This window comes from Oncorhynchus tshawytscha, linkage group LG29, assembly GCF_018296145.1.
Source record: "Oncorhynchus tshawytscha isolate Ot180627B linkage group LG29, Otsh_v2.0, whole genome shotgun sequence".
Lineage (NCBI taxonomy): Eukaryota > Metazoa > Chordata > Actinopteri > Salmoniformes > Salmonidae > Oncorhynchus > Oncorhynchus tshawytscha.
Genome location: NC_056457.1, coordinates 23,109,518 through 23,252,775, shown reverse-complemented (window position 1 = coordinate 23,252,775; position 143,258 = coordinate 23,109,518). Strand labels below are relative to the sequence as shown.

Here is a 143,258-nt window from a genome sequence, read left to right as displayed (position 1 = left end):
TGCCGAATACAACAAGACATGTAGACCTTACAGTAAGCCCTTCCCAACTATGCAGAAAATATAAACACGAGAAATAAAATACAATTTAGAGAAGATGTTTAAGAAAATGGCAAGAGCTCTTCTTTAAAGCCAACCCCTGTGCTAACATGACCAAGCGCAGCTATCCTCAGAGTTCTTATTTCTGTTACCAACCATCACTGAAACTGCGACAGCATATTCCCACTAGCCTAATAGACATCTTTCCGTTGACGTTCACAACTGATTAGGCCGTTTTAAAGGTAAATTAACAGATGAAAAAGTGTGAAAAATGTCTGCTCTCTTTTAATCCTCAAAGGTAATTCCCACTTGTACTTATTTAGCTTTTTCACAGTGAGTTGCTGAGGGCTTGTATTTTAAAGTGTTTCAGCTTTTCAGCCCTGTCTTCACACGCATGTCGCACACGTCAGCACCGTCCAGAGCTGCTTTGAAGAGTCAGAGAGAGAGAGAGAGAGAGAAAGAGAGAGTGTGAGAAAGAGAGAGAGTGAGAAAGAGAGAGAGAGAAAGAGAGACAGAGAAAGAGTGAGAAAGAGAGAGAGAGAGAGAGAGAGAGAGAAAGCGACAGAGAGAGTGTGAGAAAGAGAGAGAGAGAGAGAGAGAGAGAGAGAGAGAGAGAGAAAGAAAGAGACAGGGAAAGAGTGAGAGAGAGAGAGAGTGAAAGAGACAGAGAGAGAGAGAGACAGAGAGACAGAGAGAGAGAGAGACAGAGAGTGTGAGAAAGAGAGAGAGTGAGAAAGAGAGAGAGACAGAGAAAGAGTGAGAAAGAGAGAGAGAGAGAGAGAGAGAGAGTGAGAGACAGAGAGAGAGAGAGAGAAGAGACAGAGAGTGTGAGAAAGAGAGAGTGAGAAAGAGAGAGAGAAAGAGAGAGAGAGAAAGAGTGAGAAAGAGAGAGAGAGAGAGTGAGAGGAAGAGAGAGAAAGAGAGAGAGTGAGAGACAGAGAGTGACAGAGAGAGAGAGAGAGAGAGAGAGAGAGAGGAGAGAGAGAGAGGAAGAGAGAGAAAGAGAGAGAGAGAGAGAGAGAGAGAGTGACAGAGAGAGAGAGAGAGAAAGAGAGAGCGACAGAGAGTGAGAAAGAGCGAGACCCCTTGGGGAAACACCAGAAGAACCTACATAAAGTCTTCAGTTCATCTCTCAAAATACCAATTTGTCACTGTAGATTTGGTGAGAAACAATTTGTATTCGGTTTCTGTCTTGTTTTCCTTCCCCATGGTCCAACGTCGTCAAACCGGATAGCGTCACATTGAGCAGCACTTTGATGCTTAAAAGCTTCACTGTCTTTGAGGAACTGTCTGAAGGTTTTGTCAGAGTGGGAGCATGCTGTGTGGTTCTCCAAGCCATAACTTCAAGATACGGTTAATCGCTAGCTCTTTATGGTTATTGATCTACCCCGACAAAAATATATTTTCAGGAATAATCTTTTCATAAATGTTTAACAACACATTTGTCGTCTGCCCATTTCTAATATATATATTTTTCTCATACAAACATGTAGGGCTAATATTAACCAGCCCTTGTGTAACATTTAAACTCTTCCCCCTTGTGTAAACACTCCGCATTTACTTTTCAACTATTCCCCTTTGTGGTATCAGGCATAGTCTGTTTTCATTAGGCTCATTATCACCCTCATCAATACCGACCCTGGATGCCCCTCACAGATAACCCAGTAAAGGACCAGATCATTACCAGCGCTTCCAAGCGGCTTCAAAGGGGATTTCTGCAGGCCACACCCACTGGGTTATGATGGGGATGGGGAGGACCCATTGTAAAGGTTTTGGCAAAGTTGATATTTCCGTTTCTGTGTATTCTGATTCTAGAATCCGATTGAGGGTTGGAAAAAGATGGTAACCCCAGGGCTGTTTGGAAGGATGGGATATTTACAGACACTTTTAGAACTACTGAGAGCGAGTGAAGATTTGTCATGCTGTCAGATTTAGCAGCTTTATGAACTGGAGTAGGAAAGCTAAGGGGGATTTGTGATGAATGTGAACTAAAAGGGGGGCGTACTGTATATGAACTGAAGGGGGGTTGTGGAGTTGTGTGTGGCATATTAACTGCCAGTGGGGTGGTTGAAATAATAAACATAGAAACAGAACCAGGGCTGTAGTTTTAACACATAAAGAGGTAGACGAGAAGTGGTATCATAACAGCTGAGCTTGGAGAGGGATTTTATCTCACATCAACCAAACTTTGACTACAGCCAGTGGATCCTAATGCGTTGTAAGGGTATTGACTGAGGTCTGTGGGTGTCCCTTCTATATGATGTCCTCCAACTCAGCTCCCACAGTGTAGAGTAGCGGGCTGAGGGATGACCTCTGTTAACTGCTGTGATCCTAGCCATTGACCAACTCTCTCTCCGCTTCCAAGCCCCAGCATGGAGTCAATGGATAATACTGCAGTCCAATCACACACATACACTCAAGTACACACACACACACACTCCTTTACACACACTCACACAAAACTCAAAATGTTATCTCAAGGACTCTCCATTCCATGCTGTGTGTTTTCTAGGAACCAGGCCAGGTTTGGTGAGAGGCTGTCCACGGCCGGAGCAGCTTCTGTAGTGTTTACTGGCCCCACAGTACTTACTGCCACTGTATACTCTCTGTTTAGGGCCAAATAGCATTCTAGTTTGCAGTTTTTTGTTAATTCTTTCCAATGTGTCAAGTAATTATCTTTTGTTTTCTCACGATTTGGTTTGGTCTAATTGTGTTGCTGTCCTTTCTCTTAATTTCTATCTGATTAATACCTGAGAAACCAACAGTGTGGACTGGACTCCCTAGCCAATCACTAGTCCTCCAGGACTTTTACTCTCCAGCTGTTGGCTTCTCTCAGGGACTGTTCTACTTCTCTCGGGGACTGTTCTACTTCTCTCGGGGACTGTTCTACTTCTCTCGGGGACTGTTCTACTTCTCTCGGGGACTGTTCTACTTCTCTCGTGGACTGTTCTACTTCTCTCAGGAACTGTTCCACTTCTCATGTCTATTAAGTCTCCCAGCCAAGTGGGCCACAGTCATTTATACAATCCATAAGTAAATATATAAACTTCACTTACACACAACCAGCTGGTTTTGTGTAACTCTGTCAACAGCTGTTCTCTTCCATTTAGTCAAGCCTTCGATTATGCAGTCATTTCACTTGCTATAGCATCCCCTACCTTCCTTACTCTATTTCTCTCAACTCCTGGAGGACTTCTCTCGCTTCCTTCCCCCCCTCCCTAACTCACTTCTGATCTTTCTCTCTCTCTCTCTCTCTGTTTTTATGTCCCCCTCTCTCTCCTCATCTCTTCGGGTGATACTGGGTCAGCTGTGACATAGAAGTGTAAAGCAGCAGGCTAATTTAAACTAAATGCATGCTCTTCAAGCGATCGCTGCCCGCACCTGCCCGTCCGTCCAGCATCACTACTCGGGTTCTGACTTATGTGGACAACTACAAATACCTAGGTGTCTGGTTAGACTGTAAACTCTCCTTCCAGACTCACATTAAACATCTCCAATCCAAAATTAAATCTAGAATCAGCTTCCAATTTCGCAAACAAGGCATCCTTCACTCATGCTGCCAAACATACCCTCGTAAACCTGACCATCCTACCGATCCTCGACTTTGGCAATGTCATTGCCTCCAACAATCTACACAACAAATTGGATGCAGTCTATCAAGGTGCCATTCGTTTTGTCACTAAAGCCCCATATACTACCCACCACTGCAACCTGTACGCTCTCTTTGGCTGGCCTTTGCTTCATACTCGTCGCTAAACCCACTGGCTCCAGGTCATCTACAAGTCTTTGCTAGGTAAAGCCCCGCCTTATCTCAGCTCACTGGTCATCATAGCAGCACCCATCGGTAGCACGCGCTCCAGCAGGTATATCTCACTGGTCACCCCCAAAGCCAATTCTTCCTTTGGCCGCCTCTCCTTCCAGTTCTCTGCTGCCAATGACTGGAATGAACTGCAAAAATCACTTTGCACCCCAGTATCTTGCACATTGATCTTCTGCACATTCTACCATTCCAGTGTTTAATTGCTATATTGTAATTTCTTCGCCCTATGGCCTATTTATTGCCTTACCTCTCTTATCCTACCTCATTTGCACATGCTGTATATAGGTTTTTCTACTGTATTATTGATTGTATGTTTGTTTATTCCATGTGTAACTCTGTGTTGTTATATGTGCCAAACTGCTTTGCTTTATCTTGGCCAGGTCCAAGTTGCAAATGAGAACTTGTTCTCAACTAGCCTACCTGGTTAAATAAATAAAGGGGAATTTAAAAATATATTTCTTTTGGGGGGGGGGGGGGCAGTGCTCTTTAGACAAGACCTATCTGACGTCCATGTTTCTGCTGGGAGTAATATATCATGATGGCTGAAGGCTCCTGCAAGGTGCAGCCACTCATAAGATATTTAGGTGAGAAACTGAGGAAGGCACTGTAGGCAACACATGGCAGTCTGAGCCTTAGTGTAACGATCGTCGTCCTTGTCTGAGGAGGAGTAGGAAAGATCGGACCAATATGCAGCGTGGTACGTGTCCATATTCATTTATTCAACAGAACACTATACAAAATAACAAAGGAGAAATGAAACAGTTCTGAAAGGTGACATATACTAAACAGAAAACATTCACCCACAAAACACAGGTGGGAAAAGGCAACCTAAGTATGATTCTCAATCAGAGACAACGAACGACACCTGCCCCTGATTGAGAACCATACCAGGCCAAACACATAAACACAACCTAAAAAAAGGACATAGACTGCCCACCCCAACTCACGCCCTGACCAAACTAACACAAAGACAAAATAAAGGAACTAAGGTCAGAACGTGACACTTAGGGGGGTACTGTATAAGCCAGCACACGACACTGATCCTCAACAGTGATGCTCATACATGCGAGCTGTATTGCAGCGTTCAGGCTCTGACAAATCTTGTACACACCAGTCCACCTTTTATTTGCACATGATTTTGAAATATAATGATGCTGGTTTACATCAACTAGTGAATAATCAATATGAACATCCACGTTTTCTATTTCCATCTTATTTACCTATATTATTCGCTCTTCAAAATAAAAAAATAAAAAAAGAACTGTCTCAAGCACCCTGTGGAAATTACAGAGCACCCTGTGGTAATTACAGAGCCCCCTGTGGAAATTACGGAGCATCCTGTGATAATTACAGTGCACCCTGTGCCCTGTAAATACCCTGTGGTATTTATGCTGTAGTAGTTTATGTGTCGGGGGCTAGGGTCAGTTTGTTATATCTGGAGTACTTCTCCTGTCCAATTCGGTGTCCTGTGTGAATTTAAGTGTGCTCTCTCTAATTCTCTCTTTCTCCCTTTCTTTCTCTCTCTCAGAGGACCTGAGCCCTAGGACCATGCCTCAGGACTACCTGACATGATGACTCCTTGCTGTCCCCAGTCCACCTGGCCGTGCTGCTGCTCCAGTTTCAACTGTTCTGCCTTATTATTATTGGACCATGCTGGTCATTTATGAACATTTGAACATCTTGGCCATGTTCTGTTATAATCTCCACCCGGCACACCCAGAAGAGGACTGGCCACCCCACATAGCATGGTTCCTCTCTAGGTTTCTTCCTAGGTTTTGGCCTTTCTAGGGAGTTTTTCCTAGCCACCGTGCTTCTACACCTGCATTGCTTGCTGTTTGGGGTTTTAGGCTGGGTTTCTGTACAGCCATCAACCAAGATGGCATAGCAGTTCAGACGTCTTTTGTTCTCGTCTTGTCGTGTCCTGTATATATATATATTTACAACTTTTTTCACATACATTTTATTTTTATTTTCCATCAACTCATCTTCAAAACACTCTCCTGCAACCCGCCTCACCAATTTATCTTTATAAAAAAGTATTATTTACCTCAAATCTGTAATCCTCCAAGAAGCTAGCCAGAAACTCCAAGAAGCTAGCCTGAAACTAGCCAGAAGCTAGCCAGGAGCTAGCCAGAAGCTAGCCCAGAAGCTAATCCAGAAGCTAATCAGAAGCTAGTTCAGAAGCTAGTTAGCTTCTTTACTGGCAAATCGTTAGTATTCAGCTAACCACGGTTTGTGGTCATCAGCTATCCTTTATCTCGAAAATCTATCGGCAGTTTTGTACGGCGCAGCGCGGCTCGGAACGGAACATACCGGTCCAATTTTTCTCTCCATGTCCCTGGATTTCAACTGCTCTCTGGACATTCATACCCGGATCTCACAGCTAGCTAGCTGCTATCCGTGTGACTATCGGCTTTCGTCGATTCCAGAGCAAACATCAATTATTCCGGAGCTAGCCAGCTCCGTCAATCACTCCTGAGTTCCATCAATCACTCCTGGGCTGCAGTCACCTATCCGGACCCGTTTTACTGCCTACGTGGAGCCCCACCGGGCCTTCACAACTGGACTGCCGACGTTATCTACCCGAAGGAGATCCGGCTGGCTCCTCCGTCGCGACGTTACCTGAAAGCCCATCTGCGGCCTGCTAACCGTTAGCTGTCTTACCGGCTGCTATCTGAATAGACAATCGGACAATTTATTTATTTTTATTATTATTATGTTTTCTTCTTGGGCCTCTATAACTATATCTATTGTTTTTATTTTTGTTGTTGTTGTGTGATTTGGATTAATCCCCTCTACCACACGGAACCCCACTAATCTACTGACGGAACGCAAGAGGTGGCTAACAACAGACCTCCATCCTATGCTAGCTTGCTACCGATGGCCTGGCTAGCTGTCTAAATCGCTGTGACCCCCAACCAACCTCTCCACTCACTGGACCCTTTTGATCACTCGACTAAGCATGCTTCTCCTTAATGTCAATATGTCTTGTCCATTGCTGTTCTGGTTAGTGTTTATTGGCTTATTTCACTGTAGAGCCTCTAGTCCTGCTCACTATACCTTATCCAACCTATTAGTTCCACCACCCACACATGCAATGACATCTCCTGGTTTCAATGATGTTTCTAGAGACAATATCTCTCTCTTCATCACTCAATACCTAGGTTTACCTCCACTGTATTCACATCCTACCATACCTTTGTCTGTACATTATACCTTGATGCTATTTTATCGCCCCCAGAAACCTCCTTTTACTCTCTGTTCCAGACGTTCTAGACGACCAATTCTTATTGCTTTTAGCCGCACCCTTATTCTACTCCTCCTATGTTCCTCTGGCGATGTAGAGGTGAATCCAGGCCCTGCAGTGCCTAGCTCCACTCCTATTCCCCAGGCGCTCTCTTTTGATGACTTCTGTAACCGTAATAGCCTTGGTTTCACTACAACATTTTCAGACAAGATAGAACTGCCAAAGGGGGCGGTGTTGCAATCTACTGCAAAGATAGCCTGCAGAGTTCTGTCCTACTATCCAGGTCTGTACCCAAACAATTTGAACTTCTACTTTTAAAAATCCACCTCTCTAAAAACAAGTCTCTCACCGTTGCCGCCTGCTATAGACCACCCTCTGCCCCCAGCTGTGCTCTGGACACCATATGTGAACTGATTGCCCCCCATCTATCTTCAGAGCTCATGCTGCTAGGCGACCTAAACTGGAACATGCTTAACACCCCAGCCATCCTACAATCTAAACTTGATGCCCTCAATCTCACACAAATTATCAATGAACCTACCAGGTACCTCCCCAAAGCCTTAAACACGGGCACCCTCATAGATATCATCCTAACCAACTTCCCCTCTAAATACACCTCTGCTGTCTTCAACCAAGATCTCAGCGATCACTGCCTCATTGCCTGCATCCGTAATGGGTCAGCGGTCAAACAACCTCCACTCATCACTGTAAAACGCTCCCTGAAACACTTCAGCGAGCAGGCCTTTCTAATCGACCTGGCCGGGGTATCCTGGAAGGATATTGATCTCATCCCGTCAGTAGAGGATGCCTGGATATTTTTTTAAATGCCTTCCTAACCATCTTAAATAAACATGCCCCATTCAAGAAATTTAGAACCAGGAACAGATATAGTCCTTGGTTCTCCCCAGACCTGACTGCCCTTAACCAACACAAAAACATCCTATGGCGTTCTGCATTAGCATCGAACAGCCCCCGTGATATGCAGCTGTTCAGGGAAGCTAGAAACCATTATACACAGGCAGTTAGAAAAGCCAAGGCTACCTTTTTCAAGCAGAAATGTGCTTCCTGCAACACTAACTCAAAAAGGTTCTGGGACACTGTAAAGTCCATGGAGAATAAGAACACCTCCTCCCAGCTGCCCACTGCACTGAAGATAGGAAACACTGTCACCACTGATAAATCCACCATAATTGAGAATTTCAATAAGCATTTTTCTACGGCTGGCCATGCTTTCCACCTGGCTACTCCTACCCCGGTCAACAGCACTGCACCCCCAACAGCAACTCGCCCAAGCCTTCCCCATTTCTCCTTCTCCCAAATCCATTCAGCTGATGTTCTGAAAGAGCTGCAAAATCTGGACCCCTACAAATCAGCCGGGCTAGACAATCTGGACCCTTTCTTTCTAAAATTATCTGCCGAAATTGTTGCCACCCCTATTACTAGCCTGTTCAACCTCTCTTTTGTGTCGTCTGAGATTCCCAAAGATTGGAAAGCAGCTGCGGTCATCCCCCTCTTCAAAGGGGGACACTCTTGACCCAAACTGCTACAGACCTATATCTATCCTACCATGCCTTTCTAAGGTCTTCGAAAGCCAAGTCAACAAACAGATTACCGACCATTTCGAATCTCACCATACCTTCTCTGCTATGCAATCTGGTTTCAGAGCTGGTCATGGGTGCACCTCAGCCACGCTCAAGGTCCTAAACAATATCTTAACCGCTATCGATAAGAAACATTACTGTGCAGCCGTATTCATTGATCTGGCCAAGGCTTTCGACTCTGTCAATCACCACATCCTCATCGGCAGACTCGACATCCTTGGTTTCTCAAATGATTGCCTCGCCTGGTTCACCAACTACTTCTCTGATAGAGTTCAGTGTGTCAAATCGGAGGGTCTGCTGTCCGGACTTCTGGCAGTCTCTATGGGGGTGCCACAGGGTTCAATTCTTGGACCGACTCTCTTCTCTGTATACATCAATGAGGTCGCTCTTGCTGCTGGTGAGTCTCTGATCCACCTCTACGCAGACGACACCATCCTGTATACTTCCGGCCCTTCTTTGGACACTGTGTTAACAACCCTCCAGGCAAGCTTCAATGCCATACAACTCTCCTTCCGTGGCCTCCAATTGCTCTTAAATACAAGTAAAACTAAATGCATGCTCTTCAACCGATCGCTACCTGCACAAACCCGCCTCTCCAACATCACTACTCTGGACGGCTCTGACTTAGAATACGTGGACAACTACTTAGATGTCTGGTTAGACTGTAAACTCTCCTACCAGACCCATATCAAACATCTCCAATCCAAAGTTAAATCTAGAATTGGCTTCCTATTTCGCAACAAAGCATCCTTCACTCATGCTGCCAAACATACCCTTGTAAAACTGACCATCCTACCAATCCTCGACTTTGGCGATGTCATTTACAAAATAGCCTCCAATACCCTACTCAACAAATTGGATGCAGTCTATCACAGTGCAATCCGTTTTGTCACCAAAGCCCCATATACTACCCACCATTGCGAACTGTACGATCTCGTTGGCTGGCCCTCGCTTCATACACGTCGACAAACCCACTGGCTCCATGTCATCTACAAGACCCTGCTAGGTAAAGTCCCCCCTTATCTCAGCTCGCTGGTCACCATAGCATCTCCCACCTGTAGCACACACTCCAGCAGGTATATCTCTCTAGTCACCCCCAAAACCAATTCTTTCTTTGGCCGCCTCTCCTTCCAGTTCTCTGCTGCCAATGACTGGAACGAACTACAAAAATCTCTGAAACTGGAAACACTTATCTCCCTCACTAGCTTTAAGCACCAACTGTCAGAGCAGCTCTGTCACGCCTTGGTCTTAGTATTTTGTGTTTTCTTTATTTATTTGGTCAGGCCAGGGTGTGACATGGGTTTATTTTGTGGTGTGTTTTTGTATTGGGGTTTTAGTAGGTATTGGGATTGTGGCTGAGTAGGGTTGTCTAGGAAAGTCTATGGCTGCCTGAGGCGGTTCTCAATCAGAGTCAGGTGATTATCGTTGTCTCTGATTGGGAACCATATTTAGGTAGCCTGGGTTTCACTGTGTGTTTGTGGGTGATTGTTCCTGTCTCAGTGTTTTGTATTTCACCAGATAGGCTGTATAGGTTTTCACGTTCCGTTTGTTGTTTTTGTATTGATCGTGTTTTGTCTACATTAAACATGTATCTAACTTACCACGCTGCATTTTGGTCCGACTCTCCTTCAACGGAAGAAAACCGTAACAGAATCACCCACCACACGAGGACCAAGCAGCGTGGTGACAGGCAGCGGCAGCAGGAGCAACCAAGGTTGGATTATACGACTTGGGAGGAAATAGACAGGTGGGCGGCCGACCCAGAGAGAGTGCCGGAGCCTGCCTGGGATTCGCTGGAGCAGTGCGAGGAGGGCTATAGGAGAATGGAGTTGAAGAGAAAAGCACGGCGGCGCAGAGAGAAGCCCGAGAGTCAGCCCCAAAAATTTCTTGGGGGGGGCTCAGGGAGAGTGTGGCAGAGTCAGGGTTCAGACCTGAGCCAACTCCCCCTGTTTATCGTGAGGAGCAGCGATCACAGGACTTCTGGACTTGGGAGGAGATATTGGACGGAAAAGGACCCTGGGCACAGCCTGGAGAATATCGCCGCCCCAAAGAAGAACTGAAGGCGGCGAAAGCGGAGAGGCAATGGTATGAAGAGGCAGCACGGCGTCGCGGATGGAAGCCCGCGAGTCAGCCCCATAAATGTATTGGGGGGCTCAGGGAGAGTGTGGCAGAGTCAGGGTTCAGACCTGAGCCAACTCCCCTGTTTATCGTGAGGAGCCAAGGAGGAGACCAGAACCAGAGCCGGTGTTGGAGGTGAGTGAAGCAGAGACTGTGAAGGAGTTAATGGGGAAAGTGGAGGAGAGAGTTATGAGGGAGTTGCTAGTTTGGTGCTTTAGATACGATATTCGCCCGAAGGAGCGTGTCGGGGATTTGATGGCACCTGGGTCAGCGCTCCATACTCGTCCTGAGGTGCATGTTAGTCGGCTGGTGAAGAGTGTGCCAGCCTCACGCACTAGGCCTCCTGTGTACCTACCTAGCCTTGCACGTCCTGTGCCAGTCCTGCTCTCAGGCTCTCCAGTACACCTTCACGGTCCGATCCATCCTGTGCCACCTTCACACACCAGTCCTCCGGTGGCAGCTCCCCGCACCAGGCTTCCTGTGCATGTCCTCGGCCCAGTAGCACCAGTGCCAGTACCACGCACCAGGCCTTCAGTGCGCCTCGCCTGTTCAGCGCTGCCAGAGCCTTTCTCCTCTCCAGCGCTGTCGGAGTCTCCCGCCTGTTTAGCGCTGTCGGAGTCTCCCTCCTGTTTAGCGCTGCCAGAGCCTTCCTCCTCTCCAGCGCTGCCGGAGTCTCCCGCCTGTCTAGCGCTATCAGAGCCTTCCTCCTCTCCAGCGCTGCCGGAGTCTCCCGCCTGTTTAGCGCTGCCAGAGCCTTCCTTCTCTCCAGCGCTGCCGGAGTCTCCTGCCTGTTCAGCGCAGCCAGAGCTGCTAATCTGCATGGAGAAGCCAGAGCTGCCAGTCTGCATGGAGCAGCTAGAGCCGCCAGTCTGCATGGAGCAGCCAGAGCTGCCAGTCTGCATGGAGCAGCCAGAGCTGCCAGTCTGCATGGAGCAGCCAGAGCTGCCAGTCTGCATGGAGCAGCCAGAGCTGCCAGTCTGCATGGAGCAGCCAGAGAGTGCCCGTCTGCATGGAGCAGCCAGTCTGCATGGAGCAGCCAGAGCTGCCAGTCTGCATGGAGCAGCCAGAGCTGCCAGTCTGCATGGAGCAGCCAGAGCTGCCAGTCTGCATGGAGCAGCCAGAGATGCCAGTCTGCATGGAGCTGCCAGAGCTGCCAGTCTGCATAGATCAGCCAGAGCTGTCAGTCTGCATGGAGCAGCCAGAGCAGCCAGAGCCACCAGTCAGCCATGATCTTCCAGATCCGCCAGTCAGCCATGATCTTCCAGATCCGCCAGTCAGCCAGGATCTTCCAGATCCGCCAGTCAGCCAGGATCTTCCAGATCCGCCAGTCAGCCAGGATTCGCCAGTCAGCCAGGATCTGCCAGAACCACCAGCTAGCCAGGATCTGCCAGAGCCTACTACCTGCCTGAGCTTCCTCTCAGTACTGGGCTTCCTCTCAGTACTGGGCTTCCCCTCAGTGCTGAGCTTCCCCTCAGCCCCGAGCTACCCCTCAGTCCCGAGCTACCCCTCAGTCCCGAGCTACCCCTCAGTCCCGAGCTACCCCTCAGTCCCGAGCTTCCCCTCAGTCCCGAGCTTCCCCTCAGTCCCGAGCTTCCACCTCAGTCCCGAGCTTCCACCTCAGTCCCGAGCTGCCCCTCAGTCCAGTGGGGTCCTTGGTGAGCGTTATTAGGCCAAGGTCGGCGGCGAGGGTCGCCAATCAAAGGACGCGTTACAGGGGGACTAAGACTTGGTTGGAGTGGGGTCCACGTCCCGAGCTGGAGCCGCCACCGTGGACAGACGCCCACCCGGACCCTCCCCTATGGTTTAGGTGTGCGGCCGGGAGTCCGCACCTTGGGGGGGGTTCTGTCACGCCTTGGTCTTAGTATTTTGTGTTTTCTTTATTTATTTGGTCAGGCCAGGATGTGACATGGGTTTATTTTGTGTTGTGTTTTTGTATTGGGGTTTTAGTAGGTATTGGGATTGTGGCTGAGTAGGGTTGTCTAGGAAAGTCTATGGCTGCCTGAGGCGGTTCTCAATCAGAGTCAGGTGATTATCGTTGTCTCTGATTGGGAACCATATTTAGGTAGCCTGGGTTTCACTGTGTGTTTGTGGGTGATTGTTCCTGTCTCAGTGTTTTGTATTTCACCAGACAGGCTGTATAGGTTTTCACGTTCCGTTTGTTGTTTTTGTATTGATCGTGTTTTGTCTACATTAAACATGTATCTAATTTACCACGCTGCATTTTGGTCCGACTCTCCTTCAACGGAAGAAAACCGTAACAAGCTCACAGATTACTGCACCTGTACATAGCCCACCTATAATTTAGGCCAAACAACTACCTCTTTCCCAACTGTATTTAATTAATTAATTTATTTTGCTCCTTTGCACCCCATTATTTTTATTTCTACTTTGCACATTCTTCCATTGCAAAACTACCATTCCAGTGTTTTACTTGCTATATTGTATTTATTTTGCCACCATGGCCTTTTTTGCCTTTACCTCCCTTATCTCACCTCATTTGCTCACATCGTATATAGACTTGTTCATACTGTATTATTGACTGTATGTTTGTTTTACTCCATGTGTAACTCTGTGTCGTTGTATCTGTCGAACTGCTTTGCTTTATCTTGGCCAGGTCGCAATTGTAAATGAGAACTTGTTCTCAACTTGCCTACCTGGTTAAATAAAGGTCAAATAAATTAAATTAAAATAAAACAGCACTTTGGGATATCAGCTGATGTACGAAGGGCTATATAAATAAATTTGATTTGATCACCCTGTGTTAATTATAGTGCACCCTGTGGTAATTACAGAGCACCCTGAGGTAATTACGGAGCACCCTGTGATAATTACAGTGCACCCTGTGGTAATTACAGAGCACCCTGTGGTAATTACAGAGCACCCTGTGGTAATTACAGAGCACCCTGTGTTAATTATAGTGCACCCTGTGTTAATTACAGAGCACCATGTGTTAATTATAGTGCACCCTGTGGTAATTACAGAGCACCCTGTGTTAATTATAGTGCACCCTGTGATTATGACAGTGCACCCTGAGGAAATTACAGAGCACCCTGTGGTAATTACAGATTACCCTGTGGTAATTACAGATTACCATGTGGTAATTATAGTGCACCCTGGGGTAATTACAGAGCACCCTGTGGTAATTACAGATTACCCTGTGGTAATTATAGTTCACCCTGGGGTAATTACAGAGCACCCTGTGGTAATTACAGATTACCCTGTAGTAATTATAGTGCACCCTGGGGTAATTACAGAGCACCCTGTGGTAATTACAGATTACCCTGTGGTAATTACAGATCACCCTGTGGTAATTATAGTGCACCCTGGGGTAATTACAGAGCACCCTGGGGTAATTACAGATCACCCTGTGGTAATTATAGTTCACCCTGTGGTAATTACAGAGCACCCTGTGGCAATTATAGTGTACCCTGGGGTAATTACAGGGCACCCTGTGGTAATTACAGATTACCCTGTGGTAATTATAGTGCACCCTGGGGTAATTACAAAGCACCCTGTGGTAATTACAGATTACCCTGTGGTAATTATAGTGCACCCTGTGGTAATTACAGATCACCCTGTGTTAATTATAGTGCACCCTGTGGTAATTACATAGTACCCTGAGGTAATTACAGAGCACCCTGTGGTAATTACGGAGCACCCTGTGGTAATTACAGAGCACCTTGTGGTAAATTCAGAGGACCCTGTGGTAATTACAGAGTAGCCTGCAGTAATTACAGAGCACCCTGCAGAGAGTGTGTGTGTAGCCACTTTAGCTCCTCATTAAGATTCCCCTCCTCACACTACCTGCAGTACATATAGCAATGTCACTGGTAGGCTCATTTCCATAGCTGTCAGAACCTTGGCTCTCAGGGTGAGTCTCACACTGGATATAATTAGTGGGGTCCAAAATTATTTTGAAAATAGCATGTGGGGGGCAACACAATCAGTCTGTATGTATAGAGGTTGATAAAGTCTTTATAAAGTCTTGATAATTATCAACAGGTACAACTTGATAAAATGTAATAGACTATTCTCTCTGCTCCTTCCACAGAAGACCGCTGTAAGATTGGGTATTCATATGCAACATCACAGCCAAGCTCTCGGAAAAGAGACAGTCTTATTGAGCATCAGCTATTCTGCCAAAAACCAATACACAGACCCTGAAAAGAAAGTGAGTTGGTTGTGCCATTCTTTAGTTTAGAGGTCTCAAGGGACATCAGGTATGCATTAAATAATATTATACTTTGATAGTGATAATCAAGTAATATAACTCAACTATTCACTTTCTTCAAGTGAAAAGCTGTATTTAAAATATATATATATATATGTTTTTTGTTGTTGCCATGACTCAAGTAATACAATGACACCACCTAGTGGACACAAGTGTGGAAAAATAAATCAATGTGGAAATTTGAACCCGGAAATAAATGAATGACCTTTTCACGTGACCTGAAACACACGTGGGACCCGTTCTTTATTATACCTCAGTGCTTGAGACCGACATGCTTTCAGAAATCCAAAATGGCTGCGTGCAGTATAGAAGACTTGCTTGCTAAAGCTGAACAAGATGAGGCTGAAAAACTCAAAAGTATCACCGTTCAAAAAGAACTGGACCTCGAGTTTGACATCGGAAACTTGGTCGCATACGACAAGAACCGTATTGACATTCGACAGTTTCGTGAACAGAAGAAAGAGGATTTCCTGCGTTCGCTAGCTCGTGACAACACGCAGCTCCTGGTCAACGAGATATGGAAGCATCCAACTGAGAGAGTTGAGGAGGTAATCGTAGTCAAACTACCCGAGCCGACCACTCCACTGCCGAGAGAGAAGCCCCCGCCAAAGCCCAGGCCTCCAACCAAATGGGAGGAATTCGCCAAACTGAAGGGGATCCAAAAGAAGAAGAAAACTAACCTGGTATGGGACGATGTTGCCAAAGAGTGGAAGCGGCGTTGGGGCTACAAGCGTGTCAATGATGGCACAAAAGAGTGGCTGATTGAGGTTCCCGAAACGGCAGACCCTAACGAGGACCAATTCGCCAAACGCAACAAAGCAAAGAAGGAGAAGGTGGCAAAGAACGAGCTGCATCGCCTGAGGAACATAGCCAGGGCACAGAAAATCAAAGTACCAGGTGTTGGACTCACACCGACCGCCCAGCAATCCAAAACTGACCTGGCTAGGGCTGTCAATGTGGCCAAGTCATCCACCGCTTCCGCAGGTAAATTCCAAGACCGCTTACCTAAGGAGAAAGCTCCCAGAAACACCGGGAAGAAGAGGAAATTCCAGCCGGTCATTGGTAACTTTTCCAATGAAAAGCAGAGGCAGCTGGATCTGTTGAAAGTGCTGGACAGTAAGAAACCTCGTCTGGACGTCAACAAAGCTGTAAACAAACAAATGCGAGAGGATGACCGAGAGGAGTCTGCAGCCAAATTTAAGAAGGGGGGAAAGAAGGGACGCAAGGGTGGTAACTTCTCTGGAAAAGGAAAGGGTGGTGGTGGGAAGGGTAAAGGAAGAGCAGGGGGTAAGGGTCAAGGACCACCTAGTGGTAAAAAAGGAGCTGGGAAACCAGGGAAGCGCTAAGGAGGACCTTTTGGAACTTTGCATGTCATTCATAATATGTGCCTTGTCTCAGATGTATCGGACTGCACAATATGAACTGACTACTTTATTATGTCTCCCACCTGCACTGTCATATTGCTGGGAGCGATTCCTGTTTGGTTTCCCCTTTATGCAGGTCAGGTGCAATAGGAGTGTAAGAGGGGAGGTGTCTTCTGTCCCATCATGCAAATTTCTAAATGGCTCAACCATGATGTGTGAAATGGAATAGGGTCTTTATTTACCTCATCAGTCCTCAATTTGTTATAGATTTTTCAATGCAATGTACAACTTTTTGCTACAGGGTTATGTTTGATATTTCAAATTAAAATCAACTTCAGAAATATATGCTGTGTTTAAGATTTTCTAAGAATGTAGGGCACAGTGCATTGTTACTGCACACAATAGCAAGTGCACAACTTCCATGTGATGGTTACAGTAGGGCTGCCACTGGTCTGTAAACAACAAAACAAATATTTTAGGGACACTTTAAAGGATATGGGTCAACCAAGAAAAGCCTGTCTCTCTGAAGGCTGCTATTTTTTGTTTTTGTCCTTCACTGAATATTAGTCAATCATTCTGTAGATTATCCCACTGCATGTGTATGACAGACTGGATGCGTACAACACTTGGGGGCAGAGAGGAGAGGGGGGGTGAACACAACTCTTTTTCATTATGCTCCTGTAGAAAAGTGCTTAGGAATCCACAATTGTGGCTGCATATCAGTATGAATGTGCTCTTGTAGTAGACTTCCTCTCAGTCCCATCACTCCATAAGGGCCAGATGAAATTGACTGAGGCCTGCCCAGAAATGATGTAAAATATTAACAAATACAATTGTGCTGAATACAGACAATGCTGTAAAGTAGTTAATTGATACGAAAATGTTTCCTGGAATCAGATTAAGCCTATTCCTACACTAAAAAGCATTTGAATATACATTTAGGCACGAGTGGACAGTTTTATTTAACTAGGCAAGTCGGTAAAGAACAAATGCTTATTTAAAATGACCGCCAAACCCTAACGACACTGAGCTAATTGTGCGCCGCCCTATGGGACTCCCAATCACGGCCGGTTGTGATACAGTCTGGAAACTGAACCAGGGTCTGTAGTGATGCCTCTAGCACAGTGTTGCAGTGCCTTAGACCGCTGTGCCACTCGGAGCCCAAAAGTTTTGCTGCCCCATGTGAGGATCATGGTCTGGGAAACTGACCCTGTAAGTAGTGTCATATGATGATATAAACAGAGAGCCTGTCTGTCTCTAATGCATTGCATGTAGACCTAATGACCAAGAATAGAGGTGATGTAATTGGACTTTCTTAGAAACATACAGTACAGGAGCTGGGCCTGCTTATCAGATTAACTGTGCTGTTGGTTATATAAAACTGGCTTTGGCCCCAGTGAGATAGGTGCCCTCTCAGGTCAGCTTTCCATTCCCCTGGCCAGGACATTACACCTGGCCATACCAATCAAGGAGACCCACACAGGGAAAAAACAACCACGTGAGCCTGGGATCTGAATTAATAATCTGCTGCTGCAAGGCAAAATGTGAAACCAAATGATATTTTCAGTGAATACGAAATACTTACCTCGATTAGCAGCTCTTCATTATGCATAGCTAAAGTTATTTTCATAATGCATTACGTACTGTACATCTGGTCAAAATGACATCACATAACTATCCATGCAGAAATAGTGGGGCAAGCTGAATTGTACCCTATTCCTTCTGGGGAGTACTTTCATCCAGAGCCTGATATGCCTGTACTTAAGCATCGCTCGGCGATAGTCTGGGCCAGGGGTCCCCAATTCAATTCATCCGTGGTCCCATTTTTGCTTGAGCGGGTGGTTGGAACATAGTGTTAAATCATTTGTACACTAGAATCAGATATAGTATTTGACAAAAACAGACTAATTTCAAACCTTTATTACATTGGGATCCCGTCACGTGCCTCTATGCGTGGGAATACTTGGGAGCAGATTTCCTAAATAAGAATCACTTTGAGCTGATTTCCTAGTGATTTTTCTGTCAGTTATGTCCAACAACAAAAAATGTAGCTCAGAAAACTTTGGGGACAAATAAAATTATCCGCGGGGGGTCGCCTATTATAGAACTCATGGTCTAAGACAGGGTTTCCCAAACTGCACCTGGGGGCCCCAAGGACCGAGTTTGAGAAACCCTGGTCTAAGGGAACAAAATCCTAAACGGGTTGTGTGCAAAACAAGGGAAAACTGAGGAGAGATTGAATTGAAGTTAGAGTTTAGTGTGTGCAACCTATAGGTACTTTAACACTAATACAAGACTAAGGAGGACAATGAGGTTAATCGTCTGTCGGATCAATTTACCAGGTGTGTCTTAACTTCTGCTCTGCTACTAAACTACACACCGCTATCACACACCACATTTCCCCATTTGAAAGCAGAGCTAATTCTCAGCCCTTTTGGCTCCAGACAGGCAGCCATAGTCAGATCTATTTTCCCTCCCTATCAGGCCAAATACACTGGAAATAGGCAAATCAGGACGTGAGTTCTAGAGCTCTCCATTGTGAATGCAAGTGTTCTTTCATTTCTCTTGCATATCATGCCCAGAGACACAAATGGATCTCAGCACTAAATATACTTTTTAATGTCTACTCATTCGACCAAATTCAATGGAGAGTTGACAATTAATTTGCTCGTCTCATCAACTTTCTCAAGCAGTTACCCTTCCAAAAAACCTGATCGATTGCACTTGTCAATACAAGAACATACTGTAATTCTTACAATAGACAGATTGGGCACAACGTTACAGATAGGGTTGTATATACAGTATCCACCACATTATTGCTCTTTCAGAGATGTGGTTGTTTTGTTTCTGACTGACTGCATAATCTCCCACATTTTTGATGGATGGTGTTTGACTGCTGTCACAAGCCAGCAGCAAAGCCCCTATGCACTGGGGAGGGAGGGGGCGAGGCAAAGGGTCTAACTAACCACCATCTGTTGACTGACTGGTCCATCTCCAGACTCACCCAGTCAAAACTGCATTCATCTCATGCCTATCCTGGCCACTGCTGGGACACACCACACACATCGTCATTGGTAAAAATCAATCAACCGCCCTGAAGTGAAATTATGAATTCTGTTGGGACAGGGAACCAAGGCATCAATCCCTGGCCACCTCATGCCTGTAGCCAGATGGAGGGAGGACAATAGGCAAATGATTAAATCAAATCAAATATATTTATAAAGCCCTTTACACCAGCAGATGTCACAAAGTGCTTATGCAGAAACCCAGCCTAAAACCCCAAACATCAAGCAATGTATATGTAGAAGCACGGTGGCTAGGAAAAACTCCCTAGAAAGGCAGGAACATAGGAAGATATCTAGAGAGGAAGCAGGCTCTGAGGGGTGGCCAGTCCTCTTCTGGCTGTGCCGGGTGGAGATTATAAGAGTACATGACCAGATCGTTCTTCAAGGTGTTCAAACGTTCATAGATAACCAGCAAGGTCAAATAATAATCACAGTGGTTGTAGAGGGTGCAGCAGGTAAACACCTCAGGAGTAAATGTCAGTTGGATTTTCATAGCCGAGCATTCAAAGGTCGAGACAGCAGGTGCGGTAGAGAGAGAGAGAGAGAGAAAGAGGGGGAGAGAGAGAGGGTCGAAAACAGCAGGTCCGGGACAAGGTAGAACGTCTGACAAGGTAGAACGTCTGACAAGGTAGAACGTCTGACAAGGTAGAACGTCTGACAAGGTAGCATGTCCGATTACAGGATGACAAGTTGAAGTGGTCAAGCAATGTTTATAGGTGGGTGTTCAGTGACATTCCACTATTAGAGCACACTGGGATTAATAAATTCAATTAGAATATGATAGTCAATTATGTTTTGATGCACTTGTTTTGACTTCAAAATAAATGTCCAAAATTAATTTTGAATTATATGATTTGCTAGAGACAAAAAATATGTAGTCAAGCACCATAATGTAGTTAAGCACCGTAATGTTGTCAAGCACCATAATGTAGTTAAGCACCATAATGTAGTTAAGCACCATAATGTAGTCAAGCACCGTAATGTTGTCAAGCACCATAATGTAGTTAAGCACCATAATGTAGTTAAGCACCATAATGTTGTCAAGCACCGTAATGTTGTCAAGCACCATAATGTAGTCAAGCACCATAATGTAGTCAAGCACCGTAATGTTGTCAAGCACCATAATGTAGTTAAGCACCATAATGTAGTCAAGCACCATAATGTAGTCAAGCACCATAATGTAGTCAATCACCATAATGTAGTCAAGAACAGTAATGCAGTCAAGCACCCTAATGTAGTCAAGCACCGTAATGCAGTCAAGCACCCTAATGTAGTCAAGCACCATAATGTTGTCAAGAACCTAATGTAGTCAAGCACCGTAATGCAGTCAAGCACCCTAATGTAGTCAAGCACCATAATGTTGTCAAGAACCTAATGCAGTCAAGCACCATAATGTTGTCAAGAACCTAATGCAGTCAAGCACCCTAATGTAGTCAAGCACCATAATGTTGTCAAGAACCTAATGCAGTCAAGCACCATAATGCAGTCAAGCACCATAATGTTGTCAAGAACTATAATGTTGTCAAGAACTATAATGTTGTCAAGCACTATAATGTTGTCAAGAACTATAATGTTGTCAAGAACTATGATGTTGTCAAGCACTATAATGTTGTCAAGAACTATAATGTATACACAGAAGATTGAAAGTCACTTTGGATGTCTCCTAAATGGCATATATCTCCTTGGCACATTTTTCAGATGTACGTGGTATATTTTCAAAACTCTTAGTACAAAATTCTAAACAGATAACACTTGTAATGCCTCCAATCTTATGTTCAGAACCTTTGATTGTGCATTCATTGGGGTTTCACATATCTTTCACCCCTGAGTCATTCATGCAAAAACAACGTTTTCTGTGAAATACCATGAGAACATTTAGTTTAGTCCCCAATACATCAGATAATGATAGGCACACCATTTTAACTAACATTTCATCTAATAGCAAAAAATACAAGGTAGACATTTCAGAACGGTTATTTCTGTAAAGCATTCGGAAAGTATTCAGACCTCGACTTTTTATCCATTTTGTTACGTTACAGCCTTATCCTAAAATGGATTAAATTAAATGTTTTCCTCATCAATCTACAACCAATATCCCATATGACAAAGGGAAAAAAGGTTTTTAGAAATGTTAGCAAATGTATTAAAAATAAAAAAACAAATACCTTTTTTACATAGATATTCAGACCCTTTGCTATGAGACTGGAAATTGAGCTCAGGTGCATCCTGTTTCCATTCATCATCTTTGAGATGTTTCTACAACTTGGAGTCCACGTGTGATGCATTCAATTGATTGGAGTCCACCTGTGATAAATTCAATTGATTGGACATGATTTGGAAAGACACACACCTGTCTATATAAGGTCCCCCAGTTGACAGTGCATGTCAGAGGAATTGTCCGTTGAGCTCCGAGACTGGATTGTGTCGAGGCACAGATCTGGGGAAGGGTACCAAAAAATGTCTGCAGCATTAAATGTCCCGAAGAACACAGTAACCTCCATCATTCTTAAACGGAAGGAGTTTGGAACCACCAAAACTCTTCCAAGCGCTGGCCACCCGGCCAAACTGGGCAATTGCGGGAAAAGTTCCTTGTTCAGGGAGGTGACCAAGAACCCCAAGGTTTAAAAATAATGATTTAACCTATCTCCTTCCCTTCATCTACACTGATTGAAGTGGATTTAACAAGTGACATCAATAAGGGATCATACACTACATGGCCATCAATTTGGTGGATTTGTCTCTTCAGCCACACCCATTGCTGACAGGCGTATAAAATCAGGCACACAGCCATGCAATCTCCATAGACAAACATTGGTAGTAGAATGGCCTGTACTGAAGAGCTCAGTGACTTTCAACGTGGCACCGTCATAGGATGCCACGTTTCCAAAAAGCCAGTTAGTAAAAAATGGCCCTGGTCAACTGTAAGTGCTGTTATTGTGAAGTGGAAACGTCTAGGAGCAAGAACGGCTCAGCCGCAAAGTGGTAGGCCACACAAGCTCACAGAACGGCATTGCAGAGTGCTGAAACGCATATCGTGTAAAAAATGGTATGTCCTCGGTTGCAACACTCACTACCGAGTTCCAAACTGCCTCTGGAAGCAACGTCGGCACAAGGGCTGTTTGTCGGGAGCTTCACAAAATGGGTTTCCATTGCCAAGCAGCCTAGACTAAAATCACCATGCGCAATGCCAAGCGTCAGCTGGAGTGGTGTAAAGCTTGCCACCATTGGACTCTGGAGCAGTGGAGACACATTCTCTGGTGTGATGAATCACGCTTCACCATCTAGCAGTCAGAAGGACAAATCTGGGTTTAGTGGATGCCGGAAGACCTGCCCCAATGCAGGGGGCCAACTGTAATGTTTGGGGGAGGAGGAATAATAGTCTGGGGCTGTTTTTTATGGTTCAGGCCCCTTAGTTCCAGTGAAGGGAAATCTTAATGCTACAGCAATACAATGACATTCTAGACAATTCTGTGCTTCCAACTTTGTGGCAACAGCTTGGGGAAGGCCCTTTCCTGTTTCAGCATGACAATGCCCCCGTGCACAAAGCGAGGTCCATAAAGAAATGATTTGTCGAGGTCGGTGTGGACTTGACTGGCCTGTACAAACTGGCCTGTACAGAGCCTTGACCTCAACCCCATCGAACACCTTCGGAATGAATTGGACTGCCGACTGCGAGCCAGGCCCAATCGCCCAACATAAGTGCCCGACCTCACTAATGCTCTTGTGGCTGAATGGAAGCAAGTCCCTGCAGCAATGTTCCAACATCTAGTGGAACCTCTTCCCAGAAGAGTGGAGGCTGTCATATCAGCAAAGAGAGGACCAACTCCATATTAAAGCCCATGATTTTGTAATGAGATGTTCGACGAGCAGGTGTCCACGTAGTTTTGGCCATGTAGTGTAATTATCACCTGGATTCACCTGGTCAGTCTGTCATGGAAAGAGCAGGTGTCTCTAATGTTTTGTACACTTGGATGTACAATCATTTTGGTGCAGTAGTTATTATTTTTTGCAGATTGATGAAGTGATTGTTCATTGTATTGTTAACAAATTACAATAAAATTGTATCAAAAGTAAGTGAATACTGCATTTTAAAAAGCAGATACTTATATTGAATATGTATCTAAATTGGAAGAGTGATTTGGTGCAGCGAACAAGTGACTTTGTGAATTTGTTTGTTGTTCTCAGTCAATTGAAAGTGTGCTTAGAGTTTTGAAAATGTGTCATTTTGATGGTCTGTTTAGATTTCTTTGCTTAGAGTTGCGAAAATATGCCACATGCTTGTGAAAATGGCACCAAAGTGATTTTTAAAAAACTAGATGGAGATCATGCCCGAATAAATCTGCCAGTCACAATTTGCTTGAATTATGTAACGTATGTGTGTGTGTTTGTTTCTGCTTAACTTTGTTTGTGTTTCTGGATATATGCTTACGCAGGGGGTGGGGGGTTCCAGTAAGTGCTGCAGTGGATTAGTCACCTGGTTTATTTAAGGCAGAGAGAGGGTGCAGACACATCAGTGCATAACTGCCTAGTTGTACATAGAGTACATAGTTAATGAGAGACTGGGTTGCTTAGTCAGTTAGTCAGTGTGTATGACTTAGGTCCTAAGTCATTCAGTCAGCATGCAGAGCAACATCTACAGGCAGCAGAATGAGCACTTTGAAGTCTTTACCACTGTCCTCTCCCCACAAGGTGAGTAGCACAGTAGCAAGTTGCTGCTTACATCACTATGCATATATAGATAGAGATATAGATATGTGTGTGTGTGTGTATATATCTATAAATGTATATGGGTATCTGCAGTGGGCTAGATGGGAGAAGCTTGGCAAGGAAATACACCCTTCTGAAAAAAAGATGCTGCAATTACTGCATCCAAAGTAACACAGTTGACTGTAGTTACTGCACTGTTACTGCAGTTTCAAAACTGCCATCTTTTTTTGAAAGTGCGGCGCTTAACTTGTGTGTGTGCAGCACATAATTAGCACATTATTGTAATTATTAGCACATTATTGTAATTATTAAGATTCATGATATTGACTTTTCAATGATGATTAAAATTCCATTCCATTTGATTTGTAGTGTATACTGCAGTTGTTTATTTTGCATACTGTATGGTCCCTGGGTATTGATGGCAGACTGAAATACATCTAGAATCATGTTGTTCTTTTTTCCACCAACTTTTCCTCCCCTGATGCTTTGCTATAGTTCTTTGTGATGGGAGCTATTTTTTGCTGATTCATCTCTCCTTGTTTACCAGTTCACCGGGGACGATGCCAATTCAGACAGGCAGAGGCTGACCAGGCAAGTTATTTTCCTGTTAATGCTCACTCTCAGATCCTCAATATTTATTAACTATGTTGAATGAAAATATGCTTGGATGAATTCAACTTGTTGATACAATTGGTAGATTTGCTCCGCAATTCACCCTCATATCCCCTGGATTCTGTTCATGCAAGCATGAGACATCTAATGTAGATTGTTTTTGTGTCTCCAGCTACACTTGTCTGTAGAGACAATTGCATTAGTTAGTTCAAATTAGATGCTGTCTGTTATGTCATTCATTACCATGAGACTAAAGAGAACAGATCATGGAGAACAGCAGGTGATTGGGTTTCTTTATAACTGTGAGCCAGGTAATCCATAGAGTTTTAGCCAGCCACCTAATCCTCTTCATTCATTCAGGCATAGACTCAATGTGAATGAGCTGAGGAATGGAACAATGAATTGGACATGTCATGATATATCATATAAACTTACTGCATAGACAAGCATATACTGTGACAGACATAAGGAACACCGCTGCATGTGCTCAAATACTGCATCTGTCTTGTTACATATAAAATGTATTGAAGTTGCATTTCTCGATTAATCCACTAGATGGTGGTAAAGCGCAGCTACAAGCCCCACTGGCCAGATGAGCTGGCGCTGACCCGGGGGGAGTTCATCCTGGTTCTGTGTAAAGATGATGAGGCCCGGTGGTTTGGGCGGCTGCAAAACGGACAGCAGGGATACTTCCCGGCCTCGCATGTTGTGGAGCTGAGCCACCAGGTTAGTGGCTAGTGGAAATTGTCTTATGCTAGGCAAAAGCAACATTCCGTCTCTGTGTGTAACAAGGCTCTATTTCTACTCTATTCTATTTATAGTCATCAATCAAGACTTGAATTAGTTAAATCAATCGTGTTGGTGCTTGGCTGGAACAAAAGCCTGCATACACACCTCGTATGCCCTTGCACTGCTCGCAGATATAAGATTGCCCACCCCTACTATTCATAAAGAATAGCTCTGCTGATTTACAGAGAAGTATGTCTGGTTAGAATAGCATACCTGAGTTTTTGACAGGACAGAGGGATAGCAATACAGAACAGTCCCAGCAGTAATCCCACCCTGTCATTGACACACCTCTGTTTGTGTTGTTAGGACGATGAGCCAGCTAAAGACGTCCACCGCTTAGCGAGACGGGGTTCAGCTCCGGCCACGTATGCAGGTGGTACTGGGTGAGAGCAACGCGCCCAAAACACACACACAGATACACACTCAGAAAGACACAAACACACACTATCCTCAATCAAACCCCCCTCCACAAGTGCGTGTACACAACTCATACACACACCCCAGCAGCTGCTCCCCACACACACACACCCCTCACTGCCTCCACCTCCTCCAGTTCCCCTCCGCCCAGCGCACCCTGAACAGGTGGCCCCTCTCATCCCTCATTAGTTGACAAAGCACACAGATTACCCCCCACCCCTCCCTCCCTGATCAATTCCCACTCACTGCACTGCTGCTCCCTCACACAGTGGGGGCTCACAGTCACAGACCTGTGTTCAGGGGAGTAGATGAGGGCTCCCTCTTTCCCTCAAAAAATATTGTGTTTCATAATGTCAAACAGTGGAACAGAACTGTCTGTATAATCTGACTGAAGTGCCCTCAGTGAACGTGGAAATGTAAACAGTAGTTGGATGTTGTTTTAGAGATGATCCAAGATTATACATTTTAGTTGTGCCGTGTGACTTAGGCCCCTCCTAATGTGTGTAGAGGTGAACGTAGCTCCTTGAGCTGCAACAGCCTGCACACACACACACACACACACACACACGCACGCACGCACACACACACACACACACACACACCAGAGCGAGCCCCCTGAACAGCCCTGCGCTTGTCTTGTCTGCGCTGAGCGCTGGAATTTGGGTCAGCGGGAATAAACATGTCCTTTGTGTTTGTTGTGTCTTCTTTGTTCTCCAGCGCACTCAGGCTGCAGGCCCTCCGCAGAGCCAGCAGAGCAGCGGCAGGAGGGGGGCCGGAGGGGGCCGAGGGGGAGAGAGAGGGCCCCATCCTGATACTGAAGTCCCAGATCTCTCTCCCTAACAGGCTGCCCCAGCCCCTGCCCCAACCCCAGCCACAGGCACACAGCTCCCCAAGTTTCCTCCACAGGATCCTATCCAAGCACCGTCGGAGGAGTGATTGTCATGGGTCCAGCAACACGGGCTACATGGCCGACTAAGATGCTACGATGGACGGTGGTGTGTGGGGAGAGAAACAGGCACAAGAGGGGAAAGGAGGGAGGAGAGAGGAGGAGATTGGGTATAGCGAAAAGTGACTACATTTTGTGCCCACCCCCAATGGGGCCAGGTAGGGTTGCCATAGTTACATCACTAATGCTAGTCTATGACTGAACTGCTGGCTGCATCATTGGAGAGCTGGAGTGAGGGTAACTACTTCCCTGCCTCCTCTGTAAAGTGTTTAAGAAATATCAATGGTGTACCGTATATACATTTTCCGGGATTAAGATGTGACATTAAGCAAGCCGTAAATTGAAGGGTTGAATAGGGGGATCAGATTTATGACTATATTTTATGAAGCTAACTGTGTTTACTTCAGCCAAATAATGTTCCATGAGTCTGCTTGAGCTTTCTGTTCCATGAGTCTGCCTGAGCTTTCTGTTCCATGTTGTCATCCATATTAGGCTGTATTCTCTGCAACTATGACGTTCCAGAGCAGCACTAAATCATTGATATATTTCCTTTTGACTATAAATTGTTCAATTTCATTTGTGTTAAACCCAACATCAGCCAAGAATGTATTTTTCATAAAAAATAATCAAACCCGTACTTGCGGCTGATATCCCTTAATTCTAGTTAGTAACATATTCCACTACAGCATGTACCACGGCAAGAGTCTTCCATTCAACGGAACTGAAAAAAGCCCTGCGAAGTGAGAGGATGTGTGATTGAGGCGTGTTGAAAGGCACTGCCAAAGGAAATGGCATCATTATTGTGAAGGTTGCCCAGGCAATGGTAAAACAGCTCTCTCTCTCTGGGCTCAACACAGTCTTCAGTGGTACCTCCCAGCATGGCCACGACTGGAGTACGCTGTAGAATGTATCCTTTGAAAGGGCAACGCTGTGGAATGTATCCTTTGGAAGGACTAAAGCTCCAACTCTCTAATCCTAATCCTAACCTTGACCTCTATTAGATTTAGACACCACATCCACCAGCCCAGTGATGTGTCCATTGATAAACTTAGATCAGATCTATTCTAACAAGGACCATATCCCCGCCTGATATGTGAGATTATGGCACTAGCAAGCAGTAATGCGAACTACAGGGAATGCTGGTTAAAAAGGTAAGCGTTTAAAAAAAAACACCAAAGCCAAAAGCCGTCCTGTAATTTATGACTAGTTGCATGGTCAGTCTGAACCTCTGTGTTGTTGAAGATGGAAGCAGAAATAGTGTCTGAACAGTTTTCCAACATCTTGGTGTTCCTTCGCACATCTTCCTGATTTCTTAGTATGTGATATAGGATGTTTGATGCTGGAGGCCTGGCCGCCACAGCCATCTGCTGAGAAAGGCTTAGCGCCTCTGAGAGAGGAGAAGCTTTCCCCCTCTGACTGGCCTCTCCTCTCTCTACTCTCCTTCATCCATTCATTCATTCAATCAGTGCTTTAATTATCTCTAATCCAGGGTCAAACTCTGCCTCTCTCTAACTCCTGGAATAAAGCCTTGCTATGTGGATTATTGTGGTTGACATCCAGTGGGGACAGTGACAGCTACACACAGAGTGACAGAGGCCCTACTCTCATAGAGGCTAGAGGTCCAGAGGGCTGGTGTGTGTGTAGAGGGGGGATGTTCACCTGCCTGACACCTGTTCTTTCCCCTCCTCACCTGTGGAGCAGCAGATGCTATGCAGGAGAGTGCTGAGCCCTGCCCCACCCCCAGTGAACACAGTCTGTACCCCTCATACACTGTCTTCCATGCCCATTCAACCAGGAAACCTTGACTAAGCACACACACACACACACACACACACACACACACACACACACACACACACACACACACACACACACACACACACACACACACACACACACACACACACACACACACACACACACACACACACACACAAGTTACACCTCAGATACACCCAGAAAGAAACGCAAACCACACAGACCAACCCAGTCCAATGTATTGTATCGCCCCTCATTGTGAATCTGTTGTTTGTTGCTAAAAGTGTAGTCAGGCAGCAGGCTCCTCTAGTATACCAGTTAGGTACCGCTGTTCATTAGTGAGCCTGTTTAACCTCACAGCACTAACATACACGGGGGAACTGGAGACCTAGGACCTATTTACAGCAGAAAGGGACCAAAACACACACACACAATTTGGTTTTCCCGCCTAAAGTGTCTCATCCCCTCAGTGGTGCTGTGTGTTCAGCAGGACACCAACAGGGTGCCTGCCAGATGACTGCCCTGTCAGTGCTATAATGGCTGCCATCTGCTGTCTGGCATACACAAAGGCTGGCAGTGGCAGTATGTGTGTGTGTGTGTGTGTGTGTGTGTGTGTGTGTGTGTGTGTAGGGGAAATACAGGAGGGGGAGGGACCCTCTCTGCATTGAACACCAATTCACACAGCAAAGTTTGAGCACTGTACAACATAATGACTTGAAACAGTATATATATATTTGAAGTAAAACATACTTCTCTAAAATCAATAAATGCTTTACCCATTGATTGATGTGCTACAGTACTACTAAAATAGATTCCTGTCAATACACTGTATAGTACACACGTCTGTATAGTACACACGTCTGTATAGTACACATGTCTGTACTGATACCCAACAGGTGCATGTGTGGCCAAGCTAAGTCAATAAGGAGTGCCCTGTGCAGGACCAAAACAATACACTCAGTAAACACAAGGCTTTACAGGCTGATGCCAACAACCAATTAAGAGGCAGTAAGCCTTTGACATGTCTCAAGCCAGTCCAGACCATCTGAAAGCAACAATAGCTCAAGTCCTGCCCAGACAAGAAACAGATTGATCTAGTGGATATTTGCGTGCGCGTTTGTCTGTACTGTTGATGCTGCCCCAGCAGAAGGCAAGTCGCCAGGCCTTGTGCCCCTCCTCTTGGGGGCAATTGAGTGAATGGGTCTGTAAAAGCAACAGGCCCTGGGGACAATAGCGCCCGGGGGCATTAAGTCACGGGTGACTGGGCGTCTTTAGGGCCAGCAGCTGACCCTGTGGAGAGGCCTCTTGTCCTGCCGGAGGGGGACTCGTGTCACAGACCCCAGGCCAAGCTGACAGCACACCGCCACACACACACGGAAGGGGGATTGTGTCCATGGTGAACCCAGGCCAAGCTGACACACACCACAGGCAACATATACACAGATACTGTTAATCTACTGCCATAAGGACCTGACAGGACTGGACAGGGAACAGAAGAGTCCTTCCACTGGAGGGAACAGGGATAGAAGAAGGTATTTGGATGAGGTTTAATGTGAATAAGACTGCAGTGTTAAAGAGAGGTGCACCAAGATCATAACATCATATTGCTGTTACATAACACAATGACAAAGAACCACAAACGCAATGCAATAACATTTTATTATTATTACATATTAAGTACATGGTTACAATGGCAGTTGGTGGGAATTCTATGGTACCTGGTTATGATTTCAGCAGAAAATACAGTAAACTTTGAAAATGACATAATGGAAGTGTTACGTCTGTGATTATTGTAGTTGTAGTAAAAACATGATCACTGAAAAGTTCAACGTATTGCTTATTGTTCATGCATGATTATGACAACAACTGCTACTATAAATATACTCAATTCCCTTATAACCTAGAGTTAGATGTCCAAGTGTTACGTATAAACATGTTACAAACAAAACATACTGAAGTCAAAACCAACCGACAGAACAGAGAACAACCATATATCCATATTTACTGTAGCTGTTAGATGTCGGAAAATAAGAAAGTTCAGAAAGTGTGGTTCTGTGGAGTTCAGAGAGGGTGAACATACATGATCTTTCCACTTGATCTCTCCTGAGGAGATTCCCTTCTTATTCTCAAACACACTTAATGCTGGATAATCCCCATTATAATCTAGATTCTAAACAGCTGGAAGACTGTCGGAACAAATGACACCCACCATCACCACAGGGACCATAGATACTCTGCTGCATCCCTATTATTATAGAGGCAACCAATCAGAGCCATAGAAGACCGCATTGTCACACAAAGACGTAAAAGCTTCATCTTTCATTGTATGTTGAATATCTTGTGTTGTACTTGTAATTATTACTTATAAACAATGGATTTTAAACAGCTCTGTCTTTACATCTGTATGTCAGTGTTTAATAGTCACATGTCGTGACACATTCATCCAATGGCACTAGATTTAAATAAATGAAACAAACAAAACACACAACAAACAAATGAACAAAACACTTAAACGATGAGAAAAGTGCAATTTGTCTATTAGAGGTTGGAGACGGAATCCTGCTACTACTATGGAGAATACAAAGAAACTCTGATTCCAGGGGAAACTGTTCTACCAATATCAACAACTTGGTGATGTCACTATACAATGGTTATTAACTAAATCGGATAGTTAAAACAATGACTGAATGAAAGAGATTAGTGGTAGTGCATGTTCGCTTGTTATGTCTAATTCGTAGAAATGAGTTGAAAGGTAGCCCAATCCTTTTTCTGATAGAAAGAAAATATCATTATTTGATCATTTATTTTTCAATTTTTTTGAAATAAATAAATTAGTAAACATTGAATAAATAGAACCTCAACTAAAATGCTTGCTTTAGCACACTGATGACATGAGCGCTATGTGTCTGTACCAAACATGACAACTGGATTCTGATCTAGGTTCAGTGTGGTAGAACTGACCTTATAGGTCAAAGGGTTTCAGAAGGGTTTTAGACTGTCTGTCAGCAAAGGTACATTTCTCAATGGAAACTTTGTGTTCAATTTACACTTATATTAATATCTACGTTTTAGAGAACAGATAATAAATAAAATAAGATAAAAACAAACAAATGAACAAAAAAGGTACCCTTCCATTTTGAGTTTCTTCGCAGTTTCAAGCTATGAAATACATTCAACAAAAGTCTCAATTTGAGACTGCTAAAGGGAAGTATGGCCTTGGAATGGAAACTTCATTGTACTATCCAGTTACCTCCTCAACACTGACCGTTTCTCTGCAGCCAACCCCTACTCAGTAGTGCAATACTGACAGCTCTCTCTCTCTCTCTCCTCTCTTTCTCTCTCAAGACTTCATAACAACAGGTTTAGCAGTACAGGGTAGTTCTACAAACAAGCTGAATATACATATACATGTAATGTTACATCATAAAATGTATTTTTTCATTTTTGTTTAAACAATATATTAACAATATGAAACTCATAAGCAGTCACTGCTACAGTAGTAATACAACAACTATTTCTACAGCTTGCTACTTACTGTATGTGCAGGTTGTTCAGTTTTAACACATTATAAACTAGTGCAGGAAATCGAGTATTGTACAACCCTGTTACATGGCTAGGAGGTCAACGGCTGGTGGTATTCAAAAGACAAACAAAGCAATTTAGGACAACTGGGCAGTGTGACCCAGAAAAAGGACAGTCTTACCCTTTCTGTAAAGTATTCTGTGGTACACAGTGTTCAGTTACCGATCTTATCAATACACAAATGTCTAAATGATTTGAGTAGATCTACACCAGATTGTCTAAGTATGTTAAGTATGTTATGAGAAGGAGCGTGGACAGATGTAGTGTGTGAGGACGTAGGTCTCAGAGCACAAGCGCCCTCGAGGTGCAGCCGGTGGACGTGTAGGTGCTACTCAGGTACTGCCGGGCCTGCTCTGTCATAATCCGCTGGTCCTCCGTCTTCCCATAAACCACTGCTTCCCACTGGTTGTTGACCTGCAGGAGAAGAAGAGAGAACTTTTCTCTCCCGCATCTCAACGCATTAGTCTATCCCCTTCTCACAACCAAGACCTTGATGCTCAATTAAAAAATGTTCACTGAAAAGTTGGCAGGTTTCTTTGACAAGGGACCAGCTGTACCTAATTTACTGTCCAATTTGGAGGGACCTTTCCCCTCTCCCTATCATTATATATATATCGCCTGAGGAGAAATAATGTCAAGTTAGTATTTACTTAAATGTTGTTGTTTTTTAAAAGTTTTTTTCTCTCTACATACACCAGATAGGGTCAGTGAAATGTGTTGTTTTATAATGAAATGTGTTGCTTTGTTTTTTAAAGGGTAGTTAGGAGTTACACCAAAGAGAGGTGTCTGTGTGTACCTGTCCAGGTGAATCGTGGTGGGAAATTCTGACCGAGGGGGGGTTCTTCCTCTTGCGGGGGCTGGGAAGGTGGCGCCCGGGGCCACAGGACCCCTCCTTCCCAGACGAGGGGGGGCAGGGGCGCTCCTCTCTGTCTCTCTCCGGGAGTGGGGTCATCAATAAGGAGCTGGTTAACAAACTCTCCTCTGGGACCTGGAGGGGGGCAAGGACGGGTAGACATTGATTAGTTGGTTGGTTCATTGGTTGACTGATGAATTGATTGATTAGTTGGTTGGTTGACTGATTAGTCTGATTGATTATATCCCAGAACCCACCAGTGCATTATTGAGCTGGTCCTGGTATAGCTGGACGTTAAGACAGTCTTTCCCCCAGGAGTCCAGCACCAGGGACTTACGCACCTTCCTGGCTGGGCCATCCACCTGGGAGGGTCAGGGACAAGGTTGTGGTTAGACTGGATACCAAGTCAAACAGAGGTCATGAAAAGTTTAGTTGTACATGGTTATATGAACACCTACATCATGTTTCCATGTCCTGAAGTCTGGTTGTGGTTCTCTGGTGAAGATGTCTGATCCTATCTCCTGCTTCAGCACCTCCCTGATATCTTCCTCCAGAAAGGCCAGGGGCTGGGGCTGAGATAGACACACACACACACATAACACACATTAATATGAGCACAGTAACAAAGTACACACACTCATAAGAACACACAGTGAATTATAAATACACACAGCTAGACTAACTTCACACTTACCACCATCTTTAGCGGCCCATGCATCTTCTCCTGGGCGGCCAGGGCGTTCTTAAATGGAGTAGGAGTTCTGGGAGTCGGAACCATTATGGTCTTATGAATCTTAGGGGTCCTGAAACTGAGTGAGACAAAGAGAGATATTCTTACAACACCTGCCAAAATGATCAGATCAATACATCAAACACACACACTGAATGAATCAAATGTGAAAATATGGAGGAACCTGTAACTCGCTTACCCCATATTCTCTTTCTGGTGTTTGGGCGTGGTCTCTTTCTGGAAGGGTGTGTTGAGGAGATAGTTCTGGCCACAGACCGGGGTAGAGGTCAGAGCAGGGTTGTCCAGGCTCAGATGCTCTCCTCCTGATGTGTTGAAGAACTGGAGGACAACATGATCACAACAGTTAGAGAGGGGAGATAAGAAAGGGGGACTATAAAGAGAAGCTATTTTGCCAGAGACAGACGCGTTGCACCATCATGCCTTAGCTTGAGCACATTTCTAGCATCTTGCCTGGGAGAGGGTGAAAGGCCGTGCTTTTGTGGGGGTGTTCTTGGGCGAGTTGATGCTGGGTGACTCTAAGAAGGTCGCACGGCTCCTATCAGGTGACTGGTCCACCCTCTCTGTCCTCTTCCTCCTCCCCAGGGACGGCAGGCCTGGTCTGGGCACGTTGTTCGGGGTGTGGACTTTCCGCTGACTCATGGGGGCACGGTGCTTTGTTGAGATGTCGTTGGAGGGGTCAATGGTATACCTCATTCCCGCTGTGGTCCTCCCCTGGGGTACGTAGCTCCCCTGTGTTTGTTTCGGGGGGGTCGTCGCCTCAGACACGTCGAAGCTGGCCGCCTCGCTCCACGTCATAGGGTCCTGTAGAGCCAGACACATCTACAATGGATTTTCAATACATTCATGCTCTGGGTCTGGTATATATAAACACACACAGCCATATACTGTACACACACATCTACACCGGGCCCTGCTCCACAAGGGGGAAAAAAGAGGGCTTAGCCCCATCAGTTGAAATTTGTGCCATCTCAGTTTTAGTATTATGTCTCTATATAAAAATTATTGAGTGACAGGTTGGTGAAAAATCTGTATCTCCGCTGCGCTGTGTCAGCACAATGGACAGAGCGCTGCGGTGTGTGTAGGGGGCTATGGAAAGCCACTGGGGAGTTTAGGTTTGACTCCTTCAGGTTTATCGTTGAAGCTGCTTCACTCAACTCTGCCTCACGCCCCACCACTACAGAGTTTAGTTAGCTTCTTAGCTAGCTGTAAAAACCGTTAGTGTTATTAGCCTTAGCCTATTTAGCTAGCTCTAACCAGGTTGTCTGCCACAAATGATATCAGAAATTGGCTTTGCCAAAGCACCCAGACAAAGCTTAAGAAGGAGAACGATGAGCAGCAGCATCAAACCACGAGGCCGCCGCCAAGCCCAGCAGCGATGATGCTGCTGAGTGCAAAGCCTACACAGCCTTCTACAAGTGCCGCCAGGATAGCCTATTGGTTTTCAATGTAGCCTATTGGTTGTCTTGGCAGCCTATTGGTTTTCTTGGCAGCCTATTGGTTTTCATGGTAGCCTATTGGTTTTCATGGTAGCCTATTGGTTTTCTTGCTAGCCTATTGGTTTTCTTGGCAGCCTATTGGTTTTCATGGTAGCCTATTGGTTTTATTGGTAGCCTATTGGTTTTCTTGGTAGCCTATTAGTTTTTGTGGTTGTAAAAGGAACTGTACTCTATTGGAAACATGTTCATGGTAGGCTGGCATTGCTTATGTGGGTGGAATTTGATCCACAGAAGTGTATTGTGCCATATCACAATGTGTTTCTGAACTCATGAGCGCCATGATTTTCCATGTTTGAAGTGGCCCTATTGGTTAATTTATTTGACGAGACAGCTGTGCATGGCTGCATCTCACTGTAGGAGGCTGTGTTTTGGTTATTTGGATCTCCATTTGCCTTTACTGTGCTTGTTTACATATATTTTATATATGAATGCATCCGCTCAGTGTTTGAGATCAATTGACACCCTTTACCATGGAGTGTTAGGATTTATTTTTAACTACAAAACCCTTACGCACCACTGCACTTTATATACCAGGGTTGGCTGGTCTTCTCTAGTCACTCGTAGGCTTTATACCTTTATTTACAAAGCCATTTTTATTCCTCAGAAATGTGGTGGGTTGTCTCTTCGTTCACAAGACTTTATCCTGCTAAACTGTTCCAAATGTCCGAACTGAATTTGGTAAAAGGGCTTTTATGTCATTTGCGCCATCCATTTGGAACGCCTTACAAAATAGTTTTCAACTGGAAGAACATGTCCCGAGTGGTGTTTTTAAATCATTGATGAAGGATTTTGAGCCTGATTGTCATGTATTGTCATATTATGTCTTGTTCCTGTTCTTTCTCTTCACTCCGTTTCCCTCTGCTGGTCGTATTAGGTTACCTTCTCTTCCTCTCCTTCCCCCAGCTGTTCCTCATCTTCTCTAACTACCTCGTTCACCCTTTTCCCACCTGTTCCCTTTTTCCCTCTGATTAGGTCTCTATTTCTCTCTCTGTTCCTGCTTCTTTCTTTGTCAGATTCTCGTTTGAGTTTCTCATGCCAGAACCAAACTATCGTCTCGTTTGCTTCACCCTTGTCCCATCCTGTCGGAATCTGCCTGTTCTTCTGATGCTACGTGTGATCAGGTACCTCTGTCCGCTACGACCCGCGCCTACCCAGAGAGACCAGCAGTCTGTCGCCGCAACCCAGCTATTCTCCTCTGCTGCTAAGAAGGGGACTCTTTTGTAAATATCAGAAGGACTTTCTGTTTCATTTGTCGCCCTCTCTGAGGGTTGTCTATTTTGCCATTTTCTACATCTGAAGAGGATCTATGTCTTCCCTGTGTTTTTACATTAAAGGACTCTGTTTTTGTTAAACCGCTTTTGGGTCCTCACTCAAGTGCACAACAGAAGAATCTGACCAAGAATGGACCCAGCGATTTCGGATCCTTTCCACTCAGCCGTCGAGATCCAGGGAGCGATGCTAGGCAGACACGAGCAGGAATTGTCTGTTGCTCGACATGCCGTTGAGACCCTGACCGCCCAAGTCTCCGACCTCACAAGACAGGTTCACCATCTCCGCCTCGATCCACCGGCCACTTCCAGGGCTTCCGAATCTCCGGAGCCCAGAATCAATAACCCGCCGTGTTACTCTGGGGAGGCCACTGAATGCCGCTCGTTCCTCACCCAGTGTGATATTGTGTTTTCTCTCAGCCCAACACTTACTCCAGGAGCACAGCTCGTATCGCCTACGTCATATCTCTCCTTACTGGACGGGCTCGTGAGTGGGGCACGGCTATCTGGGAGGCGAGGGCTGAGTGTACTAACCAGTATCAGGACTTTAAGGAGGAGATGATACGGGTTTTTGATCATTCTGTTTTTGGGGAGGAAGCTTCCAGGGTCCTGTCTTCCCTATGTCAAGGTAATCGATCCATAACAGATTACTCTATTGCGTTTCGCACTCTTGCTGCCTCCAGTGACTGGAACGAGCCGGCTTTGCTCGCTCGTTTTCTGGAGGGTCTCCGCGCTGAGGTAAAGGATGAGATTCTCTCCCGGGAGGTTCCTTCCAGCGTGGATTCCTTGATTGAACTCGCTATTCGCATAGAGCGACGGGTTGATCTTCGTCACCGAGCTCGGGGAAAGGAGCTCGCGTTCTCCGTTGCCCCCCTCCCGCATCACTACCATCTTCCTCCGCCGGCTCGGGTGCTGAGCCTATGCAGCTGGGGGTATCCGCATCTCGACTAAGGAGAGGGAACGGAGAATCACCAACCGCCTCTGTCTCTATTGCGGTTCCGCTGGTCATTTTGTCACTTCATGTCCAGTAAAAGCCAGAGCTCATCAGTAAGAGGAGGGCTACTGGTGAGCGCTACTACTCTGGTCTCTCCTTCAAGATCCTGCACTACCTTGTCGGCCCATCTACGCTGGACCGGTTCGTCAGCTTCCTGCAGCGCCTTGATAGACTCTGGGGCGGAGGGCTGTTTTATGGACGAGACCTGGGCTCGGGAACATGACATTCCTCTCAGACAGTTAAAGGAGCCCACGGCCTTGTTCGCTCTGGATGGGAGTTCTCTCCCCAGGATTCAGCGTGAAACGCTACCTTTAACCCTCACTGTCTCTGGTAATCATAGCGAAACCATTTCCTTTTTAATTTTTCGTTCACCTTTTACACCTGTTGTTTTGGGTCATCCCTGGCTAGTTTGTCATAATCCTTCTATTAATTGGTCTAGTAATTCTATCCTCTCCTGGAACGTCTCTTGTCATGTGAAATGTTTAATGTCTGCTATCCCTCCTGTTTCCTCTGTCTCTTCTTCACAGGAGGAGCCTGGTGATTTGACGAGGGTGCCGGAGGAATATCACGATCTGCGCACGGTGTTCAGTCGGTCCAGGGCCACCTCTCTTCCTCCGCACCGGTCGTATGATTGTAGTATTGATCTCCTTCCAGGAACCATCCCCCCGGGGTAGACTATACTCTCTGTCGGCTCCCGAACGTAAGGCTCTCGAAGATTATTTGTCTGTAGCTCTCGACGCCGGTACCATAGTCCCCTCCTCCTCTCCCGCCGGAGCGGGGTTTTTTTTTGTTAAGAAGAAGGATGGGTCCCTGCGCCCCTGCATAGATTATCGAGGGCTGAATGACATAACAGTTAAGAATCGTTATCCGCTTCCTCTTATGTCTTCAGCCTTCGAGATCCTGCAGGGAGCCAGGTTTTTCACTAAGTTGGACCTTCGTAACGCTTACCATCTCGTGCGCGTCAGGGAGGGGGACGAGTGGAAAACGGCGTTTAACACTCCGTTAGGGCACTTTGAATACCGGGTTCTTCCTTTCGGCCTCGCAAACGCTCCAGCTGTCTTTCAGGCATTAGTAAATGACGTCCTGAGAGACATGCTGAACATCTTTGTTTTCGTTTACCTTGACGATATCCTGATTTTTTTCACCGTCACTCCAGATTCATGTTCAGCACGTTCGACGTGTCCTCCAGCGCCTTTTAGAGAATTGTCTTTATGTGAAGGCTGAGAAGTGCACTTTTCATGCCTCCTCCGTCACATTTCTCGGTTCTGTTATTTCCGCTGAAGGCATTAAGATGGATCCCGCTAAGGTCCAAGCTGTCATTGATTGGCCCGTTCCTAAGTCACGCGTCGAGCTGCAGCGCTTTCTCGGCTTCGCGAATTTCTATCGTCGTTTCATCCGTAATTTCGGTCAGGTGGCAGCTCCCCTCACAGCCCTTACTTCTGTCAAGACGTGCTTTAAGTGGTCCGATTCCGCCCAGGGAGCTTTTGATCTTCTCAAGAATCGTTTTACATCCGCACCTATCCTTGTTACACCTGACGTCTCTAGACAGTTCGTTGTCGAGGTTGACGCGTCAGAGGTGGGCGTGGGAGCCATTCTTTCTCAGCGCTCCCTCTCTGACGACAAGGTCCACCCTGGCGCGTATTTTTCTCATCGCCTGTCGCCGTCGGAACGTAACTATGATGTGGGAAACCGCGAACTGCTCGCCATCCGCTTAGCCCTAGGCGAATGGCGACAGTGGTTGGAGGGGGCGACCGTTCCTTTTGTCGTTTGGACTGACCATAGGAACCTTGAGTACATCCGTTCTGCCAAACGACTTAATGCGCGTCAGGCTCGTTGGGTGCTGTTTTTCGCTCGTTTCGAGTTCGTAATTTCTTTTCGTCCGGGCTCTAAGAACACCAAGCCTGATGCTTTATCTCGTCTCTTCAGTTCTTCAGTAGTCTCCACCGACCCCGAGGGGATTCTCCCTGAGGGGCGTGTTGTCGGGTTGACTGTCTGGGGAATTGAGAGGCAGGTAAAGCAAGCACTCACTCACACTCCGTCGCCGCGCGCTTGTCCTAGGAACCTTCTTTTCGTTCCCGTTCCTACTCGTCTGGCCGTTCTTCAGTGGGCTCACTCTGCCAAGTTAGCCGGCCACCCCGGCGTTCGGGGTACGCTTGCTTCCATTCGCCAGCGTTTTTGGTGGCCCACTCGGGAGCGTGACACGCGTCATTTCGTGGCTGCTTGTTCGGTCTGCGCGCAGACTAAGTCCGGTAACTCCCCTCCTGCCGGCCGTCTCAGACCGCTTCCCATTCCCTCTCGACCGTGGTCTCACATCGCCTTAGATTTTATCACCGGACTGCCTTCGTCAGCGGGGAAGACTGTTATTCTTACGGTTGTCGATAGGTTCTCTAAGGCGGCTCATTTTATTCCCCTCGCTAAGCTCCCTTCTGCTAAAGAAACGGCACAAATCATCATTGAGAATGTTTTCAGAATTCATGGCCTTCCGTCAGACGTCGTTTCTGACAGGGGTCCGCAATTCACGTCTCAATTTTGGAGGGAGTTTTGCCGTTTGATTGGAGCTTCCGTCAGTCTCTCTTCCGGCTTTCACCCTCAGTCTAACGGTCAAGCAGAACGGGCCAATCAGACTATTGGTCGCATCTTACGCAGTATTTCTTTTCGTAACCCTGCGTCTTGGTCAGAACAGCTCCCCTGGGCAGAATACGCCCACAACTCGCTTCCTTCGTCTGCGACCAGTCTATCTCCTTTTCAGAGTAGCCTCGGGTACCAGCCTCCGCTGTTCTCGTCTCAGCTCGCCGAGTCCTGCGTCCCCTCCGCTCAGGCTTTTGTCCAACGTTGTGAGCGCACCTGGAAGAGGGTCAGGTCTGCACTTTGCCGTTATAGGGCGCAGACTGTGAGAGCCGCTAATAAGCGTAGAACTAAGAGTCCTAGATATTGTCGCGGTCAGAGAGTATGGCTCTCCACTCAAAACCTTCCCCTTAAGACAGCTTCTCGCAAGTTGACCCCGCGGTTCATTGGTCCGTTCCGTATTTCTCAGATCATTAATCCTGTCGCAGTGCGACTTCTTCTCCCGCGATATCTTCGTCGCGTCCACCCGGTCTTCCATGTCTCCTGTGTTAAGCCCGTTCTTCGCGCCCCGCTCGTCTTCCCCCCCATCCTTGTCGAGGGCGCACCTATCTACAGGGTCCGTAAGATTTTGGACATACGTCCTCTGGGCCGTGGTCATCAGTACCTAGTAGATTGGGAGGGGTACGGTCCTGAGGAAAGGAGTTGGGTTCCCTCTCGGGACGTGCTGGACCGTTCGCTGATCGATGATTTCCTCCGTTGCCGCCAGGTTTCCTCCTCGAGTGCGCCAGGAGGCGCTTGGTGAGTGGGGGGGTACTGTCATGTATTGTCATATTATGTCTTGTTCCTGTTCTTTCTCTTCACTCCGTTTCCCTCTGCTGGTCGTATTAGGTTATCTTCTCTTCCTCTCCTTCCCCCAGCTGTTCCTCATCTTCTCTAACTACCTCGTTCACCCTTTTCCCACCTGTTCCCTTTTTCCCTCTGATTAGGTCTCTATTTCTCTCTCTGTTCCTGCTTCTTTCTTTGTCAGATTCTCGTTTGAGTTTCTCATGCCAGAACCAAACTATCGTCTCGTTTGCTTCACCCTTGTCCCATCCTGTCGGAATCTGCCTGTTCTTCTGATGCTACGTGTGATCAGGTACCTCTGTCCGCTACGACCCGCGCCTACCCAGAGAGACCAGCAGTCTGTCGCCGCAACCCAGCTATTCTCCTCTGCTGCTAAGAAGGGGACTCTTTTGTAAATATCAGAAGGACTTTCTGTTTCATTTGTCGCCCTCTCTGAGGGTTGTCTATTTTGCCATTTTCTACATCTGAAGAGGATCTATGTCTTCCCTGTGTTTTTACATTAAAGGACTCTGTTTTTGTTAAACCGCTTTTGGGTCCTCACTCAAGTGCACAACACTGATTCCTTAACCTGTCAATGTTTTAAATTTGCTGTTATATGATTTCGTTACACTCCTGTGACTTCTAAGGTTTAACTAGATGACTTGTAGTGTTCATGTTGTCTGTCTGTAATTGTGTAATGACTCGGTGCTGCCTATCAGGGCCAGCACGCTCTTGAAAAAGAGATTTCAAATCTCAATGAGCCCTTCCTGGTTAAATAAAGGTAAATGTAACTAGCTTAAGTATATATTCTGTCATGCTTTTATCCATCTGATATTTTGTTGACTAGGCCTACTACTTGTTATCGCTGTTCTGTTCACATTCATTAGTTCTCATTTGCAGTTGTGTCCATACTCTAAGCCAAACTGCTATTCAGTATTTTTGTTTTGCATGCATGGAAAACTAGGTTACTCCTTTCAGCATTTAGTTTGCATTATTTTCGTAAGACAGCTGTGTGTACATAGGGTAACTCACTTATTACACACTATCTATCTTGTAGCCTATATTCATTACCAAAATGGAGCTGTCCATTGTGCTGATACAGCACAGCGGAGATACTGATTTTGTGCTAACCTGTCACTCAATCATTTTTATAGACATTTTATATAACTATTTATACATATACTTTATACTTATATATACTTTATATATACTTTGTTTACTGTGATATAAGCAGAATTCAATATAATTCCAATGCAAGAACCCGCCAAAATAGTAATCTTATCCTGGCTCTGGGTCTGATCTGCCCCCTAGTCATTTTATCCTGGCTATGGTTCTAATCTGCCCCTTAGTCACCTTATCCTGGCTTTGATCTGCCCCCTAGTCACCTTATCCTGGCTCTGGGTCTGATCTGCCCCTAGTCACCTTATCCTGGCTCTGGGTCTGATCTGCCCCCTAGTCACCTTATCCTGGCTCTGGGTCTGATCTGCCCCCTAGTCACCTTATCCTGGCTCTGGGTCTGATCTGCCCCCTAGTCACCTTATCCTGGCTCTGGGTCTGATCTGCCCCCTAGTCACCTTATCTTGGCTCCGGGTCTGATCTACACACTCACCGAGTCGATGAGCTCCATGGTCTCTGCGAACTCGGGGATGGTCTGCAGGGTGGAGAGCACAGAACTAGCCTCCACAGCCAGGAACTTACTGGGGGAAACATGGCGCTGAACCTGGTGCTGACCCTCCTCTGCCAGCCTCCAGCCCCCCTCCGCCAGCTCCACTGGTGGCCCTTGGCCTTCCTCTGCCCCCTCCAGCCCCCTCAGCCTGCTCCACTGGTGGCCCTTGGCCTTCCTCTGCCCCCTCCAGCCTCCCTCACTCTGATCCTCCAGACTGCTGCTGCTGGTGGTCATGGTGTCATCTGACACACTGTCTGCCCAGCTGGAGTAATGCTCCACACTCTGAGAGAGAAGAGACTGGGGTTAGGGTGCTGCTGATGCCGGGGTTGAACACCAACCAGGTCAGTAAGGCTGACTGGATTCGGAAAACACCCAATGAATGAAGTTATGACGTTTCAAGGAAGTTCAATCAAGTTTAGACGACAAGGCAATGTAACGAAATTCATACCCAAAAGTGTCCCAACACCCAAACTTGTTCCCTCAGTCTAAAACATTATTGAACCTCATTGAGAAGTCAGTGGTAGGCATGTGTTGTAACACACCAAGATATTTTACATTTAAAATCTGAACCACTGACATCATCCTAATAGTTTGTTCTGCAACGCAGATTATAATGAGATAAATGGATGGAGTGAATAGATGCATGAAGAAAGGTAACGAGGAGGGGGGTTCTGCTATGGAAGCCACAGTGGTGTGGTGAAAGAAGGGAAAAGGTTTAAAAAGAAGAAGAAAAAGGAGGAAACACATGTTTGGTTCCAAACCGCTGGAGGAAGTGACACCGTGCACTACTGCTGTGAGGAGCAGATAGGAGGCTGGAGGAAGTGACACCGTGCACTACTGCTGTGAGGAGCAGATAGGAGGCTGGAGGAAGTGACACCGTGCACTACTGCTGTGAGGAGCAGATAGGAGGCTGGAGGAAGTGACACCGTGCACTACTGCTGTGAGGAGCAGATAGGAGGCTGGAGGAAGTGACACCGTGCACTACTGCTGTGAGGAGCAGATAGGAGGCTGGAGGCTGGAGTGAGGAGCAAGGAGGCTGGAGGAAGTGACACCGTGCACTACTGCTGTGAGGAGCAGATAGGAGGCTGGAGGAAGTGACACCGTGCACTACTGCTGTGAGGAGCAGATAGGAGGCTGGAGGAAGTGACACCGTGCACTGCTGTGACTGGAGGCTGGAGGAAGTGACACCGGCACTACTGCTGTGAGAGATAGGAGGCTGGAGGAAGTGACACCGTGCACTACTGCTGTGAGGAGCAGATAGGAGGCTGGAGGAAGTGACACCGTGCACTACTGCTGTGAGGAGCAGATAGGAGGCTGGAGGAAGTGACACCGTGCACTACTGCTGTGAGGAGCAGATACTACTGCTGTGAGGCTGGAGGCTGGAAGTGACACCGTGCACTACTGCTGTGAGGAGCAGATAGGAGGCTGGAGGAAGTGACACCGTGCACTACTGCTGTGAGGAGCAGATAGGAGGCTGGAGGAAGATGAGGCTGGAGGAAGTGACACCGTGCACTACTGCTGTGAGGAGCAGATAGGAGGCTGGAGGAAGTGACACCGTGCACTACTGCTGTGAGGAGCAGATAGGAGGCTGGAGGGAAGGAGGCTGGAGGAAGTGACACCGTGCACTACTGCTGTGAGGAGCAGATAGGAGGCTGGAGGAAGTGACACTGCGTGCACTACTGCTGTGAGGAGCAGATAGGAGGCTGGAGGAAGTGACACCGTGCACTACTGCTGTGAGGAGCAGATAGGAGGCTGGAGGAAGACACCGTGACACTGGAGGAAGTGACACCGTGCACTACTGCTGTGAGGAGCAGATAGGAGGCTGGAGGGAAGGAGGCTGGAGGAAGTGACACCGTGCACTACTGCTGTGAGGAGCAGATAGGAGGCTGGAGGAAGTGACACCGTGCACTACTGCTGTGAGGAGCAGATAGGAGGCTGGAGGAAGTGACACCGTGCACTACTGCTGTGAGGAGCAGATAGGAGGCTGGAGGAAGGAGGCTGGAGGAAGTGAGGCTGGAGGAAGTGACACCGTGCACTACTGCTGTGAGGAGCAGATAGGAGGCTGGAGGAAGTGACACCGTGCACTACTGCTGTGAGGAGCAGATGGAGGAAGTGACACCGAGGCTGGAGGAAGTGACACCGTGCACTGCTGTGAGGAGCAGCTGTGAGGAGCAGATAGGAGGCTGGAGGAAGTGACACCGTGCACTACTGCTGTGAGGAGCAGATAGGAGGCTGGAGGGAAGGAGGCTGGAGGAAGTGACACCGTGCACTACTGCTGTGAGGAGCAGATAGGAGGCTGGAGGAAGTGACACCGTGCACTACTGCTGTGAGGAGCAGATAGGAGGCTGGAGGAAGTGACACCGTGCACTACTGCTGTGAGGAGCAGATAGGAGGCTGGAGGAAGGAGGCTGGAGGAAGTGAGGCTGGACACCGTGCACTACTGCTGTGAGGAGCAGATAGGAGGCTGGAGGAAGTGACACCGTGCACTACTGCTGTGAGGAGCAGATAGGAGGCTGGAGGAAGTGACACCGTGCACTACTGCTGTGAGGAGCAGATAGGAGGCTGGAGGAAGTGACACCGTGCACTACTGCTGTGAGGAGCAGAGGAGCAGATAGGAGGCTGGAGGGAAGGAGGCTGGAGGAAGTGACACTGTGCACTACTGCTGTGAGGAGCAGATAGGAGGCTGGAGGGAAAGGAGGCTGGAGGAAGTGACACTGTGCACTACTGCTGTGAGGAGCAGATAGGAGGCTGGAGGGAAGGAGGCTGGAGGAAGTGAGAGGAGGTTAATGGTGGCGGCCGCATGGCGAGATGGCAGGAAGCACTGAAAATGGGGATGGGAGGGGTAGAACTACGAAGCGTAACGGGAGTGTGGGGAGAGGGGTGAGATGGGTAGGCTACTATGACATCACTACAGCATAACTACAAGCTCAAGTGGACTAGGCTACATCATCACACACATACACACTGAGAGTGTGTCTTACACATGGGCCTCGGCACTGGGCCTGTCTCCGGACCTCGGTCTCTGCTGACATAAGCAGCAGCTCAAGCTCCTTAATTCTCTGCTCTTTGTCTGGATCATCATGGCAGGACGGCTGGAGTAAACACACACGGGAAGGAGAGGAGGAGTGGACGGAGGGAGTGAAGAAAAGGTCGGCAGGGAAAGAAGGAAGGAGAGAACAAATTTACTCACAAATTACTCATATCAGACTCAGGCTTACTCTGATTAACACCAAACCAAGACACGGAGAAGAAACAGAAATTCAGGCAGGTCATTTAGTTGTTTGATTCAGAGGGTGATTAATACAAAGTAGACTGAAGTTAGTACGGTGGAAAGGTACAAAAAAGGGATGGTAAAGTGGACAGGATTGGAAGACACTTCTACTGATTTAGCTCCATGCTTCAGTCCAAACCTTGAGCTTTTGAGTCAAACAACATATCGGACTCTTGGCCAGCTGTAAAGGACAGGTCACTCACCAATAAGTAGCTGGAGGAGTCTGGGAGGCTGTCCATCAGCTGGCCACAGTGAGGGCTATAGAGGTAACCCCCAAGCTACAACACACAGGAACATTAAACACAGATCCTTTCAATATGCCAATAAACCTTGTTTGAATGAAACGGAACAGAAATGTCTGAGAGGCCTCTCACCTGAGTTGGTCCAGCTATGCCCAGAGGGCTGTGCCCACCGTGGGGTGTGTCTACTTGGGGGACACAGGGTCTGTGGTGGCGTCGCTTCAACCCCCCATGCTCTGAGCTGAATCCCCTGCAGCCCTCCTGGAGGTACCCCTCGTGCTCCACTTTCCTCCTCATGGTGGAGTTCCAGTGATTCTTGATGGAGTTGTCTGTCCTATAAGGGAGGTTGTTCAATTTTATTTATTTTATTTTAAAATGATCCGTTATTTTACCAGGTAAGTTGACTGAGGACACATTCTCATTTGCAGCAACGACCTGGGGAATAGTTACAGGGGAGAGGAGGGGTATGAATGAGCCAATTGTAAACTGGGGATTATTAGGTGACCGTGATGGTTTGAGGGCCAGATTGGGAATTTAGCCAGGACACCGGGGTTAACACCCCTACTCTTACGATAAGTGCCATGGGATCTTTAATGACCTCAGAGAGTCAGGACACCTGTTTAACGTCCCATCCGAAAGACGGCACCCTACACAGGGCAGTGTCAATGCCCTGGGGCATTGGGATATTTTTTTTTAGACCAGAGGAAAGAGTGCCTCCTACTGGCCCTCCAACACCACTTCCAGCAGTATCTGGTCTCCCATCCAGGAACTGACCAGGACCAACCCTGCTTCAGAAGCAAGCCAGCAGTGATATGCAGGGTGGTATGCTGCTGGCATACTTTAAATACTAAATACTTTAGATCTGTCCAAAAACCAAAAAAAAAAATATGCTTTTGCCCTTAGCCTTACACCTTTGGTAATGGGACCAGATACTACTATACTGTAGGTGTAGGAAATATGAAGGAAAGCTGACCAGGAGAAGAAGGGAAGCCACTTTTACTCTATTGAGATGTAACCACCCACTTTTACTCTATTGAGATGTAACCACCCACTTTTACTCTATTGAGATGTAACCACCCACTTTTGCTCTATTGAGATGCAACCACCCACTCTGTATTTTGAGATGCAACAACCCACTTTTACTATTTCGAGATGTAACCACCCACATTTATATTTTGAGATGCAACCACCCACATTTACTATTTTGAGATGTAACCACCGACATTTACTATTTTGAGATGTAACCACCCACTTTTACTATTTTGAGATGTAACCACCCACTTTTATATTTTGAGATGTAACCACCCATGTTTACTCTATTGAGATTTAACCACCCACGTTTACTCTATTGAGATTTAACCACCCACTTTTACTCTATTGAGATTTAACCACCCACTTTTACTATTTTGAGATGTAACACCCACTTTTATATTTTGAGATGTAACCACCCACTTTTACTCTATTGAGATGTAACCACCCACTTTTACTCTATTGAGATGTAACCACCCACTAACTCAGGCAAAGAGATGTACGGTATATCATTCCGTTACCTTCCAGGCAGCAGCTTGGAGATCTCGGCCCAGCGGTTGCCCAGGCGTTTGTGGGCCTGGTAGATGATGCTGTCCTCTTCCTGGGTCCAGGAGGACTTCTTCACCTCAGGGTTCAGATGGTTGTGCCAGCGCTCACGGCACTGCTTCCCGATCCGCCCCTGCAGGTGCTTGGCAATCACAGACCAGCGCTTGGGGCCATATTTATGAACCAGGTCAATCACCTATACACACAGGAGCAAAGAAGACAGGGACTTCTTACAATGCAATCCTCTGGACTTAAAAAATATGCATACTGCAGGGGTAGGCAACTTTCGGGATGCCCGAAACATAATTCAAATCATTTGTACACTGCAAATTGACCACAACTAAGCCCAAAAAGTGATTGTATTTGAAAATAACAATAATTTCATACCTTAATAACATTGAGACATGATCACGTCTCTTTTTTTTTGTGTGTGAATACTTGGGAAAATACAGGGAGGTGTGGGGGAATTGGAAATGGAGGGAATCACACCGCCTGTTCCGGACCCCTGGCATACTGTATAGTATCTATTACTGGAGGGAATCACGCAGCCTGTTCCCGACACCTGGCATACTGTATAGTATCTATTACTGCAGGGAACTCCTGCGCCACCTGTTCCCGACCCCTGGCATACTGTATAGTATCTATTACTGGAGGGAATCACGCCGCCTGTTCCCGACCCCTGGCATACTGTATAGTATCTATTACTGGAGGGAATCACGCCGCCTGTTCCCGACCCCTGGCATACTGTATAGTATCTATTACTGGAGGGAATCACACCGCCTGTTCCCACGACCCCCGACCCCTGGCATACTGTATAGTATCTATTACTGCAGGGAATCCCGCCACCTGTTCCCGACCCCTGGCATACTGTATAGTATCTATTACTGGAGGGAATCACGCCGCCTGTTCCCGACCCCTGGCATACTGTATAGTATCTATTACTGCAGGGAATCACGCCGCCTGTTCCCGACCCCTGGAGGGAATCACGCCGCCTGGCATACTGTATAGTATCTATTACTGGAGGGAATCACGCCGCCTGTTCCCGACCCCTGGCATACTGTATAGTATCTATTACTGGAGGGAATCACGCCGCCTGTTCCCGACCCCTGGCATACTGTATAGTATCTATTACTGGAGGGAATCACGCCGCCTGTTCCCGACCCCTGGCATACTGTATAGTATCTATTACTGGAGGGAATCACGCCGCCTGTTCCCGACCCCTAGCATACTGTATAGTATCTATTACTGGAGGGAATCACGCCGCCTGTTCCCAACCCCTGGCATACTGTATAGTATCTATTACTGCAGGGAATCCCGGCGCCTGTTCCCGACCCCTGACATACTTTATAGTATCTATTACTGGAGGGAATCACGCCGCCTGTTCCCAACCCCTGGCATACTGTATAGTATCTATTACTGGAGGGATAAATGCCATTACCGCACAAACAGAGGTGCCACATCGTCATTGGCAACACTAGAGAATGTCAAGAATGCAGCTGAAGAAGTAGAACTAGTTGCCACAACACTTCTGTCATGGAGCCAAACATGTCTTGTCATCTCTTAGCAGGCCCACACCACCCAGTGCTATTATCTTCCTGAATATCTTACTTCTAGCATGTCACTAAGGGCAAGCCAGAGCAATACTATCACTGGCGTGTTGTGATGTGAGGCCTAGATGTTGGAGGAACAAAATATCAATCTTGACATTCCAGTAGGCGAGGCATCATGTAGTTCTATTTAAGGAATGTATTGTTCACCTTCCAACTATGAGAGATATGACCCTAAAGCCTGGCTGAGGAGGGGCTCAGGACCAGGGAAACTTGGAGAGCTTTGGTTGTTCTAAAGCATGAGGTAGTGAGTTGTATGCACAGCCAATGAAAACTACTGCAGGGTCTATGGGCTACAAACAGGGATAGAGAGTGGGAGAGGAACGTGTGTACTGTATGTTCCTTTCAATGTTTCAGATTACAAAAAAAAGGTCTGTGATGTTCATCCTGCAGCTTGTTTGTATTGTGTTATCAAGGAGCCGCTCCAATAAAATTCAGAACAATACATGTTCTCGCTAGCTCTTTATCTACTTCTTTTTCCACCCCAGGTTGGGGTAACTCCCATCTCCACTTACCTTCTGATCCTCCTCTTTTGTCCAGGGTCCTTTCACCAGCTCTGGGTTGAGCACCTTCTGCCAGCGGTGCTGACACTGGCCATCTGTCCTCCCCTGTGACAGACACAACGCAGAGCACAACACCTCATTAACACACAAACCCACCTGCAGCTGTCCCTCCCTGAGTTATCATATACACATACACACACTTGCTAATAAACCCCACCTCACACAACACCTGTGAGTACCACTAATAACCCCAGCTCACACAACACCTGTGAGTACCACTAATAACCCCACCTCACACAACACCTGTGAGTACCACTAATAACCCCACCTCACACAACACCTGTGAGTACCACTAATAACCCCAGCTCACACAACACCTGTGAGTACCACTAATAACCCCACCTCACACAACACCTGTGAGTACCACTAATAACCCCACCTCACACAACACCTGTGAGTACTACAAATAACCCCACCTCACACAACACCTGTGAGTACCACTAATAACCCCACCTCACACAACACCTGTGAGTACCACTAATAACCCCACCTCACACAACACCTGTGAGCACTACAAATAACCCCACCTCACACAACACCTGTGAGTACTACTAATAACCCCACCTCACACAACACCTGTGAGTACTACTAATAACCCCACCTCACACAACACCTGTGAGTACCACTAATAACCCCAGCTCACACAACACCTGTGAGTACCACTAATAACCCCACCTCACACAACACCTGTGAGTACCACTAATAACCCCACCTCACACAACACCTGTGAGTACCACTAATAACCCCAGCTCACACAACACCTGAGAGTACCACTAATAACCCCAGCTCACACAACACCTGTGAGTACCACTAATAACCCCACCTCACACAACACCTGTGAGTACCACTAATAACCCCACCTCACACAACACCTGTGAGAGTCACTTTTCTTAATGTGAGAGTCACTTTTCCAGATAATAAAATGTTATTCATCACAAGCTTCGTAGACAACAGGTGTGGACTAACAGTGAAATGCTTAATTGCGGGCCCCTCCCAACAATGCAGAGAGAAAGAAAATAGAGAAATAATAGAAAAGTAAATCACGTAATAATAAAAGTAATAATAGATACATAATGAGTAATGATAACTTGGCAATATACAAGAGGTACCAGTACTGAGTCAATGTGCAGGGGTACGAAGTAATTGAGGTAGATATGTACATATACTAGGAATAAAGTGACAGATGGTTAAACAGTAGCAGCAGCATATGTGATGAGTCAAAAATGTTTGCGCAAAAGGTCCATGCAGATAGTCCGGGTAGCTATTTGGTTAACTATTTAACTAACTATTTAGCAGTCTTTGCATAGGTACCGCTTGCTGTGCGGTAGCAGAGAAAACAGTCTATGACTTGGGTGCTTGGAGTCTTTGACAATTTTTAGGGCCTTCCTCTGATACTGCCTGGTATAGAGGTTCTGGATGGCAGGGAGCTCAGCCCAAGTGATGTACTGGGCCGTACACACTACGCTCTGTAGCGCCTTGTGGTCGGATGCCAGTAAGTTGCCATAGCAAGCAGTGATGCAGCCAGTCAAGATGCTCTCAATGATGCAGCTGTAGAACATTTTGAGAATCTGAGGGCCCATGCCAAATCTTTTCAGCCTCCTGAGAGGAAAGAGGCGTTGTCGTGTCTTCTTCACGACTGTGTTGGTGTGTTTGGACCATGATAGGTCCTTAGTGATGTGGACCTGGTCCACTACAGCCCCGTCGATGTGAATGGGGAAGTGCTCGGCCCTTCGTTTCCTGTAGTCCACGATCAGCTCCTTTGTCTTGCTGACGTTGAGGGAGAGGTTGTTGTCCTGGCACCACACTGCCAGGTCTCTGATCTCCTCCCTATAAGCTGTCTCATCGTCGTCAGTGATCAGGCGTACCACCGTAGTTTTGTCAGCAAACTTATGATGGTGTTGGATTCGTGCGCGACCACACTGTCGTGGGTGAACAGGGAGTACAGGAAGGGACTAAGCATGTACCCCTAAGGGGCCCCCGTGTTAAGTGTCAGTGTGGAGGATGTGTTGTTGCCTACTCTCACCACTTGGCGGCGGCACATCAGGAAGTCCAGGATCCAGTTGCAGAGGGAGGCGTTCAGTCCCAGGGTTCTTAGCTTAGTGATCAGCTTGGAGGGCACTATGGTGTTGAACGCTGAGCTGTAGACAATGAACAGCATTCTCACATAGGTGTTCCTTTTGTCCAGGTGGGAAAGGGCAGTGTGGAGTGATATAGATATTGCGTCATCCAGGAAGTCTGGGATGATGGTGTTGATGTGCGCCATGACCAGCCTTTCAAAGCATTTCATGGCTACAGATGTGAGTGCTAAAGGGAAATAGTAATTTAGACAGGGACTATGGTCGTCTGCTTGAAACATGTAGGTACTACAGACTGGATCAGGGAGAGGTTGAAAACGTCAGTGAAGACACTTGCCAGCTGGTCTGCACATGCTCTGAGTAGGCGTAAGATGGTAATCCATCTTGCCCTGCGTGCTTGTGAATGTTAACCTGTTTAAAGGTCTTACTCACATCGGCCACGGAGAGCATGGTCACACAGCCGTCCGGAACAGCTGGTGCTCTCATGCATGTTTCAGTGCTCCTTGCCTTGAAGTGAGCATAGAAGGCATTTAGCTCATCAGGTAGGCTTGTGTCACTGGGCAGCTTGTGGCTGAGTTTCCCTTTGTTATCCATGATAGTTTGCGAGCCCTGCCACAGCTGACGTGCGTGAGAGCTGGTGTAATTGGATTCGATCTTAGTCCTGTATTGACGCTCTGCCTGTTTGATGGTTCAATCGGAGGCCGTAGTGGGATTTCTTATAAACGGCCGGGTTAGTGCCCCGCTCCTTCAAAGCGGCAGCTATAGCCTTTAGCTCAGTGCGGATGTTGCCTGTAATCCATGGCTTCTGGTTGGGATATGCACGTACAGTCACTGTAGGGTCGACGTCGTTGATGCACTTATTAATGAAACCGGTAACTGATATGGTAAACTCCTCAATGCCACCAGATGAATCCCAGAAAATATTCCAATCTGTGATAGCGAAACAGTCCTGCAGCTTAACCCACAATTCATCGGGCCACTTCCGTATTGACCGGGTCACAGGTACTTACTGTTTGAGGAGATTTTGCTTGTAAGCAGGAATCAGGAGGATAGAGTTATGGTCAGATTTGCCAAATGGAGGGCGAGAGAGAGCTGTGTGTGGAGTAAAGGTCCATTGTTTTCACCTCTAGTTGCACAGGTGATGTTGGTAGAAATGAGGTAAAACAGATTACAGTTTTCCTGCATTTCCCCCCATTGCTATTACATATCATCAATATATAGACATGATTTTGGTTAGTGTGTTACTGTGCTTATTACAGAAAGCGTTGTATTTTAACACCATGTTCTAACAGTGTGTAATGATTAAGGGGAACAAATGTTTTACTTACTTGAAAATTATTAGCTACTAATTTCCAGGAGTCTGCTCCATGCTGCTCCACTAACTTCTTCAGCCTCTCGTCCTGCAGCGAGAAGGGGGGAGGTCAGAGAGAGACAGTCAGGAGCCAACCTTCCTGAGACACTCCCTTCATCCTCAGTGCTTCCATAAGGTAAACGCCCTTTACACTTTTTTTTAGCAGGGGACACAATAGGGCTTCCTACATAATCATGCCATAGAAAAGCAGCAGATTGCTGCAGACAATACACCTATAAACAAACAGACTGTTGGACCACAGCACACTTTCATGCACATGCTATTCTCAATCCATTTGAACACTAAAACAATGCAAGACAGGTCCAATAAATAATGGTTCAACAGTGAGCGCAATAAAGTAACTAGCACACTTGACCAAACTGGCCCGCTCATATGCCTCTTATAGAATTAGCCCACCTCATCGCGAGACCATTTGCCTTTGCACAGTATCTTCTTGTCTTTGCTCTTGTCTATACTCTCAGGATCTGTGGAGTGTAGATCTTCATCCTCAGACTCACTGAAAAAGGAGAGATGGAGAGGTAGAGGAAAAAGAGAGAGAGATACTCTTATTTTTTGCTCTCTTTACATTTCATTATAGTCAATCACTAATCAACACAGCCACTTAAGTAAAACAAGAGCATTGACATAATCATGACACAATATTAAAGGGTGGACTCAGAACTAGTGACATCAATAAAACATAAAAAGACACAAGCAGGAACAATACATCATTCATGCCACAACTGAGTCACATACAGCGCCAACCCACTGATAGCCAATTACAAATAACCGTCCAATTTCAAACTGAATCAGAAGTCAATGGATCGAGCAGGCAGTCATTCATGGTGAAGCAGGATTGGCAGTAGTCTCAGTCTCAGTACGTGGCGTGCAGAGATGGAAACAGAGTTGAGACTCATATTAAACAGAACATTCCTGACCATAATTAGAGTAGCCTAGCCGTCCCTTGTTCCCTGCTAGATTAGGCATTATGATGCCAACCCTGACTGTGGCAAACTGCCTCTATACCTAGGTGGTAAAAGGGTAAAAGCTAGTCTTATTGGGTATAGTGAAACAACTGTTGCCTTTTTGGGGGCAAATCCACCTTCACACAACTGTCCCTTTTTGCCTCGAATGTTGATTTTTAGGAAAATAGGGCCAACTTAAACACCTATAACTCACAATCTATAAGATTTAATCAAGACAGCAAAAAGCTGTAATAGTGGACACAGCTTTCCCTTCTCCAATGTGAAACTCTGCCACCAGAGAAAGTAGTTGTGCACACTTAGCTCTGTCCATAGAAATGTCTTGTTGCTGGGCAACACTTCCTTCATGGTGTCACGTTGTGCCAGGGGTAGAACATCTAATAAACAGACAGGGAGGAGGGTTGAGGACAGTGGTTACCCAGAGTAATCACAGAGCAAGGTCACACTGACACTGTTCCAACGGCTGAGACGCACCAGAACCAGAGCTATGTAATAAATCTACACCACAGCTGTCAACAGAGACATACTGAGCTATTGGTCTCATTGCATTCCAGATATTGTCAAATAAGAGTCTGAAGTTAGATACTATCACAGCACAGTAACATAATATGGGCCTACATGCAATTGACTGATTCCAAGGCCAGCCACAGCCCCATACAATCCCAGAGACTGAAGGACAGGGGCTGCATTCAGAAGAGCAATGTGGTGTGAACGTTTAGATATACAGTACCAGTCAAAAGTTTGGACACACCCACTCATTCAGGGGTTTTTCTTAATTTTTTACTATTTTCTACATGGTAGAATAATAGTAAAGATATCAAAACTATGAAATAACACATATGGAATCATGTAGTAACCGAAAGGGCGGCAGGGTAGCCTAGTGGTTAGAGCGGTGGACTAGTAACCGAGCTGTCGTTCTGCCCCTGAACAGGCAGTTAACCCACTGTTCCTAGGCCGTCATTGAAAATAGGAATTTGTTCTTAACTGACTTGCCTAGTTAAATAAAGAAAAGATAAAGTGTTAAACAAATCAAACAATATTTGAGATTCATCAAAGTAGCCACCCGTTCCCTTGATGGCAGCTTTGCACACTCTTTGCATTCTCACAATGAGCTTCACCTGGAATGTTTTTGCAACAGTCTTGAAGGAGCCCTCGGGGGGTGTTGGGTCATTGTCCTGTTGAAAAACAAATGATAGTCCCACTAAATGCAAACCAGATGGGATGGCATAACGCTGTGGTAGCCATGCTGGTTAAGTGTGCCTTGAATTCTAAATAAATCACTGACAGTGTCACCAGCAAAGCACCTCCTCCTCCATAATTCACGGTGGGAACCACACATGCTGAGAACATCCGTTCACCTACTCTGCGTTTCACAAAGACATGAAGAACCAAAAATCTCAAATTTGGACTCATCAGACCAAAGGACAGATTTACACTGGTCTAATGTCCATTGCTCGTGTTTCTTGGCCTAAGCAAGTCTCTACTTCTTATTGGTCCTTTACTAGTGGTTTCTTTGCAGCAATTCGACCATGAAGGCCTGATTCACACAGTCTCCTCTGAACAGTTGATGTTGAGATGTGTCTGTTACTTGAACTCTATGAAGCATTTATTTGGGCTGCAATTTGAGGCTGGTAACTCTAATGAACGTATCCTCTGCAGTTTCATCATTGCGCTTGATGGTTTTTGCAACTACACTTGAAGAAACTTTCAAAATTCTTGAAATGTTCCGCATTGACTGACCTTCATGTCTTAAAGTAATGATGGACTCTCATTTTTCTTTGCTTATTTGAGCTGTTCTTGCCATAATATGGACTTGGGCTATCTTCTGTATACCCCCTTACCTTGTCACAACACAAGTGACAGCTCAAACGCATTAAGAAGGAAAGAAATTCCACAAATGAACTTTAAACAAGACACACCTTTTAGTTGTAATGCATTCCAGGTGACTACCTCATGAATCTGGTTGAGAAAATGCCAAGTGTGCAAAGCTGTCATCACAACACAGGGTGGCTATTTTGAAGAATCTTAAATATAAATTATAATATAATTTGTTTAACATATTTTTTGGTTACTACATGATTCCATATGTGTTATTTCATAGTTATGTTGGCTTCACTATTATTCTACAATGTAGAAAATAGTAAAAAATAAAGAAAAACCCTTGAGTGGGTGTGTCCAAACTTTTGACTGGTACTGTAAATATATTTTGTAGGATTAACATGCATCTCGTACATGTAAAATAAGGAATTTAATCTCTGTTCATTGCATTTTTTTCCACATTCAGCCTGATGCCATCCTCCTGGTTTCGATGAAATGTTGGGTGGATTTACAGCAGTCTTTCTCCCCTCTCTAAAGAAGGTCAAAGTATGAAGTTCCTAAATATGGCTCTGTTGTTTTTGTCTCTGAAATGCACACTCACATGTGCCACCAGCACAGCAGATGCACACACACACATTCAAACACTCTAACATGTACACATGCTGTACACATTCGAACACACACACTGTGGTGAGGAAAACAAGGCCTCCCACAGGTTTCCAGTACTGGCCTGTGATGAAAGGGCTTCTTCAGTGGTGACTGGGACATGCCAATTGAATTTCAGCATAATTCTCTCACTACAGGAAAGAGAGAGGTGGAAGTGGGTCTGAGCCCAGGGTGTGTGCTCCCACATAAACAGGCTCTTTGTAATATCTAGGTGTGTGGCATAAAGGTGTGTGTGTGTGTGTGTGTGTGTGTGTGTGTGTGTGTGTGTGTGTGTGTGTGTGTGTGTGTGTGTGTGTGTGTGTGTGTGTGTGTGTGTGTGTGTGTGTGTGTGTGTGTGTGTGTGGCGCGGGCTGCAAGGAGGCAGGCCCGGGGTGTGGCTAAACTAATAGGTCAGACCCAACGGTCCAGGCTGAATTAAACAGGAGTTTCAAAATTGACTCAGGGGGATTGGTATGATTTCTTATATAAGAACTTGGCCAAGGTGCCTGAGCCAGTACTGTGCCGAGTCTTACGTTCTCTCAAACAACTTATTCATAGACTACTAAAGTCATCTTAATCTATGTGTAATACCTACGTAATTTGTGTACAATGTTGGCGAATGCACAAAAATATATTTTCTAAATCAAGCGTGTCATATTCTTCATATGCTTTTTTTTCAATGCCTCATTTATTATGTGAATAAAATATAAAACTGAAATAATGGCCTCTGTAGACTGTGTTCCCACAGGTTTCTTCAATTCAAACTTGAACTTCCATGTGAAATGTAAAGCAGAGGGAGAGGTAGAAAGGACCATCCTCCACCACCCTGGCCCTCCCCTATCACCACCAGATGGGGCACACCGAGGGGGTAGGGTCTAGGAGGGGTAGAGGGTGGAGGGATACACACACGCCACTGAGCAGTTCGTTCAGATGGAAATTACGTCATTGTCATGTTTGTGTGTTTAAGGGCAGTTAGCAGGCTCCAATCAGCCTATAAATCAATAGTTAATTCAGCCATCCAGGGCGGCAGGTAGCCTAGTGGTTAGAGCGTTGGACTAGTAACCAAAAGGTTGCAAGATCAAATCCCCAATCTGTCATTCTGCCCCTGAACAAGGCAGTTAATCCACTGTTCCTAGGCCATCATTGAAAATAAGGACTTGTTCTTAACTGACTTGCCTAGTAAATTTTTAAAAAATCAGGCTCAAATTCACAAATACTAATAACACACAGCTGTGTCATTCTAGCCTTACCTCAGAGGGAAAATATCTCCATAAATTAATACATTCGTGCTCTGATTATCCTATATACATTATTTTTCATATATATAATTAACAAACTAAATCTGATTTGTGAAAACAATAGACATCTTTTAGATGCCTAGCCTACAGTAGTAACATTCTCTGTTTACCATTTTATGGGACTCTCTGTTATAGGGGATTTTCCAAACATGTACCCACACAATGTGGCAGAATGGTGCACAAAACAATCACAATCCTATGTTGGACTATGTTTTTTTCTAAATCAATACATCTATTTTATTTCCCTTGAACAATAATGTCCATACTAAAACAACAGAGGGCTGGGCCATCTAATATATTTTTTCTGTAGCCTTAGATAAAAATAGCAAGTGCTCTATCTGTTCAATAGTCTTACTCGTGCTACGTCTCACGGTAATGGCTAGAAGGGATCCAACTTTTGTCAAATTAACGTCACATTTGACTTTTCGTAGCAGGATAAGAGAATTTACGCAGCAATGCAGCAGGTTAGGAGAATTAACGTATCCGGTTAGGATAATTAGGTGAAGGTTAGGAAAAGAGCTAGGGTTAGCTAAAATTCCCCCAAAAAACTAACTTTTGACGTTAATTTTACGAAAGTTGGATCTCTTCTAGCCAAGACAACATCTCACAGACTGTCAGCCATGTTTTCTGTTCGAGGGAAAGATCGCAATGAATGGGTGTTGAATTGAGCAACAAAATACAATACAGACCAAAGCAGTTACATAACCCACCGAACAACTCAAATCAACGTTTTTATTTGCTTTATCAAAGTTAGCATGACCAAAAGGGACATAGCCTAGTCTACTACAAAATAAGCAACTCAAACAGCTGTGCTGGTTCACAAGCTCGCGACATGCTTTGGTTATTCACTGAAGAGTGCCACATGCACTTTTATGACTGTTCTATTCCCATACATTTTGCACAAACATCCAGCTAAATAAAGTATTGATGGAATTGATTCAACTATTTTAATTAACCTTTAGAATCCTAACTAGGCTGTAATTTGCTGTAGCCTACTGTATTTCAATATCTAACTAACACGTTATGTGACCGTGAGCAGGTGCTCGTGATGTGTCAACGATCAACGTGACATCTGGCTCAATATAATGCCATGCCTGAGCAATGGGTTTCACTATGAATTGCATCTTTACTATAACTATTTTGTTGCAACATTTTTGTATCATATCTGAAAACCATTCAAATGTAGCTAGTACGCAGCCAAATTAACTACAGATTTAGCAGCAATGTGTCACCTACCTGCGCGACTTTATGTTGGCCATAATGACAGCTGATCAAAGCTTTTCAAATAAGAAATCCTCTATTTGTAGTTGGTCTAAAATCCATATAAAAGCGAATTAGATGATCTCCATGGACAGTTATCCATACAGTCCGATGTCTGTCATCTTCCAGTTTATTTTCAGACAGTAGTCTAAAATACAGTGCCACACTTTCGCTGGTTAGCTAGCGGTTCACTTTCATGTCAAACTCTTTCTTGTTGTAGGAATTGTGTGCAATCGTAAATAAAAACGCATCTCCTTATATTTTGCATGTCACCGCGATGCATGCAATGTCAATATCCGATCGAATAGGATGTGAACATATATAGCTAGCTAACCTGCCTTGTAGGCTACACACTGTTCTCCCTCCCACTGTACTTCTATTTTGTTATTTTCGCATTCAGATTTTGTCGATCCCGCCGAATCTCGCGCCCAGCCTCCTTCTAGAAGGGTGTTTGAATCTGCGCAGGCGGCCTCGCACCTGATTGGTTAGAATAAGGGGAGCGCTCCAAAAGAGCCTTTCGCTTTGAGCGCAAATGAACATTGTGACAATTAATACCACAGTATTGTGGTGATAAAACCTATATATATATTTTTTATCTGTCTATACTACAATCATCATACAAACCTGTTGTAAAAATATAGACGATTATTAAAGGTAAAAGATAAGTATTTATAACATTTTTTTTTTTTTTTTACAATAACAACAATATTCAAGTTATGTTCAATGCAGAACAAAACATTAGGCCTACTGTAGTAATAATTAACAGAGGCTGGCAGACAGTGTGCCCTTCTGCATGCATAACAACAGCCGTGGAATGACAGCTCTATTTCAAATGGTGTCCTGCTGCCCCCTTGTGTACAAATACTTTGTGACCTACATTACATGATCTGAACAACTGTAGGCCTACATGTACTGTATTATGGATCTACACTACCATTCAAACGTTTGGGGTCACTTAGAAATGTCTTTGTTGTTAAAAGAAAAGCACATTTTTGGCCATTAAAATAACATTACATTTGTCAAAAATACAGTGTAGACCTTGTTAATGTTGTAAATGACTATTGTAGCTGGAAACGGCAGATTTGTTATGGAATATCTACATAGGTAAACAGAGGCCCATTATCAGCAACCATCACTCCTGTGTTCCAATGGCACGTTGTGTTAGCTAATCCAAGTTTATCGTTTTAAATGGCTAATTGATCATAAGAAAACTCTTTTGCAATTATGTTAGCATAGCTGAAAACTGTTGTGTAGCAATAAAACTGGCCTTCTTTAGACTAGTTGAGTATCTGGAGCATCTGCATTTGCGGGTTCGATTGCAGGCTCAAAATGTCCAGAAACAAAGACCTTTCTTCTGACTCGTCAGTCTATTCTTGTTCTGAGAAATGAAGGCTATACCATGCGAGAAATTGCCAAGAAACTGAAGATCTCGAACAACGCTGTGTACTACTCCCTTCACAGAACAGCACAAACTGTCTCTAACCAGAATAGAAAGAGGAGTGGGAGGCCCCGATGCACAACTGAGCAAGAGGACAAGTTCATTAGAGTTGTCCTCTAAGCTGCCAGTTGAGGACTTGTGAGGCATCTGTTTCTCAAACTAGACACTCTAATGTACTTGTCCTCTTGCTCAGTTGTGTCAATCGAACCCGCAAATGCAGATGCTCCAGATACTCAACTAGTCTAAAGAAGGCCAGTTTTATAGCTTCTTAAATCAGCACAACAGTTTTCAGCTGTGCTAACATAATTGCAAAATGTTTTTCTAATGATCAATTAGCCTTTTTAAAATTATAAACTTGGATTAGCTAACACAACGTGCCATTGGAATACAGGAGTGATGGTTGCTGATAATGGGCCTCTGTACACCTATGTACACCTATTCCATTTAAAAAATCAGCTGTTTCCAGCTACAATAGTCATTTACAACATGAACAATGTCTACACTGTATTTCTGATCAATCTGATGTTATTTTAATGGACAAAAAAATTGCTTCTCTTTCAAAAACAAGGACATTTCTAAGTGACCCCAAACTTTTGAATGGTAGTGTAGTTTAAAATAATTAGCGAATATACCAATTTCTTGATCTCTTTCCAAAACAAATTTATTACAATACAAATGCCTACTTTGGTTGAACCCAATCTCCATAGATTTCCACCGATAGGCCTACATAGAAGGGCCACCATTATGCCCATGGGAATACTTGTGTCAGCCAGTCAGTATCACTGTACTTACAAGGAAAGAAGTGTGGTATTTATCATCATGAACATTCATTCATAAAGTGATGATGAGTAGGCTAGATGTATCCACTATTACCGGTAGTAGGAAATATCTGTTAGATGAGTCAATATTTCCTGAAGAGGAGGTCAGGACCCTGTATAGTTCCTTGGCAGACGTCCACTTTCCTTGAGCACTTTGATGCAGACCTCAAGATACAGCTGCAGCCTGCATGACCGTTCTCTTCCCTCACAAAGCCTCCATGAAGAGGTCAACCTTCAGGAACAGTCATGATGTCAGTACCTTCAAACGCGTAGAGGCAGTTTCAGGAGTGGAAGGGACACCTGCTAGATAGTTAGAGCAAAAGGATGTCCAAGTACTATCAAATAATAGAATAGAACATAACTGAATATAATACAATAGAATAGAATATAAACGAATACAATATAACAAAAGTTACCGGGAATTAACAAACAGACGGACAAATGGACATTAAAGATGACGCTCTACATACATACTGTACAGTGAGTGGGCTGTAAATCTCATGTCACAGAGGGACGTGCGGTACTAATTTCACATGGAACAACGTGGTTGTGGCCCTGACCACGTTCCACCGCTAGGGGTTACTGTTTGCTGCAGTTTCCACCTCAATGTTTTCATCCTCTTTATGTGTGTGGTCCCGTGACTAATTTCATTGGAACTTGCAGGACAAACGTCTTGATGTTTCCTGCTTCGAGCTACCCCTTGACAGACGCTCAGAATGGTATTAGAAAGTACAGGCTGTGACTTTGAATTTTCCTCCTAAATAATTGAGTCAAACTCACCGGATTTTGCTCCATTTTTTACTGACACATTCCTTTGCCTTCAGCGCAACACGCCATTGGAGTTAGTTGGATTAAAAACCTGACAAAATAAGGTACATTCACACTTATACTCTTCTGTACTGTTGTCGTGCAGGATCTTTGCAACAACCCTTATCGTTTCCTTCCAACTGTGAGCCATATACAGACATAAATCTGTTGAAAATTGTCATTACGTAACTTTTTCTTCTGCTAGAACTGTCTAATTTAAAGCATAAACAAAACGTCCAGCGCTCTCTCTCTCTCTCAAAAGTTGTTCCACTAAGAAACGAAACTATTTTATCCTGTTCTTTCCCGTATGTCTCTGTCTGTTCATGGAACATCCTCATGTTTGCTTTAACTTCCTTTCCACAGCCAGTTAGTCAATGTGAAGACATCTCGGTGTACTTTTCCACTTGTAATTTCACATGAGTGTTCCATGTTGAGACTATAGCCTTGTTATGGGACTTTATTTCTATACAGTCGTAGATTAACTCTAGGCTACAATGTAACCACTTGTTAGGCTACAGCAGGAATGCGTAGGTGCAGAGCCATGCAATTGTGTAACAAGAAAACCAGGGTGTTTTGGGTATTGTATCTGGGCATTTCCATGTAAAAGGACCCATGAGCACCAGCATTTGAAGTTCATATGAGCATGTCAATTGAAAGTTGTCTTTTAATGTATTTTTATTTAAGCATATACATTTTTAAAAACCTTTTTCCATTCTACACATTTGGAATAAGCAAAGGCTTTGCTATCTGGTCAAACAGATGGAAAACATCTACCAACAAATGATTAAAAGGTATTATAAATACATCAAAAGACAATACTGTTGAAGTAAAGAACCCTGCCAACTTCTATCAACACTTACAGTATGTTTATTTTTGGATACATTTTTATGCCTTCTGCAAGTTTAGGAAACATTGTACCTTGAAATTCCAATACCAAAAATCAAAATTTCTTTAAGATCATTTCACATTTTTCTCCCTCATGAGGAGGGAGGGTAATGAAAGTTGACAGAAGTAACAGGTAAAGGAAAACATATTAATTAGTTGTATATATATTATTTTACTTATATACATTTTGTTTCGGTAACGGAATTTACGAAAAATCGGTAACAAAGTTTCTGAAATACAATTGGCTGAAATGGGAAATCAATGTTCACAAACCACAATTGGGTTCACAGTACATTAAAGCACAGCACAGTAGAGTAGAGTACAGAAAGGTAGAGTACATAGCAGAGCACACTAGAGCTGAGTACACTGTACTGCACTCTAGTGTGCTGTGCTCTAGTGTACTGAACTCTACTGTATTTGTACTTTGATGTCCAAAATTGTGAAACATAGACATCTATGATTGGTTCAGATTTGGTCCAGTCTGGATCAACCAAATTTGGTCTTGTTTGGGGGCAGAGCTCATTAAAACAATTACCCAGGGTGTAGAATAATACCCAAATATGCAAAGGATAATATTGCATATTTGTACCTTTTGTGTACCTATTTAGGATACATCCCCATGAAAAGAATGACATTCATATCTACAATTATGCATTTCTATGTAGTACAGATCAGGGACCCAAGGGAAGAAATTAAATTACAGCAATTCTGTTACTGGGTATAAATCCACTTCACTTACTGTTTAATAACCCAAAAAGATGTTTTCAAAGTCAATGTGTCACACCATAGCTGACACCCCATTCTTTATGAAGACATAGTTGAAACTTAATTCAGAACATATATTTTTTGGAAAAAACATTTTTTTAAACTGAAGGAGATTTTACTGAAATTCTGTTACAAAATATTTCCAGTAAATGTGTGTTTGTAAAATGTTCAGAGTTGTATGGTTTGTTAAACATAACCATGAATGAGGGGTGACAGGAAACACACCCTAAAATGACTGCCGTGTGATAGATCCACCAGTCTCAATACACCAATGTCAGTTCTAGATTTTCAACTGTTAGGCCTATTTGCAGACTAAATGCGCCAGTGTCCAAATACTGTAGTTTCACTCATCAAGTTCTGTTCTGTTAGTTCTCAGTGGTGCTGTTTACAGCCATACTTCCCAAGCCTGAGAAGTAGAGTTAAGAGGAGAAGTTATGTGAGTGTGTAGTAGTAGTAGTACGGAGTTCCTCAGCTAGCTGTGGACAGCCAGTGTTGTTTGTTAATCAACAGTGAAGGTTTGCAGTGTCTGTATTGGACTGCTGGTTAGGCATTAGTCCAGATGCTTTCTCACACTTCCTTTTTTTTAGAGAAAGCTTTGTCATTATCAATTCCTCCCTGGGAGGATGTTTGTCTATTGTAGATGAGTGTCTCTGTGTGAATTTATAGCCCACCGGCTAACAATGGTGTAGTTGGCCCTTTAGAAATAATCCATACTGTTGCATAACAAATAGATCTCTCACCAATTAAACAACACACAGTCCTATTCATAAAAACAGCAATTGAAATGGCTCAGTAAAGTCAAATGCCTATTTCCATGGCCATCCTTGTACTGCATTTCCATTCTTTTATACCAGCAGAAAAGAGGACACTCTTGTTTAGTCAGGCTATGTCCCCCAATGTCTACAGCAGCTGACATGGCTCTCCTGGCTGGTCTTTCACTGCTGTTTATCCAGAGTTTCCTGACCTCTAGGTCTGACCGCTGACAAGACACATCGGGCTGCTGAGACTAATGATAATGCCATTCAGGTTGTTCAACATCCTCAGAGGATTTTCCACAGGCAAGGATGTGTGTGTTTGAACAAACCAGGAAGAGGGCTATTTTTGATAGTAACATATTTGAGCTTGTCAGCACAAGTTAATTCAAGCCCAGTGTTGTAACGCGGCGTGCAACATCTGGCGATCAGCAGTGAATGTGTTTGTTTTCTGAATGTGATGATACATTAAACAGAAAATGTATTTATTTAGTGACATAAAACACCTGAACATGAACTTAACCTCTACTTTCCCCTTATGTGATTGTTCTTGTTATATTGGTTTGAGGATGCGGATTGGTCAGGACTTTATGTTCTGCATTCCAGATGGAGTATGTTATAGCTTAGGTTCATTTGAACAAAAGTATTTCTGGAATGTTAAAAAGCGGTTCTGCCTCGGGATGCTCAGTCATTTTGCCTTGCTTGCATGATTTGATTTTGAAACAAGCCCAGTGGGAGAATATTTGTTTAGAATATCCCAGTCAAGCCTATGGGCTCTCTGCTCTGCTCTTTGTGGGTGTGATGGGAGGGGGAGACTGGAACTGAAGGTCTCTCAGTTGCACTTGTGCATTTTAAGAGGCTTTCTCCCTTTATGCATCTTTACTACTACGTGAGTTGAATTATCTCTCTGTGAAGACATTCAGTACAGCACAGTTTACTGGGAAGTGTTGCATTATCTCTCTGTGAAGACATTCAGTACAGCACAGTTTACTGGGAAGTGTTGCATTATCTCTCTGTGAAGACATTCAGTACAGCACAGTTTACTGGGAAGTGTTGCATTATCTCTCTGTGAAGACATTCAGTACAGCACAGTTTACTGGGAAGTGTTGCATTATCTCTCTGTGAAGACATTCAGTACAGCACAGTTAACTGGGAGCTGTTGTGTGAGAGAGAGCCAGCATGTTGTAGACTACACTGAGCACCGAATGGCAAGGTCTGAAAGAAATTACTTAACATGCTAGCTGACCTCACTATGAAACAAAGGACAAGTCAGTGTCACGCCACCAAACAAAAAGCTTTGTTTCTAACAGGAAAACAGACACAACACGATCAGCAATTAACCAGCATAGTGCTTGACATGAACTTTCTTTGGACTGATTTGTTTTTATTACTTGTCTGAAAGCTCAAGTCACTTGTCCCGGCCCCCCCCCCAAAAAAAATACAAATTCTGTAACACTGTTGGCCAAAAAGGTGACTGAAAAGTGTGTTGTATGATGCAAGGAACCACTTCACAAAATAACATGTATTATTATCACTGGTATTGACAATGGAAGGCTGCTGGTCTCTGATCCCATGTGCAGTGCCTTCAGAAGTATTCACACCCCTTGACTTTTCACAGTTATGTTACGGTCTGAATTTAACATTTATTGAATTGAGATTTTACATCAGTGGAATGATGTTTTTAGACATTTTTACAAATTAATCAAAAATCAAAAAGCTGAAATGTTATGGCAAGCCAAAATAAGTTCAGGAGTAAAACTGTGCTTAACAAGTCTCACAATAAGTTACATAGACCGCAAAAGTGTTAAACATGATTTTTGAATGACTACCTCATCTCTGTACCCCACACATACAATTATCTGTAAGGTCTCTGTCGAGCAGTGAATTTCTAAAACCGGATTCGACCACAAAGACCAGAGAGGTTTTCCAATGCCTTGCAAAGAAGGGCACCTATTGGTTGATGGGTAAGGTTTTTTGAAAGCAGACATTGAACATTTAATATTGAGCCTTGCAGCATATCAACATTAACACATTTTAACATGAAGAAAATACATTTGATTGAGGTGACATTTGTAATTTCTCCATATCGTTTCAAGGCATCAATAGGCTTTGATTGAGGCTGATGAAATTCTCTTTTCTCAATAAGGTCTTCAAGGTGATTTCATAATAGGCTACTACTACCTCTCTAGAGTGTTCACTACAATGGCACCTCTTCCTGTCTTAGGGATCCCACTGGGCAGCTTCCTACAGGTCTCTACCTAGCCTGTGTGCTTCAAACTTCAAAGAGCCAGTGGAAGGTTATCTATGAATACTTCCCAGTCCTCCATGCTGTGACAGGAGCCAGGGAGAATGTCACAGGCCCAGCGTGCGAGCGGGAGTGTGTGTGGGGTGGGGGTGGGGGGGCAGGAGTGTGTGTGAGCTGTATGTGAGAAGAGGAGGAGCGGGAAGAAGAGAGTGAAGTCATGCAGCTCTGAGTGCATCTGTTTGGAGAGAGGGGCTGAAGAGAGGATGGGGAATGGATAGTAGGTGATGTGGGGATGAGAACAGGTGGGTAGTAGGTGATGTGGGGATGAGAAGAGGTGGGTAGTAGGTGATGTGGGGATGAGAAGAGGTGGGTAGTAGGTGATGTGGGGATGTGGGGATGAGAAGAGGGGGATGAGAAGAGGTGGGTAGGTGATGTGGGGATGAGAAGAGGTGATGATGTGGGGATGAGAAGAGGTGGATAGTAGGTGAGGTGGGGATGAGAAGAGGTGGTAGGTGATGTAGGTGATGGATAGTAGGTGAGGATGAGAAGAGGTGGATAGTAGGTGATGTGAGGATGAGAAGAGGTGGATAGGTGATGGTGATGTGAGGGGGATGAGAAGAGGTGGATAGTAGGTGATGTGAGGATGAGAAGAGGTGGATAGTAGGTGATGTGAGGATGAGAAGAGGTGGATAGTAGGTGATGTGAGGATGAGAAGAGGTGGATAGTAGGTGATGTGGGGAGGATGAGAAGAGGTGGATAGTAGGTGATGTGAGGATGAGAAGAGGTGGATAGTAGGTGATGTGAGGATGAGAAGAGGTGGATAGTAGGTGATGTGAGGATGAGAAGAGGTGGATAGTAGGTGATGTGAGGATGAGAAGAGGTGGATAGTAGGTGATGTGAGGATGAGAAGAGGTGGATAGTAGGTGATGTGAGGATGAGAAGAGGTGGATAGTAGGTGATGTGAGGATGAGAAGAGGTGGATAGTAGGTGATGTGAGGATGAGAAGAGGTGGATAGTAGGTGATGTGAGGATGAGAAGAGGTGGATAGTAGGTGATGTGAGGATGAGAAGAGGTGGATAGTAGGTGATGTGAGGATGAGAAGAGGTGGATAGTAGGTGATGTGAGGATGAGAAGAGGTGGATAGTAGGTGATGTGAGGATGAGAAGAGGTGGATAGTAGGTGATGTGAGGATGAGAAGAGGTGGATAGTAGGTGATGTGAGGATGAGAAGAGGTGGATAGTAGGTGATGTGAGGATGAGAAGAGGTGGATAGTAGGTGATGTGAGGATGAGAAGAGGTGGATAGTAGGTGATGTGAGGATGAGAAGAGGTGGATAGTAGGTGATGTGAGGATGAGAAGAGGTGGATAGTAGGTGATGTGAGGATGAGGATGAGAAGAGGTGGATAGTAGGTGAGTGAGGATGAGAAGAGGTGGATAGTAGGTGAGGATGAGAAGAGGTGGATAGTAGGTGAGGTGAGGATGAGGATGAAGAGGTGGATAGTAGGTGAGGTGAGGATGAGAAGAGGTGGATAGTAGGTGAGGTGAGGATGAGAAGAGGTGGATAGTAGGTGAGGTGAGGATGAGAAGTGGTGGATAGTAGGTGAGGTGAGGATGAGAAGTGGTGGATAGTAGGTGAGGTGGATAGTAGGTGAGGTGGATAGTAGGTGATGTGGAGATGAGAAGAGGTGGATAGTAGGTGATGTGGGATGAGAAGAGGTGGATAGTAGGTGATGTGGGGATGAGAAGAGGTGGATAGTAGGTGATGTGGGGATGAGAAGAGGTGGGTAGTAGGTGATGTGGGGATGAGAAGAGGTGGATAGTAGGTGATGTGGGGATGAGAAGAGGTGGATAGTAGGTGAGGTGAGGATGAGAAGTGGTGGATAGTAGGTGAGGTGGATAGTAGGTGAGGTGAGGATGAGAAGTGGTGGATAGTAGGTGAGGTGGATAGTAGGTGAGGTGAGGATGAGAAGTGGTGGATAGTAGGTGAGGTGGATAGTAGGTGAGGTGAGGATGAGAAGTGGTGGATAGTAGGTGAGGTGGATAGTAGGTGATGTGGAGATGAGAAGAGGTGGGTAGTAGGTGATGTGGGGATGAGAAGAGGTGGGTAGTAGGTGATGTGGGGATGAGAAGAGGTGGGTAGTAGGTGATGTGGGGATGAGAAGAGGTGGGTAGTAGGTGATGTGGGGATGAGAAGAGGTGGGTAGTAGGTGATGTGGGGATGAGAAGAGGTGGGTAGTAGGTGATGTGGGGATGAGAAGAGGTGGATAGTAGGTGATGTGGGGATGAGAAGAGGTGGATAGTAGGTGATGTTGGGATGAGGTGGATAGTAGGTGATGTTGGGATGAGGTGGATAGTAGGTGATGGGATGAGAAGAGGTGCATAGTAGGTGATGTGGGGATGAGAAGGTGAGTGGATGTGGTGGATAGTAGGTGAGGTGGATAGTAGGTGAGGTGAGGATGAGAAGAGGTGGATAGTAGGTGAGGTGGATAGTAGGTGATGTGGGGATGAGAAGAGGTGGGTAGTAGGTGATGTGGGGATGAGAAGAGGTGGGTAGTAGGTGATGTGGGGATGAGAAGAGGTGGATAGTAGGTGATGTGAGGATGAGAAGAGGTGGATAGTAGGTGATGATGAGAAGAGGTGGATAGTAGGTGATGTTGGGATGAGGTGGATAGTAGGTGATGTTGGGATGAGGTGGATAGTAGGTGATGTTGGGATGAGGTGGATAGTAGGTGATGTTGGGATGAGGTGGATAGTAGGTGATGTTGGGATGAGGTGGATAGTAGGTGATGTTGGGATGAGGTGGATAGTAGGTGATGGGATGAGAAGAGGTGGATAGTAGGTGATGTGGGGATGAGAAGAGGTGGATAGTAGGTGATGTGGGCATGAGAAGAGGTGGATAGTAGGTGATGTGAGGATGAGAAGAGGTGGATAGTAGGTGATGATGAGAAGAGGTGGATAGTAGGTGATGTGGGGATGAGAAGAGGTGGATAGTAGGTGATGATGAGAAGAGGTGGATAGTAGGTGAGGTGGGGATGAGGTGGATAGTAGGTGATGTTGGGATGAGAAGAGGTGGATAGTGGTGAGATGAGATAGAGGTGGATAATAGTGAGGTATGAGGTAAAGAACTAAACAGGATAGTGTAGGCGACAGAGAGCATGGAGAGACTCGAGGGGGTGGTGTAGGAGCATAGCCTAATAGTCTGTCTTTCCAGGATGAGGTAACCTACTGTTGACGCTCAATGACCACAGTGTGGGTTCTCCTCTGACACCCTAGTAGCTACAAACAACAACTCCCTCCACAACTGCTGAGAATCTGTGCTCTGCAATCAGCTCCATGCGGGATCAATGTATGAGGGCAGAAGGCAGAACTGTAACATGATAGAGCAGGTATGCTCATTCTCTCATATGGAATAGAGTGCAGTATCATTTCTCTATAGTACCTCTATACTGAACAAAAATATAAAACGCAACATGTAAGGTGTTGGTCCCATGTTTCATGAGCTGAAATAAAATATCCCAGAAGTTTTCCACATGCACCCAAAAAACATTTGGGTACAAATGTGTTTACAAACCTGTTAGTGACCATTTCTCCTTTGCTAAGATAATCCATCCACCTGACAGGTATGGCATATCAAGAAGCTGATTAAACAGTGTGATCATTACACAGGTGCGCATTGTGCTGGGGGCAGTAAAAGGCCACTTTAAATTGTGCAGTTTTGTCACAACGCCACAGGTATCTCAAGTTTTAAAGGAGTGTGAAATTGGCATGCTGACTGCAGGAATGGCCACCAGACCTGTTGCCAGATAATTGAATGTTAATTTCTATACCATAAGCTGCTGCCAACATCGTTTTAGAGAATTTGGCTATACACCTAATGCATTTATTTCAATTGACTGATTTCCTTAAATGAACTGTAACTCAGTTAAATCTTTGAAATTCTTGCATGTTGCATATATACACTGCTCAAAAAAATAAAGGGAACACTTAAACAACACAATGTAACTCCAAGTCAATCACACTTCTGTGAAATCAAACTGTCCACCTAGGAAGCAACACTGATTGACAATACATTTCACATGCTGTTGTGCAAATGGGATAGGCAACAGGTGGAAATTATAGGCAATTAGCAAGACACCCCCAATAAAGGAGTGGTTCTGCAGGTGTTGACCACAGACCACTTCTCAGTTCCTATGCTTCCTGGCTGATGTTTTGGTCACTTGAATGCTGGCGGTGCTTTCACTCTAGTGGTAGCATGAGACGGAGTCTACAACCCACACAAGTGGCTCAGGTAGTGCAGCTCATCCAGGATGGCACATCAATGCGAGCTGTGGCAAGAAGGTTTGCTGTGTCTGTCAGCGTAGTGTCCAGAGCATGGAGGCGCTACCAGGAGACAGGCCAGTAACTCAGGAGACATGGAGGAGGCCGTAGGAGGGCAACAACCCAGCAGCAGGACCGCTACCTCCGCCTTTGTACAAGGAGGGGTAGGAGGAGCACTGCCAGAGCCCTGCAAAATGACCTCCAGCAGGCCACAAATGTGCATGTGTCTGCTCAAACGGTCAGAAACAGACTCCATGAGGGTGGTATGAGGCCCCGACGTCCACAGGTTGGGGTTGTGCTTACAGCCCAACACTGTGCAGGACGTTTGGCATTTGCCAGAGAACACCAAGATTGGCAAATTCGCCACTGGCGCCCTGTGCTCTTCACAGATGAAAGCAGGTTCAGACTGAGCACATGTGACAGACGTGACAGAGTCTGGCGATGCCGTGGAGAAAGTTCTGCTGCCGTTCAACATCCTCCAGCATGACCGGTTTGGCGGTGGGTCAGTCATGGTGTGGGGTGGCATTTCTTTGGGGGGCCGCACAGCCCTCCATGTGCTCGCCAGAGGTAGCCTGACTGCCATTAGGTACCGAGATGAGATCCTCAGACCCCTTGTGAGACCATATGCTGGTGCGGTTGGCCCTGGGTTCCTCCTAATGCAAGACAATGCTAGACCTCATGTGGCTGGAGTGTGTCAGCAGTTCCTGCAAGAGGAAGGCATTGATGCTATGGACTGGCCCGCCCGTTCCCCAGACCTGAATCCAATTGAGCACATCTGGGACATCAGGAGTTGGCGGATGCTTTAGTCCAGGTCTGGGAGGAGATCCCTCAGGAGACCATCCGCCACCTCATCAGGAGCATGCCCAGGCGTTGTATGGAGGTCATACAGGCACGTGGAGGCCACACACACTACTGAGCCTCATTTTGACTTGTAGTGTGGTTTTCCACTTTAATTTTGAGTGTGACTCCAAATCCAGACCTCCATGGGTTGATAAATTTGATTTCCATTGATCATTTTTGTGTGATTTTGTTGTCAGCACATTCAACTATGTAAAGAAAAAAGTATTTAATAAGAACATTTCATTCATTCAGATCTAGGATGTGTTATTTTAGTGTTCCCTTAGTTTTTGTGAGCAGTGTATTTTTGTTCAGTGTATAATCCAATCTCTCTCATCTCTTGTCCACAGCAGTCAACCAGGATGAGGATGGTTCAGTTGTCCACGTGAGCTCTGTCCAGGACTGGACGCTGTGAAAGGGTGCTGAGAGGCTTGATCTCTGACCTACGCTTTGACCTCAAATCTCTGAACTCTGACTGCTCCAGCTCAGGATGGAGGAGCAGTCCAGCTTCCCCAATGTCAGCATCCCCTGCTACAACGAGCAGAGGGACAAGAAGAAGCGCTACACTGTGAGTAATGAGTATAGTATGATAGTGTTGCTGTGGCAACGGCTGTTCAGCAGGCAGTATTACAGACTGCAGTATATCTTGTATAGACATTATACAGAATGGTTATTAGAGAGCGTTTATTATCAGTAGAAAGTAGGGCATCGGTGTCGTTTGTCTAGGTCTATACTAAAATGTGTTTTCCTCTACATTTGTCCAGGTTTACAAAGTGATGGTCAACGTAGGAAGACATGAGTGGTTTGTCTTCAGGCGATACGCAGAGTTTGACAAGCTCTACAACACAGTAAGTGAAAGTGTTATAGAGTGATAAATGCATGTGGTCGTGAGACTCCAGGCTTCCTTTCTTACTGAACCTTTTCCTCAGAGATCTGCTGACTAAACTGGGCAAAACTCGATTTTAATCAAAATAGAATCTTATCCGACGTTTTAAGGAATATTTTTCAGGCTGTGAGTGGGGATTTATGTTTAGTTGACATTTAGAAAATCAGGTAATTCATTGGGAAAATGAAAGTAGAGAGTAATTTTGGTCCCTGTGACATCTATTTTATTTATACTTTCTATAATCTGATTTGTCTGTCTTTTCTATTTTTGCAGTTGAGGAAACAATTTCCATCTTTGAACTTGAAAATCCCAGCTAAGAGAATATTTGGGGACAACTTTGACCCAGGTACCGTATTGATTAATCTGGTAAAAGTACAGTATACTGCCTGTAACTGCACTCTATTATAAAAATGTATTCAGTAGATCAGAATTCAATACAGACCCCTCTGTTTTCCACTGACCTTCAGCCAACTATTTTGTTTTATTTAAATTGTAAACAAATGAGCTCATTTGGGTATTACAAACTAGATTACGGATTATATGAAACTACACCAGAAAAACTTTCTATCATATCTGCTCGTGTATCTGTAGGTTGTCTTTCATTTGTGATACCGGGTCAATATCAAATATTATATTTATGAAATTGTCCATTTCTTTTTTTAGAGTTTATCAAGCAAAGAAGAACGGGTTTACATGAGTTCATTCAGAGACTGGTCTCACATCCTCAGCTTAGTATCCAGTAAGTATTGTATAACTGATCAGCTAGCTAAATAAGTTATTGAATTCAATTGAAAATGAACCAAATCGATCTGCCTCACTTTATGCAAGTGTAACGCCCCCTATACAAGTAGGAAGTTACCCCTAGAAACGAATCTAAGGTCAGTTTTGTGTTTCCTCCCCTTGGTTACGGTTCTCCCTATTGGTTACGGTTCGGATCTGGTTGGTTATGGTTAGGATCTGGGGATGATAAGCTCAGAAGGGAGCATATGTAACCCTGTCGCATCATGGCGTTATCTCCTGAACAGTGTTGAGATTCGTTACTTGAAAAAGTAAATATTACTTGTTACATTTCGCAAAAGTAACATATTACTTTACAATATTGCTTTGTGTAGAAAGTAACACGTTATATTACTTTCTGTTACTTTCATGGAAAAAATCTAAATCTCAGTTTGTTTGACTGTCAGAGGGAGCAAGATCTGCATGTGCTCTACCAAAGATAGTAAGTAGACTAACTCAGGTTTGATCACTAGTTTCTCCTTTCATCTGTGGTGATGCTTTCCTGTGCTAGTCTACAAGTGCTGTGCTATCATACGGGCTGCTTATTTAGCCATATACTGTAAACCAAAAATCTGTACAGATTTCTTATCTTTTCATTCAAAATCTTTCTCTCGAGCCGCCAGTTCTGGTTTTAGATCACACAGACCCGTAGAGATGTATAGAGGGTCACTTGCCACTAGATGGGAGAGACCTCTATGGGCCTTGTTATCACCGATGTGATGGCAAAAATCTAAATTTCACGTTTTAAAGTTTATTCGCCACTTGCACAGGACGTAACACTTTACAGTGTAATTCTTACCTTGAGTGCTCTTTCCCAACAATGTAGTGATAATAATATAGATCATTTTTACTTTATTTTTTATTTAAATAGGCAAGTCAGTTAAGAACAAGTTCTTATTTTGATGGAAACATGGATGTAAGTACCTTATTCAATATGCAGGGGTACTGGAGTGGTTGGGGTGGGTTTATACATTTTTATGGATGTAGCTGTCGTGACATTTCTCCAAACTGCTTTTCTCCACTCGCTGGAGAACTAAATGAGGAAACAAGTCGAGATCGGGTCAAGGAAACATGCGCCCGGTAGAGAGATGATTCTGAAAGTAATACACGTTAGTTGACAAAGTAACTGTAATAATATTACCCAATTTCAAAAGTAACATGTTACTCATAAAAGTAATTTGTGACACGTTACCCCCAACACTGCTCCTGACCCAGTGATGTTTAACATGGAGTCTAAAAGCAGTGGTTCTCTAAGAGCAGTGGCTTTGTGTATGTCTCAGTCAGACCCTTAACGTGTGACCACTCTGCCCCTCTCTCTCTATCTATCTGATAGGCCTGATGTCAGAGCATTCTTGCAGATGGACAAATCTCAAAACTTCTCAGACGCATCCGAGGACGAAGATGACAAGGTAGGGGATGACAGGACAGTATGATGTCTGTGGAAAGGAGATAAGACTGTTTTATGGATTTAGTTGTCACCTCTTGAAACTGAAGAAATATGTCACATATGGCCTTGAGGGAGCATTGAATAACATCTCTGCTCTGATTTAGCATGAATGAGTACTTGATTAAGTATTCTATGTATTGGATATTGTATTATCAATGTGTGATATTTTATTACGTTCTACAACAATAACGCAGCAGTGTACAGTTGTCATTTGAGACTTCAAATCAAAGTTTATTTGTCACGTGCGCCAAATACAAAAGGTGTAGACCTTACAATGTAATGCTTACTTACAGGCTCTAACCAATAGTGTAAAAAATGTATTAGGTGAACAATAGGTAAGTAAAGAAATAAAACAACAGTAAAAAAACAGGCTGTATACAGTAGCGAGACTATAACGGTAGCGAGGCTACATACAGACACCGGTTAGTCAGGCTGATTGAGGTAGTATGTACATGTAGATATGGTTAAAGTGACTATGCATATATGATGAACAGAGAGTAGCAGTAGCGTAAAAGAGGGGTTGGCGGGTGGCGGGACACAATGCAGATAGCCCGGTTAGCCAATGTGCGGGAGCACTGGTTGGTCGGCCCAATTGAGGTAGTATGTATAGTTAAAGTGACTATGCATATATGATAAACAGAGAGTAGCAGCAGTGTAGAAAGAGGGGTTGGGGGGGGGCACACAATGCAAATAGTCCAGGTAGCCATTTACTTACCTGTTCAGGAGTCTTATGGCTTGGAGGTAAAAACTGTTGAGAAGCCTTTTTGTCCTAGACTTGGCACTCCGGTACCGCTTGCCATGCGGTAGTAGAGAGAACAGTCTGACTGGGGTGGCTGGGGTCTTTGACAATTTTTAGGGCCTTCCTCTGACACCACCTGGTGTAGAGGTCCTGGATGGCAGGCAGCGTATGCACTACCCTCTAGTGCCTTGCGGAAAGAGGCCGAGCAATTGCCGTACCAGGCAGTCATGCAACCAGGATGCTCTCAATGTTGCAGCTGTAGAACCTTTTGATGATCTCTGGACCCATGCCAAATCTTTTTAGTTTCCTGAGGGGAAATTGGCTTTGTTGTGCCCTCTTCACGACTGTCTTGGTGTGTTTGGACCATTCTAGTTTGTTGTTGATGTTGACACCAAGGAACTTGAAGCTCTCAACCTGCTCCACTACAGCCCCGTCGATGAGAATGGGGGTGTGCTCGGTGCTACTTTTCCTGTAGTCCACAAACATCTCCTTAGTCTTGGTTACGTTGAGGGATAGGTTGTTTTTCTGGCACCACCCGGCCAGGTCTCTGACCTCCTCCCTATAGGCTGCCTCGTCGTTGTCGGTGATCAGGCCTACCACTGTTGCCGTCTGCAAACTGAATGATGGTGTTTGAGTCGTGCCTGGCCATGCAGTCGTGGGTGAGGAGGGGGCTGAGCACGCACCCCTGGGGAACTCCAGTGTTGACGATCAGCGTGGCAGATGTGTTGCTACCTATCCTCACCACCTGGGGGCAGCCCGTCAGGAAGTCCAGGATCTAGTTGCAGAGGGAGGTGCTTAGTCCCAGGTTCCTTAGCTTAGTGATGAGCTTTGATGGGTACAATTGTGTTGAACGCTTAGATGTAGTCAATGAATAGCATTGACACATAAGTGTTCCTTTTGTCCAGGTGGGAAAGGGCAGTGTGGAGTGCAATAGAGGTTGCATCATCTGTGGATCTGTTTGGGCGGTATGCAAATTGGAGTGGGTCTAGTGTTTCTGGGATAATGGTGTTGATGTGAGCCATTACCAACCTTTCAAAGCACTTCATGGCTACGGACGTGAGCGCTATGGGTCTGTAGTCATTTAGGCAGGTTGCCTTTGTCCTTGGGCACAGGGACTATGTTGGTCTGCTTGAAACATGTTGGTATTACAGACTCAATCAGGGACATGTTGAAAATGTCAGTGAAATCACCTGCCAGTTGGTCAGCACATGCCCGGAGCACACGTCCTGGTAATCCGTCTGGCCCCGCAGCCTTGTGTATGTTGACCTGTTTAAAGGTCTTACTCACGTCGGCTACGGAGAGGGTGATCACACAGTGGTCCGGAACAGCTGATGTTCTCATGCATGCCTCAGTGTTGCTTGCCTCGAAGCGAGCATAGAAGGCATTTAGCTCGTCTGGTAGGCTCGTGTCACTGGGCAGCTCGCGGCTGTGCTTCCCTTTGTAGTCTGTAATAGTTTGCAAGCCCTGCCACATAAGACGAGCGTCGGAGCCGGTGTATGATTCAATCTTAGCCCTGTATTGACGCTTTGCCTGTTTGATGGTTCGCCACAGGGCATAGCAGGATTTTTTGTACGTTTCCGGGTTAGAGTCCCGCACCTTGAAAGCGGCAGCTCTACCCTTTAGCTCAGTGCGGATGGTGCCTGTAATCCATGGCATCTGGTTGGGGTATGTACGCACGGTCACTGTGGAGATGACGCCTTTGATACACTTATTGATGAAGCCAGTGACTGATGTGGTGTACTCCTCAATGCCATCGGAAGAATCCCGGAACATGTTCCAGTCTGTGCCAGCAAAACAGTCCTGTAGTTTAGTATCTGCTTCATCTGACCACTTTTTTTTAATGGACCGAGTCACTGGTGTGTCCTGCTTTAATTTTTGCTTGTAAGCAGGAATCAGAAGGATAGAGTTCTGGTAGAATAAAGATTTAGACTATGGCCTCGCTTACGTATGTCTGCGTTTTTAACCTAGATCATCTGTTCTCTCTGGTTTGCAGAACAGCTCTACCTCCGGAAATATTAACCTGGGACCGTCTGGAAATCCACAGTAGGTTACACAGTCTCACGTTGAATTGAGGCCTGCAGATATTTCTATTGTGATAATGTGTTTTCTGGATGTCATTTTCCTTTTACGTAACCTTTGCAGGCCTTATCGTAGTCATTCATTTGTTCTAAAAATGTCACTGATTTTGTTTGCTTACCTTTTATGTTTTCCACATTTTAGTGCAAAGCCCACAGACTTTGACTTTCTCAAAGTCATCGGAAAGGGGAGCTTTGGAAAGGTATGTGATTATGCATAATACAGTATATATACACACTACCGGAAAAGCAGCCAACAGGTGCTCAGCATATGTGGGAACTCCTTCAAGACTGTCGGAAAAGCATTCCTCATGAAGCTGGTTGAGAGAATGCCAAGAGTGTGCAAAGCTGTCATCAAGGTAAAGGGTGGCTACTTTGAAGAATCTAAAGTCTAAAATATCTTTTGATTTGTTTTATACTTTTTTGGGGTTATAACATGATTCCATATGTGTTATTTCATTGTTTTGATGTCTTCTACAATGTAGAAAATAGTAAAAATAAAGAAAAATCCTTGAATGAGTGGGTGTGTCCAAACTTTTGACTGGTACTGTAAGTTTTCAGACCCTTTTCTCAGTACTTTGTTGAAGCACCATTGGCAGCGATGACGGCCTCAATTCTTCTTGGGTATGACGCTACAAGCTTGGCACACCTGTATTTGGAGAGTTTCTCCCATTCTTCTCTTCAGATCCTCTCAAGCTCTGTCAGGTTGGATGGGGAGTGTCGCTGCACAGCTATTTTCAGGTCTCTCCAGCGATGTTCGATCGGGTTCAAGTCGGGGCTCTGGCTGGGCCATTCAAGGACATTCAGAGACTTGTCCTGAAGCCACTCCCGGGTTGTCTTGGCTGTGTGCTTAGGGTTGTTGTCCTGTTGGAAGGTGAACCTTCGCCCCCAGTCTGAGGTCCTGAGCACTCTGGAGCAGGTTTTCATCAAGGATCGCTCTGTACTTTGCTCCGTTCATCTTTCCCTTGATCCTGATGAGTCTCCCAGTCCCTGCCGCTGAAAAACATCCCCACAGCATGATGCTGCCACCACCCTTCTTCACCGTAGGGATGGTGCCATGTTTCCTCCAGACGTGACGCTTGACATTCAGGCCAAAGAGTTCATCTTTGTTTCATTGATACAATCCTTTCTCAGAGCTCTACGGACAATTCCTTTGAATTGGCTTGGTTTTTGCTCTGACATGTAATGTCAACTGTGGGACCTTATATTTATAAAGGCAGATGTGTGCCTTTCCAAATCAACTCCAATCAATTGAATTTACCACAGGTGGACTCCAATTAAGTTGTAGAAACATCTCAAGGATGATCAATGGAAACAGGATGCACCTGAGCTCCATTTTGAGTATTATAGCAAAGGGTCTGAATACTTATGTAAATAAGGTATTTCTGTTTTATATTTTAATACATTCGGTAAAATTTCTAAACCTTTTGTGCCTTTGCCATTGAGGTATTGTGTGTAGCTTGATGAGGAAAATGTTTTCTTTAATCCATTTTAGAGTAAGGATGTAATGTAACAATGTGGATAAAGGGAAGGAGTATGAACGCTTTCCGAATGCACTGTATTTGTGTCATGTTTCTGCTGTTGGGAAAAGAATACGATGTTATGCAGAAAAATATGTTGGTTGGACAAGACTATTTATGTTTGTGGACATGGAAGCCAGTGATTTATGTTTACTATAGTTTGAGGCAATACAAATGTAATGTGACTCAAATGTAAGGCATTTAGTTGACTAAAATGGCCAACTGTGTCATTTTGACAATAACTAGATTAAATCATTATTCAAATGACAGTGACTAAGACCTTAATTATATTTTAGTCTAAATTAATAAAACTAGACAAAATCAACAAAAGTGCCACAATTAGCACTGCTTTTGTCTTAAAGTAGTTCAATGTGAAGAGAAACTCCACAGCAACACAAACAATGACATTTTTTGTTTGCTCTTACCAGTGTGGTAAGGAATGCTGTTTTACTTCTTTGTCTATCAGTAGATGGCCTTTCCATTTGGGAAGTGATAGACTTACAGTTCTGTAATTTCACTGCCTCATTGTTGGAAGTGTATTGTCCCTGATGTGGTAACTGAGGGGTTATAACTACAATTTAACACCATACTTTTATATTCTCTCCCATGTGAAGGTTCTCCTTGCAAAACGGAAACTGGACGGGAAGTATTACGCAATCAAGGTCCTGCAGAAAAGGGTCATTCTCAACAGGAGAGAGGTAATTTATTCTGAAGTGTTATTACTCTGTTTCTCAATGTTGGGTACGTTATTTCTATGTTCACCCCACCAATACCATTTCTCCTGTTTCCACCAGCAAAAACACATCATGGCGGAGCGCAACGTGCTACTGAAGAATGTAAAACACCCATTCCTGGTCGGCTTGCATTATTCCTTCCAGACGACAGACAAGTTGTACTTCGTCTTAGATTTCGTCAACGGGGGAGAAGTGAGTAGTTTCACTCCTATGAATAATGGAGAACCACAGTGTTGTCACTGAGCTCAAGTAGGGAAACTCATTGTCCAATCGTTTCGTTCCGTTCTGACCAGGAAAATAAAGTTCTGAACAGTTTCGTACCAAAAGAAAGTAGCGCTTTATATCGTTCCTTTTTAAACCTTTGAAATTGTATTTTTTGAATTTTTCAGGTGTGCAGAGAGGTTGGAGGAAGCTTGCCTTGATGGGCATCTTGTTATGGCATACATTATCTTAATTAGGCCCACATAATTATACCAACGGAGGAGTGGCTTCTATGGATGAACTTTGAACTTCCGAGTTGGTTTAGCCATGGACCAGAGCTAGTTCTAGTGCTGTTCTGCACACACAAGCTTGTTAGCTAGCTAACAAACTTGTGTGTGCAGAGCAGCACTAGAACTTAAACACGTCTAACCGATCCCAATCAAAGGTGTTATCACGTGCTCCACTAAGGCAGTTATATATCCTTTGTCCTTGTGGTAAAAAATGTGTGTAATACAAAGCGCAAATTAAAAGTAAGATTCTCTGAGCATCGTAGCACCATTAGTTGCAAAAATGTGATGTACCCAGTTGCAGCCCACTTTTTGGAAGCGAACCACTCTATTTCGTCCCTTCTCTGTATCACCATCAAACACGTCACCCTCCCTTGGAGAGGGGGTGACCTTGACAATTTATTGTTAAAACAAGAGGCTGCCTGGATCTTTAATTTAAAGACACTTGTTCCCGTCGGTCTCAACGTAGAAACTGATCTGAAGCCATTCTTGTGATTATTGTGTTTTTGCTATCCATTGTAAGTGTTTGTAGGCTTATGTAGCCACATTGTATCTATGATCGTATGTTATTCATTCATGCTTTTTACAAGTTCTATTTATATCTGTAAATCATCCAAGCCACACCTGGCCATGATTACAGACACCTGTCTGTGTCCTTTCAAAGTATATAATCTAGTGACCCGCAGTGTTTCTCATTATACCCTGATGAAGGCGGCTTGTCTGTCAATGTCGGTTATAAAAGGAGTGTGAGGCTCTCCTTTTCTTTTTCAACTATTGTAGCCTTAACTAGCATTAAAAAAGTTAATCTATTATTTTAAACATCTCTCCCTAATTTCTGAATCATCCTTGTAACATTGTCAGTAGGCTACAGTAACCTATATAACATTGTCAGTAGGCTACAGTAACCTATATAACATTGTCAGTAGGCTACAGTAACCTATATAACATTGTCAGTAGGCTACAGTAACCTATATAACATTGTCAGTAGGCTACAGTAACCTATATAACATTGTCAGTAGGCTACAGTAACCTATATAACATTGTCAGTAGGCTACAGTAACCTATATAACATTGTCAGTAGGCTACAGTAACCTATATAACATTGTCAGTAGGCTACAGTAACCTATATTGTCAGTAGGCTACATTGTCAGTAGGCTACAGTAACCTATATAATAACATTGTCAGTAGGCTACAGTAACCTATATAACATTGTCAGTAGGCTACAGTAACCTATATAACATTGTCAGTAGGCTACAGTAACCTATATAACATTGTCAGTAGGCTACAGTAACCTATATAACATCGTCAGTAACCTACATTGGGCTCCAAAATTACTGGCACCCCTGACTGGCAATGCACAAACAATACTTAAAAAAATATAAACAATATAATTATAGAGAGAAACTCAAAATACCAACGTGAGAAATACTGTACTTTATTAATGTTTCAATGGAACCCACCAAAATAATTTATTGAGTTAATAAAAAACCAATGTCCTCCAAATCAAGGTTTCACAATGAATGGCACCCTTAAAGATTATTGTAAATAACCTCTACCAAAATTAAACCAGGAATTAAATTCCACTTATGCGGCAGGTAGCCTAGTGGTTAGAGCGTTAACCGGAAGGTTGCAAGTTCAAACCCCCAAGCTGACAAGGTACAAAATCTGTCGTTCTGCCAGGCAGTTAACCCACTAGGCCGTCATTGAAAATAAGAATTTGTTCTTTAACTGACTTGCCTAGTAAAATAAAGGTTAAAATTTCTTAAGGAACTATATTGAGCCATTACATCACTTCCTGTTTCACTAGGGTATAAAAATGAGGTAACACGCATGCAATATCCCTTTGTCATCCAACACCATGAAGAAAACAAAAGAACTGGCAGTTCAAAAGAGACAGATGGTTGTAGACCTTCATAAATCTGGTAATGGCTACAAGAAGATCCACAAATGATTAAATATACCACTGAGCACTGTAAGGGCAATTATTTAAAAAATCCAAAGATATGGAACAGTTGAAAACCTCACGGGTAGAGGACACAAATACATTTTGCCCCCCAGGATAGGGAGGAGGATGGCGAGAGAAGCAACACAATCCCCAAGAATCACTGTGAGAGAATTGCAGGCCTTGGTGGCGTCTGGGGTCACCGTCTTGGGGTCACCAGGTTTCAAAAAGCAGCATCAGATGCCACCTCCACAGGCTCTTTGGAAGGGTTGCCAGAAGAAAGCCCTTTCTAACCCCAAGACACAGACGCAAGCGCTTGGAGTTTGCCAAACGTCATTTAAATTATGACTGAAAGAAGGTGCTCTGGTCAGAAGACCAAAACTGAACGTTTTAGTCAGATACAGCAATGGCATGTTTGGCGTCGAAACAGATGTATACACCTCATACCCACGGTGAAATATGGTGGTGGGTTAGTGATGTTTTGGGGCTGTTTTAATTCCAGAGGTCCAGGGGCACCAGTCGATATTGATGGCATAATGAATTCCACCAAGTATCAGGCAATTTTGGCTGACAATCTGGTTGCCTCTGCCAGAAAGCTGGGACTTGGCCATAGGTGGACTTTCCAACAAGACAATGACCCAAAACATACCTCAAGATCCACACAGAAATGGTTCTGTGACCATCTGTTGCTGGACCTCAATCCAATCGAAAACCTGTGGGCTGAGTTGAAGAGGGCAGTTTGATAAGCGCAAACCCAAGAATGTGAAGGATCTTGAAAGGATCTGCATAGAGGAATGGTCCATAATCCCTCCAAATGTGTTCCTTAACCTTGTCAAACATTACAGGATAAGACTCCGTGCTGTTATCCTTGCCAGAGGTGGTTGCACTAAGTACTAAATGAGGAGTGCCAATACTTATGAAACCTTGATTTTGGTTAAATGTATTTTGTATTAAATAATTGTATGATTTTGGTTAGTTCCATTGAAATTTTAAGTACAGTATTTCTCACATGTTGGCATTTTGAGTTTCTCTCTATAATTACACTCCCTGTCAACATTTTTAGAACACCTTCTCATTCAATGGTTTTTCTTAATTTTTTACTATTTTCTACATCGTAGAACAATAGTGAAGACAGCAAAACTATGAAACAACATGGAATCATGTAGTAACCAAAAACGTGTTAAACAAATCAAAATATATTTTATATTTGAGATTCTTCAAATAGCCACCCTTTGCCTTGATGACAGCTTTGCATACTTTTGGCATTCTCTCAACCAGCTTCCACTGGAATGCTTTTCCAATAGTCTTGAAGGAGTTCCCATATACAGTGCCTTGCGAAAGTAAGCTCGAGCTGTTTTGCAAGGAGGAATGGGAAAAAACTTCAGTCTCTCGATGTGCAAAACTGATAGAGACATAACCCAAGCGACTTACAGCTGTAATCGCAGCAAAAGGTGGCGCTACAAAGTATTAACTTAAGGGGGCTGAATAATTTTGCACACCCAATTTTTCAGTTTTTGATTTGTTAAAAAAGTTTGAAATATCCAATAAATGTCGTTCCACTTCATGATTGTGTCCCACTTGTTGTTGATTCTTCACAAAAAAAATACAGTTTTATATCTTTATGTTTGAAGCCTGAAATGTGGCAAAAGGTCGCAAAGTTCAAGGGGGCCGAATACTTTCGCAAGGCACTGTATGCTGAGCACTTGTTAGCTGCTTTTCCTTCACTATGCGGTCCAACTCATCCCAAACCATCTCATTTGGTTGAGATCGGGGGATTGTGGAGGACAGGTCATCTGCTGCAGCACCATCACTCTCCTTGGTAAAATAGTCATTTTCCAGCCTGGAGGTGTGTTGGGTCATTGTCCTGTTGAAAAACAAATGATATTCCCACCAAAACCAAACCAGATGGGATGGCGTATCGCTGCAGAATGCTGTGGTAGCCATGCTGGTTAAGTGTGCCTTGAATTCTAAATAAATCACAGACGGTGTCACCATCAAAGCACCCCAACACCATAACACCTCCTCCGTGCTTTACGGTAGAAAATACACACACAGAGAACACCCGTTTTACCCACACCGCATCTCACAGACACGACGGTTGGAACCAAAAATCTTCCATTTGGACTCCAGACCAAAGAACACATTTTCACCGCTCGTGTTTCTTGGCCCAAGCAAGTCTCTTCTTATTATTGGTGTCCCTCAGTAGTGATTTATTTGCAGCAATTTGACCATGAAGGCCTGATTCACGCAGTCTCCTCTGAACAGTTGACGTTGAGATGTGTCTGTTACTTGAACTCTGTGAAGCATTTAATTTGGCCTGCAATTTCTGAGGCTGGTAACTCTAATGAACTTATCCTCTGCAGCAGAGGTAACTCTGGGTCTTCCTTTCCTGTGGCGGTCCTCATGAGAGCCAGTTTTTTCATAGCGCTTGATGGTTTTTGCAACTGCACTTGAAGAAACTTTCAAAGTTCTTGAACTGTTCCGTATTGACTGACCTTCTTGTTTTAAAGTAATGATTGATTGTTGTTTCTCTTTGCTTATATGAGCTGTTCTTGCCATAATATGGACTTGGTCTTTTACCAAATAGGGCTATCTTCTGTATACCCCCTACCTTGTCACAACACAACTGATTGGTTAAAACGCATTGAGGAGGAAAGAAATTCCACAAATTCACTGTTAATTGAAATGCATTCCAGATGACTACCTCATGAAGCTGGTTGAGAGAGTGCAAAGCTGACATGACGGCAAAGGGTGGATATATGAAGAATCTCAAATATAACATATATTTTGGTTACTACGTTATTTCATAGTTTTGATGTATTCACTATTATTCTACAATGTAGAAAATAGTTAAAATAAAGAAAAACCCTTGAATGAGTAGGTGTTCTAAAACTTTTGACCAGTAGTTTATATTGTTTATATTTTTTAAAGTATTGTTTGTGCTTTGCCAGTCAAGGTTGCCAGTAATTTTGGAGCCCACTGTATGTAACGTCGTCAGTAGGCTATAGTAACCTATGTCAAGTTGTCAGTAGGCTATAGTAACCTATGCTTCAGAGGGGAGGGTCAGGTAGCCTACGCACACCCACTGGCAAAGATTTCCAGCTGGCAGGCAGACACTGGAATACGTTTCTGAGGGACAGAGTGCATATGAGCTTTGTTGTAATTTTTTTGTGAGACTGGAAAAAAATGTCCGGAATGTAAAAGAATGTTATTAACCGGTTCCCATGCTTTTAAAATAATGCAACAGTATAGATCATTCTGTTCGGGTTCTGTTCCTCTAATAATTCTGTTATTTTCCAGTTTTCGGTTCTGTTCCCTGAACCGGTTACAACTCTTGGTGCTAACAAAACAGCCTGGTTTTTAATCATAAAGAAGTGTTTTTCAACTTTGGCTGAAGACATTTCTTATGTCCAGTGGTACAAAGAACATAACTCAAGGTAGATTTAACCACTTAATGCTGATCCAGGATATGCTACTTACCCCTATCCCAATATTAAACCACTGATCCATGATATGCTACTTACCCCAATCCCAATATTAAACCACTGGTCCAGGATATGCTACTTACCCCTATCCCAATATTAAACCACTGATCCATGATATGCTACTTACCCCTATCCCAATATTAAACCACTGGTCCAGGATATGCTACTTACCCCTATCCCAATATTAAACCACTGATCCATGATATGCTACTTACCCCTATCCCAATATTATACCACTGATCCAGGATATGCTGCTTACCCCTATCCCAATATTAAACCACTGATCCATGATATGCTACTTACCCCTATCCCAATATTATACCACTGATCCAGGATATGCTGCTTACCCCTATCCCAATATTATACCACTGATCCAGGATATGCTGCTTACCCCTATCCCAATATTATACCACTGGTCCAGGATATGCTGCTTACCCCTATCCCAATATTATACCACTGGTCCAGGATATGCTGCTTACCCCTATCCCAATATTAAACCACTGGTCCAGGATATGCTGCTTACCCCTATCCCAATATTAAACCACTGATCCAGGATATGCTGCTTACCCCTATCCCAATATTAAACCACTGATCCAGGATATGCTGCTTACCCCTATCCCAATATTAAACCACTGATCCAGGATATGCTGCTTACCCCTATCCCAATATTAAACCACTGGTCCAGGATATGCTGCTTACCCCTATCCCAATATTAAACCACTGGTCCAGGATATGCTGCTTACCCCTATCCCAATATTAAACCACTGGTCCAGGATATGCTGCTTACCCCTATCCCAATATTAAACCACTGGTCCAGGATATGCTGCTTACCCCTATCCCAATATTAAACCACTGGTCCAGGATATGCTGCTTACCCCTATCCCAATATTAAACCACTGGTCCAGGATATGCTGCTTACCCCTATCCCAATATTAAACCACTGATCCAGGATATGCTGCTTACCCCTATCCCAATATTAAACCACTGATCCAGGATATGCTGCTTACCCCTATCCCAATATTAAACCACTGATCCAGGATATGCTGCTTACCCCTATCCCAATATTAAACCACTGATCCAGGATATGCTGCTTACCCCTATCCCAATATTAAACCACTGATCCAGGATATGCTGATCCAGGATTACCCCTATCCCAATATTAAACCACTGATCCAGGATATGCTGCTTACCCCTATCCCAATATTAAACCACTGATCCAGGATATGCTGCTTACCCCTATCCCAATATTAAACCACTGATCCAGGATATGCTGCTTACCCCTATCCCAATATTAAACCACTGATCCAGGATATGCTGCTTACCCCTATCCCAATATTAAACCACTGATCCAGGATATGCTGCTTACCCCTATCCCAATATTAAACCACTGATCCAGGATATGCTGCTTACCCCTATCCCAATATTAAACCACTGATCCAGGATATGCTGCTTACCCCTATCCCAATATTAAACCACTGATCCAGGATATGCTGCTTACCCCTATCCCAATATTAAACCACTGATCCAGGATATGCTGCTTACCCCTATCCCAATATTAAACCACTGATCCAGGATATGCTGCTTACCCCTATCCCAATATTAAACCACTGATCCAGGATATGCTGCTTACCCCTATCCCAATATTAAACCACTGATCCAGGATATGCTGCTTACCCCTATCCCAATATTAAACCACTGATCCAGGATATGCTGCTTACCCCTATCCCAATATTAAACCACTGATCCAGGATATGCTGCTTACCCCTATCCAATATTAAACCACTGATCCAGGATATGCTGCTTACCCCTATCCCAATATTAAACCACTGATCCAGGATATGCTGCTTACCCCTATCCCAATATTAAACCACTGATCCAGGATATGCTGCTTACCCCTATCCCAATATTAAACCACTGATCCAGGATATGCTGCTTACCCCTATCCCAATATTAAACCACTGATCCAGGATATGCTGCTTACCCCTATCCTGACAGTAAACTGTAAACATTTACATAGAGTTTATAGCCTGTTTAGTTTATACACTTCAAAAGGAATCAGCTGCGACCCAATCTACCATTTAAGTGTTAAACAAACCCATACATTTCAAAGCTTCCTTTTCAATAAAAGGAACTGTGCAGTATAGGTGGTGGGAGCTGAATTTCCACATTTGAATAAGCACATCCTGGCCATTAGTGCAACGTTGGCCAATGTAACTCCATAAAAATATTTATTCGCATTTGTATGCCATTCTGGGACTGTCAGAAAGAGCCAAAACTAAGAGTAATTGACAGGATGATTGAAGGTTTGTAATGTTTCTCTAACCTTGGTGTAATGGCCAGTCTGTATAAATATTTTGACAGTATTAAAATATTATAGATATCTACAAAAAAGCTACTGAGGTCTATGGATTTCTCTGATCCCAGATTTGTAGGCTATGTGCTTTAGCTAACTCCTTTCATTATCGTTGTCATCAGTATGTGCTTTAGCTAACTCCTTTCATTATCGTTGTCATCAGTATGTCCTTTAGCTGGGGGGACTAGGCTATATCTCCTCCGAAACCACTGAATCTTTGTTGCCTTTCCAGTTTTCCAGAGTACAGAGGCTAATCTCATAGTTCATGTCATGTTGATGCTAGCACTTAGTTAATCCCCCAAACTTGCTGCTTGAGTCAATTGTAATTGTGATGTGGAATTTGCAGACAGGGCAGGAAGTTTGACCCACGGCTCTGTGTCATGACTCTGCTACAATTGTTGTTAGCAACCTGGGCTAAATATCACTCCATACTCTGTCCATTAATTTATTATGATGTACTTCCAAAATAAAGGAAACACTTGAGTAAATGAGGGATACAACGTCTTTTGAAAGCAGGCGCTTCCACACAGGTGTGGTTCCTGAGTTAATTAATTAATTAACACATCCTATCGTGCTTAGGGTCATGTATAAAAATGCCCAGTTGTGCATTATTTTGGCTACCATGGCTAGAAGAGGACAACTCGGTGACTTTGAAAGAGGTCTCAAAGGAGCATAGGGTGTTTAAAGGGTGTGTGTGTGTGTCAGTCACCAGATCTTAACCCAACTGAACCAGCGTTTTCCACCGCCATGAGCAAAACTCCAAATTATGGAATTTCTCATGTAAGAATGGTGTCATATCCCTCCAATAGAGTTCCAGACACTTGCGAACCTATGCCAAGGCACATTGAAGCTGTTCTGGCGGCCCAACGCCCTATTAAGACATTTTATGTTGGCGTTTCCTTTATTTTGGCAGTTTCCTTTATTCCTCTGTAATGTCTCACTGGCACTGTGGCTGTATTCTATCATTCCAGCTTTTCTTCCATCTTCAAAAAGAACGGACCTTTCCGGAACCCAGAGCCAAGTTCTACATCGCAGAAATGGCAAGCGCACTGGGCTATCTGCATTCTCTCAACATAGTTTACAGGTACATGGATTGCGTGTATGTATACAAAACATTAAGAACACCTGCTCTTTCCATTTATATCGACTGACCAAGTGAATCCAGGTGAAGGCTATGATCCCTTATTGATGTCACTTGTTAAATCTACTTCAATCCGTGTAGATGAAGGGGAGGAGACAGGTTAAAGAAGGATCTTTAAACCTTGAGACATGGATTGTGTATGTGTGCCATTGAGTGTGAATGGGCATGACAAAGGATTTAAGTGCTTTGAATGGGGTATCGTAGTAGGTGCCATGCACAAAGGTTTGTGTCAAGAACTGCAACGCTGCTGGGTTTTTCAAGTTCAACAGTTTCCCGTGTATATTAAGAATGGTCCACCACCCAAAGGACATCCAGCCAACGTGACACAACTGAGGGAAGCATTGGAGTCGACATGGGCCAGCAACCCTGTGGAACACAATCAAAACACCATGTAGAGTCCATGCCCTGAAGAATTGAGGCTCTTCTGAGGGCAAACTCAATATTAGGGCAAACTCAATATTAGGACGGTGTTCCTAATGTTTGGTATACTCAGTGTATGAGTGTGTGATGAGTAACCTTGCCTGAGCATGGGCTTTGGCTCAACAGGCAAACCCGGTCTTGAGGTGTGCAGTAGTCCCAGGTTCAAATCCAGTTAGTGGCAAAGGCTGTATTGGATAAGTGAGTCACCCATGTGGACAGGCTGGCTGGTTGTCTTGGCTCTGGTACACCAGTTGGCTAAAGGTCTGTAGTAGAGAGTGAATGCCATCCTGAGCCAGCTACCACCCGGTTACTGGTTACTCAAACCTGCACCTTAGATTCTGCTGCCCTATGTATGTACATGGACTTGGAATCACTGGTCACTTTAAGAATAGAACACTAGCCACTACTGTTTTACTCATTTCACATGTATATACTGTATTCTATTCTACTGTATTTTAGTCAATGCCACTCCGACATTGCTCGTCCTAATATTTCTTAATTCTGTTATTTTAGATGTGAGTAATTGTTAGATATTACTGCACTGTTGCAGCTAGGAACACAAGCAATAATATTTGATTTGAATGTTAGACACATTCTAAGGTTTCCTATGTCGTGAAACAGTTTCCACATTAAATATCCTGAATGAGCAATGAATGCAACACATCCCCTTTTTAATGAGTGGGAAAAGTCCAACTTCAAATAGCGTCTTTTGTGAAATTCCTGGAACTTTGATATTTGAAGTGTTCCTTTTTCAAGAGGTCGGCTGTAGTAATGTTTATTAAGTCCAATGTCACTGCTGTCATGGTTGCAGCACGTGTATAGTCGTTCATTAACTGACGTATTGTTCTCTACCTTTTTTGCCCTTCGTGCTGTTGTCTGTGCCTAACAATGTTAATACCATGTGCAGGTTTTAGTTTTTCCATTTATGTTTTTTGAGGTCGGACTTGAGTACGTAGGGTGCACTGATTGGTGTCACCTCAGTATGTGTTACACCTGTGCTGGTTGCCATCTTGTTAGTGGGAAAGCCCAACATGTTTTGGTTGTTGGTGAGTGACTGTTAGTTCCCATACTGTTTGAGCTGGGGAACGTAACACATGTTTGTGCTGCTACCATGTTGTCTTAAGTCTGGTGTGTAGTGTAGTGTGGTGGTGTCTCTCGTCGTGATGTGTGTTGTTGTCCCACATTTAAATGTTTCATCCTCGTCCCTACAGGAGGCCTTTTGCCTCTTGGTAGGCCTTTTGCCTCTTGGTAGGCCTTTTGCCTCCTTGGTAGGCCGTCATTGTAAATAAGAATTTCTTCTGAATTGACTTGCAAAATAAAAACATGTGAAGGCAATTTTCCCTCAACATGGGTCTGTCCCCATAGTCCCTCAAGCCATCCCCTTTGCCTGTCGTTTCAGTTTGTGTAACCTTTAACTAGGCAAGTCCAGAACAAATTCTTATTTTCAATGATGGCCTACTGGGGAACAGTGGGTTAACTGCCTTGTTCAGGGGCAGAATGACATATTTTCACCTTGTCAGCTCGGGGATTCGATCCAGCAACCTTTTGGTTACTGGCCCAATGCTCTAACCACTATGCTACCTGCCACCCCCGGTTTAGTGTAATGCTGGTTCAGTGACTCATGTAAATTGATATCAACTGGATGCAAATCGCTAGGATTAAAGAAACCTCTCTTGATGATTTGTTTTGATATCCTCTGTTGCCCAGAAGTAGGAAGATAATAGCTCTTGTAATCCATTAAGCACAGTTCTATTATCCAATATCAACAACATTGGATAATGTTCATGTTTGTTTTTTCACAGGGACTTGAAGCCAGAAAATATCCTTCTCGACTTTGAAGTAAGTGTGACATCCTAACTCATTTGCAGTGCGTAAGTAATCTGTTTTATATGTGGAGTAGCTTAGGGCTGTATGCAATCGAAACTGCATTAGCAATCTTTTTGCTTAACAACTGCCTTCGTACAAATGTATCTTGACAACTGAAATCCTCCTCCCATGAATGTAGTCTACCTGGTATTTTAACATTACCCAAAATAATTCTGCATATCAGTTTAACCTCAAGGAAAGTGTTTACTTTAGTTTAGCCTTTACTACACTGAAACAAATATATGAATTCAACATGTTGGTCCCATGTTTTCATGAGCTGAAATAAAAGATCCCAGAAATGTTCCATATGCACAAAAAGCCTATTTCTCTCAAAATGTGTGCACACATTTGTTTACATCACTGTTAGTGTACATTTCTCCTTTGCTGAGATAATCCATCCACTTGATAGTTGTGGCATATCAAGCAGCTGATTAAACGGCATGATCATTACACAGGTGCACCTTGGGCTGGGGACAATAAAAGGCAACTCTAAAATGTGCAGTTTTGTCACACAACACAATGCCACAGAGGTCTCAATTTTTGAGGGAGCGTGCAATTTGCATGCTGCCTGCAGGAATGTCCACTAGAGCAGGAATGTCCACAGAGAATTTAATTTCTCTACCATAAACCACCTCTCACGTTATTTAAGAGAATTTGCCAGTACTTCCAACTGGCCTCACAACCGCAGATTATGTGTAATGTGTCGTGTGGGCAGGCGGTTTGCTGATGTCAACGTTGTGAACAGATTGCCATGTGGTGGCAGCGGGGTTATGGTATGGGTAGGCATAAGCTACGGACAACGAACACAATTGGATTTTATAAATGGCAATATGAATGCACAGAGAAACCGTGACGAGATCCTGAGGCCCATTGTGCCATTCATCCTTCGCCATCACCTCATGTTTCAGCATGATAATGTCGCAAGGATCTGTACTCAACTCCTGGAAGCTGAAAATGTACCATTTATTCCATGGCCTGCATACTCACCAGACATGTCACCCATTGAAAATGTTTTGGATGCTTTGGCTCAACTTGTAAGACGGCGTGTTCTAGTTTGTGCCATTATTTGTTATTGTTATTTTGTTACTTTTTATTTTATTTTTTACTTTAGTTTATTTAGTAAATATTTTCTTAACTTTATTTCTTGAACTGCATTGTTGGTTAAGGGCTTGTAAGTGCTACTACACCGGTTGTATGCGGCACGTGACAAATAAAATGGATTTGATATCCAACAACTTTGCACAGCCATTGAAGAGGAGTGGGACAACATTCCACAGACTACAATCAACAGCCTGATCAACTCTATGCGAAGGAGATGCGTTGCTCTGCATGAGGCAAATGGTGGTCTCACCAGATACTGACTGGTTTTCTTATCCACGCCCCTAACTTAAAAAATTATATTTTTATTTTATTTTATCTGGGACCAACAGATGCACATCTGTATTCCCAGTCATGTAAAATCCATAGATTAGTGCCTAATTATTTTTTTTCAATTGACTGATTTCTTTAGATGAACTAACTTTGTAAAATCTTTTAAATTGTTGCGTTTTTATATTTTTGTAGAGTTTGAATGTTTTCAGTGTTTACTACTAAACTCAGCAAAAAAAGAAACGTCCTCACACTGTCAACTGCTTTTATTTTCAGCAAACTTAACATGTGTAAATATTTGTATGAACAAGATCCACAGACATTGAATATTGTGTCCCAGAACAAAGGGGGAGGGGGGCTGTATGGCTGGTGGAATTGTCATGCTGGAGGGTCATGTCAGGATGAGTCTGCAGGAAGGGTACCACATGAGGGAGGAGGATGTCTTCCCTGTAACGCACAGCATTGAGATTGCCTGCAATGACAACAAGCTCAGTCCGATGATTCTGTGACACACCACCCCAGACCATGATGGACCCTCCACCTCCAAATCTATCCCGCTCCAGAGTACAGGCCTCTGTGTAACACTCATTCCTTCAGATAAAGATAAACGCGAATCCGACTATCACCCCTGGTGAGACAAAACCGTGACTCGTCAGTGAAGAGCACTTTTTGCCAGTCCTGTCTAGTCTAGCGACGGTGGGTTTGTGCCCATAGGCGACATTGTTGCCAGTGATGTCTGGTGAGGACCTGCCTTACAACAGGCATACAAGCCCTCAGTCCAGCCTCTCTCAGCCTATTGCGGACAGTCTAAGCACTGATGGAGGGATTGTGCGTTCCTGGTGTAACTAGGGCAGTTGTTGCTATCCTGTACCTGTCCCGCAGTTGTGATGTACCGATCATGTGCAAGTGTTGTTACACGTGGTCTGCCACTGCGAGGACGATCAGCTGTCCGTCCTGTCTCCCTCTTAGGCGTCTCACAGTATGGACATTGCAATTTATTACCCTGGCCACATCTGCAGTCCTCATGGCTCCTTGCAGCATGCCTAAGGCACGTTCATGCAGATGAGCAGGGCCCCTGGGCATCTTTCTTTTGGTGTTTTTTCAGAGTCAGTAGAAAGTCCTCTTTAGTGTCCTAAGTTTTTATAACTGTGACCTTAATTGCCTAAGCTGTTAGTGTCTTAACGACCGTTCCACAGGTGCATGTTCATTAATTGTTTATGGTTCATTGAACAAGCATGGGAAACAGTGTTTAAACCCTTTACAATGAAGATCTGTGAAGTTATTTTGAATTTGACAAATTACCTTTTAAAGCCAGGGTCCTGAAAAGGGACGTTTATTTAGAGTTTAGTCATTGGAAAAAATGATGAGATGAATGTCTCAAACTAACCAATCCAACAGGTTATAAAGAAAGCAAGTGTCTGTGGTGAAGCTTAATCCTTCACCAGCTAACACATCTCACACGAACGGCAGTGTCATTTTCAGTTTAGAAGAGAACGTTTGTGATTTGATTGTTTAACTGATGCGTTTCCTGACCGGCCTTATTGAGACTGAGGAAATTGCGAGTGTCCTGAGAGTTGGCTACTCTGGCCAAAATTCCACAAAGAAAATGTATATTCTTCAGTTCTGACTGAGGATAATGGTGGCAAACACTGTCTAAAATTGTCCCTGACTCCCCTTCTTTAAAGGGACATATAGTTTTGACGGACTTCGGATTGTGCAAGGAAGGTATTTCCCAAGCCGAGACGACAAGTACATTTTGTGGGACACCTGAGGTAATGTTGAACATGTTTTCCAGGACAGCATATGTAATAAGGCATAATAACCTTTTTTAATGTCTGGACCACTGTTCTGGATTGAGACTGAAAAGGCCTGTCATTGCTAATTTATTTAACTTTCTCTCCCCCCCCTAGTACCTAGCTCCAGAGGTCCTGAGGAAACAACCGTATGACAACACAGTGGACTGGTGGTGTCTAGGATCAGTGCTCTATGAAATGCTCTTTGGCCTGGTGAGTTACAGTAGTAGACATTGAAAACAGGCACAATATGTACGGACAGAACACACCCTTGACATAATGCCTGATCACACACTGTCTTAACAGTAACACACATCTATCTCCCCTCTGTTCCACAGCCTCCGTTCTACAGCAGAGACACCCATGAGATGTATGAAAACATCCTCCACAAACCCCTGATGATGCGTCCCGGAGCGTCCAACACGGCCTGGTCCCTCCTGCAGGCTCTACTGGAGAAGGACGGCACACACAGACTGGGCTCCAGAGACGACTTTGTGAGTGGTGACCCTCACAGCATGGCAGTGGTTTATGGTTTTATGTCACCCATCTCATTTAGTTAGAAAATATTCCAGTGACCCAAGACTTTTTAAATACTCCAAACTCACTAAATACACACAAATTGACCTTCCTCGAAGTCACAAGAGGTTGGTGGCACCTTACTTGTAGAGTGCGGGATCATGGTGTGAATGGACCGGAATAGTTGGAATGGTAATAATGACATAAAACCTATGGTTTCCAGGTGTTTGATGCCATTCCATTTGCTCCGTTCCGTCCATTATTGTGAGCTGTTCTCCCCTCAGCAGCCTACAGTGCTCTAAATCCCAAGCTACCATTTATTTAAGTAACACAGCAGTATGCTTCATAGTCTCACAACTATGACTCATGTATTGCTGTAGCTGATGGCATCTGACTCTCTCTGGTGGAGAAACATTGTCATGACCAGGAGTTGCTCAATAGCTGCAGTGTCTGGCAATGTTCATTTCTTCTTGGCAGATGGATTGCATTACATCGCTTTCATCAGTATGAAGTAATAGCATTTGCCTTGGTTGTTCTAGAACTGAAAAAGATCTATTCTCTTTTTTTCAGAATGAGATCAAAGCACATAACTTCTTCTCTGCGATCAAGTGGGATGACCTGGAACAGAGAAAGGTTCCACCTCCATTCACTCCCAATGTGGTAAATGTTCTCAGGGTTACATGTGATTCTGATGTATGGCAACACACGGCAGATGCAACACCAGACCACAAGCATGAATGAACTGATGTTTGTTTTTTCCTCTTTCCTGTTTTGCAGAATTCTCCTTACGACATCACAAACTTTGATCCAGAATTCACAGATGAGACCGTTCCAAACTCTGTGTGCTATACTGAACATGCCATAGTCAACGCCAGTGTAATGGAGGCTGATGATGCGTTCCTAGGGTTTTCCTACGCACCCCCCTCAGATGACTCCTTCCTATGAAAGACTTGCTGTGAGGACCTGTCCCAGAGTTCTGTGAAATTGCCTTAATTTTATTTTTTATTTTTTACAAGGAGCACGTGTGCACCTAAGTTGAAAAATGTAGGTGCACACAAAGAAATGTAGGACCACATTGAGAAATATTTGAGGTAAGAAAGCTAGAATCTGTAATTATTCTAGGCAAACTGGTGCTCCTAAATAAAAATTCCATGTCGCACAGCAAAATCTTAAGGCACATATGCGATCAAAATGATTGCACTGTAGAGCCTTGGCCTTAACCCAGTATTATTCTATCCTGGTCCTGGAAATCTATAGGGTATGCAGGATTTGTTCCAGCCCAGTAGCTTGTTGATGAGTGTATTTAGGTGTGTTTGTGCTGGTCTGGAACAAAGCCTGCACACCCTGTGTCACACCAGGATCAGGACTGAAAAACACTGCCTTAACCTGTCCTAAATATTTTGAATAAAAGGGAAGAATTTATATTGTGGATGAACCCGTTTTGAGAAAAGCCAAAGTGAGCAGAAGTTGTGATCAGACAGCACTTATGAAAAGGGTTTGGGTTGCAGACTGTGTCAAGAAACCTTTATTTTTACCTAATGATATTTATATAACAAATTATATTTTTAAGAAATGTCGGCCGTAATGGTTGTTGGCTCATGTCCATTTTGGTTCTTTGTTTGAAGAAACGAGGACATTCAGTGTGATGTTGTCAGGGTGGGGTGGGTAAAAAAATAAAAATGTCCCCGAAATAAAATCCTAAATTTAAGTGGCGAGTTGGGATGAAAGCGCTTCCTCAAAATCTTTTCGTTCCACTTTAAAAGCAGACTTTGTGGATTTAATGAAATGGCAGTGAACATGTCATTTATATGCTTTCAGAACAGCTAAAATGAATTGTTTTGTCTCTTCCAATATCAAAAGATTTGTTATCCTAACAAGATCACTGGTTAATGGTATATTTAGAAAGTGCTTGTAGTAGGTTTATTTATAGATTCATTGTTAATTTGTGGTGGGGGGGTTCTCAGTCGGAAATACTAGGTCACGGAATATAGTCTTGTGTTGACAGAGGTCATTTCAGTTCAGATTTTCATTGTGTGTGTTTATATAGACCTTTTCTGTAATGGCTCCAGTGACTTTACTTTGCAAACAGGTGCTGCGCCATCTGATTTATTTCTGTGGTTTGCTTGCCTGTCTGTGTTTCAGTTTACAAGCTCATAATCTTGCCTTAATTGACACTCAGATATTCCTTAGAAATCCTCACAGAAAACCTCAACCACCAGACTAGGATTTCCATACCATTTCTAACTAACGAGTGTTGTCAACATGCCTCATTGTTCAATACAATGCCTTGGATGTACTGTACATTAAAATAATAATTAAATCAACCAACAAGTTTGTTTTCGATGTCTTGTGTATTACGGAGATGGGGGGATTTGTCTGTCTGTGCACTCAAATTAGCGAGCACAGTTCAAATGATCAAGTCGCGTGATATCTCGACTGTGTGACTAGTCTCTTCAGCCAACTCTTTAGCTAACGTTAGTCAGTCGGTAACAGAAAATGGAAGACGTTTTCTTACTGAAAGAGTCAGTTTTGTCTTTTCTAGACAGAAGTGGAGCTCTTCTTCAACTTGCTGAAGACTGCAAACCATTCAACGGTAAATTTTAAGGGCCAGTGGTAGGCTAGCTAGCGAGAGCTTTCGGTCAGTGTTAGCTAGCTAGCTAATGGGGTTGTGTGACTCCTGAGGAAAGGGTAACCTAGGCAACCCTGTACCCACTTGGAGGATGTGGTGACACGTGAGACGCAGTCCTTCATAGATGACAGCAAACTGTTAAATAACTGATATGGTTATGTAAATTGATAGAGTTGACTTTATAACAGCTACATCAATCACCCAAGTACCTATTCCCTTCAGACATCCAGCGAAATGAAGCTGTGTATCGGTTCTGTATCCGTGTGAACCCTTCAGACCTAATCGAACTGGATCCTAGATTGGGTGACTGTGTTCTCAATGACCCCCTCAAAGCTACAGCACTGTTTCAATCTGTAAGTCCAAAACATCTCCCATTTACATTACCCCTTATTCAAACCTTGAATTTTGAACATACTGGTATTTGTTGTTTTTTTTGTCACTCTTTCAGGTTTGTTTTCTGTCAATAAAGACACTCTCCCTCATAGAGAAAATCCACACAGAAAGTCAGGTGAATGTGATCCTGAAGTTTACACACCTACCTCCGTTCCCTGAGTACACCTTGGACCTCTGTGAGTTTCCCTGTGGTTATGGCCCCATGAGGCCTGTTGCCATGGAGGGCTTGGCCATCGCGATGACTAGGGTCTCCAAGTACACTCAGGGAGCCAGGTTTCTCTGTTCTGAGGAGGACTGTCCCTGCTCAACAGGTAGGCCTGATTACAAGTAACCTATTTCTGTTTTCATAACATCACGGTAATGCCATTTACAAAACTATTTCAAATTCTGTAATATGATGTTATCCTCAGGGTTCCATCACATCAGAGTGCACGCACCCGGAGCCACTGAGTCAGCCACAGTGAGGAGTGACTTCAGCTGCCTGCTCTGCTCCTCTCACCTCAAAGAGGACATCAAGTTCCGGGTCCTGGGGGGTGAGAATGTCCCTAAATGATACCTGATGAAGTAGCCTCACATGCCATTCTTACATGTAGCTCGTCGTTTCTTACTAGCTCTGATTTTGCTGACAGCTACTTTATTGAAGAAAATGTACTAGAATGTGATTGTCTCATCTAGCTACCTTAAGATGGATGCACTGGATAAGAACATCTGCTAAATGACTGACCTTTTGTAATGTAAATATAATGTGGTTTGGAAACAGACAAGCAGCTTGTAGAGCTGATCCATGTTAAAGCACTGGATGTCCTGAAAGTCCATCCTCCCAGTGCCCTCAGGTACCAGTCTGTCACCCTGTTTCTCAGAGGTAAGCTCACATAATAATGATCATTTTGCCCAAACGTTTTGTAATGTTCACATATTGCAAGTCAAGATTTCGTTTTTAATAGATTTGACTTTTTCTCCCTAGAAAAGTAACTTAGAAGTTTGTTAGGAATGTTCTCTTCCTTTTCCATGACAAATGTAATTTTGGAGCCAAAATCCAAGGGGGGAAGAGTTAAAATAGAGGTTTGAGTAGCCAGCCACGCAGTAGTGCCCCTGGGTGAGATATTAGGTGTTCCTGTGCCCTCCAATAACATTGTCCAGCCATTACCCCTGAGAGAGCAGTGATTCTCAGTGCCAGTATTAGCATATTCTGTTGACCTAGTCTTCTGGAGGAATTCAACACAGCTAGATCACGTTACTAAACATATATGTTAATAAGTGTAAGAAACACTCATTAGTTGGGTCACACAACACACACACAGTGAGATCTTTGTTCCAAGGGCCTGGTTCCTGTGTTGCTCTTGGCAGGGGTGTGTAGGTGCCTTGCATGTTCCTCAAATAATTAGGAAAAAGCAAGACAGAACCGGACAACCCCTCTGAGTGTTATGGTTCTGTTTCCCTCACAACATTGTAGATGAGCTGTGTAACTCCATGAGGATTGGACGTCTGTACAGGGTGCTGGGCATACCGGCCCATGTCCACCAGTGGCCCAACGTCACCTGGAGTGTGGAGGCCAATAGCGTTCAACCGTGGGAGCCTGAATGTAAGGACCTATATGCATGCTTACAATGGTACAGATCAGCTTACATTAAATCCTATTCAGAATCTATAGGTCTGATTTTCAGCTACTCCGAGAAAGCCATTCATAAGGAACATGTATGTGTGTGAGGACTGTGACCTCTTACTTGCTTATACCAGAACAGTACAGTACAATCAAAAGTTTGGACAAACCTACTCATTCCAGGGTTTTTATTTATTTGACCTATTTTCTACATTGTAGAATAATAGTGAAGACATAAAAACAACACATATGGAATCATGTAGTAACCAAGTGTAAAACAAATTTAAATATATTTTATGAGATTGTTCAAATAGCCACCCTTTGCCTTGATGACAGCGTTGCACACTCTTGGCATTCTCTCAACCAGCTTCATGAGGTAGTCACCTGGAATGCATTTCAATTAAATTGTTAAGTTAATTTGTGGATTTTTTTCCCCTTAATGAGTTTGAGCCAATCAGTTGTGTTGTGACAAGGTAGGGTTGGTATACAGAAGATAGCCCTATATTTGGTAAAAGACCAAGTCCATATTATGGCAAGAACAGCTCAAATAAACAAAGAGAAACGACAGTCCACCATTACATTAAGACATGAAGGTCAGTCAATCCAGAAAATGTTTCTTCAAGTGCAGTCGTAAAAACCATTAAGCGCTATGAAAAAAAACTGGCTCTCATGAGGACTGCTACAGGAAAAGGAGACCCATTGTTACCTCTGCTGCAGGGGATAAGTTCATTAGAGTTACCAGCCTCAGAAATTGCAGCCCAAATAAATGCTTCAGAGTTCAAGTAACAGACACATCTCAACATCAACTCTTCAGAGGAGACTGTTTGAAACAGGCCTTCATAGTCGAATTGCTGCAAAGAAACCACTAGTAAAGGACACCAATAAGAAGAATAGACTTGCTTGGGCCAAGAAACACGAGCAATGGACATTAGACCGGTGGAAATCTGTCCTTTGGCTCTAAATTGGAGATTTTTGGTTCCAACCGCCATGTCTTTGTGAGATGCAGAGTAGGTGAACGGATGATTTCAGCATGTGTGGTTCCCACCGTGAAGCATGGAGGATGTGTGATGGTGCTTTGCTGGTGACACTGTCAGTGATTTATTTATAATTCAAGGCACACTTAACCAGCATGGCTACCACAGCATTCTGCAGCAATACTCTATCCCATCTGATTTGCGTTTAGTGGGACTATCATTTGTTTTTCAACAGGACAATGAACCAAAACACTTGCAGGCTGTGTAAGGGCTATTTGTCCAAGAAGGAGAGTGATGGAGTGCTGCTTCAGATGACCTGGCCTCCACAATCCCCTGACCTCAACCCAATTGAGATGGTTTGGACCACAGAGTGAAGGAAAAGCAGCCAACAAGTGCTCAGAATATGTGGGAACTCCAAGACTGTTAATAAAGTATTCCAGGTCTTAACAGACTTGCCTACTTAAATAAAGGTAAAATAAAAAATAAAATAAAAATGTCAAGAGTGTGCAAAGTGTGGCTACTTTGAAGAATCTAAAATAAAATATATTATGATTGTTTCCATAGTTTGTCTTCACTAATATTCGACAATGTAGAAAATACAACAAATAAAGAACCCTTGAATGTGTAGGTGTCCAAACGTTTGACTGGTACTGTATATTCAATGACAACACCTCACAGTCCAGTAGATTCATTTCACCCCTCTTCTTTTCCTTCAACCACACCCCCCAGACACGGGCACCATCAGCTCTAACTTCCAGGCCTTGTTGACGGCAACAGCCTGTTCCCCCTGGAGATTCTCTGCCATTGTGGCTAACACGTTTGGATCCCCTGTGGTTCCCCCGGGCTTGTACAGCACTCTGAAGCTGGGCCTGCTGCTCAGCCTGGTCCAGGGGCGGGAGGACAACCCAGACTCACTGCACTGCCTGGACCTGCTAGCCCTGACGACTGACACACTCATACTGGAAAGGTCCTGCATTATAATGCTTCAGTCAGACAGTCAATTAATCAATCTCTGAATCAGTCAATCAATCATGTTCTTAGGAAGCACAATACAATGGCCAAAACAATAACATTACTACAGTAAAATTATACTATGCCTATATTCAAGTCAAGTCAACAGCATAAATAAATAGTTGAGAGCCAGCCTCCGTTACCCCTGTCTTAGGCTGATGACGTACAGCCTGGGTCTGGCTGGCCGTGGGGTGAGACACCCTGCGACAGGGGAGATGTTTGCCTCTCTTTCTCGTGATGAACACGGAGCGGGCACGGCTAACATCCACGCTGGCTCCGCCCTGCTGGCCACTGGGGGCGTCTGCATGCTCGGGGACCTGGGCCACCACAGGAAAGACAAGATGGACGCACTTCAGTCAGGTACAGAGCCCTGCTTACCTTGTAGCCTGGAGCCAGTCTGATACAGCTGTAGCAATGCAACATTATGGCACCTCCTGTGACACAAAGTATAGAGTAAGTTATTTGAGTGTATAGCCCAAGGGACTGGTTTCACACGGGGCCTTTGCCTTCTATCCACCCCCAACAGTTAGTTCACCTTTGACCGCTCTCCTTCCCCACCCAGCTCTGGAGAGTCGGACAGTGTCTGTGATTATCCCAGGGAAGAAGTATGGAGAGGATGCTGACCAGCAGATCTCCTTCCCTGTCCAGTGCAGCTTCTGGGCCTTGGCAGACTCCACAGCTCCCTCAAACAAGACCACCAGGACTGACAGTACAGTGCTGGGAACAGTGGTGGGTCATAGTTGTTTAATTTACATTACCATTCAAATTTATTGGACTACTGCACTTGATAAATGTGAGTGCCCCGCATTGGGTTGTTGTCTGATATGGTGATTCTGCAACAATGCTATTCCATGTGAGCAGTTTGAAACCTTTTCTCCTACCACACAATGCCAATAGCACTCAGCACTGGCAAATATGTGTTCCCGAAATGTCAAATCTGAGCCAGCCAATTGTCTGTTTAGGCGTTTGCTTTATGTAGGCAAAGCAGGAAGGGGAGACAATTTACTCTCTTCAGAGGATGTAGTTAATTGTTCCACTCATGGAACAGGCTGCTGTCCAAACAAACGCTTTCAGGTTCTCTTCCACTTTGGCCTGTGCCTATTCAGGATGGACAAGAAACAGTACTCTAGTGGTAAATATAGTACTTCCATGTTTAGGTATTTTAACAAAATTAGCTACCAGCCACATGAAAATCTGTGATCCATTGTGTGTGTAGGACATGGGCCCGGTCCCTGCTCAGTTGGCTGAGGCCTTTGGTCTGGTGATCCTGTGTCGGGAAGCAGGGGGAAAGCAGGCCCTGCTAGCCCAGACGGTGCACACCCTCAGACGGGCAGTGCAGCCCGGAGAGCCCCTGTACCCATCCTGCATGCAGTTCACCACACAGGACTATAAGGAGGTAAAACCACACAATACTGTACACACTATAATGATATTTATATTTTCATGTAATTTATGGCACATGTAAAAAAAAAAATACATCCGCACCCTTTTAGATGCTTTGTGACTTACCATTGTGCTCTCTTCCTTCCCCTAGCTTCTGGCCCACACCCAGAGGATCCAGACAGAGCTGAGCCCTGGGGCAGAGATGATGATCCATGGCTATTACATGGCCAGCAGAAGGGTCCGCTCAGACTCGGGCCATGGTGCAAAGGTGTCTGTGGCCTCCATCAAGCTACTGTAAGGGCCTACCACACGCTAAGGGTTATTCATTAAAAAATTACCATGTTTAATATTTATACACATCACCCTTTTACTTATTTTAGTGTTTAACTTGGGCATTTGTCAAATCCGATTTAACTATGTGTAAGAGAAAAAGCCCTTCAAATTCTCAGGGCACCTGCAGCTTTAGAAGTGTTCTCTGTAATATCATATTTCTCCACAAGGTGGAGCGCAATCATTCATTTGTCATCAACAAGACCCTGTTAGGTAAAGTCCCCCCTTATCTCAGCTCGCTGGTCACCATAGCATCTCCCACCTGTAGCACACGCTCCAGCAGGTATATCTCTCTAGTCACCCCCAAAACTAATTCTTTCTTTGGCCGCCTCTCCTTCCAGTTCTCTGCTGCCAATGACTGGAACGAACTACAAAAATCTCTGAAACTGGAAACACTTATCTCACTAGCTTTAAGCACCAACTGTCAGAGCAGCTCACAGATTACTGCACCTGTACATAGCCCATCTATAATTTAGCCCAAACAACTACCTCTTTCCCTACTGTATTTAATTTGCTCCTTTGCACCCCATTATTTTTATTTCTACTTTGCACATTCTTCCATTGCAAATCTACCATTCCAGTGTTTTACTTGCTATATTGTATTTACTTTGCCACCATGGCCTTTTTTTGCCTCATTTGCTCACATCGTATATAGACTTGTTTATACTGTATTGACTGTTTTACTCCATGTGTCGAACTGCTTTGCTTTATCTTGGCCAGGTCGCAATTGTAAATGAGAACTTGTTCACCTGGTTAAATAAAGGTGAAATTTTTTTTTTTTACAGAACTAATAAATGGGTGCCCGAGTCTAGACTTTTTTGTGTAGGCATCAGATTGGGTTTATTTTTACCCAATTTCATCAGTGGCACTATATAGATATACAAATGGCTTATCACTAAGACAGGTTTTTCCAGATCTGATGGTCTGTTCCTACATGGTGCATTTCATTGCCAGTTAGTAACTGTACCATTACTCACAGTAAATTCTGCTTAGCTAAAAACTAGACATTTGTTTACTTCTAATTGTCTTTATTGGCATGTTTCTTCCAGGATCTCCCTGGCTGAGGCCCACAGTAAGCTGTGTCTGAGAAGCACAGTGCTGGAGGAGGATGCAGTGATCGCTGTGTTGCTGTGTGAAAACGCCATCACTCTCAGACATGGTATGACACACAGGACCGAAGGCCAAGTCAGCAACCAAACTCAGATCCCATTTGCTGCCATGTTGAAATCACACATCGTAGCTAATTAACAGTCCAAGAACAAACCCTTCCAGACTCGGCACCATTTCTAGTGATGTCGCAGTCCAACCTTTCTTTTGTCTAGGGTGCCACACCCCTAGGTCCATAGCCATGCTGCAGCCCCCACCCCCCCCAAACTAGTGCAAAGTCTTTAATACTCCTGTATATGGGGAGAAAAATCCCACAGCCATGCCTAGGTTTTGCTTTAATGTCAGTGAGTGGGGATTTCTACACGGGTCATCTAGTCAAATCACATTTATCAGTCACATGCAGGTGTAGCTACAGGCAAGAGTATCCTGGCCATGATCTTCTTTGCTCTAGTAATAGCAGTCTAGATTTTCCCTGATAGTTGGTCTGGGGACTGCTCCTTCTACCTACAGGAGCCTCAGCGCTCGTTATCCCACCCGACGCAGCATTTCCCTGTGACCTGTGTGACCTGGAAGCTCTCCACAGGAGAGACCTTATCCTGGAGCAGCTCCAACAGAGCATCCTGCACTTTGTCTACGCCTACGCACCCGGGGCCGCCAGCTACATCACCGAGGAGGAATAGGACCACAGCTAAGTTAAAGGATTTTTCTATATTGAATTTCAATGGTGAAATGAGCTACCCAGAAGAATAAAGAAATGCAACGTATTGATCCCAGAAATTTTCCATATGCACAAAGCGCTTCACATTGAGCATTTCTCCTCTGCCAAGATAATCCATCCACCTGACAGGTGTGTCATACCAAGTAGCTGATTAAACAGCATGATTGCTGTAGCCACATATCAGGTTGAGGGAGAGTGGAATTGGCATGCTGACTACAGGAATGTCCACCAGAGTATTGAATGAGAATTTGGCAGTACATCCGACCGGCCTCACCTGCGATAAGCCACCCAGACAGGTGATAAAACTAATTCTGACTGGGTGGGCCTATTCCCTCCCAGGCCAACCCATGGCTACGTACCTGCAGTCAATTGAAATCCATTGATTAGGGTCTAATACATGAACTGTAATTCATATTTTTCAATGTAGGCAGAAAAAAGATTGCGATTAATGTACCATAAAATATTTTATTTCATAACAGGGCAGAATAAAAAACATTTAACCTTAAGCAGGGGAGTCAGACCAAGGTTGTGCTTTTTTGACAGGCAAGAATGTTGAAAATAGGGTGATAGTCTTGTAAGGAGTTTTCCAAACCTTGTGAATTGTCAATGAATAGAAGAAATCAGTTAAATAAATGACCATTGTCTAATGAGATTAGCCATCAACCTAGAACTTTCTACCATCGTGGGTTTAGTTACAATGCTGGTAATTCAAATGAATGGCTTTTCAGCAGGGTAAATTAGCAGAAAAGGCATCAATTCCATTTCAAATGAATGAACACGGGTAGAAAAATCATAGTTGACACCTCAACCCAGGAAATAACAATCCTGCATGATGAAATAAGAGTCTCAAACCTTAGTCAGGGATTGCAGGTTTAATGATTGAAGGTAGTCCCCGCAAAATGCCACGAGGTGCACCGCAGATATTGAGCTAAGCAAGATGCTCACGCTTCAACACTCAGTTGTGGAAATTGACCCACTATCCCCTTTACTCGCTGCATCTATACCATATCGCAGCATCTACCTATAATGATCAATGCTAATATTGGCAGTTCAGTTAGTCACAGCATCCCAATTTAGTCAGATCAGTAAACAGGAAAAGTGAGAAGTCATCACAACTCCAGTAGAAGACTGAAGGAAACCAATTGGCTATTTAGCCCTCACACTCACCATAGGGTTGAGATTTAAGTCTTCATATTCCACATACTGGATCATCAAACCCAATCTAGGAGAGAACAGTCTATTAGCATGACAATCATTTGATTGTAGTTAGGCAAAATATGCAAGCAATTATACTGTAGTTCAGGAAGTCTCTCTCAGCATCCCAATTTAGTCTGATGGGTAAACGGCAAAATGTAGAACTCATCACAACTCCAGTTTCGTGCACATTTGCCGATCAAAGACATGTTTGTCCCTCAGATTAAAAATAATATTTTACTCACCACAGGGCAATATCTACATCAGTCTTCAATATACATCCTGGCCCATTAACTCTACGAAAGAACAGAATCTTAAAATGATAATTTGATAGACAATGTAAAATCTCAGAATAATGGTAGTTCAGTTAGTCACACTGTCAGCACCCCAATAATGGTCTGATGGGTAAACGGCAAAAATTATAACTCATCACAACATTAACCGAAGGGAAAACAGATTTCAAACAGGCCACTCAAGTGGGCTGGTTGTATACTAGTCGGTTAATGCCAGTGGAAACGAGAAGGTATAGGCCTAACTCACCAAAAACAAGATGTAGATTGCGTGTCAAACTCATTGCACGAAGGGCAGAGTGTATGCAGGTTTTCGCTGCTCCCTGTACTTGATTGACGAGTTATGGTCACGCCATCACCTGGTTGTCTAAGCCTTAACTGAAAGGAAAACCCAAAACCCACAGACACTAGGCTCTCTATGGAATGAGTGACACCCCTGGTATAGATCTCTTACAGCATCTTCAGTACCCTGCCAGCCAATCAAACCTGTGGGAGAAAAACATTGTTATACTGATGATTGGCCTCCAATCGAGATGTGGGTTGAAATGGTATTCTTTAGTTAGAATAATGCTGGTGGTTCAGTTAGTCACAGTCTCAACACCCCAATTTAGTCAGATGGGTAAACGGCAAATGTGTGAAGTCATCACAGTACCAGCAGAACAACCGACTAGCAGAGCATAGCTTATAGTTAGGAATGAACTCACCTCGGTACACTATTGGCATAGCCAGCACCATCTGTCCCCAAAAGAAAAACCTGTGAAAAAAACTGAATTAACTTTGCGACAAAAAAATAATAAATCAAATTTGACTGACAGTTGTGGTATGGTCAGTGTTGTGATTTTACTGGTAGTTCAGTTAGTCTCAGCAACCAAATTTAGTCAGATGGGTAAACGGCAAAAATTATATTCTAGGCCTTTTAATAATAAACCTTGGTTTAAGAATGGACAACTCACTCCAGTACAACAAAGGATGCATCCGTGTCTGGCTCCTTCAAGTCCATGAATGCTATAAGAGAAATGCATAAAACCTGAAGTGAAATTCCTGCTGCTGTATATTTAAAAACACTGTCATAAATCTGCCTACACAGCTGTCGAATTTACCAAATTCAAGGTTCAGCTAATTCTGGGATTCAGATCGCACACAACTCTACTGCTCAGATATTCAAAGATATTAAAAGAGCCACATTCAGATCTATGGGAAGCATTCTGCACTTTGAAAAAGTCTGAGTGACATCCAAAAATAGTACTCCCAAGTGATTGCCAGGTAACTGGTGTGGCACTATTGGTTTTTATCTTGCATGGATAAGCTGTACTGAAGGAATAGCCAATGCACTCCGAACACAACTAGACAGCTAAAATGAGTAATGAACTTAGGGTCAGGGGGCACATTTAACACAGCTTGGGAGTACTGCACAATGAAAGCCCACACTGCAGCCTTTCCATGGAAGGTTCAACAGCAGATCACGACCTTAACCAAGACCTTTACTCCTTTGAGACGTCCAAAGTCGAGATTCCACAATGAAGTCATTGCGAAGACAATTAACAGACCACCTTGGTATCCGATGATCGGTGACCAGAGCAGGTGTGCAGTAACCTAACTAACAATAGGGGCCGAAATGACAAAGGGGCCATTTATCATCGGATCTGGGACAAGCAGCGGACAGTATGATTTATTACAATACTGCTGGGACATTTAGGCCCAAATACACCGTTCGATAAGTCACTTATTTTTTACTATGGGCCCATTCCATTCACACATGATACTAAGATCCAAGAGTAAACCGTCAATTTATTTTGGTAAAATTATCCAGTATGATTGCCAACAGCCCACATGCACCGACAAGTGCCTCAAATGTCTGCGGGATGCACCAATTTGAGCATAAACATGGGGGGAGTGGTTAATTAGCAAACTAAATGAATGATTATTAAATAATGAATGAGCTGCACCCTTTGCCAGACAATATCCATACATTACCAGTATATCGCTTACCCTAGCGCTAACTACATTATGGCCACGACAGTCTGCCTACTCACGTGATCAGTGGCATTGATTCGTGGCCCTCGAGCGCAGCGCACCAGTGACAAGGAAACGGTTTGCTTACTAACCTAGTCAATAAAATTGTATCATTGAAACGGGACGATTATATTACAGAACACTACGTAAATGATTTCGAATCCATTTTTTAGAGGGAAGGATATAATCCTTATTTTGACGGCGGAAACGTTACATTCAGGTTAGCTAACATGCTAGTGTTCTGGTATTTGATATAGCCAGCTAAAACACCAATTTGCATTATTATTGAATAAAACCGACTGCCTAATGTTATTAGCCACCTACCTGTTGCCTGAACGGGGAACACAACAAGTTGTTGCTCATAAAAATAATATTGGTGCGAGCGCATACAACCTCCATGCGTCCTCCTTCGTTGTTCTTCCACAGAGAAAGATGACTTCCTGCTTCATCGTTATTGGCATGCGCAGTCTGAGCTCACATTACGCAAGCAACTACCAAAAAACACCCTACAAGGTTTTACCTATTATTATGAGGCAGCTAATAGGTCTATTTTATAACTTTTGAAAACGGTGTTTTAATTGTATTTGTGTTTTGGCAATTTTCATTTGAATTAAAAGGTCCAATGCAGCCGTTTTGATCTCAATATCAAATCATTTCTGGGTAACAATTTACGTTAAGTACCTTAATGTGGGTTTTCAATTAACATTGTGAAAAAGATGGCTTAGCAAAGAGCAATTTCTCAAACAAATTGTTTTTCTAGGACTGTCTGGGAGTGGTCTGAGTGGGGAGGTGAAAGGTGAAAAAAAAGCTGTTATTGGCAGAGAGGTTTGGAACTCTCTTTCTTATTGGTCTATTAACGGTCAACAGGCAGGCCAAAACTCCATCCCACCAAAACAGGCAGAAATGTCAGGCAGTCTTTTCAGACAGCTCTTACACTAAAAGGGCATTATCATCGTAGTGTAAAAATACACACTCAGTGGCCAGTTTATTAGACACACCACCCCGTTCATGAAAACGGTTCGCTCCTATAGACAGTGAGTCACATGGCCGTGGCTTGCTTTATAAAGCAGGCAGACAGGCATCTGGTTACTGCTTCGATTAAACGTTAGAATGGGCAAAACGAGTGACCTAAGCGACTTCGAGTGTGATATGATCGTCGGTGCCAAGCGCGCCGGTTCCAGTATCTAAGTAACGGACGGCCCCCTGGGCTTGTCATACACGGCAGTGTCTATGGTTTACCGATAATGGTGCGACAAACAAAAAAACGTCCAGTCAGTGGCAGTCCTGTGGGCGGAAACAGCTCGTTGATGAGAGTGGTCAAAGGAGAATGGCAAGAATCGTACAAGCTCACAGGCGGGCCACAAACAGGCAAATAACGGCGCAGTGGTGTGCAGAATGGCATCTCGGTGCACACAACTCGTCTGTCCTTTTCACGGATGGACTGTTGCAGCAGACAACCACACCGGGTTCCACTCCAATCAGCTAAAAATAAGAAGAAGCGTCTCCAGTGGGAACGCGATCGTTGGTGATCGCGTTCCCACTGGAGACACTTCTTCTGGACAATTGAGGAGTGGAAAAACAGTCCAATTAATCCCTGTTCCTGTTGCGTCATGCTGAAGGCAGTCAGGATTTGGTGTAAACAGCATGAAACCATGGCCCCATCCTGCCTAGTGTCATCGGTACAGGCTTGGGGCCGTGGTGTAGTGGTGTGGGGGATGTTTTCCTGGCACACGTTAGGTCCCATGACACCAATTGTAGCAAATTGTATCTTGATACCAAACGTTGGAATGTTTCTGACACCTTGTAGAATCCATTCCCTTGAAGAATTCAGGCTGTTCTGGAGGCAAAGGGGGTCCAACTCGATAGTATACTGACAAAATATATAAATGTAACATGCAACAATTCCAATGATTTTACTGAGTTACAGTTCTTCTCCTGTTTTTTTCTAGTATTACATTGTTACTGATTATTGCATTTTGGGGTTTTGAGTTTGCAAGAAAGGCATTTCACTGTACTTGTGCATGTGACATTAACTTGAAATCAGTCAATTGAAATAAATCTATGGATTTCACATGATTTGGCAGGGACGCAGCCATGGGAGGGCATAGGCCAATCAGAATGATTTTTTTCCTCACTAAAGGGCTTTATTACAGACAGAAATACTCCTCAGTTTCATCAGCAGTCCGGGTGGCTGTTCTCAGACAATCCTGCAGGCGAAGAAGCTGAATGTGGAGTTCCTGGGCTGGCGTGGTTACACGTGGTCTGTGGTTGTACATACTGCCAAATTCTCTAAAACGACATTGGAGGTGGTTTATGGTAGAGAAATTAACATTAAATTCTCTGGCAACAGTTCTGGTGGACATTCCTGCAGTCTGCATGCCAATTGCACACTCCCTCAAAACTTGAGACATCTGTGGCACTGTGCTGTGACAACTGCATTAAAAAAATCTTATCCCAACACAAGGTGCACCTGTGTAATGATCATGCAGTTTAATCAGCTCCTTAATATGCCACACCTGTCAGGTGGATGGATTATCTTGGCAACAGTAAAGATTTCACTTGACTGGGCAGGGGTGCAGCCATGGGTTGGCCTGGGAGGGAATAGGCCCACCCACTGGGGAGCCAGGCCCAGCCAGTCAGAATGAGTTTTTCACCACAAAAGGGCTTTATTACAGACATGTTTCATCAGCTGTCTGGATGGCTAATCTCAGACGATCACACAGGCGAGGTTACACGTGGTCTGAGGTTGTGAGGCCGGTTGGACGTACTTCTAAATTCTCCAAAACGACAGAGAGAAATGAACATTGACTTATCTGGCAACAGCTCTGGTGGATATTCCTGCAGTCAGCATGCCAATTCCACGCTCCCTCAACTTGAGACATCTGTGGCATCGTGTTGTGACAACTGCACATTTGTGTTGTTTAAAAAAAAATCCACAGCACAAGGTGCACCTGTGTGATGTGCATGCTGTTTAATCAGCTTCTTGATATGCCACACCTGTCAGGTGAATAGATTATCTTGGCAAAAGAGAAATGCTCACTAACAGGGATGTAAACAAATTGGTGCACAAAATTTGATAGGAATGGACATTTTCTGGGATCTTTTATTTCAGCTCATGAAACATGGGGCCAACACTTTACATGTTGTGTTTATATTTTTGTTCAGTATAGATGAGTGTACCTAATAAACTGGCTACTGATTGTATATGAAACACAGGGAAATCAATTGTTTTACTCCACTGGGCCTTTAAAACCATAACTATCAGTTTTTCTTTTGAATATTGTGCTAAGTTTCCAATTTGCACATTTCAGAAGTGTAACAGTGTCTGAGTAGCCTACATAAAATTGATCTCTGAACATTCGATATCAACTTCATAAAGCTAAAATTCTCAAAAGTTATGCTATAGTTAAACGGGATAGTTTGGGATTTTGGCAATGAGGCCCTTTATAGATTTCCCCTACTAGCTGTTCCCATAGACTTCCAGTAGTTAGCGATTGCGCTCACGGTAGTTGGCAGCTTACTTAAAACTGAACACAGAGACATAAAAATTATATCCAGTTCATCTGACTCTCGGGAAGTAGATACATTTTTTAAAATTAATTGCCCAAATCCCGAACATTCCCTTTAATAGAAGTGTCCTCTTGCCGAGTTCAAAACAACTGGGAGGTCAAATCATGACTTCAGTGATCTTCAGCTCGGGAAGTCCGAGCTCTAGAAAAGGCCCGACCTCCCGAGTTGGAATTCGGAATTGGATGACGTTCAAATCGATTTCCCAGTCAGAGCTAGTTTTTTTCCGAGTTCCCAGTTGTTTTGAACACACTGAAGTCGGAATTCAGAGATTTCCGCGTTCCCAGTTCCCATTGTTTTGAATTCGGCATCTGGACACACTATACACCACACTGAACGAGTCACTACCATTTTGAATACACTTAGGGCCCATTCCACAATATGTGCCTTGAAATGCATTAACATTTATTGTAATTAGGAGTTTGTTGTGGTTGCAAAATTGTGCATTTGTGTAAAATATATATCTGACTGCAAAAAAATGAATGTCAACTCATAATTCCCTTTTCATGCAAATAATCAAATGGAACCCCTCTTGATTGTTAAGAGATAAAGCTGGACTTAAATGACAGAACATGATTATTTAGGCCACTTAGAACAAATACATCTCAGTAAACTTATTTACAACCGATGGAATGGGAGACATGTCTTATTTCTATTCCTCAAGTCATTATCAAAAAACTGATGAAGATGAAGAGGCTCCTACCACTTTTGAGATTCTGACAGATCACTTCACATGACAGATGTTAAGTTATTCACACATGCATTTAGTGCAAATGTTCATTTCACCAGACACGGAATTTCTAAAAAGTATACACACGTTAATATCTCCAACAGGCACAGAACAGCAGAAAGCAGAGCAGAAACACAGCATGGCCAAAATAAGAGCAACAATATTCAGGCTTTCTCAGATTTTATATACATAATCACATAATATATTAATTTACAATGTGTTCCTACTATTGAAAGAGTCGTGACTGTCTCCTTTACATGAAAATACTGAAGTCGAAAGCAGAGACTTCAGTTGTTTGATAAATAAAAATAATAAGCACTGTCAGACGACGAATCTGCTGTCCATTTCATAAGTCCGCATTGGTGGATTTAGCTGAAAGAGTCTTACTAATTAATGGTCGTCTGAATTAGAAGTCCCTTATGCAGTGGATAGATTTATGTCTGCGAGGTCGACGACGATGCGCCTTGATTTTCTGTCTGTTTTGAATTGTTCAGAAACTGACCGCTGGCGCCGACGTATAACCTGGATCGCATTGGCCACTTCTGTTAAGATAAAAAGATAACAAATTATTTAGTGAGTGCAGTTAACTGATTTCAATGCACCTGAAAATATAATTAATAAATGAAGAAACAAATATGTTGCTAAGTTTATTTTAAGTAATTCTTCAGTTGAACACACATACGTTAAGCAATATATTAATTTAAATGTTTAATTTTACACAATTTATGGTGCAAATTGGTGCTTTCAATTACCAATAATAGCCATCCCTCTCTGTATAATTGTATTAAACATAATAGGAAGCCTACTCATTTTAAAGATCTGTGTAATATAAAAAGTTGTGCAATGATGGCTAAATGCATTTTATGCATGTATGATTGATAATTGTTAGCCAAATATTTTTTTTTATTATCATGTTTTTTTTCTTCTATCACGTGGTATATCGAATAGAGCTGAGACACAATTATCACACACTTTGTCAGGTTAGTTTCAAATGGAATTTCGATATCAATTCAACGTCAAAATGTGTTGGGCCTACTTACTTTCACAGGGTGCAGGTAACCTTCACCTTTCAGCGAGTGTAAGGCCTCTGTTTGTCTATTGCTCTCTCCCTCCTCCATCCCCTCCTCTTGCAAGGTCCGAGTCAGATGGGCAATATACGTGGTGGCCAAAATCAACACGTCGAGCTTGGACAGTTTTGTGTCCGGTGGCACCGACGGAAGAGTCCTCTGTAGCTCCAGGAATGCGCTTCTCAGGGTCTGCACTCGACTCCTCTCCCGTGCTGCGTTGGCTGCTGCCGGTCGCCCTCTGCCACCGAGCCCACCGGCCTGGACCACCCTGGAGTGATGCAGGGCCTCCGGACGCCGACTGTCGGTGGTCAGCATGTCAGGACTGGGGCTGGAGCTGGGGCTAGATGTGGGACTCTCATCCATAACTGTCACTGGGCCATTTCCACTATCCATGCGTATCGTCTGTCTTCCAACCATATAGGGAGCACTTATAAACCTGACGGGTAACATATGTCTTGTTGATGAATGTACATTTTCACTTGCCTATTAATTACATAAACAAACTGAAAATGCCAAGACTGTAATTGAACCAAAAAAAAGTTATGTATTTCATATTTTATAATATGCCTACATTATCCTACAGATATAGTACAAGTTTATGTAGGTCTATTGACCAGTGTGCGCAAATGCATTGAAATGATCTGCAACAGGCCAAGTTAGTTGTTGAACATAAATGAAGGCAGGCATATCAAATCCTCACCCTTGTCTTGAACTGTGCGCATTTTTAACTTGTGTATAAACACGCCGTTGAGTATTTAGGCATTTTGAAAAAGATTAATGCTAAAATAGTAGTGCAACAAATTCTGTATCCAATTAGGCCTATTGAGTAAACTTACATTTGCAATACCCATATAAAGCATTCATTACGCATATTGGCAACATGTACTTAATCAACATGTCATAAAAACATTACTACGTTGTTGTGAAGAATGTCAATCAAATATCAAAGTAAATATAATCACATGTTATTGTTCCTTAATTATTGCAATAAAGCATTTGAAAAATAATCATACTGAGACCCACATGTGTTAACCTTGACCTAAGAAGGCTGCTTTTCCAAGTTTAATTTGACATGAGAACGGGAAACATATAATAAATAGTTCTATGGCAGTTGCATCATTATTTGATGTGGTGCAGACTCGTGTAAATAATACCAATTATCGTGCACGTTCCATCACCATCATTACATATGTTTACATAACTGACTGTGCTTGATGCTGTTATCAAGAAATCAAAACACCTCATAACCCTCTGAAAGTAATATTACTTTGAATGTATTCCAAGCCATGTCGTCTATGAAAATAAGGAGAACTTACCTTAAAATTTCCCCAAAAACGCCGCCTTAAGTAACGACATCAAGGCAATGCAGAGAGGTATCGTGCACCACACAGACTCCACTGCTGCTACAGTACGTGGAGAAAAGTAGCCCTGCCGCTCCAAGTACAGATAATCTTTATAAAGAGGCGCGGCCGCGGAAAAAGGTGCGCAGTGGTCCGCGTTTTTGCGTGCTCACCTGAGTGTGTGCTTAAAACTCTCAGGAGCTTCTAATTTATTGGATACCCAAAGAGCTGACAACTCTTAGACTCCGGAGTAATTAATCATAAGCCCTTAAGACTGCCTGGCAGTGGGAGAGACTCTGCTCTTTCCCTTTCACAACTTGTTTGTGTCAGAGGGGAGAGAGGAGTGACCCCCTTTTCAACACCAGAGGCAGCATTTTTTCTAGCGAACACCATTTTGGGGACGGTACTTCTCTCAAAACCATATGTGAGCAAACCATGTATTTTTGTCATATTATGGCCACGTCAATAAAGACAGGACATCTGTATTATTACGTTGATATGGGTCGTCAACTGGTATACCTGCCTTTCTACCCAAGTGCTCGGTCACTGCTTTGCTTTCTAAAGGCTTCAAGGGGGCTATATCAGGTACATGCCCAAATAAACAGTCCCTAATATTTTGGTGCTAATGTTGCAGACGCCAATGGTTGCAGCAGACCATGATGACAAGATGACTAGAGGGTAAGGTGATATGCAAAATTGACTAATTGCCAGGGTGCCTTGAGTTGCAGGTAGAAAAATAGTCTGATTTCCATGAAACAGCTAGGGCTAATAAACAAACTTTGAACAATGCAATCAACACAGGCCTACATGAGGAAATACTTGCGACACATAAATTAATCACTGATTTCCATGGTCCGCAAACGTCGATGTCGGCAAATGAATGATTGCAATTATTCATAATATAGGCTATATCCTTAGACGGTTCTTAATAAACATTATTTTTGTTAGGATGGAGTAACAGAATTGCTTCGGGGAGGACCACTAATTATGAGGCAGAGCAAAAAGGGTTAAGTAAGCTTCGTTCCCTAATTACCCCACATCTTTCAGGGGTTATACTTCGACATACTTTAAAAAGCCCATTTAGACTTGCGGAGGGAATTTAGACAGGGACTTATAGCATACAATAACCAACCCAATATTACTCCTAACTCGGCGAGGATTTGTTGTGTTGGCTGTGTTGTGTTGGCGGATTATTTCCACATTATGAGAGAGGGACTGCAGGCAATATGCAATTAATATGTCCTTTGCTACCGCACAGCATGCGGTACCGATGCACGAATGGAACCAACAGGACCCTGAACAGCTTCTACCCGAAGACACAAGGCTGCTAAATAGTTAGTTAAATCGTTAACCAAACAGCTTCCCAGACTACCTTCATTGACCCCGTTTGCACATTTTTTTACTCATCACAACCGTTGCTGCAATACTGTTAACTAGCTCTCACTTTATTATATGTACAGTGCATATCTACCTCAATTACCTCGTACCCCTGCGCCTCTACTCGGTACTGGTACCTCATGTATATAGCCACGTTATCTTTACTCATTGTGTATTTATTAAAACTTTTATTATTGCGTGTTATTATTTTTCTATTATTTCTCTATTTTCTCTCTGCATTGTTGGGAAGGGCCCGTTAGTAAGCATTTCACTGTTGTTCACGAAGCATGTGAAGAATAAAATGTGATGCTCTAAAATTACTTTTTTTGTTTTGTGTTGTCAAGTGTTGATCAATTAACCAAGGCTTCTGTTGAAATGAAAACATTCACCATTTATTATACAATAATCGTATAAAATGACAATGGTGCGCAATCAAGTACATATCTCCCGAGTGGCGCAGCGGTCTAAGGTACTGTGCTAGAGGCGTCACTACAGACACCCTGGTTCGAAAACATAGGGCAGCACACAATTGGCCCAGCGTCATCCAGGTTGGACCGGTATAGGCCGTCATTGTAAATAATAATTTGTTCTGACCTGCCTAGTTATTTATTTATTTATCTGACATCATTACATACCGTCGGTGTCCCACAAAACATGCCCTTTACACAACAGGAACAGACACAATAGACTGCCAAAGACACCAGATAGTAACAACTCAAATTGAAGCTATTCCAAGTGATTTATTTGGAATAAAACAAATTCAGATTGGATTTATGTGGATTTATTCGATATAGAGTTATGGGATATAACTTCCCAAATTGGTGATGTTATTTGAAAATCCAATTTAAAAAAATTATAAAGTGAAATTGAGACTTTCCAGCATGGACACACCATAGGAAAACACCCTTCTTTGGCATTCAGGGGAATTCATAAATAAACACATCACACTCTAAAATCTTACACTCCAAAATCCAGGTATTTTAAACATTCTTATCAAGTACACTTAGGTACACACAACAAACAGGCAAAACCAACTATCATTGATGTACAAAATATTTAAAAAACGAAATTACCTTTATTTACACTGCACAACATAAAACATAATAATTTTTGTCACTTTTCAACAGGGCAAATATTGGCGAGTATAATTTCAATAGACTCCATTGCCCTGGGCAAAGAGTGCAGGTAGTAGATATACAGTATCATGCATAAAGTGCCTCTACCACAGTCCATCAGTCACTAACAGTAGACTCCTTCCTAGTGAGCTTTTCAGGGGTCAGGTCTGCTCCTGATGTGTGACGACAGCAGTGTTAGGCCATGTGCTGTGTACAAGGTAAGGGTCAGACGTGAGAGGGTCATCAGAGTGTGTGTGTGTTAGCGGAGCTGGCATGTCAGATTTTCTTCAGGTTCCGTGGCCTGGGAGAACCGAGAGAAAGCTGACCAGTAAGTGATCATCAACCTCTTTAATGTTGTATAAGTGGGATATGTTTAAGTGGGATATGGTATGAAAAAGTATCAAGCAATGTATATTAAAGAGAAAGCCACTGTATGAACTTTTTTATATTGTACTGATGGTCAACCCCAGACCGACCGCAGGGAAGAAAAGTGTTTATTCGCTACATTTATTTTTTTTTGGACAAATAGCAGGCCATTCGTCAAGCATGTATACAAAAGGAAACAAACAGTTAAGTGAAACATGTTGATGTTTAAATCACTTATACCAACTAAATACATGTTCTTATTCAAACATACATTTGGCTCTCATTTTTGTATGAATGAATGAAGAAATTAATCAATTATCAAACATGGGTGGGAAGAGCCACTGTATTCTAAATCTGTATATTGAACGGTCTAAAAACACTGACTGTTTGTGTCCCATATGGATGTATTAAAAAACGTTACTAATAAATGACCAAAGAGACCATTTAATTGATTGTATTGGTGACAGGCAATGATGATATCTTGATCTGAAACCTTTGCTGCTGCTGCCACTTTATCTTCCTACTTTTCCACTACTGTACTGTTTCCCCTTTTAAAGGCCATTTTTGTTTCTTTTTGACCATTTTACTTTTACATTTACAAACAAACACAGTAAGGTACTTAAATTGTTCCCCAGAAATGATTTTGAGATTTATTTATTTATTTTTAAACGACTGCATTGGACCTTTAATAAATATGCAACATCCAGCAAGTTTTTGACTCGTTCAATCTCTTTTTCATGAATGTTTCATATGGATGATAGGAATATACAGTGGGGCAAAAAAGTATTTAGTCAGCCACCAATTGTGCAAGTTCTCCCACTTAAAAAGATGAGAGAGGCCTGTAAGTTTCATCATAGGTACACTTCAACTATACTATAGGCAAATGAGAAAAAAAATCCAGAAAATCCCATTGTAGGATTTTTAATGAATTTATTTGCAAATTATGGTGGAAAATAAGCATTTGGTCAATAACAAAAGTTTATCTCAATACTTTGTTATATACCCTTTGTTGGCAATGACAGAGGTCAAATGTTTTCTGTAAGTCTTCACAAGGTTTTCACACACTGTTGCTGGTATTTTGGCCCATTCCTCCATGCAGATCTCCTCTAGAGCAGTGATGTTTTGGGGCTGTTGCTGGGCAACACAGACTTTCAACTCCCTCCAAAGATTTTCTATGGGGTTGAGATCTGGAGACTGGCTAGGCCACTCCAGGACCTTGAAATGCTTCTTACAAAGCCACTCCTTCGTTGCCCGGGTGGTGTGTTTGGGATCATTGTCATGCTGAAAGACCCAGCCACGTTTCATCTTCAATGCCCTTGCTGATGGAAGGAGGTTTTCACTCAAAATCTCACGATACATGGCCCCATTCATTCTTTCCTTTACACGGATCAGTCGTCCTGGTCCCTTTGCAGAAAAACAGCCCCAAAGCATGATGTTTCCACCCCCATGCCTCACAGTAGGTATGGTGTTCCTTGGATGCAACTCAGCATTCTTTGTCCTCCAAACACAACGAGTTGAGTTTTTACCAAAAAGTTCTATTTTGGTTTCATCTGACCATATGACATTCTCCCAATCTTCTTCTGGATCATCCAAATGCTCTCTAGCAAACTTCCGACGGGCCTGGACATGTACTGGCTTAAGAAGGTGGACACGTCTGGCACTGCAGGATTTGAGTCCCTGGCGGCGTAGTGTGTTACTGATGGTAGGCTTTGTTACTTTGGTCCCAGCTCTCTGCAGGTCATTCACTAGGTCCCCCCGTGTGGTCCTGGGATTTTTGCTCACCGTTCTTGTGATCATTTTGACCCCACGGGGTGAGATCTTGCGTGGAGCCCCAGATCGAGGGAGATTGTCAGTGGTCTTGTATGTCTTCCATTTCCTAATAAATGCTCCCACAGTTGATTTCTTCAAACCAAGCTGCTTACCTATTGCAGATTCAGTCTTCCCAGCCTGGTGCAGGTCTACAATTTTGTTTCTGGTGTCCTTTGACAGCTCTTTGGTCTTGGCCATAGTGGAGTTTGGAGTGTAACTGTTTGAGGTTGTGGACAGGTGTCTTTTATACTGATAACAAGTTCAAACAGGTGCCATTAATACAGGTAACGAGTGGAGGACAGAGGAGCCTCTTAAAGAAGAAGTTACAGGTCTGTGAGAGCCAGAAATCTTGCTTGTTTGTAGGTGACCAAATACTTATTTTCCACCATAATTTGCAAATAAATTCATTAAAAATCCTACAATGTGATTTTCTGGATTATTTTCCCTCATTTTGTCTGTCATAGTTGATGTGTACCTATGATGAAAATTACAGGCCTCTCTCATCTTTTTAAGTGGGAGAACTTGCACAATTGGTGGCTGACTAAATACTTTTTTGCCCCACTGTAGATTGTTACGGTACCTCATTGCTGCACTGTCCAGTTGTGAGTGTTCCAAGTGGACCTTCCTGCTGGGTCGCCCCCTCCAAAGGATTCTTCTTGCCACGGGTGTTGCCGTAGTTATAGTTGTATGAAGGATGGGGGCCCATGTGGAAGTCTGATGCAACACAAACAAAGTCACACACACACACCATGTCACAGTTCTGACAATACTTCGGACACACACAACAGGACCAAAGTAGGGACTGCGGTGCGGTGGAAAATTGTATGGCGGTAACATGGGATATTAACTTTTTAAAGTTCTGACAAAGTGAGTGTCTCTTAAATATTTGTAATAAGAGGTTCTTCATTACGGCTGTCAATAATATGGAGGTTGAAATATTTGTTCTGTATGTCTCTATTATCAGAAGGATGCAAAAATATATAACAGTACATTATCTTATCGGTAAAGGGATAGGTGATCTGTCCGGTCATAAAGATATAACAGTAAATTATCTTACCAGTAAAGGGATAGTGATCTGGATATAACAGTACATTATCTTATCAGTAAAGGGATAGTGATCTGGATATAACAGTACATTATCTTATCAGTAAAGGGATAGTGATCTGGATATAACAGTAAATTATCTTACCAGTAAAGGGATAGTGATCTGGATATAACAGTACATTATCTTATCGGTAAAGGGATAGTGATCTGGATATAACAGTACATTATCTTACCAGTAAAGGGATAGGTGATCTGTCCGGTCATAAAGATATAACAGTACATTATCTTATCGGTAAAGGGATAGTGATCTGGATATAACAGTACATTATCTTATCGGTAAAGGGATAGTGATCTGGATATAACAGTACATTATCTTACCAGTAAAGGGATAGGTGATCTGTCCGGTCATAAAGATATAACAGTACATTATCTTATCGGTAAAGGGATAGTGATCTGGATATAACAGTACATTATCTTACCAGTAAAGGGATAGTGATCTGGATATAACAGTACATTATCTTACCAGTAAAGGGATAGGTGATCTGTCCGGTCATAAAGATATAACAGTACATTATCTTATCGGTAAAGGGATAGGTGATCTGTCCGGTCATAAAGACATAACAGTAAATTATCTTACCAGTAAAGGGATAGGTGATTTGTGGAAACAAAGTGGCACTTCAACCTTTGAGGAAGTGAATATGGAGGACTCGAAAGTATCCATTTATAATGCATCTACAGACTGTAAATTCAACCATGTATAAGAAGTCAAACAATGAATGTAATCAACAAACCACACAAACCACTCTCCAGTGGGAAAGTCATACTATCAGCAAAAACAACAACACGATTCAAAGGTTGTCCTGCCAAGAGCAAAGGTGCAAACAACACATCAGCTTGTTTTAATAAACAGTCGCTGGTGTCATGTGACTAATAAGCGTGTTGCCTGCCCCGCAGTGTATGTTTATCTAAAGGCACATTAATCCAAGCCTGGAAATATGAATACTCTCTGGACACGCTCTGATTGTTCATTGCCTTCCTGTCTCGGTCAAAGCGCTTCCACTTTTCTAGCCCGCGCTGCAATCAGTTCAGAGGGGACCCCTCGGCGCAGCGCGCTCCCAGGCTTTGATAAATGATCGTGTCATGGCCGTCACTCACAAGGGCCCTGGCGAGGAGCGGCCCAGCGCCAAATTGCCCCCACGCGGGGGCGCGAAGACTAGAACAGCCCAGGCTGGATGAGCACTGTGCTGGGCTGCTGGGCCCTGGTTCCTCACTGGACTTAATGATTGGCCAGTTATGAACCTGTATTTGACCAGCACTTCGCTTCCCCCATCCTCTCTGGTCCTCGTGCAGTGCTAACAGCCTCGGTAGATACCAGCCCATTTGTCACCCTGGCTGACTGCCTGTCATAATCTATTTTAAAAATCCATAATGCTTCCTGGGGATTCTGACCACACTGGGCTGAAGGAGGGATTGATCCTTCATGGTGCTGTCTTTGCAGGATCAATAGTGGCAGAGGGGTTGTATAAATTAAAGGAGATATCCACTAAATATGAGAACATGAAAGCTCCCTCTGACACATGTACAGCAATTACCTGCAGAGGGCTGTGTTACCCACGCTAACAGTGTGCTTTCAATGTCCCAAAGTGACATTATAGTGTGGATCAAAAAATGGCTTTTTAAAAGAATTCAGCCATCAAACCTTTCAGATCCATAAAGAGAGAGATTTTTTTTTTTAAATACCTCAGTGGAGCCTCAGGAACGCACAGCAGGTCGTTTTTCAAGGTCAACACAGCGAGCAGAAACCATATCTTTGCTTTTAATGAATCTCCCATCAAGTTCAGTGGTACTGCTGGGGAGGTATCAAATGCTGGACTCACAGAGAAATAGGAAAAATCAGCCTCCTAAGAAAGGAGAGAAACTTGCGCTTGTTTTAAAGCTGTCAGCGAGGGCAGTCCTGGGGGACCAGGCCGCTGATTTGTTGAATAATTCTGACCCTGTGCGAGTCGCAGAGACTGGGAACCTCTGGCGGGATTTGCAGGATTTGGTTCTTTAGCACTCTGCTCTCCATATCATTTCACACATCACTTACAGAGGGCAGTGCTGCTATGTTCATGTTACCCTGATCCGCTTAAAGCGAGCATGTTGATTTTGATACACAACGCCACGCATAGTTGCTGTGATGTGGGTCATTGTTTTGATCGCACAACATTCTCACAGTTTACACTTTTGTCACGTTGGTAAAGAGTAGAGTAAGTGGCAACTGGTATTAGTTCCATCAGTAGTAGTGCTTTCATGAGGAAACATACCTGCATGTCCTGTAGCTGGTTGTCTGCAGCAAAGTGTGTTTCTCTAGAATGGCAAGATCTCTGACATCATCTATGTTGTTCCTGTTGATATTCATGACACCTAAAGATTCCTGCAAAGATCATCTACTTTGTAAATACAATGGCAAAACATTTGAACAACTACTTAAATAATATTTATAACCAGTATATATTATTGATCCTTGATTAACACTGTAAAATGGTTCAATAGATTGCTTTGGTTCTATTAAATGCTGTTGTATTAAATACGCCTGTCCAAATTTGGTATTCATCTTAGTTTTAGTTCCTGGAAGCATTGATAAAAAGCTGGAGCTCTTACATTTGCGCTGCAATTTCTTTAATTATCAAAATAAACAAGAATGTGAGATTTGCAGTTTGTTTAACCAGAGTCTAAGGAGTAAACAGCCCTGGTTGATCTGTGAGACCAGAAAGTGCCACAGAGCTCTCTTTAACATCATCAAACTCAGCACAATACCGCTTTTACAGGGACCAGTTTCCTTATGGAAATCTGAGAGACCATTTCCAGACAAGGACATAATGCAGATTGTGAACATATACATATGGTCTGATTGCGCAGAGATGGAAATTATGACATCACCGATAAAGAGCAACATTAGATCAATGGTGGAATCCTGGTGCACAGGCACAACCTGCATTTAAATAGTCAATTGTGGTGTGAAATGAGCTAAAACAATCTTATTTACAATCCCAGTTGGTTTGTTATTGGGTCTTACAGCGAGGGAGAAGAAAGTCCTGGGGTCAAAGAGTAGCTTCTCCCTACTGGGCAGTCTCTGGCCCTCTAGGTAGAGCTCCTTTAGCTCCCCTAACCCCCCCACCACCATGATGCTGTTTCCCTCTAGGTAGAGCTCCTTCAGATCCTCTAACCCCCCCCCACCACCATGATGCTGTTTCCCTCCAGGTAGAGCTCCTTCAGCTCCTCTACCCCCCCCACCACCACCGTGATGCTGTTTCCCTCCAGGTAGAGCTCCTTCAGCTCCTCTAACCCCCCCTCCTTCACCACCACCGTGATGCTGTTTCCCTCCAGGTAGAGCTCCTTCAGCTCCTCTAACCCCCCACCACCATGATGCTGTTTCCCTCTAGGTAGAGCTCCTTCAGCTCCTTCAGCTCCTCTAACCCCCCACCACGTGATGCAGTTTCCTGTTTCTCTAGGTAGAGCTCCAGGTAGAGCTCCTTCAGCTCCTCTAACCCCCCACCACGTGATGCTGTTTCCCTCCAGGTAGAGCTCCTTCAGCTCCTCTAACCCCCCCCCACCACCACCGTGATGCTGTTTCCCTCCAGGTAGCTGATATGGCACAGAGAGAGACACGCACACATACGCAAACATAAGATTGAGATGTACACACATGCACAAACACCCACGAATGGAGAAACATGGACATTTGAACACAGACAGTCAAAAACAGATGAATGTATCGCCAAAGCTTTAGCACAGACGGCAAACATTTAAACTGGATACATAGGACAAGCTCCTACTCACAGCTTGGAGAGCTTCTGCGGGTTGGAGAGGTTATCTACGTGAGTGATGTCGTTGTTTCTGCACATGGAGAGATCTTCCTGCAACGCATACGTTCACAAACAAAGACGATTTCCCTACCATTAGAACATTGGAGGCTGCTGAGGGGAGGACGGAGCAAATGGAATGGCATCAAACAACAAGGAAACCATGTGTTTGATGTATTTCATACCATTCCACCTATTCCACTCCAGCCATGACCACAAGCTCGTTCTCCCCAATTAAGGTGCCACCAACGTCCTGCGCATTAGAAGCTAAAAGAGAGACGCACAGAAACAAAACACAGCTGGCCTATATTAATTTTGGTAACTGTAGTATCGTACTTACAATGTCCACTATGTACTTGTTAGAAGATCAGGTGAGTGAGTTTCTTGAGATACTGTGGGAGGGAGTAGCTTCTCTTGTCTTTCAAATGGTAGCTGGATTTGGAAATCAGATCCATGGTGAGGCGGCCCATGATGGCTCGTCACAGACCCTGCCTCAGAGTGGATGCTTTTCAGCTTCAGCCAAGCGTTCACAGAACAACCACCAGAAATGTCTGAAAAAGGGAAGTTAATAAGCTAGCTGTAAAGAGTAAAGCCAAAGGAAAATAAATGTCCTTGGAGTCTTTCCACAAAAAAGTAACTATATGACAGATTCAAAAATATATTACCTCAATGAAATATTTTAGACTTTAAGAGCTCATTAAAGTAAAGAGGGATATAAATAGGCCTAAATTAAACCTATTCCCCAATCATGCCATCTATTCCCCAAGCAGGCCATCTGTTTCCCAAGCAGGCCATCTGTTTCCCAAGCAGGCCATCTGTTTCCCAAGCAGGCCATCTGTTTCCCAAGCATGCCATCTATTCCCCAAGCAGGCCATCTGTTTCCCAAGCAGGCCATCTATTCCCCAAGCAGGCCATCTGTTTCCCAAGCAGGCCATCTATTCCCCAAGCATGACATATATTCCCCAAGCATGACATATATTCCCCAAGCAGGCCATCTGTTTCCCAAGCATGCCATCTATTCCCCAAGCATGACATATATTCCCCAAGCATGCCATCTATTCCCCAAGCATGACATCTATTCCCCAAGCATGCCATCTATTCCCCAAGCATGCCAACTGTTTCCCACGCATGCCATCTATTCCCCAAGCATGCCATCTATTCCCCACGCAGGCCATCTGTTTCCCAAGCATGCCATCTGTTTCCCAAGCATGCCATCTATTCCCCAAGCAGGCCATCTATTCCCCAAGCAGGCCATTTGTTTCCCAAGCATGCCATCTGTTTCCCCACGCATGCCATCTATTCCCCAAGCATGCCATCTATTCCCCAAGCATGCCATCTATTCCCCAAGCATGCCATCTATTCCCCAAGCAGGCCATCTGTTTCCCAAGCAGGCCATCTATTCCCCAAGCAGGCCATCTGTTTCCCAAGCATGCCATCTGTTTCCCAAGCATGCCATCTATTCCCCAAGCATGCCATCTATTCACCAAGCAGGCCATTTGTTTCCCAAGCATGCCATCTATTCCCCAAGCATGCCATCTATTCCCCAAGCAGGTCATCTGTTTCCCAAGCATGCCATCTATTCCCCAAGCATGCCATCTATTCCCCAAGCATGCCTATATTCCCCAAGCATGCCATCTATTCCCCAAGCATGCCTATATTCCCCAAGCATGCCATCTATTCCCCAAGCATGCCATCTATTCCCCAAGCAGTTCATCTGTTTCCCAAGCATGCCATCTATTCCCCAAGCATGCCATCTATTCCCCAAGCATGCCTATATTCCCCAAGCATGCCATCTGTTTCCCAAGCAGGTCATGTTCCCCAAGCATGCCATCTATTCCCCAATCATGCCATCTATTCCCTAAGCATGCCATCTATTCCCCAAGCATGCCATCTGTTTCCCAAGCAGGTCATGTTCCCCAAGCATGCCATCTATTCCCCAAGCATGCCATCTATTCCCCAAGCATGCCATTTGTTTCCCAAGCATGCCATCTGTTTCCCAAGCATGCCATCTATTCCCCAAGCATGCCATCTATTCCCCAAGCAGGCCATCTATTCCCCAAGCAGGCCATCTATTCCCCAAGCAGGCCATCTATTCCCCAAGCAGGCCATCTATTCCCCATGCAGGCCATCTAATCCCCACGCAGGCAATATATCCCCCAAGCATGGCGTCTATTCCCCACGCAGGCAATATATTCCCCAAGCAGGCCATCTATACCCCGAGCAGGTCATCTATGCCCCGAGCAGGCCATCTATTCCCCAAGCAGGCCATCTATTCCCCAAGCAGGCCATCTATACCCCGAGCAGGTCATCTATGCCCCGAGCAGGTCATCTATGCCCCGAGCAGGTCATCTATGCCCCGAGCAGGCCATCTATTCCCCAAGCAGGCCATCTATTCCCCAAGCAGGCCATCTATACCCCAAGCAGGTCATCTATGCCCCGAGCAGGCCATCTATTCCCCGCGTTTATTAGCTTGATCCTGACACCAGATCTAAATGTGCATGTGATTTTCTCTCTCTCAATGAAGACATCGAGAAGTATAGATGTCCTTCTCTGCTCACCAGTCACTATCCCTCATGAGCAAGGCTTTATTCCTTTTGCCTCAGTTCCAGTAAGCACACACTTCTGTTGAGAGAAAAACACACGCACGCACGCACACACACAGATCAGAGTGTGACAACAAGTCTTTTCTAAACTTGATCTCAGGGCACGAGCCGAGGCAGAGTTGACATGAATGGAGGGCCTTCGATCGATTGAGATCTCCCGTGGGCAGCAACAAGATCAGTGTAGCCCTCGGGACTCGACAGACAGCGGTTAATCATGTGCAAAACTGACACTAGCAGCAGTTAACTTACAGGATAAATTCAAGGCTACATTCATTCACATATTTTCTGTAGCAACTACTAACGTTAGCTAGCAATGCAGGCTAGCTAAACGTTAGGATGTCAACAAAGCTGTCAGCGCTAGCCATCAAAAAAGAAACTTGCCAAGTACATACAAATCTAGCTACCTCTGTAGTATATGTACGTGTCCTCCTTGTAAAATGATGATAAAGAGACTAAAGACGCGGGGTGAGATGAATAAATTCACACTCGTGTGGTCTGTGGATATCCTTGTTGGAATGACTGTCGACTATTTTCGACTGTTGTGAAAAATGACTGTGTACAGGCAATGTAAAAAATATAGTACATTTCAGTTCAATGTGGACCCAAAAGTCAAATGATCTAGAACAAAGGAAGTGGTAGAAAATAATTGGCTGTGCAGCATGCAGGTAAAACAAAACATTTCCTTAACATTGTTACATTTTCTGTGAAACATAATTCAATGTAATGACTGCATCAATAGGTTGAATCAATTATTTAAATGATCACAATCAAATGTTTTTTTGTTAATTTAGGTAAAATCCCCTCAGAATTAATCACAGTTTGAGTATATCGCTGTTTTTGCCATTGGTATCTAGATTTGAATAAATGTGTATATTTGCATCCAAACTATTTGTGAATTGGATCGCTTTTCACACTTTATTGCCTTGTCACATCCTCATGAAAAACATATTTTGGGCCAGACTTTCATGGCTGAGTAAATTGAAAAATATTGGATAAATATAAAGAAAGCCAGAATGAAACAAGCTAAATTCCTTTCAGCACTTTTCCTTTCTTCAGAAATAGTCTAAAACTATTCCATTCCAACCCCATGAATCATGTGGTATTTTATGTACCTTTCTAATGATCAGCTACTTGTGTGGTATTGTAGACCTCTGAAATAAAAACCGTTTTGCCTTTCCATTGGTGGAATGTAAAATCTTTTATGTCCATGATTATTTTCAATGAGGTCAAAGGTTAAATAAAGATCAAATAGTGTGGAACATCTCAGACAGGCATACACATACACACACGCAAACAGTAAACAGATCCTGCAGCTATCCCCGAGGCCTGTAGACTATAGTGCCTGCAGACATGTACATGACGTAACCCGACACCATGTTTATTAGTTTCTCCTCTTCTCTCCAGCCAAGATCACATTGCTTCCAGTAATAATGTGTATAACGCGCCAGGCAGGCTGGGGTCGCAGTGCGATTGGCTCAGCGAGTCTCAGCAGTGACCCATACATTGTTATATAATGTCAAGGCCCGGGCTTCCTGCAACTGAGTGACTTGCCTCCACTTATGCATGCAGAGCACTTGGCAGGGAGGAAATGCAGCGCTATAGGCCCTTCTTTCCCCCACATAGCTCCACTCTAGGGCAATGAGTGAGTTCCAACCCCCTTCATTATAGCCTACACCATGCTTGTTGAGCATATTCTGAGATCCAAAGTAAACAATATCCTTGGAGTTCTGCAGGGTAATTTGTTCCGCAGGGCCTATAGGTGCCCAGTAGTAAATAGCTATTCATCATACGCCTTATCAATCCTCTGTTCTCAGAACTTCAGTTAGGCCTAGTTTTTTAAATCACCCCTGTTTATTATTGTAATGTATTTTCGATGAACTCACCAAATGAGGTGCAATTCCACTGTTTCATAGATAATACAAAACATATTAAGTGTACGCTCATTAAAACACATGTTAATTCAATAACATATTAGCAAATGCATTGAATGCTTGGTTGTCGGTCGGTCTTCATTGGAATTCACATTTATTTGTTTCCACTGTAAACGAAGCATCTGAATGTTCATCTGGTGATGACCATAAGAATGACATGTACGGAACACTGGTCTTATATTTAAAGGATAATTTACAAATCTTGCATTAGGTAAAACTACTACTAAGACAGCACGTTCCATATACTTGTTGAGCATCTAGCCATAACAGTATTTAGCTATAACAGTAACAGTACTGTAATGCACTTAAAACCACTAGCTACAGAGCATTCAATGTGAGGGTAAAGCCAATTGTTTCCTGTTGTTAATTCCAAAAACTCAAATTACATTTAACATAATTCAATAAGTTTCCTCTTTCTAAAACACTTTAGGATACACACTTCACCCATTATAATAACATAAAAATAATGTAAAAAGAAAATCATTACAAGAAAATGATGCCAAAGCTCATGTACATGAGGAAATGCAGACCCATTCAAAGTGCATCAAATATGGTTCCACGCCTCTGCAATGTTGCATCAAAAATATACATTCCACCATTATAATACTACAAGAAAAAGAATTATGACATTAAACGGTGCCAGGGCTGCAGTGTGTAAGGAAAAGCAGACTCTGTGTCTGCTTCGATGTAGACGGGTTGGGTGAATAGACTCCAGTGTGCACGGCTCCTGTTTCTGTGCTGCATCATTGCCGCGGCTTGACTTGACGACTTGACAATCCTGAAGGATTGTGTACTACAGAGAGACAACCTGCACCGAAAGCCACTCCGCAGAGACTTCTCGACCATGCCAGCCAGTGTTTACGTTTGAGCCGATGCAGCGGCTTGAGTTTGTTGTTCCATAATGTAATGATATGACTGGCCAGAGTTGAAATGACTGGCTGACTGGTTGTAGGTTTTGTTATAGAGTAATATACCAGGGTCTTTGTTAAAGTGTTAAGTCATGCTGCGAGGGTGTGTGTGTGTAGTCTACTCTAGCCAATACCTAACAGCCATGGGACATGGAAATGTCACAGTGCTATGTCATGTTGAACCCAAAGGAGAATACCTTTCAAAAGTCTGCAAGCATTCAAAAATAAGAAAATACAGGAACTAAAGTTGGAAGCAATTCAGTCAAAACAATATGGTTCACCAACCTCAGGAATTGTTCAATGAAAATGGTGATACTTCAAGTCAAGGAAGGAAAACTAACGTAGATACATTTTAACAACACTATTTATTCATACACTTATGTGGACATAAGTTGAGATCAATCACTCACACTAAAGAATAGCTGAAGATAAAACCAATAAACTTTCCTCAGATAATAATTGAAAGATCATCCTGTGAACCAGAATCTAAATAGTAATACACACACGAGGGGTGACTCCACTTGGACTGTTTCGGGCTCAGATGGCAGACGTGTTGATTTGATTGAAGAGCTTATGCTTGATGACTTGAGACATCAGACCATGGATCGCCTCAATTGTCGTCTTGCAGCTAGAATAGCCAGAAAAAAAAGAGGAAAGTTCAGTTTCGCTCTGGACATGAAAAGGTGACACAGACGTCCTATCCATCAACAGACAGGTCAGATAAACAAACAGATAGGTGTTGCATTCACGGGAGAAAAACTCAATAAACCACAACCATTGTATAAATAATAAGCAGACCTTGAATAGGTAGGTAGGACAACTCTACCAGCTAAAACAACTAACTAAGTATTCCTATTGCATCTATACACAAATAATATGTGATCAGAACAGTAATAATACAGAGATTCTATAACTTAGAGTAGTACATAGCGTAGGCCTAAGCAGACCAGAGATTTCCATTGATCGTGTTCATCAGAAAGGCAAAAATGTTCCCAGATCACTATTCCTACTCTGAGAAGCTTTGTGAATACGGACCAATGATTCTATTATGGGGTAAGAATAATTTGTTTCTCTGTGTCAGTTGAATATTTAAATGGTGTGTTTAACAGCGACTCAAATTGGTTTACAGTTGTCAATAATCTCAGTAAAAATCTTTATTGTAACAGTACATGGGATTTTATCAACAATCCAATCCAGTCTGTCAATACTGCAAAACATGAACAAACATACAGTGTGATATATGGTGCCGTGCCAATTTGAGATCAATGCATTAAATCATTCACTAAATAAGCTCTAGGCCTGGAAGCCAAATAAATAATTACAAGTAAATGCAGAATAAACAAGATCTAAATTAGATAGATAACAGGAGTGGAGGAGCGTTGCTGTACCTGTCTCGTGTTGCTTTGGCCAGTTTGTCCTCGGACTTCCTGTCATGTGTGTCCAGGCCCAGCATGAAGCTTCCTCTTCCAAGCTGAGCCTCCGACTGCTCCAGTTTCTCAGACAGGTCAAACACCTGGCCCGTGGTGTACTCTGAATTCTGGGGAGGACACACGCATGTAATATGTACCAATATGTTATAATGTCATGTACCATGATCAGACGAAAGCATATCCGCGTATTGTGATTAAGTTAATCAAAGTATGTGGAAGCAGTAGCCTATATACCCATGTGTGGGCTTTCTTTCTTTCATTCATTCTTTCTTTACACACACACACACACACACACACACACACACACACACACACACACACACACACACACACACACACACACAATGTTCATGCACAATTTCACCACCACCCTATTTTCTTCACCACTACTGAGACATTCTATTAAACAGTTACAATATGTTGAACTTGTTAATGGATTAAATGTCTTGTCAAGTCGCGGTGAAAGGGGTTCGGTGAAAAGGTTTGCCTAAGGTGAGGCCTTGTGTTCCATGGAGCAGGTAATTAGGAGACAATGATAGGGAGCCAGACTGTGGTGACAGTGTAGTGACTGACAAAGCCCTTCACCAATGGACCAGTCAACTCCTGACAACTAGTCAATCCATCTTCATCCAGAATGACCAGAGTCCACTGTTTGGATAGTCTGCTGCCTTTAGAGACTGTTTAGCATCCACAATGGGAATTCACTGGGGGCTTTCAATCTCTAGAAAGTATTGGCAACAAGGGAGATGATCCACGGTGAACCACAGCGGCATCTAGATCACCACATCTCCAACACATAGATATTTTGTTTAAAGATTAACATGGTGGCCTCAGTCATATTAATGAACCTATGCTTGTAAATCTGTACAAGTGACCTTTTGGAAAATAGAAGATCCCTCCCCGGGCCATATAAAATTATTATAATAATGGTATAAATAAAGAAAGGGATTGTCATTAATATGCAAGAATCACACACCATATATTTTGGCTGCTACTTGACTCGGCATAGTATGGTTACATATCTATTTGTAGACAAAAGGGTTTCACAAATGTGGCATTTCTTGATTTCGAGTTAAATTCAAAACACTCACCGTCAGAAGACTTGAAGAGCTCAGAGTGTTGACCCAGTATTTATTCCAGAGGAGCTCCAGTAATTTCCGATCCAGGGAAGACTTGAAATAAGTCACCTCCAAGGCATAATACCTAAACAAACAAGCCCACGGCACTTAGTGAATAAATAAACTATGTCAATTAAATGAAGAAAATACTACCTTTTTATTTAATAATGATAATAATCCCCAGTTTACAATTGCGTCATTAATCCCCCTCCTCTCCCCTGTAACTATTCCCCAGGTCGTTGCTGCAAATGAGAATGTGTTCTCAGTCAACTTACTTGGTATAATATCAGATAAATAAAAAAAATAAATACAATTATTTACCACAGCATTATTAAGGGATTATTACATCATAATGACTTGAATTTGTGTTATAGGCTACATCAACCCTAAAATAAATAAATAAATATATATATATGAAGTATCTTGTCAAGTTTACTTGGACAATTTGCAAGATAATACTAAATATTATATGTTTGCCTCAAGTATAAACGTCCAAGATGAAAACTCACTGTTTGCAGTGCACGCCGAAGTCTTCGATCTTGTTCAGGGGAATGGTCTGATATTCAGACGGTCCCTCATCAGGAGGTTTGTAACCCTGAAAAACAACGCAAACACACAATTATTAGACTCATGATATCTGAAAATGTATATTTAATGAGAGGAAATGTAGTCTTAAAATATTTGCACAGTTCGATAGTGAGAGACAGCCAAATACTAATTAACCACATTTTACAAAATGAATAATTAACTAAATGTTGACAATGAATCATAATAGTATTACTTATAGATACAACAAAATCTTTAAAATAAATATTCCAATTGGCATGCTAAATATAGCAAATATATTTATGAGCGATAAATGAGACCAAAATGCTGAATTTGCCGTAATTGTGTTCCTAACCTGTCTAATACCACATGTAACATGGCTAAACACTGGAATAATGCAAGAAACGCATTTTACTCCTTACCTTGGGGTATGTTCTGAAGGCGCCAAGATTGACTTTCCCTGCAGATATGGTGCGAGTGGGGTCGATCTGGGAGGGAGAGATATACAGTAGAACAGGAAAATGCTTTCAGAGGTCAGACAGTCTCTAGAGACCACTCCAAGCCGGCCACCAGGAGTGATGTTTTCTTCTCAACTACTGCTGCCAGTGTAGTCAAAGAACACACTTAATTATCCTATGCCCTTGGCACTGCAGCCCTGCAAAACCAATCAAGTGTAAATAGCATCTACAGTTACAAAAGCCAAATATGTGCCGTGCTCATGGTGGACTACTACCATACATCATCAACCACTAAAGGGATGCCTAAACCTGATTGCACCCCTCTCAGTTACACATATATAGCCTTGCACCCACAAATTCAAAAGGAAAACCAAAGTACTGTATTTAGGAAGCAGTCTAATAAAAGACAAATGGACATTTTAACATGTGTATTTTGGGGGTATTGCGTTATGAGCTGAAGTTGGGGCAGATCTTTCACTGTACTCACCACCACCGCCACAAAGGGCTCCTGAAACTGCTGGTTGAGCATCTGAGTGCTGACATCTATACCTGACAACCAGCAGCCGTAACCTGGGTGACTGTGGTACCAGCCAATAGCGTTCTCCAGCCGACCAACCTGACAGTTCACAAACGGCAAGGAATCAGTATCAATACAATGAAGAGTCCAATATGTAACCATTGTGATAAACCATGACAAGCACAGTTCTCACTAAAATGTCATGTGTTTTGATCCATCCTTTTATGCAACATTAAGGACCAAAATCTAATTCCAAGAGTCAGTCATATTACCTGTTTGGCATTCTCAATGTAGGCAGCCATGTATTCATAAGCCGCAGCCTGGGCGTTGACCCGCGTCTCTGTGCCCTCCACGGGTAAGGCAAAGCTGTCCATGATGTTCATGGTCTCCCCGTCCACTTTCCCAAGCATCAGACCCATCACCTCGAGGTTGCCCCCGGACCTGGCGTGCATCACCATCTTCAGCAGCGCCAGAGCAGATATCTGGCAGTATTTGAAGTAATGATGACTATAGGACAAAAATAATATTGGTGTGAATTATGTTCAGGGAATTAATATGGCATTCACTAACTAGCTTGCAATGCAGGGAGAATTCCCATTGTTGACATGCTAACTAGCAAGCTAACTTCAGCTAGTAACGTTAGCTAGCTGGTCAAGCCAACACAGCCAAACAAGGAACTAGCAAGCAGTTGCAAATAAAACAAATTACAATCTATAATTTATCAAATATATACTTACTCCTTTGTCCATGGCTTCGCAGCAAGGATTTCCTGTTGTTGTTTTTTGTCATATTTATATATTTCATCTATGCTCTGAACTTCCTGCATACTGTTTTGTAGCTCCCATGTTTTCTGTGCCATGCTACTCCCTGCCATGTTGACAACCTAGTCTCACTACCTCTCTAAAATATAACGTAATACTAGAAAGAAAACTAGTGCGCTATCAAACGTGGAATATTTCAAAAACCTGTAATAATAACATAATCTCAAAGCAGTAGCCCTTGCTCATCCATTCGTTCAGGGAGCCATGACACTGGACTGTACCATGCTATGAGGAAGGGGGACATACACGTTTTTTTAAAATCTAAAATAAAAAGTGACCGTGGGGTTTTTGTTCAGTTAATGAGTATACGCATAAAATCATCGAATTAATTCAGAAATGCATGTCCCAAACAAATAAACTTATACTTGTATTCATCAACAGCCACGAAACACCAATTAACGTGATGGTTTAGTCCAAATAACACAGACGATGTGATAGAAATGGTAATACTGACATCTTCTGGGGGAATATGTGAATGCTTTTCACTTATTTATTATTTTTAAACGAAGTCAGCTAATTTAGCGCTCTGTTACCTGGTAAAATAATGGTAAATACAATACTATTCAATTTTTTGAAAACTGCTAAATGGCTTGTGATTTAAAGCAGCCACCTTTCTGTTGTCTTCCTCCAGGACAAATTAAGAGATGAGGGAAACAAAGAACACAACCTCTTTCTTAAAGAACAGTCAGGACAACTAAGGAGACCATCTTTAAATGCTTCTCATGTAACAATAGATTATGCATACCTTGGAAATGATGTAGATATTTTTGTGAAAATATCTCTTGACCTATTCAATGTGTGTTTAATGAGTTGAAGATGATTGTCCTGTTCATTGGCTATATTTGACTAAGATCCTACAGCATGTTGCCACATTTTGATAATTTAACACCTCTCTTTCCTAAACTACAGGTGCAGGCCCCAGAGACTGTGAGTCCTGCTGCACTTTATTCCCCCCAGCCATCCCAAAGGCCCAGCATAACATCCAGTTTAATCATGGAGGCCAGCCTCCAGCGACTCCCATCCTGGAGGGATGCTGCCACCCTAACCAACAGGGGGACAGGGACAGAGGGTCAGGCCCCACGAGGGTGGAGGCGCTGGGAGCTCCACAGACCAGAGGAGTCTTTGGAGGGCTGGAAGAAGAGGCCCAGAAGGAGAAGCAGGTGTAGAGAGCAGTACAACTCTGAGGAGGACCTTTCCACAGAGGAGGAGGATGAGGAAGAGGAATTTGAGTTCTTGGAGAGGAGGAGACCCAGAAGAAGCCGAGAGCCAGAGTTCACTGGGAGAACACATAGGATGATAATCTATCATAGCCCTGACAGGTACTTCTCATGAGAGATTTTCTATCAGCAAATTACCTGCTGCTGTGAAAACTGCTTTTTTTTAAAAAGGGATGGATTATGCTCATTGTAATCTTCCTGTTTAACATTGTAATTCATTTCTATGGCAGAGCTGTGCAGGAGAGGAGGGAGATGGAACCCCATGTTGTCCATGAAGAGCACATCAGATCAGAAAGTCCAAGTCGGCAACACCAAAACCCAAAACTGAGCCATTGCAATTAAATCGCCACATTAGCACAGTTGGCCACCACATGTATAAAACCTCTCTGTATTGATTGTGGAGGGAGACTACAATGGAAAACTGTAATGCACAATATTTGTGTTCAGTCCCTGTCTCGCCAGCTTGTTTATTTATTGCATTACATTGTTGCATTTTATTTTCATACCATGTACAGTACCAGTCAAAAGTTTGGACACACCTACTCATTCAAGGGTTTTTTTTTTTTTTTTTTTTTTTTCTTCACTATTCTCATTGTAGAATTATAGTGAAGGCAATCAAAACTATGAAATAACACATGGAATAATGTAGTAACCAAAAAGTGTTAAACAAATTCAAATCTATTTTAGATTCTTCAAAGCAGCCACCCTTTGCCTTGATGACAGCTTTCCACACTCTTGGCATTCTCTCAACCAGCTTCACCTGGAATGCTTTTCTAACAGTCTTGAAGGAGTTCCCATATGCTGAGCATTGACTGTCCAACTCATCCCAAACCATCTCAATTGGGTTGAGGTTGGTGATTGTGGAGGCCAGGTCATCTGATGCAGCACTCCATCACTCTCATCAAGGTGTGGAGGTGTGGTGGGTCATTGTTCTGTTGAAAAACAAATTATAGTCCCAGTAAGTGCAAACCAGATGGGATGGCGTATTGCTGCAGAATGCTGTGCTAGCCATGCTGGTTAAATTCTAAATAAATCACTGACAGTGTCACCAGCAAAGCACCATCACACCTCCTCCATGCTTCGCAGTGAGAACCACACATGCGGAGATCATCCATTAACCTACTCTGCGTCTCACAAAGACACAGTGGTTGGAACCACAAATCTCAAATTTGGACTCATCAGACCAAAGGACAGATTTCCACCAATTTAATGTATTGCTCGTATTTCTTGGCCTAAGTAAGTCTCTTCTTTTATTTGGTGTCCTTTAGTTGTGGTTTCTTTGCAGAAATTCGACCATGAAGGCCTGATTCAACAGTTGATGTGACTTGAACTCTGCAATTTCTGAGACTGGTAAGTCTAATGAATTTATCATCTGCAGCAGAGGTAACTCTGGGTCTTCCTTTCTGTGGTGGTCCTCCTGAGAGCCAGTTTCATCACAGCGCTTGATGGTTTTTGCGACTGCACTTGAAGAAACGCTCAAAGTTCTTCAAATTTTCCGCATTGACTGTCCTTCATGTCTTAAAGTAATAATGGACTGTCGTTTGCTTATCGTCTTTGCTTATTTGAGCTGTTCTTGCCATAATATGGATTTCTGTATACCCCCTAACTTGTCTGTGTAGTGAGTGGTCTAGGCACTGCATCTCAATGAGGCGCCACTACAGTCCCTCGAATCCAGGCTGTAACATCCGGCCGTGATTAGGAGTCCCAAAGGAGGTGCACAATTGGCCCAGGCGTTGTCCAGGTTTGGCCGGGTTAGGCCGTCATTGTAAATAAGAATTTGTTCTTAACTGACTTGCCTACAGGTTAAATAACATAAATGATTGGCTCAAATGCATTAATAAAGAAAGAAATTCCACAAATTAACTTTTACAAGGCACACCTGTTAACTGAAATGCATTCCATGTGACTATCTCATGAAGCTGGTTGAGAGAATTGAGCTGCATTTATCTGACTGGCAATGTGATGGATCTTTACTCTTTAGTTTCTGGGTCACTGGGTAGAGAGAAGACTGCAGTCAGACACTGGGATCTGTTGTGGTAGTGTGTGATGTGAGGTGCTGGTGATGGTGCAGGCTAACTTGGATGTGGAGCTACAAGGAGTATTGGTTAAGCTGTGTGTTTTATGAGTCCCATAGGGAGTTGATTAGGTGAACTGAACTGCAGATGTTTACCTAGGTACTGTCTGTCTGTGTAACAGTGTAACTGTTCTCCAGTCTTGTGATGCCTGTGGCCATGAAGACCGCCGGGAGATCCAGGTCTGATTCAGCCAACAAGGAAGGACAAGGCCGAGTTTGTACCCGGACTCATCATCAACAATGGGCATCAAGGGGCCCGGTGGGTGTCCTTAGCACAGGACTTGCATATCTTTCCACTTTGTCTAGAGACCTGCACACAAGTTATCCATTCACACCAATTAATCACACAACTCATTGCTAAGTAGCACAGATTTTTTTAGTTTAGAGTTGTTTAAAGAACCAGAAGAGGGCACCCTAAGCAAGCATTGAAAGCTGTGTGTAGGCTATACACCGAGTATACCAAACATTAAGAACACCTTCCTAATATTGAGTTGCAACCCCCCTTTGCCATCAGAACAGCCTGCATCTCAAAGGCACTGTTGTCTTGCCCATTCTCCCTCTGAATGGCACACACACAATCCAGGTCTCAATTGTCTCAAGGCTTAAAAATCCTTCTTTGGATTTAACAAGTGACATCAATAAGGGATCATAGCTGTCACCTGGATTCACCTGGTCAGTCTATGTCATGGAAAGAGCAGGTGTTCTTAATGTTTTGTACTCTGTGTATGTCTCTCACAACTATTGATATTGTGTTGATAGGGTTACCCATAATGTTTCATGTCTTTCTTCAGAGGAGCCAATCAGCATGTTGTAGCTCTCCCTGGGGCTGGGCTGGGCTGGGTGTTGGAGCGATAGGACAGAGGCCAACGCAGTCCAAGGAGAGCGTGTTGAACTACCAGGAAGCCCTGAGACAACAGGTAGGCTAGACATTGAAACATGTATTACATTTGTGTTTAAACTAGGAAAACCCCATTGATATAAACAATCTCACAGGACAGTAAATGCTTTCAGGACATTACAATACAATGAGACGTGTATGTGTGAAATACTCAGCTGGTCTCCAGCCAACCACACCTTTTATACACCATAAATCACTCACACCTGTTGGCAGGGAGAGGGACTCATTTTGTCCCCAGCTGTGGAATGGAGGTGGGGTAAGTGTGATAGAGAGATGTGATAGCCGTACTCTCATTAGCGTGATACAAGTCTGCCCTTCTCTCGTCCTTACCTCAGCTCACTGACTTTATCGCTATCTCTCCCCCCTCCCCCTCCTCTCTCTTAAGAGAGTGAAGGATAAACCATGAAATATTGATTGAATTCCATCTCCAGTGTGTTAGTCATCACAGTATTGTGTGTACCAATAACTGCATATTTGGGAAAGAATGCATCAGTTTTCTTCCCCTGTTTCAAACTACTTTGCTTTGTTGTGCACTACTGAACACGCCCCTGGCTCCCAGGCTGTTTTCTGAAGAAGGATAAGTTAAGTGTAAGGAGGCACATTGAGATGCTAACGTTGCTATCTGGCTGTGTTTCTCTCTGCTGATTCCAGAGGAACAGGAAACCAATGACTCAGATTAGTGACAGACTGCAATATTTTGACGGGAAGAGATCAGGCGAGAGCGAAGTCAGCACTTTTCCAAGGTAAAAGGAATAACTGCAGGAATACCACAAGGGCAACATAAAAAGGCCTTTCATGTCATACATACTGTAGAGCTCAGCTTGAATATTTTGCAATAGATTCAAGTTTTCAACCATCCGTTGTTCGAGATGTGAAATAGAGGTAGGCGTAACTTTCAGGTCAGAGGATATTTCTAAAGTTAAGTTACAGGAGCTTTGGAAAAGCGAATGTTCTTATCTTTCAAATAAAATGAGCTTTAATGATCAGTAGTTAATGGCACCTTTCCATCCCTGGGTACAGATCCAGGAAAGAAAGGAGCGATAAAGACAGGAGAGGAGGAAGAGGGATTGCTACGATGCCAAGATCGAGGCAGAAATGAAGGTCTATGACCCTTGGGGAAGGGGGATGTGGGGCCCTTCTCAGAGATGACAGGGGAAACCTCATCAGTACACCATTGTTGATTTACTCCATAGTCATTAGTCCTCTTTAGTTACTCTCTCTGTTCACTTTATAGTGACTGTAAAACCAAAATGATAACTTCTCTGAATTTTACTATGACACCTTTGGTTTCAGTCCCTTTGTTAAGTCTAAACCTCTGGGTTATTTCTCTGTCAACATCTCTGGCCCTGGTATGAAGAGGCATTGTAGCTGAATCTGTGAGTCACCACTACGTTGAAAGTGTCTCTGTAGCTGATGACGATGCCTCCAGGTGATCTGAACAGAATGCACAGGACCAAGGAGGAGGAGTACGTGAACCCAGAGTCCAGGGACAGGTGACAGCCACAGGGCTCTGTAGGCAGGAGTGGAGGACCTAACCCCAGGCAGGAGGACTGGGTACCCTCTACCCAGCGAGTAACAGGTAGCCCAACTCTCACAACCACTCAGTAAAGGTCTGAGTTTTCACTTTACTTTGTGTGTATGTGCATTGATGAGTCACCCCTCTCATCTGTCCCTGCTGGTTTTTCCTTGGCCCAGCTGTCCCAGTTTGCCGGAGGCAACGTGTTCAGTGATCAGGACACTCCACAGCAGCTCCAGGAGCAGGACACGTTCAAGCAGAGGTGTAACATGCTCACTATACACTGGATACTGTAAAATATGACTTGGTGTTGTATTGAGCCATCTGAATGTAAGTTGGACTCTCTCCTTTATGCAGAGCCAGAAGGATCCTTCCCCTCCTAACCCAGACATGCAGAAGAGACTGGGCAAGCAGCTCCTTACTCCCAGACCTCTCTCTGCTGTCAGCCAGCTCTCCTCTAGGCCCAGGCACTTGACTGTGTCGAACATCCACAGGCCCAGGCGCTATAGCTTTATTCTGACTCCGCTTTCATCCCTGGAACTATACACTCACTGTCGGTGTACGGTTGTGAACTTAACATGCATATTTTATAGTGGTGACTGTGGCGTGTTTTGAGGTGTTGGATCATGTTCCATACTGTTGTGCTGTGCCCAGGTGTAGAGGGCACCCCAATGGGGACATGTTTGAGATGGCACACCACCCAACTCTGGAGTAGCTGCTGTGGCTGTTCACGTCAACATGCAGAACACCAGGGAGTTCAACCAGCTCAAATACAGAGGTATGACAATGACAGTCTTTATGCTATTAAAAACAATAAACTGTTTTAAGTGAGAAGTAGGCATCAGCCTGAAGGAAATTCACATGAGCATCACCATGCCTACTACACCAATGCTCGACCAAGGTTTTACAGCACACAGCTTTGAAGTCCAGACCCTGGACATTAATAACTGGACATGAATCTTCTCCCTCCATTCTTCTCATTCTCGCCCTCGCCCAGATCAAATATAGAGATGAATTGACACCACCATCCCATGCATTTAAAGACCTATACCCAATTTATGAGTCCCTCTTTTCATTGGCAATGTCATATTTTTCTAGAAGAATAACTATGATCCATTCCTGTTCAGTTTGGCCGGATGTGCAGCCCTCATCAAGCCCCTCTGTCTCCTCTCCTCTTTGCCATGGCATTACTCTGATGAGGTCATGGGGCGACTCATCATTAAAGCCATCCATCAGTAACGGACAGTTTGGCAACGTAAACACAGGGCTGAAACTAAGGAAATTGACTTTGAATGGATTCCTAGTACTGAGTTTATGTTTGGGTCCAGAGAACACTTCCGACACGCAAACATACAAAAACGGGGTTAGAAAAGTGGGAGATATAGAAGGCGTGTGTACACTGCAGGGTGAAGACAACACTGTATGCCTGTGTGTTGAGTACACTACAGTGAGCGGACACACATTGCTTTTGCCTGTGAGCAGATCGTCTCTTGCTTCCATTACTATAGCTCAC

General features: G+C 43.7%; 7 protein-coding genes and 1 long non-coding RNA gene across 14 annotated transcripts; 4 read left to right on the top strand and 4 right to left on the bottom strand.

Moving 5' to 3' along the window:
* The first annotated feature begins 15,305 nt into the window (after nt 1-15,305).
* Nucleotides 15,306-16,760, top strand: LOC112227538 (ribosome biogenesis regulatory protein homolog). Its single transcript, XM_024392341.2, has one exon. It carries the CDS (start codon nt 15,344-15,346, stop codon nt 16,397-16,399), a length of 1,056 nt encoding a protein of 351 aa, XP_024248109.1. The 5' UTR covers nt 15,306-15,343; the 3' UTR covers nt 16,400-16,760.
* Nucleotides 16,761-23,979: 7,219 nt separating this feature from the next.
* On the top strand, nt 23,980-28,719 carry LOC112233630. Its single transcript, XM_024401392.2, has 5 exons — nt 23,980-24,171; nt 24,737-24,780; nt 25,357-25,527; nt 25,897-25,973; nt 26,725-28,719. The coding sequence occupies exons 1-5, from the start codon at nt 24,102-24,104 to the stop codon at nt 26,981-26,983; spliced, it is 621 nt and encodes a 206-aa protein (XP_024257160.1). The 5' UTR covers nt 23,980-24,101; the 3' UTR covers nt 26,984-28,719.
* Nucleotides 28,720-30,351: 1,632 nt separating this feature from the next.
* On the bottom strand, nt 30,352-59,801 carry LOC112227719 (myb-related protein A-like). 4 transcript variants are annotated; one of them, XM_042308623.1, is made up of 17 exons: nt 59,370-59,801; nt 54,569-54,749; nt 53,807-53,906; nt 53,367-53,438; nt 49,916-50,008; nt 47,769-47,989; nt 46,354-46,552; nt 46,183-46,257; nt 45,690-45,800; nt 42,652-42,990; nt 34,348-34,716; nt 34,076-34,215; nt 33,841-33,955; nt 33,605-33,718; nt 33,404-33,508; nt 33,090-33,281; nt 30,352-32,707 (listed from the first exon to the last, which is right to left on the bottom strand). In XM_042308623.1, the coding sequence occupies exons 2-17, from the start codon at nt 54,718-54,720 to the stop codon at nt 32,576-32,578; spliced, it is 2,529 nt and encodes an 842-aa protein (XP_042164557.1). In that variant the 5' UTR covers nt 54,721-54,749; nt 59,370-59,801; the 3' UTR covers nt 30,352-32,575. The 4 variants fall into 4 exon arrangements, with proteins under 4 accessions (XP_042164557.1, XP_042164558.1, XP_042164559.1 ...); XM_042308624.1 differs by having other exon boundaries at nt 34,348-34,698; XM_042308625.1 differs by lacking the exon at nt 45,690-45,800.
* A 2,487-nt stretch (nt 59,802-62,288) lies between these two features.
* sgk3 (serum/glucocorticoid regulated kinase family member 3) lies at nt 62,289-98,130 on the top strand. 2 transcript variants are annotated; one of them, XM_024401359.2, is made up of 17 exons: nt 62,289-62,521; nt 72,610-72,824; nt 73,021-73,104; nt 73,416-73,488; nt 73,806-73,881; nt 75,253-75,328; nt 78,099-78,148; nt 78,326-78,383; nt 80,315-80,398; nt 80,495-80,626; nt 89,674-89,786; nt 92,066-92,102; nt 95,183-95,269; nt 95,408-95,503; nt 95,629-95,784; nt 96,377-96,466; nt 96,584-98,130. In XM_024401359.2, the coding sequence occupies exons 2-17, from the start codon at nt 72,747-72,749 to the stop codon at nt 96,749-96,751; spliced, it is 1,458 nt and encodes a 485-aa protein (XP_024257127.1). In that variant the 5' UTR covers nt 62,289-62,521; nt 72,610-72,746; the 3' UTR covers nt 96,752-98,130. The 2 variants fall into 2 exon arrangements, with proteins under 2 accessions (XP_024257127.1, XP_024257126.1); XM_024401358.2 differs by having other exon boundaries at nt 72,607-72,824.
* A 100-nt stretch (nt 98,131-98,230) lies between these two features.
* Nucleotides 98,231-107,174, top strand: mcmdc2 (minichromosome maintenance domain containing 2). Its single transcript, XM_042308622.1, has 13 exons — nt 98,231-98,399; nt 98,658-98,788; nt 98,884-99,139; nt 99,239-99,361; nt 99,589-99,690; nt 100,282-100,410; nt 102,132-102,369; nt 102,568-102,773; nt 102,976-103,142; nt 103,630-103,809; nt 103,948-104,090; nt 105,176-105,285; nt 105,744-107,174. Exons 1-13 carry the CDS (start codon nt 98,303-98,305, stop codon nt 105,911-105,913), a joined length of 2,052 nt encoding a protein of 683 aa, XP_042164556.1. The 5' UTR covers nt 98,231-98,302; the 3' UTR covers nt 105,914-107,174.
* LOC112233610 lies at nt 106,403-109,922 on the bottom strand. Its single transcript, XR_002950780.2, has 6 exons — nt 109,773-109,922; nt 108,389-108,440; nt 108,140-108,189; nt 107,686-107,921; nt 107,391-107,441; nt 106,403-107,173 (listed from the first exon to the last, which is right to left on the bottom strand). It is a non-coding gene; the product is annotated as an uncharacterized LOC112233610 (long non-coding RNA).
* Nucleotides 109,923-112,566: 2,644 nt separating this feature from the next.
* Nucleotides 112,567-128,917, bottom strand: LOC112233606 (transcription factor 24-like). 3 transcript variants are annotated; one of them, XM_042308865.1, is made up of 8 exons: nt 128,716-128,917; nt 128,267-128,330; nt 126,049-126,259; nt 125,686-125,762; nt 124,170-124,279; nt 121,400-121,533; nt 114,786-115,248; nt 112,567-114,287 (listed from the first exon to the last, which is right to left on the bottom strand). In XM_042308865.1, the coding sequence occupies exons 5-8, from the start codon at nt 124,173-124,175 to the stop codon at nt 114,180-114,182; spliced, it is 711 nt and encodes a 236-aa protein (XP_042164799.1). In that variant the 5' UTR covers nt 124,176-124,279; nt 125,686-125,762; nt 126,049-126,259; nt 128,267-128,330; nt 128,716-128,917; the 3' UTR covers nt 112,567-114,179. The 3 variants fall into 3 exon arrangements, with proteins under 3 accessions (XP_042164799.1, XP_042164800.1, XP_042164801.1); XM_042308866.1 differs by lacking the exon at nt 128,267-128,330; XM_042308867.1 differs by lacking the exons at nt 126,049-126,259; nt 128,267-128,330; nt 128,716-128,917 and adding an exon at nt 125,894-126,042.
* Nucleotides 128,918-131,496: 2,579 nt separating this feature from the next.
* On the bottom strand, nt 131,497-136,266 carry LOC112233605 (COP9 signalosome complex subunit 5-like). The gene is made up of 8 exons (XM_024401355.1): nt 135,957-136,266; nt 135,492-135,726; nt 135,190-135,318; nt 134,667-134,732; nt 134,208-134,293; nt 133,672-133,783; nt 132,539-132,687; nt 131,497-131,778 (listed from the first exon to the last, which is right to left on the bottom strand). Exons 1-8 carry the CDS (start codon nt 136,091-136,093, stop codon nt 131,688-131,690), a joined length of 1,005 nt encoding a protein of 334 aa, XP_024257123.1. The 5' UTR covers nt 136,094-136,266; the 3' UTR covers nt 131,497-131,687.
* Nucleotides 136,267-143,258: the final 6,992 nt, after the last annotated feature.

Excerpts from the sequence above, each read along its gene's own strand:
- sgk3 (XM_024401359.2), top strand. The coding sequence starts at position 72,747 with ATGGAGGAGCAGTCCAGCTTCCCCAATGTCAGCATCCCCTGCTACAAC. Across the intron at positions 73,882-75,252 it reads CATCCTCAGCTTAGTATCCA|GCCTGATGTCAGAGCATTCT; the intron begins GTAAGTATTGTA and ends TCTATCTGATAG. Across the intron at positions 92,103-95,182 it reads ATATCCTTCTCGACTTTGAA|GGACATATAGTTTTGACGGA; the intron begins GTAAGTGTGACA and ends CCTTCTTTAAAG.
- LOC112227719 (XM_042308623.1), bottom strand. The coding sequence starts at position 54,720 with ATGAAGGAAGTGTTGCCCAGCAACAAGACATTTCTATGGACAGAGCTA. Across the intron at positions 53,907-54,568 it reads TTGATTAAATCTTATAGATT|TGAGTCTGAGGATGAAGATC; the intron begins GTGAGTTATAGG and ends CTCCTTTTTCAG. Across the intron at positions 33,719-33,840 it reads ATGGGCCGCTAAAGATGGTG|CCCCAGCCCCTGGCCTTTCT; the intron begins GTAAGTGTGAAG and ends TGTCTATCTCAG.
- LOC112233605 (XM_024401355.1), bottom strand. The coding sequence starts at position 136,093 with ATGGCAGGGAGTAGCATGGCACAGAAAACATGGGAGCTACAAAACAGT. Across the intron at positions 135,727-135,956 it reads GCGAAGCCATGGACAAAGGA|TCATCATTACTTCAAATACT; the intron begins GTAAGTATATAT and ends TTTGTCCTATAG. Across the intron at positions 132,688-133,671 it reads GCTCTTCAAGTCTTCTGACG|AATTCAGAGTACACCACGGG; the intron begins GTGAGTGTTTTG and ends TGTCCTCCCCAG.
- LOC112233606 (XM_042308865.1), bottom strand. Across the intron at positions 115,249-121,399 it reads CTGGACAGTGCAGCAATGAG|GTTTATAAGTGCTCCCTATA; the intron begins GTACCGTAACAA and ends GTTACCCGTCAG. Across the intron at positions 114,288-114,785 it reads GTTACCTGCACCCTGTGAAA|AAGTGGCCAATGCGATCCAG; the intron begins GTAAGTAGGCCC and ends TTATCTTAACAG.
- mcmdc2 (XM_042308622.1), top strand. The coding sequence starts at position 98,303 with ATGGAAGACGTTTTCTTACTGAAAGAGTCAGTTTTGTCTTTTCTAGAC. Across the intron at positions 99,140-99,238 it reads GGACTGTCCCTGCTCAACAG|GGTTCCATCACATCAGAGTG; the intron begins GTAGGCCTGATT and ends TGTTATCCTCAG. Across the intron at positions 99,362-99,588 it reads CAAGTTCCGGGTCCTGGGGG|ACAAGCAGCTTGTAGAGCTG; the intron begins GTGAGAATGTCC and ends GTTTGGAAACAG.
- LOC112227538 (XM_024392341.2), top strand. The coding sequence starts at position 15,344 with ATGGCTGCGTGCAGTATAGAAGACTTGCTTGCTAAAGCTGAACAAGAT.
- LOC112233630 (XM_024401392.2), top strand. The coding sequence starts at position 24,102 with ATGCAGAGCAACATCTACAGGCAGCAGAATGAGCACTTTGAAGTCTTT. Across the intron at positions 24,172-24,736 it reads CACTGTCCTCTCCCCACAAG|TTCACCGGGGACGATGCCAA; the intron begins GTGAGTAGCACA and ends CTTGTTTACCAG. Across the intron at positions 25,528-25,896 it reads TTGTGGAGCTGAGCCACCAG|GACGATGAGCCAGCTAAAGA; the intron begins GTTAGTGGCTAG and ends TTGTGTTGTTAG.